Genomic DNA, 117,052 nt, shown 5'->3' with positions numbered 1-117,052 from the left:
GAACTTTAATAGGCCAGAAAGGCCGACAGCATTTACTTTTTTAAGACTACATTACCTTTGACAATGATAATGTAATATGTAAACTTGAGTCAGTTTTAAGTCATGTAGCCAAACACATACATCACACGGTGTTAATGCCCTTTAAGTTTAAATGCGAACGACCCTGTTCAAAGGTTTAATTGCTTATGTGGTACAATGGCCAACATGTACGAGGCTATTAGATGTTAGCATCAGTAAGGTTAGCTACCTTATTTTGACCCAATGCAATAAGTTTAATGATTTCATCAATAATTAACATTTTAGTTCAAAATGTGTACATTAATTATAATAAAAATTAAAGGTAGGCTATATCTTAAGCATTAGATCAAAATTCCCTGTTGTGTCCAGGCAAGCAGTAAAATTATCTTCAGTCCACAAGAGAAAATTATCTATAAATATATTCATCATCTACTGTAGATAAGAAGGTAACATCATTTTCAAGTCTTTACAGCTCGTGCATGCTGATTGAATTCCCATTCAGTTCTTAAATTGTTTCTACCATACAGCCCTACAACATGTCCTAAAAAATTACGTTTCACCACCTCTTTGGTAAACTGAGGTGTAGAAGGCAAACAGGCTTGCAATTACACATTTAGCATGACAATTAGCGCCATCCATTGGTAATAATGGATACTGCTTTTGATACAAGCCTCTCCTCAAACACTGAACTTAACAGTTAACATCTTTAACTTGTAATGCACATGGCAGCTGCTTACAAATGAATCAATCATGTCTCGAAATTGTTATGACAACTTTATTTTGAATCACTTGGAGATAACATTTCAAGTGCAAAGAATTTCATATATGATCACTACCAACTAAAGTCAGTATTATAAGCTAAAACTCAGCATTTTGCAAATGACAACAAATATTTTCTAAAAAAGAAAACACACATAAGTCAAGCTGTAAAAACACTAAAAACAAGAAAAGGCAAATTAATTTTGTCTGCTTGCAGAAGCTAAGGTCAAGAGACGTTTAAAAATAACTTGTTAAATCTAAAAAAGCTTTATATTATATTGAGCTATGACAAATATATTCATTTAACATGTATGCATTAGAAAAAGCATTAATTATACTCAGCAGTTTTATATAATATTGAAACACCAAATCACCACAAACTGCAAACAATCAAAATACTCAAATGACTTGGAATCAGTTTCAGGTTTTGAACAAACCTCCCAAAATCTCATAGTAGTAGCAGAAAAAAACATTTAGAAAAGCAAACTGAATATGGTATGCTGGTATGATGTCTAGTTTAATTCTTTTTTTGTGCTGTATATTAAAAGTGAGTGTCGTTGCTTTGGGTGGTACTGCTGGAGGTGAAGCTATAGCTGTAAGTAGAGGAGTAATCCACACTGCCTCTGCGAGATCCATTCCTGGAGCCAGTACGGGAACCAGCCCTGGACCCAGAGCGGGATCCTGGGTTAGAGACATTGTAAGGGCTGCTGATTCCCTTGGAAGAAATCGATGACGCTTGCAGCATCTTCATGCCATGGCTTTCCTCCACCATGCAGCTGTCCATGGCTTCTTTGTAAGAGATCTTCAGTTTGGTCTTCGGGCAGGTCAGATTCTTTGGGTGGTTTCGTGTATCTTGAAGCTTCTGGGCCCCTTTACCATCCAGCCAACCTCTGCTGATAGCCTCTTCAATGGTGATGCGACGTCCAGTGCCAGGTTCTATCAGCCCTCCTGTCAGGTACTGAAACTCCAAGAATCTCTGGCCAGCTTCATAAGGCAGCCATGTCTCCTTTACGGCCTCTGCTGCAGACATCCTTCTTTTAGTCTTGACATCCTCAAAACCAGCATAAGCTTTCTGGGCAGGTTTTAGCTTAGTGGCCATGCTTTCATCAATGATGCATTGATGCACCGCGTCCTGCAGAGACAGTCTCTCACCAGTGGCAGGATTGATAATACCACCTGTGCATGTCTGGGCCTCCAGGAGCCTCTGTGATGTAAGAGTGTCAACTATGCCTCTTCGGAGTGCTTCAGGAATTGTTATTTTCTCCAAGGTTTCTGTGTCGAAAATAGCCCCCACAGGGCTCAGGTCGTCAAACATCTCAGGGGGAGAAACAGTGATAGAAATACTGCTGAAACGTTTGCGGACAGTAGGAGAAGATGGTGGGGCCTGTGTGGGACTGCTGCAGGTGACCATGTCATCAACACTGGTTGCTGAAATGGACATCTCAGTGGTGCTGGTTCTGCTGGTAATCTCATCAGCTAACTGGGTCAAGGTTAGCGATCCTGCACGATAGTTGTCCAAAGACTTCTGGTCAATAATACCTCGGTCCAAGCAGTCCTTGATGTCATACTGGGTTCCTGTTTTCCGATCAACTATCACCAAACGTGCAGAGCCGTCAGACCCGTTGATGGTTATTTCCTCCCACTCGCATTCCTGTTCCGACAAGCCCAAGAACGTGTCGTAGTCGATTAGCTCCCGATGATAGGCCTCCCGCACTGACATCTCCAGCCCGGTGTCTGGGTCGACGATCACAACTCGCCTTTTGCGAAGAACATTGGTACGGCTCTCCTGCGACGGCTTGGCTTTCTTCTTGTCATTGAGTGGCAGGAGGATCAGGTCTGTTTTGCTATCTGTGATGCACCTGTCCTTCAGCTGAAGATATGTCAGGTTCTCCTTAGTATTAGGGTCAAAGAAGCCTTTTGTGTCATCTCCTTCATAAGTTAGGATCTCATTCATCTCCTGATCAAAATATCCTCTTTTATAGGCAACAGCAACATCAATTCGATGGCTCTCTTTGGGGTCAATAATCCCACCGCTGGCAATTTGGGCCTCAAGAAGACGGATTCCATGACCTTTCTCAATAAGATCTTTCTCAATAGCCTGGAAGAGGGAGATTGTCTTTCCTGTGGATGGGTCTCTGTATCCAGTTACGGCCTTCTCTGCAGACAACAACTTGCTCTTAAACTCATGTCCGATCAGGCCCCTCTTTGAGGCCTCCTCTACTGTCAGAAATACATTGTTGACTGGATCAACAATGAAACCAGAAGCAGCTTGGGCCTCAAGAAGCTCCAGGGTGGTTCCTCTCATGATCAGACCTTCCTTCATTGCGTGATAGAAAGGCATTATCCGGTCATTGGCCTCGTCGTAGATCCCTGCAATGCAGGTAGAGCCAAAGAGATAGGACTTAAGCTTGTCTTCAATTTCTTTGCTGCTGAGCTTGCCCTGCTTGAGCTTTGCCAAATCAGTTTCATCAAGCAATTCAGAATTGACAAGCTCTGAAACAGTTACTTCACCACGAAGACCCTTCACTGTCATGGACTTCTCTGGACCACGGAGCAGAAGCAGGCCAGAAACAGGTTCGACTGTACACTTCTTCCTAAGGTCATTATAGCTTGTCTTCTCTTCTGTTGCTGGATCCAGGTAGCAGGCAGGTTTTTTGTTCAAAGCTCTGTAGAGATCCTCATCAATTAGATTGCGATCCAAGGCCTGATCTTTTGGAAGGTATACACTCAGAACGGGGTCGATTATACCTCCTACAGACTCCTGAGCCTGGAGCAAGCGGACGGCTGTGTCTTTGTCTACATGGCCTTGTTTGCAAGCCTGACCCACGGATAACACTTTGCCAGTGTATGGATCCTTGAATCCTGTGCTGGCTGCTTCAGCTCTCGCCAAGGTGTCTCTGTCTTCTGTGTCTACAATTCCTCTTGAACAGGCTGTATCCACAGGCATCTTCTCATTAAACGCAGGGTCAATGATGTATCCTGTTGCTGCTTGAGCTTCCAAGAGCTTTAGGGCACTCTCCGGACTGAGGAGGTTCCTGTTTTTTGCTTCAGTAAAGGGCATTTTTCCTTGAGAGCCTGTTGTCATGCCAGCAATGACTCCTGTACCCTTAAGACTAAGCTGGATGTCCGCAGTTACCTCATCCACTGACTTTTTGCCCTTCAAGAGCTGGTCTAGAGTGACTTTACTAATTATGCCACAGTCACAAAGTTGGTGGGCTGTGACTTTGCGGCGCACTCCATCAAATATCAGCTTGGATGGATCAATTGTTGGGACCTTCTCATCTGTCTGGGTATACCTGCTCATGATGCTAGGTCTCTGCTGCAGCCTTTGTATCTCTCTCTCTAGGGCATCTCTCTTAAGAGCCAGGTCTTTGGCTTCCTTTTCAGAGCTGAACAGACGACTCTTGTACCTCTCCTCTACAGTCTTTAGCTCCCTCATGAGCCTCTCGATCTCATTCTTCAGGGAGAGCCTCTCTCGATCAAGCTTGTCTCTGTCTGACTCACACTGCCTAACCTGGCCATCCCTCTGCTCAAACTGGCTCTTCATGTAGTTGAAATCCTTGAGGATGGCGTTCTTTTCATCCTGGAGCCGCTGCTTGTTGCGGATCTCAGTCTCCAGAGTGATCTTGATGCGGTTGAGCTCCTCTTCTAGGCGCTGCTGACGGGTCTTGTCCTGCTCAAGCAGTTTAAGCTTGGATAGCAAACTGTCTTTCTCCAGCTGCAGATCACTGTACTGGCTTTGGGACTCATGCACCATCATGGATGTCTGAGGAGAGACAAAAAAAACAAAACAAAGAAAACATTATAATGTCTGTACAGAAATGCCAATAAGTGATGCACAGAGCAACTCTAATTGAATTATCATTCTGAGTACACATGGCTAATCTTAGCAGCAAGTTGTAAAAGCATTTTTTTATATATTCAATTTATGATGTCACAGGCCAATTTAATATCCTTCAGTGAGTCAATCAGTTTTAAAAAAAAATATACAAAAAAGATGTGTACTTTATGCTCATTTCATTTGTTAGTATTTGGTGAAAATTATTGTTTTTATAAAATGTGTTAATTTAAGTCACATGTGCAAAGTGAATGGTGAACATCATGCCAGCAAAAGCATAAGTGAATTTCATGCAAAACTCTTTGAATAAGTCACTAATGCCACTAATAAAACAGGGCTACTTTGAAATCAGGCTCAGTTGTAAAGCATCTGTAACTCTTCATGCAAAGCGGAAAACGATTAGTTGAATTATGTGGAGATGATCCTTCAATACAACCAAAGTACCTCTATGGATTGCTTTTGGATTTTGTCAAATTCCAATTTAAGCATTTCTCTCTCCTTGGTCAGGTCATTGATGAGAGCCTGGAGCTCCGATGTCCTCTTGGTGCTACTCTGAAGCTGGACATGCAAGGCTGAGATCTGAGTAGCACTTTCTCCATCAATAGCATTTTTGCTAAGCCTCAGCTCATCTCTCTCCTGTCTAACTGCCCTCAGCTCCTCCTCCAACCTCAATCTCTCCTTTGTCAGGTTCTGCGTCAGAGTCTTCAGCTTTTCGATCTCTGTGGTGTATTCATTAAGCTGGCGGCTCTTGTCCTCAATGGTCTTATACAGACTCTCATTACGTTGGTTGAGCTCACGAATACGAGCCTCTTCCTGCTGGAGCTTCTGTTTAAGCGCCCTCAACTCAGCTGTGACAGCTGCCAGTTGATCCTTGGTGATTTTATGCTCCCTCTGACTCTTGTCCAGAGCCGCCTGGATTGCACTGAGGTCCTGCTCATACTTCCTTCCAGAGTTTGAAGCCTCAATTTGGATAGATTTCAGTGAAGTAATTGTTGTGGTGTGCTCTCTGCAAGTCTGTGTCATCCTCTCCAACTCTGCCTCCATTCTCTTTTTACGTGTGAACTCCTCCTGGGTTGCCTTCTTTTGCTTCTCCAACTCAGCTTCAACACCATCCAGAGAGCCCTCAAGTTCCCGGATGCGACTCTGCATCCTTGCAGAACTCTGTTCGGCCTTGTTTTTCTGACTGGTCTGCTTCTCTAGCTCTACTCTAGTGATGCGTATCTCCTGCTCGGACACTTTGAGCATCCTGATTTCCTCCAGATATGATGTGTTCCTTGCCTTCAGCTCAGCCTCAGCCTGCTTCAGGCGATTCATTTCTAATTCCAGAGCTCTCCTCTTCTTCCCCTCCTCCTCCAGGTTAAATTCTAGCAAACTGATCTGCCTGGACGTTTCCTGACTGCTTTTAGTGGCTTCCTTTAGTTTGAGCTCATCATCTCCTTTCTGATTCATGAGGGTTCTCAGCTGAATCTCCAACTCACTGCGAATCCTTGTCTCTTGAGTCACTGAGGCCCTCTGCTGGCTGACCTCCTGCTCTGCTCTGCTTCTCTGCTCCTCTGTGTGAGCTATGGACTGCCTCAGTCTCATCAGCTCCTGCTCTAGATCTCTCTTATCAGCAGCAAGTTTGTCAATTTGCAGTCTCAGCTCTGCCGTATCTTCCTCTTTCTGTTGTGAGGTTTTCAGGATGGTGGTCTTGGTAATGTGGATCTCTTTCTCGTATGTCTGCTTAAGTTGATTAATCTCCTGGCTGAACTGTGATCTTACCTTTGAGATATCTGATTCAGCATTTCGTCGACGTGCCGCTTCCTCCTCCATCAGTATCTTCATCCTCTCCAGTTCACGTTCCTTGTCCTTCACTGACTTTTCCAAGTCAATCTTGATCCAATTGAGTTCTTCCAGTTCTTTCTGTCTGCGACGAACAGCTCCCTCGTACTCTTCTTGCTGACTTGTGTAGCGTTCCTCTGCCAACCTTCTTTTCCTTTGTTCCTCCTCCAGCTGGTATTTAAGACGCGTCAGCTGGTCATTTAAATCTTGAAGCTGGTTGTGTTTGCTGTCCAGGCTTTCCTTGGTAGCGTTAACTTGCATTACTGTGGTTCTCTTCACTTCCTCCATAGAAATGAGCTTTTCTTGAGATGCATTGAGATCCAGCTTGAGGCGGGCCATAGCATCCTCCAGTGCCTTGTTCTTCTGGTTACCATCATGGATGCCCTCCTTCAGACGCCTCAGTTCCTCCTCCAGCATCTCAATCTTGGTGTTCCGGATCTAAGGAGACACATTATTATTATATTATATTATATATATTATTATAGAAATAATAATATCTTTAATTACATCATATAAATCTAATACCCACCTTTAGCTCTTCCATGTTCTTCAGCAGCTCCCCAAGAAACTTGTAGTAGTCACTTGAGCGGGTAAGAAGCTCTATGTAGCTGGACTGGAGGTGTGCCGCCTGATGGAGTTAAAATTAGTGGATTATTAGTGATGTCAAATGTTGATTGTGATAGTAACATACCAGTGAGGTCTCTTATTTGACACATAAAATTAGGGGATTAACCTTTAAATTATTTGTATTAAACAAGCTCATAAGAAAAAGGAAACAACGATTTACATACGTTTTACATATAATTATTCATTATCAGTATAATAAGTAATGTCTATTTATAATATCACGCTCAATGAATGGACAGACAGCACTCATACCTCTTGTCTGACCACAGAGGCGGGCGACTGAAGCATTGTTCTCTTGATAGGAATATTAAGCAGAGTTTCCAGGCCCGAACTGTAGGAAGCCAGCTGCAGCTCATAGTCCTGAAAACACACAACACAGTATGAACATGACTATTCTTTACCATACCTGCGTTTAAAAATACTAGAGATAGACCGATATGGTTTTTTCAGGGCCGATACCGATTATTAGTAGTCAAGGACGCCGATAACCGATATTTGGAGCCGATATTCATTTGCAGTACAAGTGAAAATATTGGCGTCAAAATTTGGAATAATACAAACTCCAACACTTAACTTTGTTTAAATGCCTTTAAGCATATTCATCAGAGCCAAAATAACCCCGTTTTAAATTGATCTCTTATCGGCCGTCGGATAAAAAAAAAAAATAAATAAATAAAATAAAAAAAATAAAAATAAAAAGGCCGATGCCGATATGCGTCAAAATGCCGAATATCGGTGCCGATAATCGGTCTATCCCTAAAAAATACATATACATTTTTTTTCTACATTAAGGAAAACAGCACACACTGATTGATAACCTACCTTTATGGAGGCAGCACAGGTGTCTGCATTTTTCTGCACATCCTCTACTTTCTCCTTCTTTCCTTTGATTTCAGTGTGAAGTGCCTGCGAGGTAAGCAGAGAGGGACATTACATTTACTTTTTCAATCCGACCTAATACGTTCAGTGTGTTTCTTCAAAAAGATCCTTTACCTTATCAGACAAAAACATTCACAACATTATTATAAGCGGTTTCTCATTAAAAAATATTTTTAATTGATTTCTTATCTTGGGGCCAAGTGAGTTAAATTTCATAAATCATCTGAAAAACTCCAAGTGTAAAGGGAATATATGACTACATCAATTCCATTGAAAATAAAGTGTTGCTGTAAACAAGCAAACACATGCCTTCTGCTGGTTGAGGTGGTCCATTAGAGTCTGGACATCGTTTAGTTTAACCATCTGTAGCGTGTCCTGGCGCTTCCTGGCATTGTCTATCCACTGCTCCAGGGAAGTGCTGCCCTGCTGATAATGTGTCAGCTGTTTCTCCTGCTTCTCCAAGTCCCACATTCTGGAGGAGGAAAGAGTGGGAGGCAGAGGAAGGGATGAAAGGGTATTTTTGTTGTTGTTACCGGCAATGGCGCAGAGAGGAAATGGAAAATATTCACAGGTATTGTTGGAAATGTGTGTACGTGTACAGACTAACTTACCTGCTATCAATTTGGGTTTGGATGCGGCGCCAGCGGTCAGACATCTGACCCATCAGCTCTGAGTACTTGGACAAGTCCACATCACACTTGTGGAAGGACTCTGAGATTTGACCATTGCAGTGCACTGCTTTGGTCAGGTCGGACTCCATGGCTGTCAGCAGGTCTCTTTTTTGCTCCAGATCACTCTTCATGTGCTGTAATGGAGACAAAATAGATTAAAAAATTCTGCATCCTCAACTATGATGATACATGCAAAATGTGTTTCTGGCATTTATGTACAAAAAGTCATACCTTGATTTATCATCAGTTAAAAAACTAACTAGTTAAAAAACAGAAAATGGAATGTGTTACTATTGACAATCAAAATACTTAAAAGTAAAAGTCGTGCATTAAAAAAGTATTTGAAGAAAAATGTATTTTCAAGTATCAAAGGTAAATGTGCTCATCATGCATAATGTGCAATATTACTGCATTATTGTAATACCACTGAGGCATTATTAGAGAGTAAGTAGCGTTTTACTGCTGCAGGTCGTCGAGGTGATGCAACTTATGACTGCTTTGTATACTGTTGGGTAGTTTTATGTACAACTGGGCCTTGTATCCAATAAGCTCATCATATACAAAGAGGATTCAGTGAGTCTTACGAACAAATTACTAGCGTTATCTGCGCTGCTTGTACAGGTATGAGAATGTAAATCAATGGACTGCAGGTGAAACTAAATATGGGGAGCGTGTCAAACCTTAAGAGTGCCCCGATAGTGTTCCACCTCTCGTAGGTCCAGTGAGGAGGTCTCCTTCTCTGTCAGCCGCGCCTCGTTGACTTTAATGATATCTTCAGCCTGGAGGAGGCTTTGGAGGAAGGCCTTAAGAGCTGAAAGTCTGTAAAGACACACAACTGTTACATTAACTGCACCTGCACCTGTAGGATGCAAAAAGTTGTTGTTCTAATAGTTACTATATTTTGTGCAGTATATACTTGGTGATTGTGGGATGGATAAAAAGGTGATGGGATGAGTTAATGTTTAATTACCTTTGGCTGTAGGCTGAGTAGAGACCCTGCAGGCCTCCCAGTTTTTGGTTGATGATGTCCAGTTCAGAGCGGAGGAACTTGGCCTGCTCTGAGTCTGCAGGTATACCTTCCAGCTGCTTGATAATCTTTTCTCTCAGGCGCAGGTACTCATCGTGAATGGAGTCCAAATCTTGATGGACACCCTTGATATCAATATGTGATAATAAGTTAGATTTGGCGTCATCACTTGTGCTTTTAATGAAATAATTGTGTAGTTGTAGGTATACAAATACATTACAAAGAAAAACTTCATTTGTATTTAGATGCACCAAGAAAGTAAAATACCTCCAAGTTCTGGATGTGCACTGTGCACTCGTGCACACTGTTCTCCCCCAGGGGAATGTGGAGATGACTGGTGAGACCGGACTCGGCCAGCTCTAGCCTGCGTCGGATTTCTTGCAGACTGCTGAGCAGGGTGAGGCTGAGGGTAGAAGTGGGTGGGGTAGGCTGGGTGTTGACCTTGACCACAGTTGTCTTGGTGACCTTGGAAGTTGAAGGCTTGACAGGTTCCTGCTTTGGGGGTTCAGGCTTCACCTCTTCACCTTCTTTATTGGTTGGTGGGAAATACGGAGAATGTTAATTCATGATAGAAAAAAATATCAGTATTGTTGCAAATTAAGTGGCCTGACAACTCAGGGAGAAGGTAGAAAGTTTAAACTTACTGTAACCAGGCAGCTGGATAATCAGTGTATCATAGTGGGTCTGGGCATTATCAAAGTGGCCCTGGATGGTTTTCTTGTCCTCTTCCTTAAACAGCTCAGAGCCTTGGCTGGTACGCAGGAACTCTTGGTAGTGAGTCTCCAATGTTTTGATGAGAGTGCGGTACTCATCGGGACGCATCTTAGAGATCTGCAAGTCAGCGAAGAGGGAAACAAAAGGACACAGGAGCAAATAACTTCAGACTGTTTTGCAGATAAGATGGAAACTGAGCCTATTTCAGCTTTTCTTGGTAATTAAACAATAAAATAAAGAATTTAAATGCATCCTTTGTGACAACTTACCATGCTGAGAGTGAGGGAGTTGATGTAATTGATGTCTTTGACACAATACTGCCACGAGATGAGACTCCTGATGTTGATGTAGAGCTGATTCCAGATGCTCATGATGGCTTCATAATACTGCTCATTCCTAAGGAACAGCACATGCCATTACCCACTTTTAACACCACGATACTTAGGCTGATCAAATTTGAACTGTCCTAGCTGAACAGGACCTATGTTGATGTACATGAACCGAATGTTTCTTACTTGGCGGCGAGGCCGATGCTGAGCGGGTTTGGCGGGGGGATCAGCAGACACACAGAGGGGATCAACATGTCCAGACCTCCAGGTCCCGTCACAAGCCACTTGCTGCGCTGAGAGTTATCCTTCAGGATGCCTTCGTTCCCTTTAAAAATTCCTTTCTGGAGCACAAATGAAGGAAACACTGAATAATACTACTTTCACTTCATATGCTGTGCTCAAGTGTGTGTATTTGTGTGTTCATATGTAAGAAGGAGAGAGGGAGAGGCCATGTGTCCCACCTGGTCTTGTTTGAAGTCACACAAGGCCTGGACCATCACAGGGCTGCTGCTCTTCTCTTCAGGGTTGCGAGCTTTCAGCCTGACAATGCTCTTAGATTTGTTGACCAGACTTTGGACCTGCCTCTTATTCTCCATGATTCGCTCCTTCTCTTTCTGTGAACATGCAACAAATCAGTGTTTTTAACTTTCATTCAAAGGTCAAAACATGAAAGCAGACATGTTGAAGCATTTTGTTTAGTCTCTTTAAAAGAATGGGCCAAACCAGTTCACCAGACGTGCAAATAGTTTACACCCAGGTCACTGAGGAGAACAAATTGTATGAACGTGTTTTGTGCTTCACACCTGCAGACAAGCAGGTATGCCCTCTACTTAACAGAGTGTAATGATACCTCCAGCTCCTTCAGGAGTTCACTGAGGTTGTCCAGTGGGGTGTTCTTGTCGCAGGAGAACTTGCTGCGGATCGTCTCATGCTCCTTCTGCAGCTTTGCGTAAGTCTCATTGGCGTCTTTGAAAAACTGAAGTTGGCAGCAGAAAGGTTTTTGTAAGAAAACATACACGTCTCTGTTTTAATAAGAGCAAGAGCAGGACTGAGCACTTACTTGGCTGTAGGCAGCATTCTCCTTCAAATGCACATGAATACACTTGGTGATCTGGAGAAGCCAGCTCCACTGGGTCTGCAGGGTGTCCATATAGGCCTGTGGGCACATTGAGTCATCAATACAAACCCACTGAACAATGTCTTGTTTTGCATATGAAAAGAGAAAAGAGAAAAAAAGAACTCCTTACTTCAATCTTATCTGAGGCGGGGTGGCTGTTATTCAGGAGTCCGTCTGCTTTCAGCTTCAGCTTGTTCAGGTCCTTCTCTTTCTCCTCCAGGTCCCTCATCAGACTCTGTCAGGTGAACAGAAAGAGATTCTAATGTTAAAAAAAGAGGTATGATAACCAAAAACTCGGTTGAGACAAAAAACTTCCAACTGGGAGAAAAGAAGATATCCGTCCTTACCGAGTAGCTCTCTTGCTTCTTAGGGATGTACTGGTCGATGTTCTTGTCTCCCCAGTCAAACACAAGCTCCTCCTCCTCCCTCTCGTTCACCCACATGATGGCTCGGGAGATCTCCTCGATGAGGCTCTGAAGCTCCCGCAGCTGGTTCACGCGGCTGTTGGACATTTTCTAAAGGCAGACACAAAGTAAATATATGAATGAGACAAAAGCAAGAATAGTGATGATACATTATTCTGCTGATTCTGACAAACAAAAGGTTGCTCTACCTGCAGGCTGTCCCATTCTTGTTCCAGGATGGTGAGGTTGTACTTGTCGCCCCTCGAGAGCTGAAAAAGATGATTGCGTTTTTTGCTCAATTTTAGATAAGATAACAACATATGAGCATTTTGTACATTTGATGCATATGATATCTTTTACAAACAAGACATCTAAAAGGATAAACATTAGGCTAAAGTTAAAGAATAGTTTTAAAAAAGGAGAGATAAAGACCACTTACTAGTTCTTCCCTGGCTCGGTCTACTTCCTGGCTTCTCTGGATGGAGCTGTGGGTTTTGTTGTGGCTCATGATTTGCTTTTCTATGGTTTCAGAATCATCACCAAATGGAGCCGTCTCGATCATGCGCTACAAGAATGCAAATCACAGTTTAGAAAACAGCAACTGCTACACATAATTACACTGTCACAACACATCTCAACCAAAGACTGTGTTTATGTATCTCAACTGAAGGGAAGTAACAGATCTTATGGAGTATAAAAGGTTTATGAGTAATGTACTGTATATAAAAAACAGGAATTTTTTTTTTTTTTAAATGGTGAACAAACTGAAAGAACAAAAGTTTAAATCAATAATGCATAATCAGGCTCATTATTATTTCTCACCCTGCCCTGTCTGTGGCACCTACACCAATAATAATGTCCTCATAAACCTGGGCACTGGAGTTCTTCATTCAAGGGGTAAATTATGCATTTGGTGAGGAGTATTTTCAACTGCAAAATAATACAGAATTTGTGCTCTGGTGAATATTTAAATCAGCAGTACAGTGTATGTGGAATTGACTCAAACAACAATGCCCAACATGGTACAGAAGGGACATGTTACCAGCATGTCTGTCTCAGTAGTGTGTTTTTTAATGATTTTGCAGACGATGATGGAGGTCACACAGGCATTTGGAATTAACTCACTTTTATGTTTTGTTGTTTCTTAATAAAAGGAAAAATAAACTATGAGTGATCTTTATTCTTTAAAGACCCCCTCCAGTAATATGGAGTTTCACCTTGTAAACATCTCCATGTGGTGTTCATGTGCTACAAGACACATCAGGGACAACATAAGCAGTCATCTACATGGCTGGTCCTGTCTGCTTTTAAACTGCAGTGTACCAAGGACAGGCTGAACAACACGTTTTCAATTGGCAGGATTTGTGACATCACAAACTTAAGGAGCCAATCCCATTAATGGACGGGGTGACGCTACGCATATCATTATGTGCAACCTACGGCAACCACTTCAGCGATGCGCGAGCCAGCTGTAACCGTCATCGTAGTTTTTACAAACTCACTGCTGACTAATGGGGTGACGCCTGCGAGCTAGTTCAGGCAGGCGACTCGAGCTGCACCGATTTAATAATTGATATGCATCACATCCACAGTCACCTGACAACACTCCATCCCAATTGGCGGCCTTTTTAAGCTGCAAGATTTCCGGCCTCTCCCTCCGCTCCGCCATTGCCATCACTGCCCTGCACTAGTACTGCGCTCTTACTTTCAGCCCCATCACCACCCCAGCATCCACCTGCAGGCTCCAGTCATGAGATAATATCTTAAACCCCCTATGGTATTAAGATATTATTATAACAGCCTAGACACCAAACCCAAGCTATTTTCTGCTGCTGCAATAAACATTTTAAACTATATCAACGTCACTTGTCTGGCTGAACTAACGTTAACATTACTATTAGTAAATACTACATTTCAAGCTAGCTACGTTTCAACAAGTTGCCATTAAACGCTGGCAGAGACGTGTTTTGTTGTCGGCTGTAATTTTATGAAGAATCTGGATTTTTTAATGAGGGAGAAGGCGGAGATGCCTTTGGACTATTTTTAAAAGATAATTAAACGTATTTTGCAGAAAAAACATATCAGACACAATTTATTATCTCAAGCAGAGCATTTTATACGTCTTAAAACATGACTGGAGCTGGTCTTTAAGGAAAAAACATTCAAAAACAGATCAACTATTCTCTCCCCAAACTTAAGCTCCTGACCTTGAATCTATGCCCTTCCCCTCTTTGTCCTCTAGGTGTCAGCCTATAATCATTAACTTCACTGTCGGGCAGGAAACTATCCCAACTATGCCCCCCTTGTCTGCAGCCCTCTTTGATAAGCGCTCTTCCCGTAAGCCGACATAAACTAGTCCCGGCTCTTTATTCACATTTTTTTTTCTCTCTCTCCCTTTTTTCTCAAGGCTTTTGTTCCCTCTCACCCCTCCCTCTCCCTCCATGGTTACTTGGCAGACGCTACACACAACAGAGCTGTTAAGAGACTGTCGGCGGTGAAGCTAATGTCCAGGGTAGAAAGGTCAACTTAGTTATGTAAAGCTTTGTTGGAGTGAAAGTTTGATAAGCAGCACATTGATACTGTAGGTTTTGAGATGATGTCTTTCTGGTTTTGGAGTTTTATATAAAAAAAAAAGGAGTCTCTAAAAGTACAAAGAATGAGTCAAAAACAAACAAACAAAGATATGCTTCTTTGTCTGATTACAGGGGGAAACGCATGACGGAATATGGAGGGTGAGGCTTGAAGTGTTGACAGAGTGACAGGGTGTGTTTTTGGTTGGGTGGGAGGGTTGGGGAGGTAGATTGCTGCAGGGCGTTTTCCCATGAGCATGTTAGAGTTCTGCTGAACTTCCCCGTCCCATAACAAGTGAGTCAGTAGAAAGTGTCAAATTTCACACTCCTTTACTTCTACTTTTCGTTCTGCTTCCATGACTCCTTTATCTGCCTCTCTCTTCACTGCTCTCTCTAAGTCATTCTGCCGTCTCTTTTCTCATGTGGCCGAGCTCTTTCCTCCACATTGTCTCAATCCCTCTTCACCTCTCCTGGCCTCTTTTCACTCATGGATCAGGTTTTGGCAGCGCGTCCAGATGGTATCAGTTACAGGAGGTCGGAATACGTGATAGCGTAAGCGCTTCCCTCCTTCCCCCACCCCCCTTTCACAAAACAGTGCACCTCAATGCACCGCACAGGCATGCACACACATGCAGGTGTAACTATTGACACTGCTCAAACAGGTTAAAACTGAGCACAAAGTTAAAGCTTTACCGCAACGCTTTTGGATGACGCTGTCTCAGAACATGTTAGACGAGTATACTAGCGCCAGTCGGTATAATTATTTAATTATGTTGCAAATTTGTAATTACAAGTAAAAACATAATTCTAGTTTTTTTTGAAGAGTTTTGTCTGAAACACTGAAACACAGAAAAACTGTTTTATTTCATATGTGATTCTGAACACATTGGATATATTGTGATGTGTATTAACTTAGGGAAAGGAATTCTTAGTGTTCCTATCATATAACCTGAATATCTTTTGACTTTTTTTTATATTGTCTGACGTAAGAAGGCCTCACCTTCTGTTGGGCAATCCAGGACATGGCATCAGTGAAGATCCTCCCTCCATCAAGGGAGCCCACGCTGCCTCTGTTCCGTCTTATGTTCATACCGCCGACTGTGTTCATACCACCGACTAATTGCTGTTGCATGGCGGCGTGCATGTGCTGGAACTGGTCGACACTGCAGAGACGTATAAAAAAGGAAAAATGCTTTATGAATCTGCCAAGGGCACACTCATCATCGCTCAACTTCAAAGAGATCAGCAGGACAAAAACAGCTGAATAAGAGGAATGCTCAGTGGGATAAAAACTTTCTTTCTGTGTATAGAGTTTGGTTCAACTACAATGTGAGCCTGTTTTTACAAATGTGGTCCCACTTACACGTGTTTAACTGCAGCCAGGTTTACTCAAATATGTACATAGTCATGAATGAGCAAAGACAGCAGACTAACTTATACTTTGCAGCAGCACATACTCGTGCTGCTTCTTGTTTTACCTTCTGAGGACGTCGCTGGGTATACGCATCTGCTGCAGATCTCTGCCGCAGACCCTCATCTGCTCCATGGTTTCTGCAGCCATGATCAACAGCTTTTCCGCCTCCATTGCTGGACCCCCCTATAAATCACACAGTGAAGACACAAATTATCATCCACTTTCGAAAGTCATATCCTGCCATAAGCATAATAACAGACTCATAATCATATTGTTGTGTAAGCTGAAAACATTTTAATTCAGTGAACAAATCAGCAATCTTAGCTGATGAAGTCGGTCATGTTGAGTGTCCTCTGTGTGTGTTAAACTTACACCCTGGAGAATCAGCTTGGCCCGCTGCATGTACTCCTGACACTGGCCTGTCAGGAACATTGCTTTTTGTTGAATGGCTTGTACGCTACAAATGAGAACAGATAATTAATCTTTGTAGAACAACTTAAAGTCATATCAATGTGGAAAGCATGAAAAAGAGCCAAATGTGCATTTTTATTTGTTTATGTATATACAGCTAGCTTTGTTTGATAAAATGCTCGATTGTGTTTCTTTTAGTTCATAAGAAGCAATGATTCTAAGGCAGATATTGGAAACATAATGAATAGGTTACAATACTGTGTAAATGCTTGTAAATGATCACTGAACATAAAGGAAAGAGAAATTAAAACAGACCCAACTTTCTAAATTAACTGCGCAGCATAACAACAATGTGTGAAAAACAAAGAAAGAGTTAATTACTCTCTGATAAGGAATAAATACTCTTAAAAACGTGCATTTTAATCCAATACATAAACACTAACAGCTTTCAGAAGGCTATGGCTTTAGGTTGTTTGTGGTATATAGGTCACCAAAGGTTCACCTAAACAACACACTAGGCTAACAAACAGCCATCAGCTCTGAACTTTCTCTTTTTAGACAGCCTACAACTCCCACACACACTGAAATAATATCATGTATTTAACTTTATGATTTATTCAACTTGAGTTAAGCATTTAGAAGACTTTTAAAGACAGGAAGTTGTTATAAATGCTCTGGCAGGGACACAGACATCACAGCTTTAACATTAGACACTGACATCATGGTGAATGATAGTAGTGGGAGGACATTCAAGGGGTGTGAGCACATATTTCTTCTAGTGTTATTCAGAATGTTGGGCAACAGGTCAGGAGTCGTACAAGTAGGATTACTTAGATACACATATTATAAAAACCAATTAGAAAAGACTAGCAGAGAGGTCAATACCTGAGATGCATTTAGACTGATGAGAGAAAGTTTTATGGCTTGTAACTTAGCAGGTGAGCTAGCAGTGTTTTTACGTAAACCTGCTTGATGACATTTTTCTCTCTTATGTTGTAAATAACAACGACTTAAGCTTTAAATACATTCCCAAATGTATTTTATGGCTTTTCTTGGACAAGGGGGCATGTCCAGTTAATGTCCTACTTTTAATTGTACGTTTTTACGTCACAACGTACACGTACATTTAACGGGTAATTGAAGCTCAGAAGAATATAAAAGCAACAGGTGCTTTCTTACCTTATTCCACCACCGCCGCCCCCAGCAATGCTCATTTGCACCCTCTGTCCGCCGGCCCCCCCGCCGTGCATGGAGGACCTGGTGTAGCTGGTTGAGGTGTATCCGACTTCCCCTCCCTGGTAGTCTCCATGAAAGCCGTTTCCACCGACGAACACGTCGTTTCTGAAGCTCGCACTCGCCAAATCCGGCCGCGAATTACTTCTCTGGCCCATGGTATGCAGCTTTTGGTTGGAGCCGTACATACTCATGTTTGCGAAGTTGTTTTTGAAGTTTTTTTAAAAAAGAGTTTTAGTTAGTTTTAGTCGTCTGCTCTGCTGTCCAGACAGAGGACAGAGCGCGCACCTCTCCCCTCCCCGTCTCCTGTTGCGCAGATAATGCTGCTCTGCTGTGAATAGACGGAAGCTGGTCTCTTTAGGAGAGAAACCACACCTTGCTGTGTTTATGAAACGCTCCTGTGCTCAGTCGGCTAGTGTGGGAAGGTCTGTGCTGTCAGTTCCCTCTGCGAAACCCATGGAGAAGTTATGTTGCAATCAAAACTCTGATTGCTCAGATGTTTTATGACGAAATACAACAAGTGTTTAACTTAATGTGAAAGACATGGAGGTGGGGGGAGTCACTTTGAGCTGGTTGGGATAGGCTATTTTACAAATTAAAGCATTTGTCTTCAATGCCCTATATTTTTATACTGACACTTAAATGTGGAAGATTGAGACCAGCTGTGTTTTTGTGTTATAGGCTAATTGAATGGTTATAATGTAAGGTGTAGCCTACACTGCTATTTCACTAGTTAAATGGAGATAAATGGAAACATACAGATAAATGTACAAAATGCAAAGTAACATGGATATACACAAATTAGCAAGAGTGCAGGAAAATGTGTTACATTGCAACAGTCCAGTCCCAGTCAAGCTGTGGATCTAGTTGTTTTGGTGGAGCAAAGTGAAGAAATAGTGCGATATTGCTCAAATACTGTTTGGTAAAACAGCCAACCTGACTGCCAAAAACACAATTACACCTTTTCCTGTTTTGATTGCATGATTGTAGACCTACTTTTTGTTATTTTAATGACAGATTTAAGTTTGGCAATGGGACAACAGTTGAAAAATTGCCTCTTTGGTAACACTGGCACATTCACAGTGATGTGGATCACTGTATTTCCCTGTAATAAATATAAAAGCCTTTATCAAATCAAATACAATCCCAAGCTTTGTCCCTGGACCTCACTTTTATGCCGTCTAAATCCATGATGTGATTTCATTTCCGATCTGGTTTGCTCCTGCTTATTTCACCCTGCTTTCAAAGCTTCAGGACCAATGTGGACTCATTTAAACCCTGGGAAGTTAGAGTTTCATATATCCAGTTAATAAGAAATAAAGAACACAGCAGCCCACACATGTAATCACCAGAGGACTGAGGAGTAGAGATAGTGGTTGTGCAAAGAAAAAGTCATCCTGGGTTCAACATTCTTGAGGTCACAAGGACTCCATTTGAGGGTTCAGTGTTTAAAGCGGACAACCAAGTTCACCAAGTGTTATTTTATTCCCTTTCCTCCCCTTTTGCTCCTGTCTTTGGCCTGACTCCTCTACTATCTCTCCATTCCTCTGCTGGCAGTGCACATCACAGGGAGGCGTGTCAGGGCTTTGAAAAGTGAAAGGGACAAGGAGACGGAGCAGGGAGAGTCACACATACCTTGTCAGTGTGTTTCTAAAGAATGTGGCAGGGAAACAAATGGCTGAAGAGAAAACAATTAACCACAGTGTAATTGAAAACTTTGAGAAAAGTAGTAAACAAATAATCCTAGAGTGAAAAAGATACAGAGGCTATAGGCACAATAATATCATAAAAGGCCGGGAATGCTTTTGTCTTTATTAATTAGCTCATTATAAAATGATAGAGCCTTTATGACAGATTGTAAAAATAGTAGACATATAATGCCCTCTTGTGTTTTAGGCCTGAGCTAATCCCACTGAGCACACACACAACTACCACGCTGTCACACACAAGTGTGAAGACAGGGAGACAGGAGGGGAGGGAGGCGTGTTCACGGCTAACAACTGAACTGACAACTTTGAGAAACCAGCGCCCTGAAATGGAATTTTCAACCCACTTAAGCATTACTATATCCTTTTCTTTTGCACATTCAAACTCTCTGAACGCATGTTTAATTTTGAAAACACTTGACATGTCCATGCAAAAATAATTCACTTGTAACTTGCAAAAAAAAGATGACAGCATCATTAATTACGCTGGCAAATACTTGAAAGACCAACCACAGATGCACCCGCCTAAAGACACACCTAGCTTATCCTTGCCACTAGGTTGAGGTGGGTTTGCTTTACGAACAAAAGACGCTGCAAGATTGAACATGAAGAATTTATCTTTTGCCAAAAGTGACTGAAATGAAGGACAGTGAACCTCACTGCTCTGTATTATAAGATAGTGAAGATCAATTGGAAGCAGGCCATTAATAATAAGCTTTGCAACAGAGAAGGTTTGGCCTTTTAATAGGGCAACCTTTGACATCTTCATTTGCATGTAGTTTTTTTTTTTTTTTGTCAAGATAGGACCCTCTTTGTGGGATTTAAGTGTCACAGCAGACACAGTAAGGTGTGTCAAAGAGTGCAGGGAGGGTTCGTGAAGCCAGATTTAGAGATACTCGTCTGTCATTCACCGGAGCCTCCCTCCGGCTTATCTTCCTTTACGGCTTATGTCTCACTTTATCCTACACTTTCTGTGTGCGCGAGGCATTTTGAGGAGAGAGTCAATGTTTTGCTGGCTCTCTCATCGGCTGGGGAGTAAATGTTTGGCTTGATGTTTGCTTTCTGTGCTGAGAATCCAGTGTGGGGCTCTGTTGCATTTCCTCATTGTAAACAGGAATTCGTCACAGTTGTAGCCCACACCAGTCTGACGTCTGGAATCTAAAAGCACTCACGCTGAGATGAGTGACTTCATGGGAGTGATGTGTGACGAATCAAGAACAACAGCAGGTTACTTCTCAAGAACTAGGCCCTGTGATTAATGGTGACTGTGAGACTTGCTTGTAGATGTGCGCATGTGATATAATTTCCAGACACTTGCTGTGACATCATTCACTGAGTAAACAGTGAGAAATTAAAGATTGACAGCTGGTTTGTTGAACTGCACAAGTGACACCGTCTCACTTATTAACCTCGTGTCCTCATCTGAGTTTCCCCTGCAGCTTGTTCACACACAGATGGTTCTTCTGGCTTTCAAGTTCAGAGAATAACACTGAAAATGAGACGTTTCTTCTGGCGTCTGTCAATTCAGCACATGTACAACAAAGGTTTTCACATTAATTGGGTGTAGATAAATGTAGACATAAGCAGGGGAGTTGGCTGGATGTGAGAAATATTGAGGTCATGAGTCCAAAAACCCCAGAGTTAAGAAATATTTGAGTATTTTCTGACCTTTATTCATACTTCGTTGAATTATTCACGTTGTCTACACATTTTGAGTAACTTTTCCTTCCTTGAAAAGGTGCACGGTGGTGCAGTGGTTAGAACTGTTGCCTCACAGCTAGAAGGTTCCTGGTTTGGACATAGTGGGCCTTTCTGTGTGGAGTTCGCATGTTCTCCCCATGCATGCGTGTGTTCCCTCCAGGTACTCCAGCCTCCTCACGCAGTCCAAAGACATGCTCGTTAGGTTCATTGGTGTATCTAAATTCCCTGCAGGTGTGACTGTGTGTGTGAAAGGTTGTCTGTCTTTGTGCGTCAGCCTTGTGATTGACAGGCGATCAGTCCAGGGTTTAGCCCCGCCTCTCGCCCAATAGCAGCCGGGATAGGCTCCAGCCCCCTGCGACCCTGAACAGGATAAGCGGTTTAGATAATCGATGGATGGTTTATTTTCTCTCGGACACACAGTGACATAAACACAGTTATCAGGGTCAGCCTGTAATTGTCCAGCATTTTGAGTCATTTCCGTGAAGCCGTGGAATGTTAACTCCTCCAGTCATTGAACCGTCCCAAACTCCCCACAACATTTCAGAGGTCGTGACCTCAGCTCTCACGGGAAACTAAAATCTAACATCAGAGGACTTTCCGCAGTGATTTTGCGCTTAAAGCAACTTTGTTGTCACAGCTTTTCCTTCTTTAATATTTGCTTCTCTTCAGGTGGATTAACTGAAGGCTTTTTACAGTGTGTGTGTGCATTAGTGTGTGTATCTTTGTGCGGTTGTGTGCATACTTTCATTGTGTACACACTTCTTTTTTTCTCTCCATCTATCTAAGTTGACATTAACCCTGCAGTAATAAACTCGGACTTTGAAACCAAAGTGCACTAAAGCTTTAAATTATATAAGGTCGTATTGCTCTGTAGTACAATGAGGTGTTTTTGATAATACTTTACGATGCCGTCTGAATCTGTAAATCTTTAAAGCGGTGGGATTGATCATACAAATATAATGTAATCTGATTGGGTAAAAAGGAAAAGTGCCTGTTCACAAGTACAGTTTCTAATTTCTCACAGCCGAGTGAAAGCTTGGGCACACCTCTGGTTTACACCTCATGTGTGTAACCAGCCGGTTTATGACACACACACACACACACACACACACAGACAGACAGACAGACAGACAGATAGATAGATAGATAGATAGATAGAACAACGCACACACATTAGTTGAGGTGAGTCATAGCATTGTTGCAGGGCGGGTCCTGGACACACCTGTATTGGTTGCTAGGGTGGGTAATAAGCAGCTTTTGAATGATAACAAACAGCACAGTGAGATAGTGACGGTACAACAGTCTGCTGGTTTCTATTGGCGCTGTGCCAGGTGATTTATTCTGCACACACTGCGAAAGAAAGCTTTGTCTGCATGACAGGTGTGTAAAAGATGCAGATTAAATAGATACCTTCACTTATTTTGTATTGTAATATATAGACAAAAGAAGAAAATGCCGACATCTACATTTTACAAAGGAGAATTCATTCATCAGATTTCACTCGGTATACTTTAAGACATACTTACTCAACTATAACAGATTCATTTTATATTTCACTTTATATCCTGTTATATAACTTTTAAACCTATTAATTCCCTCTGCATTTTTGTCTCAATAACACAGATTGTTGCTGCAATGACAAGAAAGCAGTGCTATTGCTGCAGTCTGCCTGCAGGGGGCATCAGAGTGTAACAAGACAAACGAGACACTGCAGGTCATCCGAGAGCCCTCAATCATCACTCCTGGGGCCCCTCAGGATCTGTCATACTAGGTATGCATGCAGCCACGCCCGAGGGCTGTGTGTATGTTCATTGAATGTATATAAATGTCAGATAGTCACACCAAGGTCTGTTACAGTGAAGTGTGTCAGATTTTTAGGCTAACTTCTCCTAATAATCAATACAAAAATAAATGTAAAATGTTTTTTTCCTGTCTTCACTTGCTGATTTGAAAAAAAATAATAAAAAAGTAACACAAAAAACTAAATGTGCACGTTTCCACACCCTGAGTAAATTCAAGCAGAGTAAAGTATTGCACTAGCACATGATGACCAGGAGGGTGAAGCATTGCTGAACACTCTGTAGTGAGGTAGGAGTCTGTTATCACATGGTCAGATAGGTGATCAAGCTTGTGGGTGTAAATCAAACCTGAACAATATTGAACTCTTTATCATATATATTGTTCCGATTATCTGATTCCAATCGGGCTCCCTTAAATCCTTCAGCATGAGGAACACAAAGTAATCCTCAGGTCAAATCTGAGCGGTCATGAATAAACCAAATTAATGCTACAAGTGCTCTTGGTGGATCAGCGACATCGCCATAATAGAAAACTAATTTACTAATTTACTTGTCTGTTATAAACAGCAACTAGTCGTTAACAAGGAAATGTTTGGGGTTGCCAGGTTGTGAAAGAAATAACTTTGCTTGTGTTTCTGTAAAACATGTAACTGCTGGAATGAGCTGAAGATCATCAGGAACAAAATCCTTTCAAAAAACAAACTACTAGATAACATTTACAACTCCAAACATAACAACTATTATTGCAGCAGACATCATTAATATGGCTTTCTAACAGTTATAACGGCAGATAACAGCATGTTTGCTTGTTATTAAGTGTTACATTGATTTGATTTTCACTTAAAGGTTCTTATAAAAAGTGTTATTAATGATCTATTTGCTAATTGATAAAAAGTTCAGTTACCTTTTAATAAAAATATGTTATATCCTCAACTTTAAACCCTTTATGTTAATTAGAAATTGGCATCTAAATAATTTCCATCAGCCGCCCAAAACTGGGCAAAACCCAGTGAGATTTGGTCTGTAAAAAAACATTAAAAAAGTAAATTAAAATCATCAGACGTTTTAAATAAAAAAGCAACAACCAAAGGAAATCACACACACAACGCTGAAACCTGTGGACGAAGCAGAACATAATAAAGTCTCTATGTGAACAAACACATTCTTTATTTGTTGAATTAGTCAGACTTTGTGGGTGAACTATGGACAATGTCCAAATATATTGTTGAATGCTAAATTTGAATGCCGCTTCAACACATTGCACACATGCTGTCCCTATAAAATCCCCTCTCAAATTCTGCCCTCATATAAAAACAACTGTAAGTTTAATTGAGAATAACAATCTTTTTTATTCACTTTAGCGGGCATTTAAATTACAGCAGACTTGTTTTGTTGTTTGCTACAGAAATGGGCGGAGACAGAGCTAGTTCCTCCTCCTACCAACTGTTGACAGGACATCTGTATAGTTTATTCAAAGCCTTTGTAATGATACAATCAGCTTTATGTAGGCTATCTTTCGTGTGTAATAGGCCATATGAGATAAGATTAAATGAAACTTTTGGAGGTCAAAAATCCAAAGTAGTCAACTGGATCTTGTGACTTTCTTAAGAAATGTTTGGAATTACATTTCTCAATAACAGTGTTGGAACAATGGTTGCTATGGGTTTATTATATTTGCTTTGATTTGATTGGGTCAATAAATACCAAACACGAAGATGGTAATAAAATGTGCCTTTCCTTTAAGAACATAGTGTGCTGATCTTTAAATGACATACAAACAAGCGCTGCGGCTGAATATAATAACAATAGTTTAAAAAATATATATATTTGTATGAAATGACGTGCTGCACTGCTGCACGTAGAATGAGCATTTTCCATTCAAAGTGGTAACCAGTGGTTACAGGTGGCCATGTTGGGGCAGAGTGATCAGCCGTCGGCCTTTGTGGGCAGGTGTGTTACCTGTGGCTCCCTCAGGAAGCACTTCCTGTCGGCTGACCGACAGAGACAGCAATGAATCAGACGACGGAAAAGATCCTCGGATAGTTTTTCTCGTCATCGCCTCATTCACCGCAATCCGCTTTTGTCTCAGAGCTCGAGCCGGCAGTCATCCCGCATGTGGTTTCTCTTTTTTTTCTGGTGGCAGACGGAGGGGGAGTGCTTCCTGATAATAAAGAGGTGCGTCTTATTTCCATTCCAGTGATTGACTGCGCACGGCTTCCACCGCCGGAGCTGGGGGCATTGACGCATTGTGGAGTCGACAGGGGGTAGTAGCACTGCAAACCCCGGCTTCGCTTCACTACGGAGGCATCTCTCGGCGGAACCGCGATGGCCGTGGTGCAGCTCGACACGGAGGACCACCAACCGGAGAACGGCTTCGTGTCCCCCGAAACCACGTCGCCTGGGCTGCTGACACGCATCGACTGCGCGGTTCTGCCGTTTCTCGGGGGATTTGGGAAGTACCAGAAACAGCTGATCGTGCTGACATGGATCCCGGCGTTATTTATTGGATTCAGCCAGTACTCTGATTATTTCCTCCTCGCGCAGCCGAACAACACATGTGTGCAGCCTTTGGCCAACCTGACTAACCACACCGCAGGTTATTCCTCATTACTGGACGGTCCAAAAAACAGCAGCGCGCGGCCGGCTTACGTTTATGCCAATGGAAGTTACGGCAGCCACAATGACACGGCCAACATGCAGTGTCGGTGCAGCGAGTGGACGTTTGAGCTGCACACAGGGCTCGTGCAGAATGTGGTTACCAAGGTAAGGATGGGCATCCTTTTCCATCACATTGTGTTATGCATCAGTGAAACCCTATCTGCTGTAACCCCATTAGGATCGATTTATAAGAGGGGGGATTCTAGCACTTATCAACACTAGAGCCATCGTTAAAACAGATCACTTCCAAGCAGCAGCACGTTAAAGTGAAACTGTGCCCACACCGTTGCATTTGACAGCTCTGCCTCCTTTATTGCATCCATGCATCTCTCCACAGCGAGTCATTTATATTCAGCAGAGAGACATGAATTGGCCCTTAATGTACAGGTGAGAGCATGCATCACCGTGCTGACAGTGACTCATCGCAGCAGCTGACACAAAGTGTGACCCATGGCAGAGAGACAACACCACCATTGGCACGTTGGGCAAAAAACTGCACGGGGCTGGTGGAATTTACCGGTTGTCGTAATGGACATAATAGACATGCAGGGCTTTTGATTTGGAGCAAAGGTCATTAGTGCACTCTCTAGAATAATGCAACCCTATCCCTGACCAAATACCACCCACCCTGAACAAACACCACTGAAATATTCTTCTAGCTTTCATTCTGGGCGACTTTCAGTGATGTCTTTACCTCCGTGCACATCACGACAGTGTTGGGATATTCCTCTCTGCATGTACAGGCCAGGCTGAGGAGACGGTATAGGCCTGCAGTCTGCTAGCAGGAGGAGCTGTCTCATTTTCAGCTCTCCTCCAGCATTGTAGATGCTGCATGCTAATATCAACATATCAAATTGTATCACTGTGTGAGGGGAAAATTGGGAAACTTGATCCACATGACTCTGTGAGTGAACCTGACACTATGTCAAGGAGATAATGTGATTGAATCTTCAGGATAAACACTCATGATCTCATCACCGGGTACATTTAAGGCTTTAGAACCAACAGAATCAAGAGATTTAATGTTTGTTTTTTGCCTGGAAAACGTCTAAAATGCTGACAAACCATCCGATAACCTCACACTCCCTCGCAGAGCACAAAAAAATTTTAATCTGCAGCATCTTCACCTCAGAAGAGTTTGGCAGGCGTGCAATAATCAAAAGGCTTATCAGGACGAGTTAGATCTGACGCCCAAGCTTTGAAGCTTCTCTGTGCTGTAGGAGGAGGAGGGAGGGGGGTGGGGGGGCTGTGGCATCTTGAGCGTGCATCCAATGTGATGCCAACAGCCCATCTGCTAATCACTGATAATGTCCCCGTTTAAATACAGCAAATTTTAATTCAGCCATGATGCAGAGGGACACTTAATGTCCTGATTTAATTTACTGTCCGCAGTGTAATTTGGGGGGTGGGGTTGCAGGGCTGAAGCCAGGCTGATACACTGGTTTTATGGACGGAGGCCTTTTCTTAAGCTGCAGCTGAATATGAAGTCATAAGTCGGGGGAAATCAGTTGGGTGGATCCATATTACTAACAATCAAAAAATGTCCAGTTCTTTCAGGACAAATACGAGATTCCAGCATGAAAGATTTACTCCTGAGACCCCACTTGCCCTCCTCCTCCTCCTCTCCTCCACCTCCTCTCATGCTGGCGTAATAACCTGTAGATTCTAATATTTGTGTTGCCTTTGCACACACACAGAGAATGTCATGTTGACACTACCACCACTGCAGATCAGTGACGGGCCAGAGCAGTTGGTATAAGTGTCTCTGCCTTGCTCGTCTTCCCTGACCCGCACGCTCCACATACTGACAAGGTCACCGTCAGGAGAAATTGAATCAGATTTTGGCACACGAATCCCAAACTGGAGCCAAAAATGAAGCAGAATTGACCCCAAAACTTCTCTCTCGCAATCCGCCCGTTTATCCCACACCACACCACAGCACAACACGGGAACCAGGATGTGACACTACAGCAGGATGTGATGACTCGGCATTTGTCCCCATGTTTGGATTGCATAGGCATAACTGCACATGACCGGGCTCAGCTATCTGTGACATTCGATCCTTCAAAGCAGAGCTGAGTGCCAACAGTGATGAAATGTGTTAGTGTTTCTGTCCGAGTGTACCAACACATTCTGACCCCATGTTTCTCTGTTAATACCCCGCGAAGGCAAACATGTAAATATGTGTAGAAGTTTTCTGTAGGTGTCACAGACGGAAGCTCTTGATGGAGGTGACAGTGGTGATGGATCTGAAGTGGTTAATGAGGAGACCCATCCTAATTGAGTCAGAGCTCTCCTCAGGGTCCGTCTTAATTGGCCTGAGCCTCAGAAATGAGAATGTATCATTACTCAGAGACAGATAGAGTCTCTCTGCAACCTCACCGACTCGGCTCTCATTCAGACAGATAGCAGCTGAGCAGGCCGCCTTAAATAGTGGCCTGAGAACCTCTTCAAAGGAGAGATTAACCTCCACAATTATATCCCCTGTACAGGATTTGTTCTTGTATATTAATCAGAGAGACTAATGATCGTTTTACCACCTTAAACTGAGGATTCCCCTTTTGTATTCACCCACAGAAGAATGGTGTCGCTACTGGTGCAAAACTGTAGCCCCTTATAGACTGCCAGTTCAAGGCGGGATTATTACGCTTCTGTTACGTTTCATCTTAAGTGGTGGGGCGAATTCGTTCCGCCTCCGAGCCAGCATCAGAAGTTGTAACAGAGGCATGACAGAGGCACAACAGTGGCACAACAGTGGAATAACAGAGGCGTAACAGAGGCTAAACGGCGTCTGCGTAAACAGCGGAGCCGGGTGGGTGGAACAAAGCTGTGTTTGTCAATGTGAAGCAGGTTTGTTTACACCACGTGTACGTTTTGCTTCCGCAACGCCATGCTACGTAAAAACAAACACTGGTTGGGCTTGGTCCAATGTAAAATGATGAAGGCGGTATGACAGCGGAGCTTCGTTACGGCGCTGAGGCGGAACGGCAGTGTAAAAAGGGCTTATGATACGGTACCATTTGCATGCCACTTGCAAGTTACTAGATCCAAATCAATGTCTTGAGGTTGCTTCTTTTGTCCAATCAACTGTAAAACCTAAAGATATTTGATCTTAAATCGTCTTGATCAATCTGAGAAACTAGATATTTAGAAGCTGGAATTCGTTATCAAAGATGTGAGCTGTGTCCCAATTCATGGGCTGCATCCTTCAAAGGACGTATTTGAAGGCCGATTGCCTCACAGCGGCATGTTGAAAGCAATGTCCCATTTCGAAGGCTCCTTCAGATGCGGCCAACAAAGGCGTCCTCCTTTTCCCGGGCTACGAAGGATCCATCGGGTGCGTCCTTCGTATCCCGAGATTAATTGCGCGCCAATTCAAATAAGATGTCGGACTCTTAAACGGCCGAATAGTTTTTGGTTTCAACTCAATCGAATAGCTAGCAAAACAAATGTTAAAATAACGAAAGCAGCTTTGAAACAAATGATCTTCAATTGGTTATGTTAGGCAACGATGGATAGTTAGCCCGCTGGCTACCTGTTGCTAGGCGACAGAAGCTACGTTTGGTGACGCAAGTCTAAGGGCGGGAACAGCTGTTGACGTAAAGACCGGCTCATTTGAGTTTGGCCTCAGCGGTCTACGCAGGCTACAAAGGACGCATCCTCTGTAGACCGCGTCCTTCGAAGGCTGCAGCCAATGAATTGAGACACAGCTATGGTGATTCATTTTCTGTTGATTTGAAATGACTAGTTTGAAATTGATCAATCAATCAACAGAAAAAATATGCTATTTTAAGTATTCTTTGACGCAAAAATGCCCAATTTTCTGTATGTTTTTGGATTTTGTACAGTGGAAAAATTGGCACAAATTTAACTGTTGTCTCATATTTTATTGACCCGATAATTTATAGTATGATCAAGACGGCTTTCTGAACAATCAATAATGAAAATAGCTGTTGGCTGCAGCCCTAGTTGAGTGATATATTGATGAATAGTTTCAGGATAACTTCAGTATATACCTTGGGCAGTTAAACAGTATGTCAGAGCAGAGTATTGTCACAGAGTGATAAGGGAGATATGTTGTAGCAGCACATTGGTGGGTACACCCTGACTCAGTATTACAGAGCTGGAGGCTGCACACCCATACATGTGAAAGATGATACTGTAGCTGAACACAACGTGCAGGCCTCTCCGCCTCTCTCTCTCTGCGTCCCTTCTTACTGTTTACCCAGCTGCCTGGCTCCTTCCACAGACCCTGGATCAGTGTGGGACACTTTGAAACGGCCTCAGCTGTCGAGAGCCGATGACCCCGCTGCAGATACCCAGTCAGCACACAATGACAGCCACTCACGGCGTCAGCTGGGAGGAAAGAGTCTGTGTGACCCAAAGATAAAACTGTTGTGGCTCTTTATGTATGTGTGCTGTAGGCTTGTTTCTGATAAGAAACTGGGAGGGGTCCAACATTGTGGGGTCCCTAACCCTGGCCCGAGGTTTAAGTTGGTGTGATGGATTTGAAGTTATAGAAGTGCTGGTGCATTGTCAGTACATTTCAAGTCTATCTGGTAACAGAGACGTGTAGTTAAGGTTTGTTGTTACATCATCTGTCACTGATGGAAAATTCAACTACCATGAGCCGACTTGTCAAACGTGTTAGTGTATAAGTAGTTTAGTCCGGATGCTACACTAGTATGACAGTTATTCAAAGCATGGGTAATGTAAACCTCCTCCTGTAGCTCCCTCAGGCTACACCTCCACTGTCAGATATGTGTGTTTTGCTTCCTTCTTCACTTGTTTTTCGCCACAAAACTACACGAGAAAGTGAGTTTGTGTAGCGTTAGAAGCATATAGCGTTGGAATAATTTCATGAGGCAGTGATGCTAAAACTTGCACTTGGATGCTGAGAGACTCTGATAGCCCGTCGATGGTCTGTTGCTAGGCAGTAACAATGCAGCAGCCTCTCCATGTGCTGCTCTAAAGCCTCTCTCACCCTCTCTACAGCTTGTTATATTCCCCATACTTTTCTTAACTCTCCACATTTCCCTCATCCCTTTGTGTGATCTGCTTCTGCATTGTTTAATCAGCATTCCTCCCTCCGCCTGTGCTTTCCTCCACCTCCCTCCTCGCCTATGACCCCCCCCCCCACCCCACCCACCACTCTGTAGTTCAACGAGTGCAGAAATGTGCAGCTGTAGTTGAGAGCGTCTTCATCTGAGCTAATGAGACTCGCTGGAGGAGGCCGAGCATTGGTGGCCAGTCACTTGAGAGAGGTCGGCTGCTTTCCTTTTGGCCCCTCATTGTTCTGAATTGATCAGAGTCATCTAGTAGATTCAAATGCATCCTAACCCAAGTTTACAAACTGACTTCTATTCATTAGTCCCTAATGACGGAGACAACAGCAAGGGAGCAACTGACAGAAATAATCGGGGCATAGCAGACAAGCTGTGCAGATTTGACTCCTGCTCGCTGGGATTTCTTTTGTCTGCTATAGCTGGAAATCTCTCCATATTTTTCCCACTTGTGCTAATGTGGATGCCCATTAGCTACTGCGTTCGAGCTCGGTCAGTGTGTCGGCCTGAAGAGAAACCTCGTTAATAATACATGTGGATTTGCAGACGCTTTATGATCCAAATCCACCACTCTCTTTCCATTTGGCTTCACATTTCAGCAGCACTTAGCACTTGTGCGACGTTCTTTCTTTGTCTCTAGCATGTGACTTGAGAATGCTCATATGTGGGTATTTAACACCGGTCATCTGTCTGTGGTCACCCGCAGATGTCTGTTCTGCACACTCACCAGACTGTCGTCCAGCTGTGCGGTGCAGCGTGAGTGTGCCGGTGTGTGTCACCGCTCAAGAGGAGGTCAGCTGCAGTTTTTTAAAACACTCTTAGTCGTGCGGGGATTGTGCAACAGGAACTTGTTTGCCCGCCTCTGCTTCTTTCTCTGCTGACATCGATACTGAAACCGTGAATGAGTGGCATGCCTGGATCATGTGATGGCTGGGTGGCTCTGGGTAATCCTGGAGCGTTCCATTCTGAGCAGGTCACTATGGCAGAGGTTATGAGAGGTTAGAGCCCCCCAGAAAAAGATGTAAGAAAAGGACCTCATTTTTTTGTGCCATTTCAATTAATCTTCTTTTATTTTTTAAGCCATACATTTGATAAAGTAAAATATATATTGATAGATTCAGATATGTCCCAATACCTTTCCTATACATAGACTTGAAACCGAGAAACCCTCTGATATTTGTGCGATTAAAAAATATACATGATATTGTTGGAAAAACACTGATTGCTAGCTTTTGCTAACATTACACTTTATGCTAGCACTGCACTGTTATTGGTTGTTATTGTCAGACCATTATTGACCTGATACCAGCTGATTTTGGCGGCTAATTGGTTAGGGTATCGGATCGGTGCATTGACTAGCGTACAGACTGGTACTGGTATCGGAACAACTCTAGCATAAATTATAAGATATTTGGTGAGGGGCAGTTGATGTCCATTTGCTTATACTAAGCACCTGCTAAAAGCACCACGCCCCTGCCTGCTCCTTCCTGCCTGCACAGACAGCTGGGAGGCATATGGTGCCAAAACAACCCCTAATAAACCTCACCCCCTCTTCCTAAAATTCATCATCTGTTCCCCTAAGGGCTAACTACTTATCTACTAGTACCATTAAAAATTAATGGGAATGGAAGTCAAAGTTACATGTTGGGGTAGATTTCTTTGTCTATTGACTTTCTTCCTGGGCTTTACATTTGCTTCCTCCTGCATGATCATTGTGCTGTGTACAAGGTTTATTGGTCACAGCTGGTTGCTACGGTGGGGGGAAAAATCAGGGCGTGCTTGATTTATGCAAAAGCAGGCATACATTGCATTATTTGCACTCTAGGAATCCCTCTGCTACTGCCGTGGAGAGTCTCAGTCACAGAAGGAAATACAGAGAGGCAGAGCTGACCGTAAAGTAGACCATTTCGACACAGCAGAGGAGGCACGAATAAATAAGAAAATAAGAAATGTCAGGCTTTGTATAAACATTGGAGCATTTACGAGGGGAAGACAACCCCAATGCATCAGTTTGACGGTTTATACTGCATTTTAATTCTAAACTTGTAAATTATTCTGTGTAAAATTACATCTGTAAAGGTTAGAGTTTAAGGGATATCATTTTGAAATACCAGGAAGCGCTTCTGTTTGAGAATCTCACATCTCATTGTGATGTGTTTGGAGCAGTAATAATGCCTCACACACCCGACAGACTTGGTGGTAATAAGTGATAGATTTAAAAATGTCTCATCTTTGCCCAACTTACATTTCTTGGAACTAATGCCTTTGTTTATTTGTCTCCACAGTGGAGTCTGGTGTGTGACTCAGCATGGAAAGTTCACATCGCAAAGTTTTCTCTCTTGGTGGGATCAATCTTTGGATACTTGGTGTTTGGAATCCTGGCAGACTGGTAAGATTTCCTACGAAGTTCTCACAGAGGTTAAAATCAATAGTTTTTTTTACATCAAAGGTAGGAATAATTGTTACCTTTCTCCATAGGTTTGGCCGCCACCCAGTGCTGATCATATCGGTGCTGTTCATGCTGGTGTTTGGTCTGACTGTGGCCTTCTCTGTCAACGTCCCCATGTTCAGCACCCTGCGATTCTTCGAGGGCTTCTGCCTGGCGGGGATCACCCTCTCCCTCTACGTCCTCAGTAAGTCTTTATGGCAATACTAAAAGTCCTGTCCTACATTATGCTAATTAACCCTTTGTTTTTGTGGCTAAGCCTGGCAAACTTCACATTGTAACATAACACATGCAGTTTACCATGATGATATATATAGCAGATTTAGCACTCAAAATGTGTAGTCATTTTTGAAACCGGGGGCCTAAGATTTCACACAGAAACACATCAAAGCATTATTCACAGTTCTAGCAGCATCTATTGATCTTTTTCACTCAAATGACAACTTTTGCTTGCATATTTTACCTGTAGCTAGCAAGCTAGCTCAGTTGGTTGACAGGGCTCTTTCAAACTGGCTGTCAATTTTTCCACCTGAATATTTCAAACTTTGGCTAGCATGTTTTACCTCTAGCAAGCTAGCTAACTCAGTTGAAAATGTGCTTTCAAACTGCATTTTTAAATTTTCCACCTGACAAATATTTGATTCTTTGTAAGCATAGTTTACCTATAGCTAGCTAGCTAACTCTGTTTGTTGACAATGCTAACACTGTTTCCAACATACTTTAACTTTCATTTTTTAAGCCGACTTAATTTGAACCCTATAAAAAAGTCTTAAAAACACACATAAAGACTACATGCTTGAAACAGCTCATTCTAACAGAATAATAATAAGGCTAACAGGTAGCAGGCTAACAGGTAGCAGGCAAAAAGTTAGCGTTTTACAAGAGAAATTCCTTAAAAACACATTCCCAAATCCAATAACGAGCAGGCCAGGCATACTATACTTTAAAACTCTACTGATGTAGTATCTTGGCTCCAACGCTTCTACTTTTGTGACCTCTCATGAAAGAAATGTAGCTTGTAAAGCTCCTTTTATTGGAAAGATTTGTTAGTAGGCTAAGGTGTTAGCTGGGTGTGCTAACATTAGCAGCTTATCTTATCACCAAACAAACCGTCTAGTGTTGCTCTGTTGCTAATGTAAGGCATTTAAAAAAAAAAGTCTAGACCATCCAGACAGAATACAGCTCTTTTACTGGAGTCTCTAGCCCACAGCATGTTGTGAAATACAAATCTTAACAGATCTGCTGTAGTTGTAAACTATTATTGGACAATCTCTGTTCCTGGGAAGGGTTATTGTAAACTATTATTGGACAATCTCTGTTCCTGGGAAGGGTTATTGTAAACTATTATTGGACAATCTGTTCCTGGGAAGGGTTAGGCAAACACTTGACATATGAAAACATATCTGTTATCTGAACATTTTTTCACTTGTTTGGTCAAATGTTGCCTTTCCACAAGCAGTGAAATTTTGCTTGCGGCCTCTCAGGTAGAATGTGTAGCCTTGAAAGCTGATTGCTGCTGTGGTTCAGCTTTGTAGACAACCCTTGCATTTTTATTCTAACATATAAAATTCGGCTCTATTCGGTGGAAGTTTGAGGATTTACACAGTGGCCAAACTGGTTTGTCTGGGAGTTGGCTCTTTCATGTTCAGGAAGTAGGAGCAGCTCTTGTTGCACTGCAGGTTGTGAGGAGCAGTTTTTCTTATTTAGTTAATTTTCAAAATTATTATTAAAAAAAAATCTAATAAAGGTCTCACATCTTACAAATGTCATCCCAATTTACATTGCACTTAATTTAACATCCTAAAAATGTAGCCATTTTTAAAAATATGAGCATAGCATGATTTCAATTACTTAACCACCTAAATCAGTATTTTGTTAATGCTGTGATTATATTAATCATCCCCCACTCTTAATCATTACAACCTCCCACCGATGCTGTTCTCATTATTTCCAGACACACCTAATCAAACGCCTATTCTACTTTAATTCTTGTCTCTAGCTGGGGGCAGCATTCAGCTAAAAGAAGAGTAATTGTGTTGCTGTGACCTCCTAACGTTTATTACACCAAATGCCTTGTTGGGATGGATTCTCCAACAGCCTCCTTGCCCTTGAAGTGAACTCTTTAATTTTCATTTGGGTGGAGCAACATTGCTTTTTTCTTTGAGATTTTAATCTGAAATACTGCTAATCAATAATCTGATAAGTGCGTAATGGGTTGAAGAGGCTGTAATATCCTCAGAGATGAATCCTCTCTGTTAATATGACCTTCTCTCTGCACGGTAAAGGTTTAAATAATTAGTTCTTTGGGCATTTAGCCTCTAAGAATGGGAGGGAGGGGTCTTTCTGATAGCGTCCTCGTAATTGGCTATGCAGTTGATGATTCTGGTCTCAGTGATGGATCCTTTAAAAGCCTCTCTGGCCGCAGTAATTGACCAGTGCAGAGGGAAGGGAAGATGAGAGGGAGGGGAGCAAAGGGTGAGATGATGAAGGAAGGGGCCCTCAGTGTCCTTGTCATTCTAATTTACTCCACACTGTATACCTTGAAAAGCTTCATCGTGCTCCCGAAATAGAAGGAGCGTTTAGTCTCCAGGGACAAGGGTGGGACAAAAGGAGGCAAAAGGGTGGGGTTAAGCTGTAGAGTATGGAGTCTTATCAAATTTAAATGAACTTGACATCTGCTTCCATTGTTTTTAGATTAGCTCTACATTTAATGGTTCAGTAAATCAGTGGCTCTCAATCTGGCTGTGGGGTTGCACAACAAGATTGTAGTCGATAGTCTCGTACATCTGTATGAAATCTGGGCCCTATTTTTTTTCAAATTTGGTTGTCAAAATGACTCATAAAGGGGCGCTGGTTTAGCTCAGTTGGTAGAGCAGGCGCCCCGTGGACAGAGGCTACAGTCCTCGTCGCACTGATCGCAGGTTCGACTCCCGGTCTGCCGATCCATTTGGTGCATGTCATCCCCACTCTCTGCTCCCCACATCTCCTGTCTCTCTTCGGCTGTCCTACGAATAAAGGCAAAAAGCCAAAAAATAATCTTTAAAAAAAAAAAAAAAAAATGACTCATAAAAACGAAAACTTTTGGAAACGGTCCAGTAGATGGCCTCCGCTGTAGCCGCAATACGGCCGCAATGACTGTAACATAATCCCCTGGGGCAACTGCGCCGATCAAAGTACGTCCACTGAAAGTGCTTGTTTGTGCCACTGACATATAAAAAGCTCTGCCAAAAAAAATTAATTGCGTCTGATATGTTTTTTCTGCAAAATACGTTTAATTACCTTGTAAAAATCCTCCCAAGGCATCTCCTCCTTTAAAAAATTCCCAAAACTGCATAGGCTCCGCCCACTATGAAAACGTCAACGTTTAGTGGCAACTTGTTGAAACTTAGCTAGCTTGAAATGTAGTAATTAGTAGTAACGTTAAAGTTAGCAGTCATTAGTGAGTTTGCCAAAAATTAAAATGACGGTTACAGCTGTCTCGCTCATCTCCGAATTGGTTGCCATAGGTTACACATAATGATATGCATAGCTTCACCCCGTCCATTAACAGGATTGGCTCCTTAGGTTTGTGACGTCTCAAACCTGCCAATCTGAAAACGTGTTGTTCAGCCTGTCCTTGGTACACTGCAGTTTAAAAGCAGACAGGCCCAGCCATGGAGATGACTTCTTATGTTGTCCCTGATGTGTCTTGTAGCACATGAAGAACACCACATGGAGATGTTTACAAGGTTAAACACCTGATTTTCACTGGAGGGGGTCTTTAACTTTTCTTTTTTCTTTTTTTTTGTGAAAAACATGCTTTTATTTTATAAAATTAAGAACATTTTGAGCTTGGAAACTTAGTCAAAGGACAATCAAGTGAAAGATTAAAACAAAATTAATTGGTTGAATTAATATGTATATATATATATATATATATAAGATGTATATAGGTTTAGTTTCATTTTTAAAGGTCAGCAGCAAATTTTACAATTCAGGTTTCAAACAGCAGTTGTTGGTTTATTTGTGTGTTTTATCCCGACGCATACAAATATGTCAGTTTAATGTGTTAGCCATCGTAAAAGATAAGATTAAACAGTGATCCGCTCTGCAGCGTGGTGCAATAAGCAATCTGACTTGCTGTGATGTTATTGCAGAATTAAATAGGCATTTGAAAACATAAATCATACGCCTCATTAACGGTTGAATGCCAGAGCAGCTGAGCAGTATTTTATCATTCTCAAAGATGAAAAGAAAACAATATATGACGGTTTAATCAGTGGCGTAGCTGTGCTATATCAGGGCTGCATTTCAAATAAACTACATTTGTGTCTAGTGTGTCCAATTATTGTGAGTCAGAGTAAAGAATGATGTTTTTTTCCTCATATGTCTTTCAAGCAACTTTCTTCTCATTTTCTGTGTAGCTTTAACTTTTGCTTTGTCAGTCTCTACTGTTTGACTCCACCTTCCCTGCCTCTCTTTATTCCCCTAGTAGCCTTTACCCTATTTTTTTTTTTTTGTTACATTCAGAGCACTTGCAATGTACAAAACTACAATAGCGTGATTGCAAAGGAAAAATCAGCAATCATATTCAGATACTTGTGCAGTTCGATAATCGCATAGAGGGCTAGCGGTTGCAGGAAAGTAATACTGGAACCTTGATCTCCCTGACGTTTGAAATCACTGCATTTAACAGCATGAAGGATTTTGGAGTCTTGTTAGATAAACCCATGTTGATCTATTTGCATCAACACCAAACACAAGTTTTCATGTCTCCCTTCTTCAGGCTGAAATGAGAAGTTATAATTTAGACAATTTGTTCCTCATTTAACAAGCATAAAACACACGGTCAGCACAGAAACTGAAACACTCTGTGCAGTTGTTATGGGTTTTTCCATTTCAGTTGGGTACTTATCCATGAAATGATGAAGTAATTTCCCCTCATAAGATCTTTCATTGTTTTAACAATCACCTGTGTCCTTTTGAATCCCTTGACATGATAGTTCTGTCTGAGAGTAGCCTGCTGTAGTCCTACATAGTAAACTCAGCTTGAGCCGGCCTTAGCTGCACTCATGTTTGTTTAAGCACATTTGTATAGATTTTGTTTTGCCATACCCCCACCCTTATTTTTAATCATGTGTGCCTTCTGTCACATGATATTTACCCTGCAGCCACACTGTATTGACAAAACTCCACCAGAGCTGCTCCAAGAGTAGAAGTGAATCGTTCAATACTACATTACAGGAGAGAATCAATCGTTTTCTTTCAAGGCGTTCTGTGTAGTTAATGCATTCAGATGGTGGCTACATACTAAGAGGTCAGCCGAAGCTAATATTCATTGCAGTCCCGACAATGTTAGTCATATGACATTTCTGCATGTAACATTATAAACCACATGACCCTCTTTTGTGGCATGCTTTGTTTGACTCTGCTTACAAAGAAAAGTCGGAGCCAAATCCCAGCTTCGGCTGTGTTTGCACTGGAGACATTGCACTAATCCCCCTTTTCCCATCAACCCATGTGCAATTTAGTCTGAGTTCATGGATCTCTAAGTCTGGGTACATCACATGCCAGAATTTGAATCGAGGAAATAGAAATAAGTAATTGCAACCTTTCAGTTTGTCTTGGCTGACATTCTATTCATCTGTGTGAATACGGTAATGCAGTAATCACCACCCTCCTGACCCAATGTTTGTTGCCTCATCGCGCCCTGGAGGCATCAATCACGATACGCTTTCAGGATATGGGCGAGCCTCTTTAGTTCAGACATATTTGATAACCCATATGCTACATTCAGACATAAGCTAATATAAGCATTCAGGTACTTACTATTACAGTTAGCTGGGAAGTTGGTTAAAGGTATTAATAGCATTTGGTAGTGTTACACGATATCAATTTGAGAGGCGTAAATTGCTCGCTAATGTAACATTGTTTAGAAACAGCTAACATTAAGTTAGCTAATATTAATGTTAGCTAGGAGTAATGCTAGCTTCGAAGTGGTCGAATGCTGGTATTAGCAGTTGTCTAATGGAGGCTAATGGGTTATCAAATGAGATTTACTTTGAAAAATGGCAGGATTATCTCCCTCCCTGTGGGTTTTCATGTTATTAGGGGCAAATTAATCAGGAAGCAGTACAGGGGTGGGTAGAAAAAGCACGATTTCAGTGCAGGTGTGATGCAATTATTCTACCACAGCCATTTAAAGTGAAGTGTTTCTGTATCCGAAGCCCTTATATGATTTAACCATCTTTCTGAATTGATCTACAGTTTGTTTGCTCCATAGTATAACAGCAGAATAACAACGCCCAAAGCTATAGAAAGTCATCTGATGCACCTCTGTTATTTATACCTCAGTGCTTCCATCCCTAGCCCTGTTAGAACCAGGCAGCACAGACAAGGCTCATAGTACCTTTAGCTCAGCATCATTGTGCTGCTCACTATTGCATTTTTACAGTAAACACTCCACTCCCCCTCCCTCACTTCTCGCTCCCCCTCACATACAAACACACGGCGCAGCAGCTTGCTGAGTCATGCTAACTGGCTGCACTGGGGGGGGGGGGGTTGTGAGAGTTTTGTGATCGGCTTGAGACGAGGAGATTGTGTTCTGGGGCAGTGGGCCAGAGCTCGCTTTTTGTTTACACTGGTTTTATCATGCATACACAACGGCAAATTTGGGCTGAAATCAGATGCTTTTATGAAGGATACGTTGCTTTTATCCCTTTAAGTATAAATATCAATTTAGCCTAATTAGGAGAGTGACAAAACCACACTTACTGTACAACTTGGGGAAACAGTCATTGGCTAAAATGAGGTTTCTATCTACAGAAATGCTTGCTACTTTTGTGTGTCCGTGTGTGTGTGTGTGTACCTTTGCAACAGCTCAGTGTTTTCAGTTTAAATCTTTAACTTCCTGAAAGCGACAATTAAATGTTTTAAATCAGGATGTTTACCTTTAGGAGTCCATATAATTGCCTTACAGCAAAGAGCAAATGCCTCTACACTCATGTTAAGTGGAGGCACTTTCCACGTCAGGATCAGAGGTGGCAAGCCTGTACACGTCATGGGTGTGTGTGCAAGAGGCCTTGTAGAGAGAGATACAGTAGATGTACAGATAGAGGAACAGACTGAGAGTGATGCAGAAACACCACAGACACATCACATGATTCTGTCATAGTCTTTGGTCATGAATCATAAAAACTTTTCTGTCAGTAACCTTTAACACATGATCACAACTTCTCTTTGTGTGGTGATCTAGAAAGAAAAAGAAAAAGTACTGGTAGAGTTAGGATTCAGGCTGTGACTTGATATTGTTACTATTAGCTAGGAAGAGGCAACACAATAAAATATGAAAGGCATACATTCCTAGCTAACGGAATGTTGGCTAGGAACAGCTAACATTACACTAGCTAGTAGTTATGTTAGCTAGGAAGAGTTTGAATGCTACCATTAGCTGATGCTTTAATCTTGTCATTTGGTTGTTACATGATAAAATATGAAAGGTCCAAATTCCTAGCTAATGGAATGTTGGCTAGGAACAGCTATGTTAGCTAGTAGTAATGTTAGCTAAGAGGCTGAATGCTAGCATTAGCTGATGTTTTTAACAAGGGATGTTGTATTATTTTGACATACTTGCATATTCTTAGGTGCTGCTTAATCTAACCAAGTTAAACATCCTAGTATGTTGTGTTTTGGACTACTAGTAAAAAAAATCATTACAAATTACATTTTTGTTATATTTAAATGTTTGACAAGGTTGAACTAAATTCACAGCTAGATGGAAAACTTTAAAATCATATTCAAATTCATTGGTACATAAAATCTACATAGGATTAGCAAGATTTTCAGACTGATTCCAGACACAACAATGGTAATGACGTCCTGTTTTTATGCAAATTCCAGATGGCACATTATGGCCCCACCAGGTCACACAAACATCGTAACATTGTAACACAAAAGCAAACGCACGACGTTAGAGATGTTAAAAAAGTTGTCATGTGTCTATAATATTTAAAATACACACTATCAGTGCCAGTTGAAAATCAGTTTGTTAAATCTCAACTGTTGCTACGTGCGGCAAAATGCCAATAATTGAACTGCCCCGAGCTACAAGGACCTTGTTTTTCAAGCTGATTCAGTTTTGTGTTGAGGTTTGTATTGGCTGAAATGCACACTGCATACATTATTGTGGTTGTCTTAAGAGGCTCTCATTTTCTATAGTTAATAAGTGCTGTTGCTGCTTATTGAAACTTGTCACGTCTCGGCGAGAAGATGAAAGACAAGGAGAGCGAAACAGACAACAAAGGAATGAGGGAAGCAGACAAAGAGTGACTGTAAATGTATCACTTTTATGTCTAGTCCATGAATGTTACATGACCCGACTTTAACAGGTGTCATTTTTTAGAGGTCAATACAATAATATTGCTGCTGTCACACCCAGACTCAGACACTCAGACTTTATTGACTGTGTGAGTAATGTTGACTGTCGCTCCTTTTGTACATAAACTGGAAGAGTATCAGTCGTGAACAGGTAAACGCATGCAGAGGACACATACAGGAAACACAAGGAAGTGATGTACGTATGATTATTTTATGATCCGTGAACTGCTATAAAGTTCCAATTTGACTGTTATATGAGTGGTGTGTTAGTTATTAAATGACTCTTCATAACTTAACTATTTAATGCAACAGTAATACACTTTTGAGTGTGTTTTTTTTATTGTTTTGGCCACATTATGCTTCAGAACAAACCTGATCCAGCATGAATTGTCTTTCCCTGTGCTTAAAACACTCTGGCACAGCCTTATATACACAACAATTATTTAAAATGGACATATTAAAAAGAGAAAATACAATTTAAATCCAAATGGTAATACAGGAGGAGGCAGGAGCTAGATTTAGTACATACTTTTTGAAACATGCCCTTGAGTAGCAGCAAGAGCGAGAACCGTGAAGTGTGTAAATATGGCCCATATAAAGATAGGTCATGGTTATATATGAGTTTACACTACATGAAGCGTGTGACTACACAAAGCAATACTCAATTTCCCGTTTTCAAGAATGTGTGTCAGTGAAAAGGTTCAAAACATAGCACAGTAAAGGAATTTTATAGCATTTCCTCTTTTTTAAAGGAATCATATTTTGAAAGACAGTTATGTCACAACACCCATCTTTAACCTCTCATGCACTGTCATGCAGTATCACCGAGGTAGTCGCCTGTGTTCCCCAGCTGCTTTCTTCATTATAACAGTGGAGTAAAGCTCCTCTATTCGGACAGGATGATCTGTGATGTTTAAGCTTCCTGCTCAGGTTCGCCAAGGCCAGACCAGGCTACTCTTGTCCTCTTCACTGTCCCTGTGTTGCCTGTAATGAGGTCCTTCCTCTCTCTGTGGTGCCCTCTTGATACCACTGACATTAATCTCTTGCGCAGTGGGCAGCACAGAAAGATGGGAGCTCTGTGTGCATTTGTCTGTGTAAATGGCCTCCTTTGTGTCATTGTCAGAGTCCCGTTCCTTGGTACAGTCTGGTGGACAGCTTGCTTTGTTAGCTTGTTTCCAGTTCTTACCTCTCAAGCTGTTTGTATGGACGCCATTGATTGATAGATATTGTTAAATCTGGCTTTAGCCGGGGTGTGCGCGCCAGATCTGGACTCTAAAAACAGAACCTTTTAATTTCCTACCATATGGATATGCCTCTTTGAGGATGGCCGCCAGGTACACCTCACACCACTGCAGAGACGATGTGCTGCCAGACCTTACTTAGGCATAATTTTGTTAATTCCTAATGTTAAAATTGGACTAAAAAGGTTGATGGAAATAAACTGAGAGGCAGAGACGTAGGCAGGGGACTGTGTACAGAGAGCAAATGCCCTTTAGTCAAAGAAAGGGATCCACATCCTTTGCCTTGATCCGCTCTAGCTCTCTCCTGATAAATGGGTTAAGGTGCAGACTCAGTTTTTTCCTCTAAGCAGGGTTAAAGTTCCCTTTTGTGCTGAGTTTGCAATTCTGGTGGCTCTGCGGACTTCCTCCTCTTACAGTCCTCTCTACATGTATCAGTTTCTTCTCCTTTATTGTAGAAGACCACTATTTTGTCTTAAAGTGAACAGATGATGTAATGCTGGTGTTCTACTTGAGTGTGGGGATAATTTCTAACCTTTGTTGTCTGTGAGAGATACTGCATGACATAACCTCGGGCTATCTCACAACGCGAATTCCTGAGTGAAGTCCAGTGATTGGCCAAATCAGCATGACCACCCTTTGCACTTTCATTTGATGAGTGTAAAAGAAGAAATAAATGCTGTTTCAGTTCTTTTTTGGCCAGGCTGATGAATCTCTTCTGTTGGGAAACCTTAGACCTATATTTGTCACAGAGGATTTCATGTATCAGTCATTCTGTTTCCATTTAATATCTCCCGGACAGCCAGTAGCTTTGCTGATCTTTCAGTGAGTGGAAGGAAGAGTGTGGGAGTATGGGGGGTTAGTTATGATATACAAACCAAATGGAAGGGAAAAACTCCTTTGGTGGTTTTTGATTGGTTTGATCGCTGAGGATTTCAGCAAGCAAAGATCAAAAGACGTCCCTGTAGCTAGTCTGGGCTAGTTTGCATTCTCAGCAGCTCCAGATAAGGGACTAATCAATGACTATGACCTTATTCTCAGTCAATAGCCCCTTTTCAGTGCTTGGGAGAAGGGAGGATACCTCAGGTTATTTGCGAGCTAACAAAATCAGCCTATAAATCAACAAAGACAAGAGAAGGAATTTCCCTCCGGAGCGATCTTTGGAAGTTATTTGCCGGAGTAATTGTAAATAAACTGCAGTTTGTTCTTGTCTATATGTGCCTACATAGAATCACAATGATACACCTTCAGTAGGATCTTGTCACTACCTCTAGTTGTACCTTGAGATGACCAAGACCTTTGACCTTATAAGCAGAAGAAGTCTCTTTGTATGCCATTGCCGTTGGATGATTATGTGCTATTAAAATGTGAAGGGTACATGGAGAGCAATGTGCTGTACTCCCAGAGACTTTCCCAATTAACTGTGTGTGGAACAGGGCCGTGCACACGCCCCCCACAGCTTGATTTATTCTCCTATGTGGTCACTATGTTCAACTGAGGGTGTAATTTACCTTCACACAAAATCCCCTCGGTCTGCAGTAACTGTAGGCAGAGACCAAGGTTCAGTGGGTTCTTATCAGGGAAGTGCGGTTTGCTGACGATGCTGCATCGGCCTCTCACTCGGAGGAAGCACTCCAAAAGCTCATCAGCAGCTTCACACATGCCTGAAGGCAGGTTGGGCACACATAGCATTACCATGTGTGAGCATTGCTTTGAAGGCGTGACGCTTTAGCAATGTATAGATTTGTTTTTTTAGTGAGTGAGTGATCTATCTGCCTTTTTCAATTGACTATATTCAGACAGTAGCCATTGTCATCTGCTCAGACTTGGTGTCAAATGCTGTTAAATTTTCATACTTCTGCGTACCCATTAGCTACCGTCAGCCAACGGCTATCGTTAGCATTCAATCACTTCCTTACCGTTTTGTAGTCCATATGATATTGTAGGAAAAAGTATAAATTCCTAGTTAAGATAGATAGGAAGCTAACTTGCTAACCCTGCAGTACCTAACAGTAATATTAGCCAGAATTGTGCGTGTCCTATCATTTCTTGTAACACTATCAAGCGGAAATGTAAGCTAGGAAGTGGTTTAATGCTAACATTAGCTGTTGTCTAACGCTAGCTAGCAGGTTATAAAATGTGTTCTTTTCCCTTTTTAAATATAGCCTCATGTTTTTGCTATCGATCAATGCATGTAATGAAATGATAACAATTTGTCAGATACATTCATAGACATTATACGCAGCATTTGAACTTCCAATCTTAGCGTGACGTCAGAGGAAAATGGCTGCCATGTAAATATGGTGAATTGACATGGAAGCTGCTGTAAAGATTGCTGCTGTAGAAGCTTTTTCACAGCATTAGTAGAAGAATAAGAAGATAATTTCAGAGTATTGTAGACGTTTTTTGTGTCCCCATGTGGCAAGTTAGCCAGCCTTTTGTTGTCCCACCGAAAAAGATTTGATTGGTCCGTTGTTTCTCCAACAGAAGAGAAACAATAATGAGCACAACACAAGAGCTATTTTAATTGCTTAACAATCCAGAGATGTAGGTGGTGATTCAGAGGTCATTGACTCTGAGGCTTTGGAATTCACAGCAGTGCAGGTAGAAAATGTAGGAGGAGAAGAGGAAACAGCAGGTAACAGACGTAGGAGGAGAAGTGGTGCAACTGCAATACAGCTGCACTTTGCCTTCCACCTGTTCCACTCCAGACTTGGACTGTGCAGCCACTGCCGAAGCTACTAAATAAAAATGTTCCAAACGTTAATCAGAGCTAACTAATCTGTTATTTTTCAGTGTACAGAAAGGCCACAGAGTCCTTCCCGGATTGAGTAGCCAGGATTAGGCAGTGAAAGATTGGCATGGAGCCATACGGACCTCATGTGACCAGTGAAAGGTCATGACATTAGCCTGTGGGTACAGGGAGTGGCTGCACTCAGTGCCTTTAGTGGTCAACCAATCTCTTTCACTTGTAAAACAATGGGCCTCCTTGACAGAGCTGTGTACTTGACAGAAGGCTAGTGAGCTACTGCAGCTTGTAGCAGAGCGTGTGATTCATATTCTTGGTTTGCCAAAGTCAGCAAAACAGCCAAAGCTTCTTTAGGGATTACCACTAATATTAATTGGCTATTGGCTCGATCATTGATGATGTCATTGCCTCTTCCATTGTGCGCCGTCGTGTCCAAATGCGTTTAATGCTTGTATATCCAGCTTGTTTTGTCACCCCAGAGATCCTCTGTTAGCGTCTTTGGCAAGGTTCTCGTATGTGACACCAGATTATTTATGTCAGTAGAACAGAGGGTGCAGAAGGGCATTGTGGGAATGCTGATCTAATAGGTTTGTGGAGGATTAGGGTCAGCCGGAGTAAGAAGCTCAGGCCTTTCCTTTTCACAAACTTTGGTCCTCATTCTGCTGCTCTGTCTACGAAACATGCGCCGTATTTTATTCACACTTATTCTAAAGAAATGATTCTCAATAATATTAATTGTGCTGTCATACTGTAAGTCAGCGTCTGTCTGTGCGTGCAAGTAATTTTCTATAGCTCACCACAGGATGTACTTTTCCGGGCACAATGCGGTGGCCTGTTCAGCGCACATGACGCCTTATACACAACCGAAGAATTCAAATCCCATGCGGTCCATAAGCAGTGAACCGTTACTTTTCTCCCAGCGGCACACAGAGAAGGGGTCCCGAGGTTAGTTGGTTCAAACTCAGCAGGTCTTGCACCCATCGCCCTGCTCTCAGCTCATTGGCTTTGTCATTCCAGCTGCGATAGTGTCTGTGAACAGAGAGCATTATTCATGTCCTCAGAAGGGGGCAAGTCCTAATTGAAATTCCGGTCTTTTCCACTGGAATGAAGCGGGGCCGCCGACACCCACTGTATTATGCTGGACTTGTCACCTTGAAAGGCCCATCTGGAGACTGTTCACATTCCTGACAAGCTGAAAAGACCCATTAGAGAAAAACACAGTGATGTTTAACAAAAAAGGTTTGAATAAAGCGGGACAAAAGATTCGTACAGTTTGACAATAGCGGCATTACAGTACTGTGCACTTTCTATGGGTTGATGTGAAGCCATCCTCTGCTCTGCAGTAACTAAAGGGCTGGAGTGTCTGTGGTTGCTGGCTGCCAGTGTGGTGTGCATGCTAATGGCTGGCTGAATGAATCAGTGCCATTCTGATAGAGGAGAATTGAGTACAAGGAACCTCTTTCTGGTTAGTTCACTCTCACAGCAGCCTACTGTCTCTGAACAACAACTGTACACGCTGATTTATCACCTTCATTTAATGTCGCAAACTCTGGCGTCCACAGCTCCAACTGCAACTTATAATTACACAGTTTACACAAGGAAATATTGATGATTTTATTTTATCAATTCATTTATCTTAATCATATCCTAGTATGTATAATATTAGAAGTCAATCACAATAAATCACAATATCCCAGAGCTTATGGAAACAACTTTAAACCTATTTTTTCCCTTCATCACTCTTAGATTAAAAAAGAAATTTGATTTATACTTTTGAATAAGTTGACTGACACTGGAACCAAGTTAAGCAGGTGTAAACTAACATCAGGTGTTTCTCTGCCTTAAAAGTCACATTATTAATACAGTAGTTAATTTAATGAACGATGGCCTGGGAACTGTTTCTGTACTGCATGAGAACAAAGTAAAACCCTCTCAGCGATGATCACCATCACTGTCAGAATCCATGTTGTGGCCTGTCTGCCTCACCTTGTCAGAGGTGGTGCTCTGGTTTGAGGGTTGATTCATCGCCTCTCGCCTGTTCCTGTCGGCATGTGGAAAAATCAGCCAAGGTTCAGATCCCTTGTCTTGTTTACATAAATACTCCAGGATCAGGTTGCAGCAGCTATTCAAAACTCGTGGTTCACTTAATGGGCTTGCACCTTGGATGGAAAAAACTTTAGTAATGTCTTAATAGTTGCTAGGAAACATCTGTTGCACTGTCCAATCAAAATTTTGCTAAGCTAGCTAACGTTTACGTGTCATTGCCTTATATCACTGCCATTATGTTTATAATATGTTGTGTTATTTTTGTGCATTGTGGTCCAAAATCTTTACATCAGTGTTGCGTCAGATATGCCAGCCATACTGTCCCTTTTCCTATCTCGTATAAACAGGTTAATTATAGTAAGCTAACAAATGTATGTGTATAAATACTAAGCTGGTAACTACGTATCCCTTCATAAGAACACTGCAATCTGGTCGCTGTCATATTGACATGATATTCTCACAACCTTTTGTGCTTTGTTTTCACACATCGCCATTTTTGTTCTTTGCAGAAAACTTAGTAACACATGCTCTCTCTTTCTTCGTCCCTCCTCTTTGTTCTCCCTGCCAGGGATCGAGCTGTGCCTGCCAGGATGGCGTTTTTCCATGACCATGGTGGCCAGTTTTGTGGTGTTGGGTGGTCAGCTGTTGATGCCCGGGGTGGCTTACCTCTGTCGGGACTGGCAGGTTCTCCAGGCTTGTATCATCTGCCCCCTCCTGCTGATGCTGTCCTACATCTGGTGAGAAACAACCCGAGCATCTGCTGCACTTTTGCTCCGACACGTCTTTGTTTTTTAAATCTCATTCTGTTGTAGTTTAAAAGGTGTTTCTCACTTTTAATTCTACATGATGCTCTTGTACTGTGTAAATATGTGGCACCATCTGCAGAAAAAAATAAGCGTGTGAGATTCAAGTAATAGTGTTGATGCAGCGTGAATAAAACCTCGTTAAACCAAAGGGGCTTCTGCAGATTTACTCGGTTTGAGCAAAGAAGTGGTCTCAGCTCCAAGGACAATTTCAGCAACGAATTCCCCGCTGAAATAAATGTAATGTATTTTCATTAACACACTTGCAGTGACCTCTACTGTAACTGCTCTTTTGTTGAGGCTCAGGCAATAAATACCTTTGTTTCACAGCACTGCTAATATGTGTAGAAAGCCGGATAAAGAAAATCCAATTGTATGGATTTAATCACAGAGTATTGCTTTGACAGCTTTACATTTGTGGGTTTTCTCTAGCTCTAATGTGATCGAACATCAGTGCACTTCATTCAGTGAAGGACACAGAAGGTTCCAACTGATTGGGGATTGATGGGGATTCCCTCAGCGGTGCAGTGCAGGGGTCACACACCTTTGGCATACATCAGGCTAATCACTCTGATAAATGAGAGAAAAACAATGCATACACTTTATTACTCAGCAGCTAAGTGGCTGAGCTGTGTGCTGAATGTTGTTTTGTCTAGTTTGTTGACTGTTTCATGTGATTATGGCTTTGAGGAGGACATGAACTCTATGAAATGAATGATATCACTTGTTATCAGAGCTGTCACACAGGACTGTGTTACACAAAATACCAAATATTTGAGACGGCCTTCAAGAGAGGATTCTTGCATTTCATTAGAAGGAACCCATGTTGACTTTGTTGATTAAGCCAGACGGCGTTTATGAGCACAAACTGGCTTTATGACTGATAATGTGGCTTTAAAAAGACAGCTGATCCGGCTGAAGAGTCCTACACTGCAGGTGATCTCAGTTTGCTGATTTTAGCGAAACAGCTAAGCCACATCAGTGCAAGATCGTAAATTCTCGAGGACATCTGTTCCAGAGAAATTCAGCCAGCTGAGGCAAACGTGGCGGTGTATTTTGCTGACCAGCTTTAAATCAACATATTCCTGTGAGGGGAAAACCTGACCGCTCAGAGGAATCTGTGCTGCATCATGCAACATAACCACCAGATAATAGAGTGTAACAATTAAAGCAGGGGTAGATATGTCCTGCAGTCATGTTTTCCCTCTGTAGAACATCTGGTGAAGCTAATACCACCTGTAAATGCTATGTGAGTGAGAGATGAGAGTTTTCTTTCGTGCTTTTAATTTGAAATGTGTTGAAAAGGCTCACTGAGGGAAATTGAAATCGGTGTGCTTCGCCTCATCTTTCATGCCCTATTAACGAGGACTTCCCCCATCTTTTCAACAGGATCTTCCCTGAGTCACTGCGTTGGCTTCTGGCCACTCAGCAGTACTGCCGCTCCAAGTGGATCATGGGACACATAGCGCAGAAAAACCGAGTCAACATGGAGCTGGACAGCGATAATATCCTTACAGGTAACTCGTACATAATTGTTAAGCGCTAAAAAAGACCGTATTTCTTTCTAATTTTGCTGCAGCATCTTTTAGTGGATGTGTTGTAGTATCCTGCAGCTGTTCTTTCCTAAAACAAAAAGTCAAGATTGACAAGGTTATATCAGTTTCCTGTCTGGTTACCATAGAAACAGACCATTTAGAGGTAGCAGTGGGTGTTGAACATTACATCATGACACTCTACGACGTTCGTTTATTTCATTAGAGCCTGTGTGGGTGGATGTGCGCTGACATGATGGCAGATGGACACAGGTCAAGCACTTGACCTTTGATTCGGGGTTGACCGTGAGTGTTTGCACTCAGACAGAAATAAAATAAGGCTAAAATAAGAGGGGAAGATTTAACAGAGCTGTTTACAGTTTTGCACTTTTTGTATTTTTGTCCCTCCAACGCTTACCGTAGTTATCAATACATTTAGAGAAACAGTGTTGTTGCCGGTAAAGAGCTCAAAGAGGAACCAGTCGGTGTGAAATTAGTTGAACTTTTTTAACACTCTGATACTGTGTGCTGATGCAGCATTGAGAACATTGCCGTTGACATTTATTATCCACTCTTGTTTTATAGTAACCGCCTGTCCCCGGCTCTTACCGTCATATTTCCTACTTTAAGCGGCTCAGCCCGAAATAATATGTTGGGCACACTTTGTACTCTTTGCACAGAGACATGACAGACGCATGTGTAGTTCACCTTTGGAAAGTGAGCGCAGTGATTTGCATACAGTCGAGCTCAGTCTTACTCAGAGGTTTGTAGGATCACTGGAAAACCTCAGTACAGCCAGAGATAACCTCGAGGCGGTGGTGATGAATGCCGTCACATGCCTGAGTCAACATGAACACGCAGTACCACAAAGCCGAGGTGTGTTTCTGTGGTTACCCTGCGCTCTGATACTAAAACATCCACAGTGTGCTCTGTCACATATCATCCGCGGCTCAGGGGCGTGTTGCCCTCACAGGAACTGTTCCTGTTCTTCTGCGAGCAGCGTTGTTATACCTGTCTGACAGAGCAGAGCGGCGGGAGGAGGGTCACGTGGGATGAAACGTGCTCATTGAAAATACACATGCAATTTTCTGTGGTTACGATAAATATGAGGCAGCCTAATTTGACTATAGAGAACCAGATCTGCTGTTGACCTGTAGCTCCCTTATACAGGATGATTGACTGGAGCCTGATGATTGCACAGGCAGGCTAGTGTCACCTTATTGAAGATATGTTGGAATCATTGTGTATACAGTATAATACTACACACAGGTTTTCTTGTTCCCTTATTTTTCACATGTACATGCAGGGTTGGGAAGGTTACTATAAAAATGTATTCTGATACAGTTACTAATGACCTGTTAGAAGCTGTAATCAGTAACCTAATGCAAGTAACGTAACTGGATTACTTCAATACTAAATCTGCAAATAAAGACAAGAGAAAAGAAACTTCAATACTTTTATGTGTAATGCACGAATGCCCCTTTAAATGAGGGCAATTAAACGCATTTAAATGTACCTTGTTAAGTCTGCTGTTCACACTACTTCACACTCAAACATCAAGTAAACTGTCATGAACTTACTCCAGTCTGGGCTTGTGTTTTACCCACACCGTCCCGGCCGCGGCCATCACCACAGTCACAAACTATGTTTCAGTAGTTGTAGAAGACGACAGGTTAGCTAACATTTTTAACTGTAATTCTGTGCAGCTAACGTTAGCGGCTGGTCTTACCTGTAAATGTTTCTTTAAATAAGACGTCGAGTCCTTGGATAATGACAGCGTTTTCACAGCCGGAAGGCAGAACTTGCCCTGTGCTGCGATGTTGCTCCCATTTTCTCCCCTGAAGACAAAATGACGGCGAAATTTCCACCCAGTGAAAACATTTTTATCACCACAGGCCATGACAACCACAGACTGTTGATGACAGCTTTGAGGAGCGGTGTTGTGAGACTTATGCGTCTATGTGAAGTGTCGTAACCTGTGCGCGCAGGTGCATGGTTTTATCAGAGACGGTCAGACGGACGGTTTAGAAATGAGACGGGAGATGTTATAGAGCATCTTTGGTATTATATCGTCTTCATTTTGAAATGGTAATCCTGCTGGTGATCCCCATTTTTAATAAGTGTATCTGTAATCTAATGACCTCTTTTTTTCTGTAACTGTAACGGAAGACAGTTGCCCTTTTTATCCTATTTACATAACGCAGTGTCTTGTACTCCGTTACTCCACGAGCCTGTGTGCATGTTAGTATTTTTATTTTTATTTCATACTTTATCTAAACTACTACAACTATTTTCATAGTTTCCATTGACGTTTAATGTTCATAATTGGTAGCCATTATATTTTTTCTGGGGGTAACTGCCAAAAGTAGAGTAGGCCTACTTTTTGTGTACAACAAACAAACTAGGAAACTATGTGCAATTACTAAAGGTTGTAAGTTAAAACAAATTAAAATCCACAAATGCTATTTATACAAATTTTCCATAATTTCCATAGCAGTCAAAATAACTGTAATAATACAATCTGTAAATCAAAGACCAAATATCCAGGAGAAAACTGAGTCAGAAACACAAGCAGCCCCTGACCACCCTAACCTTTAAAGTTATGTTCAAATATCAAAATCAGTCATATATTTGCTCGGCTCTAACATCCACGTGTTACTTCTTTCCAGAACTGCAGAAAGCTCTTCAAAAGAAACCCAAAAAGACGTGCATCGTGAAAATGGTGGGGACGAGGAACCTGTGGAAGAACATTGTCGTGCTCTGCGTCAACTCGTAAGTGTTTGTCTTACTTAGACAACAGTCTGGACTTCACATGTGAGGTTTGAGTGTGGGAGGATCTGAAAACCAAGGGAGGAAAAAAGGGAAACGCCTGTGTGCTTGTATGTGTGTGCAGGGCGAGGCCGTGCCAGTTAGACACGCCATTTTGTGCTTTCAATATGCCACTATTAACCTGTCGACTCGATGCCGCATTGATCGGCAGCTTTCAATGCTTTTGTCTTTCCATATTTTCTCTGCTCTCTCTTTTCATCTCATGAGAGATCTCTGCTCTCCTCTCTCCATCTGAGACCTCTTCCCAGGCAGCCTTTAGCTTTAGCTCTGCCTCTCTGTGTCCCTGACTCCCTCTGCCAGCATGAATTTTACATGAGCTGTGTCCTTATGAAACATTAGACAACCAGGGGAGAGGGTGTGAGTGTTTGCTTGCGTTTTGTGTGTATGCTTTTCAGGGTGTGTGCTTGTGTTTCAATAAGTCAGTGTTTACATGCGTGCAGGAGAGGAGATGAGAGGAAATGTGAAAAACCTTGAATGGTTCCTCTTTCACCTTCTTCAAACCTTTTCATCTTTTAGACTTGGATCTATTTTAATCTTCTCCCTTTTTTGTTTTTAATTTTCCCCCTCCCTTCTTTTACCATTCACTTTCCCCTAACGTGTATGTTCCTTTTCCAGGCTAACAGGCTACGGGATCCACCACTGCTTCGCCCGCAGCATGGTGGACCCTGAAGTTCAGGGGACGACCATGTTCCATAACTTCTATGCAGACTACTACACCATGGCGGGCATCGCGGTGGCGTCCTGCATGGCGCTGTGCCCGGCGGTGGGCCTGATGGGCCGGCGCGGTGGCCTTCTCATGTTTATGATCATCACGGCCCTGGCATCGCTGCTGCAGCTCGGTCTGCTCAACTGTGAGTACTTTATGAAGAGCACATGTCAGGATTATTGGGTACAATACACCTCAAAAGACTGAAGAGACAAATCACTGGTACTCTTTTGATATACGTATATAATATTTTTCTTATTATCAATGAATCCCTTCAAAATATCAAAACCAACAGGGAACAAATCGTACTACCACGTATTGTCTGTGTATCCAAGCCTCGTGTATCTTATACCTTTGTGCCTCAGAGCTCCATTGTTATCTAACAGCTCTAAGAACACATCACAGTAATAAAGGAATATGTCGCCCAGTGCAACAGTGTGGCTCAGAGAACATCAGGCTCTGATGTTTTGAAAATTACTTGCTCCTGCTCCCAATAGGGGTTTTCATTTATCGCAGAAAATGGTCCCCAAGAAGTGCTCTATTTTTATCCTGTTTAATTTACGCTTGCTAGAAAACAACAGCAGTCTGTTGTAGGAAATTGTTTAGCCGTGAAGAAAAGGTTTTGCACACAGTTTTAATAAGCTGTTCTTGGAAATGTCTGTAATAGGGGCTATAACAGGCAAATGTCCTGTTAGGGATGGACTAATGTTATCAGTACTGTTTATTGTCTTTTAGTGCAATCAATTTAGTATTATAGGATTATATAACAATTACATATTGTAAGAAAACAACTTTAAAACGCTAAATGAACGATTCCAAAAAATTAGATGTCAACACAATAAATTATAGCATTTTTGTTTCACACTTATGATTACTTTTATCCTATAATACATCAGTGGAACGTACATTTTTTATTCCCAATATGTTGTTTTAAAGACATTTTCCATTATCTGTGGATTTATTAAAAATATTCTTAATAAATTCAACAGATTTATTTCAACCATCCAACTATCCTATCCAAAGGAATTATCAGCCAAATCTGTACTTTTAATGGTGCTACATTTAATCCTTAGTAAAGATGTGTTTCTAGAAGCACGGCACAAACAGACCACAGCAGTCCGGATCCTGTGTCTCCTACACCCATGCTGTAAGAGTTAGCGTGGATCCCGAGGCCTTTGCTACCTTTAGTTGTTTCTAATGGAGTAGTCAGACATGATTACAAACTGCTGTTTTAGTAAATGTTTACCAAAAAGTGCTCCAGATGATCAAAACAGAACACAAGTCAGTTTATTCAGTCACAAACGAGCCAACTTAATGTTTAACCTGAGTCAACACATGAAGCTTTCGCTCATGTTTCATGTTCCCATCTGAGGTTCTTTATGATGCAAGAGTGTGTTGACAAGATTTGCTCAACATGTGTGCTTGTTTTTGTTTCTGATGTTTCTGGGTTGAATTTATTGTCTGAGTTTTGTGTCTCTAACTGATCATTTCTGTTTCTGTTACTCTCCTCCAGTGCTGGGGAAGTACAGTGGCCATCTGAATATCGGTAAGATCGTCTGTGTATTTGTGTCCTCTATAAACGAATTGGGTAGATAATCTGATCAATCACATCACCTCTATCAGCTTCACATTTGCTCGCAGTGTGAATTGAATGGTCTGGTTGTTGCACTATCTTGATGAGGTTTTACAAAATGTGCAGCATGGAGGCATCTTGCAGTATTTCATTAGGCGTATACAAGCCCTGCAGAGACACATAATGAAGTGCTGGATGTAATTATGGCTTGCTATTCACTTATTTATCCCCTTTGTGTTACAGAGGGTGAGTCTGTTTGTTATAGAGCTGTGAATCTCACAACTAGCCTTCCTTTTCTGTTCTCTGTTTATCAGTATCTTTATTCTCTACTTACTAATCCCGCCGCAGGAAATACTGATCACAGTCCAGTCTCTGACTTGACCGAAGTTTACCTGTAAATACACAGTTTGAAATAGGTTGTGATTATACATTTACAAATCTATTGAAAACCTTGTATGATCCATTTTAGGAACTCATGTTTTTAAAAAATAATAAAAACACATTTATTGTGAATCCACTTGCAAACACAGATTCGGTACTTACTTTAGATTTTGTATTACAAAATGAAACACTACGTGGAAGCATATGGAAGTGAAGAAATGCCATGTAAGGGATAATATATAGTGAGTAGGTCGTTATTAGCAGCAGGTTGTTGCTACCCCTTCAGGGTTAGACCCTGTCTGGGTTCCATTTAACAGTAACAAGCTGCTCACTATACATTATCTTATTACACAGCTTTTTACTTTATAAAATCAAATATTTGACACAAAATATTTGGAAATTATTTTCTTAATTTAAAAATAATTAAATTTCCGTTTTCTGTTTAAAAATAGTCCGTTGCACTCACAGTGAGAGCTGCATCCATGGCAACTGCCAACTCTGCCTTCTTAAAATGAGTTTTTACTGAGCTACCTGTTTCTACTCACATTAAAATGAGCTAACCTAGCTGTTACTACTCACATTAAAATGAGCTAAGCTAGCTGTTACTACTCACATTAAAATTAGCTAAGCTAGCTGTTTCTACTCGCATTAAAATGAGCTAACCTAGCTGTTTCTACTCACATTAAAATGAGCTAAGCTAGCTGTTTCTACTCGCATTAAAATGAGCTAACCTAGCTGTTTCTACTCGCATTAAAATGAGCTAACCTAGCTGTTACTACTCACATTAAAATGAGCTAACCTAGCTGTTACTACTCACATTAAAATGAGCTAACCTAGCTGTTACTACTCACATTAAAATGAGCTAACCTAGCTGTTTTTACTCACATTAAAATGAGCTAACCTAGCTGTTATTACTCACATTAAAATGAGCTAACCTAGCTGTTATTACTCACATTAAAATGAGCTAACCTAGCTGTTTCTACTCACCTTTAATGGACACATTTCCACTGATGGTGAAGTAAGACACAGTGAACGGGGCAGCAGGAATCGACGCAGCACCTGATTGAGGTTTTCGTCACTGTCAGTCTGTTGACACTTTATTTTCCATTCACCATCTTTAAACACCTATCCGTTTAATGTTTACTTCATGTGCTGTCTTCAGTTTTGTTGACCTTCTCTGCATGTAATTTAACAACAAAATATTTCCATATCTTCCTTTTAACACAATAATGTATTTGAATAACTCAACACAAGCTAGATTATCAACTGGCCCTTACATGCATCTGCAGCTGCCTTGTCCTTTTACACATCAAACAGGCTAATGAGTGCAAACGGGCATACATGTGTCTCCTGCTTTGTCTGCAGATAGCGCAGGTACGCTGAACAAGAAATTCTCCACCGCCTTCTCCATCATCGGCATGTTCTCCTCCCACGCAGTCAGCAACTTGAGCATATTCTTCTGTGCTGAGATCACGCCCACTGTGATCAGGTAAGCCCACTGTAACACTGGGATTGTAACGCTCGAGGAGGATGATGAAATGTAGAAAATGTGCTTTTATTCTTGAGAGTAGAGAGAATAGCACATGCTTTCTTTTATTAACCATGTGGGTGATGTGTTCATTGTGGATGAAACAGTGCTGCAGGTATTTGAAGTGCCTTTTTGCGTCTGTTTTATTGTCCCGATTAGCTTAATAATCAGTTGGTTTCCCTAGCATCGCATGCTCCTGATGATGGGTTAGCTGCTCCACCTCCTGTTAAAGGACGGTATGAAATCATTGAACTGCAGGAAACAACAGACTCTCATAGTTCAGTGTCAAATGTAATCCACATCTTGTACAAATTAGCCAGCCCCTCTGAGAATATATGACACAGCCCTGGATGTTCATTATCTGCAGTTATGTAAGGGGTGTTGTTTTGCTGACAGTGCTCGAATGGCGGCCTCTGGTGGCGAACTTAAGAAACTACAGGAGAGGGATGGGACTGCATGTAGAGGAGGGCGTTTGGTGGGACTGCAGCACTCTCTGCTGCTGTTTGATCAAATATAAAATGAACACAAGCATTCCTACATATATGTTATTTAGTTTTTCAGTCTTTAGAGATGGTTTTATGAGGCTTTTGATGATGTCCCTAAACACTATCTGTCTCATCTTAGGGGTGGTGGTCTGGGTCTAGTCCTGGCCAGCGCCGGCTTCGGCATGCTGACTGCGCCCATCATGGAGCTCCACAATCAGAAGGGATATTTCCTCCACCACATCATCTTTGCCTGCTGCACCCTCATCTGCATCATCTGCATTCTCCTGCTGCCCGAGACACGGTACCAGCCCCTCCCCGAGACCCTGGCAGACGGCGAGAGCTACACTCGTCAACCTCTCCTCCCTCCGAAGAAGCCTGGTGAACAGCGCCTCTTACTGGCTCAGTCTGAGAGTAGCAGGGACTACACCAGGGTGCACGACACGCCACTCCACGAGGCAGCCAACACTGCAGTGTCCACCATGGACTCTACCGCCTCCTCAGCTGTCGATCTGACCGCTCCGTCGGTTGCGGATATGTCCTCTCCGGCGTTCATGGAGGTGCACCCTGGAAAGCCTGAGTCCAAAGACCCCAATGGCCACTCTGTGTCAACCACACAGCCAATCACATCACTAGGTAAAGACAGCACCATACATGCAAGTAAAGAGCACCTGCTGTCTTCCACTCCTTTACACAAAGCCCAGTGCGTCACAGACCCACTTTTAGCCAATGCGGAGGAACCTCCAGCAATAGTCTTGGAGTCCATCGAGCCGTTGATGGATTCCCCCGCTCCCGAAGAGAACGACATCGGCCCTTCTCCTACAAAAGAGTCACCACCTACCCCTTCCCCTTCTTTGGACTCCTCCGCTCCCCCTGTCCCTCAAACTGTGCCTGCGTCCTTATTAATCTGCACCACACCCACCATCGAACCCCCGCCTACTTCCATGTTAGAATCCCCCAACCCTCTTGTGAATGACATCGAAAGTACCACTCCAGAATCTGACAAACCTTCGCAAGAGGACATCGCTTTGGAAGACTTACCTCCTCCATCTATGCATGAAAGTCCCCCTCCATCCCCTACACCCTCTCCTGTTTTGACGACAGACTGCAACATGTCCGCTGACCCTCCACCCGCTATTAGTGCACAATCCGACATTCCCGACCAGTTAGAAATCGTAGACAATTCCACCTCTTTACCCTCCCCTATAGACTCCCAAATACCCCCTGTGGTAGACGGCGAACCAGCACAGGTAGACTCTACATCTCCCTGTGTAAATGATATATCCCCCCCTAGCCCAGTCACTGTTTCCCCTTCACCCAGCCCCCCTCCACCCATTGACCCAGACCATTTACCCTCAGCGGACTCTTCCACTCCTCCTGTCCAAGATACTGTCAACACCACTGCACAGAGTCCTACCATTCTCCCTGTCACGGACATTGTGCACACCTCCGCACCAGAATCAACCACTCAGACAGACATTGCCCCGCCCCCGCAGGACTCAGTTCCCTCCCTTGCTGTAGATCCAGTACCAACTTCCATCACGGATCCAGGCTCTACAGAAGCAACTCCCCCCTCTATATTGGACTGCACCGCCTCCTCCCCCATAGACTCTGGTGTCCTCTCCGTCAGTGCCAGCACAGAAAACAACACTGTCAATGGCGTGTCCTCGTCTTGATCCAGCGTTCGGATGCGGCCAGGAAAAGAAGCTTTACGGTTGCACGAGGATGCAGCCCACGCCACACGGAGAAGGGGGGCCGAACTGTCCTGCTCAGACTCCAGGCGCTCAATGAAGACTGTCCATAACCTGGAGTCGAGCAGACATGTCTTAAAAGAGCTGCTGTACGTTTCTCAATGTCCCCCCTCTTCCTGCGTTAAGCCAATAAACGAGACCACGCAAGTGAGAGAGTGCCAGAGGCTGGTTTGTGACAATGTGACAGCATCTTCTGCTCCTTTTTTTGAATGTCACTGGAAATCACCAGCCTATAAACTACTTTGATGTAAATGAATGGGAAATCACTGTCTGTCATTTGAAAGAGACTTTACCCACAATCACTGAGAGGGGAGAAATGAAACGATGCTAAAAACAAAACCAACAAAAAAAAACAATCTAATCACTGGTACTTTTGCTCAAATGTCCGTCTAACATATTTGTATTAAAATATCGCCTTACCTGTATGGACATAAAAAAATCTGAATGTTACAAAGTATTTTTTGCCGTTACAGAGGAAAACCATCCAAATTGGAGTGATTTTTCTAAAAACAAAGCCAAAAACTTACTCTGACCAAAATTAAATGTAGACATAGTGCCAAAAAAAAATTCGTATAAATGCAGTATTTGCCTGTTTGGGGAAATACAGCTGAGTGCAGTGTGAGGGCTAGAGCGAATCAGATGAACCCTTATTCAAAATTCAAGAATACACAAGATTGAAACAATTTCTGAAGACTGAAATCCTACATCACAGTTTAGATAAATTAGAATTGAGATACTGAGAGTGCTAAATTGCTTTCGTCGACATGCCGTTCATTGTTTGAACAGCCATATTTGAGAAAAGAACGACCCATATTTTGTCGGTCTGAAGAAACTTTTATTTTTCCAATCGTTTCAGTCGATGAAATTTACGGTATGCAAACGCTCTTCTTTGTAAATGTGATATTGTAAGTAAATTGATAATTAGTTGTTGAGCTTGATTAAGTCTTTTTTTTAAAATTCAAAGTATTATTTTGAATAATCTCCCATGGCGTGCCCTTATTGTACAAAACCTATACTTCATTCTTACAGTATTTGTGGCACCTCGGTGTGGTGGCACCTTTTCTTCTTTGCAGTTGGGACTAAGCATGAAAATAATTGTGAACGTGTCAGCTAAACAAACTAGCAAACCTTAAAAAGAGACACAGAAAAGCTATTTTTGAAATGAAATCAATGGATGACAAAATGTTCGATGTGATCGCCGACTGTCTCAGCATCGCTAACCCTTCAGTGTGTTTTCCCAATCATGTCCTGGCATTAACATAGTTCCTGTATGTTACATGTATGTTCATACATTCTCATGCACAACTAAGTTTACCTAAAAAATGCAATATGTCATATATTTGTCAAATTGACATTTTAAAAAATACAGGTCAAATCTTTATTTATAGACACATGATTAACTCTTCATATTAAATTGACGGACTCTTTCTTAAGGAGGCACTTTCTCTTCCAAAGCCTGCGTCCGCCTGTGGACAGCGCTATACTTGACTCGTGTGTAACCGGACAGTCGTGGTTGCACACTTCATGCATTGGAGGTTGTAATATAAGTCGGAGGAAGGTGTTTGATTGCGGATAAACCACTGTTTACAACAATAATAATAATAATAATGCTACATAAGAATAATAATTACATGTTACTGTAAAACACAAGAGCCAACTGAATGATGTCTTGTCATTTCAAATGTGATGAAACCTAATTTCTCATGTATCCAGGGGGTGTTCTAGTGAGCTGTCATTCAGGAATCAAAGACTACACATTTTTTGGTACTATTATGAAAAACCTTGCAGGTACTTGACTCACTCAGCATTTTCTTTTGCATATATCCAACTTAAATGTGCACTGACAGAGGCTACATATCCTTTGGTATGTGAATGAATGAGCCAACATGCCTGTGGTTGTTTTTTTTTCTCCTCACAAGCAGCTTGAATCAAAGTATGAAAGCTGTATTTTAGTTTGCTTCAGGATGATCTTTTATCAGGTCATCATGTCAACAAACTTCCATTTAGTGAACATTTAATGTCTTACATTCGTATGCCATGCTGCTAAGCCTCAAAGCACAACGCCCTGCAATCATGTGATGATGAATTTGGTGGAGCTTGGTGAGAAAAAAAAAAAAGGGAAAATGGAGTGGGATTTTTGCATATGATACAGAAATTACTAATAACTTTCACAATAGACCCACATGTAATCGACTTTGTGAAACAGGATGTTGACACTGGATTTGATAAGGAATTTTGGCACCTGCAGTAGAGAGTGCGTTGTCTGCAGTGGTCAGTAGCTTCATATTATTCTAAACCCCTGATGTCTGTGAGTGTTGGTCTCTGTGTCTCTGTGTTCAGCACCAGTGTAATGACAATAACACAAAGCAGCACAAAACATCCAGTGTCTTCTCTGAGATCTGTTGCTTCCATTCTCACAACTCTCATGCAGCTGTTTCAGAGCGCTGGTCGGAGCTACGACATCCGTACGTATTTGGTTGGACTTAAAAATCAGTCAAAGCAATCCAAAGCATTGTTAGCACCAGCGTTAGAGCGGACGAGGAGACAGGAAATGAAAAAGCAAAAAAAAAAAAAGAATGGGTTATGCCTTTGTAAATAGTAAATGTGTGGAGACACGCAGCTTCAGTAAGATGAAGGATGATAGATCGTAACATGGACTGCTCAATAGTTTTGAACCTGGTAGATAAACGTCTCAGACACATGAAGTCCCCAGTGTACACATTTCAGGTTTTGCTTCTCTCAACCGTGCGACTCAGAATCTCTCAGCGGGAGATTTGAATGAATGTAAAAACCATGGATTGTACCATTTATAATTTCTTAATGTTTGATTTCATTTTGTTTTTGTTTTAACAGACATAAAGCACTTGTATATAAGCCATACCTGTTGTTAAAATAAACCACTATTTATTGATCAACTATGGGTATCATTGAGTCCTTCATTTTTAAATTCATATTAGATTCTAGGGGGGAAAAAAAGTCAAATATGTTATTTGCTGATGTAAGCCTTGTATCCACATTTAAAAGAGTAACTTAAAACACTTTTTAAAATCCATTAGTGCTTCAAAGATCATGACGGATTCAGCAAAGGCTGGATTACAAACTTAAAGGAGAGAGCAAAGGCCCCAGAACCTCACGGGTCTAGGAAATGGTATGTGAGACAATGTTTTTGTGGCAGGGGAATCAGCCTCAGTCAAAAAAGCCATAACCATGCTAGCTATTTAGCATGGATTGTATATAATAAATATGCTGAAGAGCCAGGCCCCTAATTCTGCATAACTTTAATATAACTTGAACAAGTTAGTTGTATAAAGGCAGTGGTTAGAGCTGTCGCCTCACAGCTAGAGGGGACCTAGTGTGAACCCTGGTTCGGACGATGTCGGCCTTTCAGTGTGGACTTTGCATGTTCTTCCAGTGCATGTGTGGCCTCCCTCCGGCTTCCCTCCCACAGTCCAAAGACATGCTCGTCACGTTAATCAGTTTGCCGGTAAGTGTGGGTGTGAGTATGAAAGGTTGTCTGTTTCCATGTGTCAGCCCTGTAATTGACTTGTGATCAGTCCAGGGTGTACCCCGCCTCTTGCTCAATGACAGCTGGGATGGGCTCTAGCCCTGACCGGACCCTGAACAGGATAAGTGGTATAGATAATTGATGGATAGTTCACCGCCCTCACAGTTGCTTGAATTTGGAGAAGAGCTAAATAGACAAAAAAATGTTTTTGTACCAAAGGTGTGAACATGATTATTTCTGTTGTCAAATCAGGCATTTTATAGACTCTAATGGGGATTGACTTGAGTCAGCCTCAAGTGGCCACTCCAGGAACTGCAGCTTTGGGTACGTCTGTGTGGCTTTATTTTTCAGCCCGAGGTTGTTGCCTCTTAGACACACAAATGTTTTAGGCTAAATGCTAATGTGAAAGGTTAATGATGGTTGATTCATAGGGACACTATTAGCATGCAGATGGTCAGTAGGTGTAACGCTAAACGCTTCAGCTAAACTTGACCGTGAAGGCATGCTAACATTTGCATTGTGACTGTAAACACAATGTAAATGTATTTGGCTTTGTTGGTAATTCAAACATTTTGACCTGATACTCGTTTCAGATAAAAAATGAGGCCAAAATTATGAGAATTGATTCCTAGGGGAACAAGAATGTTATTATGTTGCTAATGATTTTATTCCTTCAAAAAAAGTGTGGTTAATTCAATTATTGCGACAGGAATACAGCAGACAGGTAGCAATACAGACCTACTAGTTGGTTCCTTAGACTTTGGCCCAAATAGTTGGGGTTGGGGTTGTGGGGGCCACAGCCCTTTTTCTGCCCCCCGCCTCCCTTAGAAAGTTTGTCCGGCTCTGACTGGAGAATTTGCTCACCTCATACCAGAAACAGCATTACTCAGCATTCCTATGAAAAAAAAATGTCTGAGTTTAAATCATTCAGGCTCCTGGTTGTAGCAGTAGCTAACAGTTGCCCCTAAATATGCTACACAGCTCAGTGCTAATTGAATCAGCACATGTAACTGAACTGCAGCCGTCAATTGTGCTGATAAAATTTGTCATTTCCTGGCAGGAAAAAAACAACCGCCTGAGGTTTATACAACAACCTCAGGCAGAAATTTCCCTGCATGGGACAGGGTGATGTCAGAGGGATGATGCGGCACCATCCTCTGGTTCCGCTGCATCAAACCGCTGCTTTCCTATTGGCTGACGGGGATACTGGGGATGCTGCGTTGCGTGCAACGTCATCTGACCAGCAGCACGTTTATCTATCTCGCCGGCTCAACACTCGCCCTGGAAATTAGGAGAGTGCTGATTCTGAGAAACACAGCGACAACAGACTGAAGACCGGACGCAGGTGAAGTCGAACAGGACGCTCTCTGCCCGCATCCGCAGCGCACCATGAGGGAAATCGTTCACATCCAGGCTGGACAGTGCGGAAACCAGATCGGGGCGAAGGTATAAATACTAACATTTATGTCAAGAAGGGAAAAATATGGAATAATTGTGTTTTTCAATGCGGAATGTTACACGTGGTACTTTCCAGGGATTTTCGTTTGTTTGGTTTTGATCTATAGACTCCAGCTCTCTTTGGGCAAAATGAAATACATTTGGCTTTGAAAAAGTTTGATGGATTATTAGTTGTTTATACATGTGCAGGGTGTGGTTCAGTCGGGCAGTGGCTGCAGTGATGTGGCCCCCCTCTGCTGCGCGTCATTTTCTCCCCAAGCAGATGCGCAATTACCAAAACGAAGCCAGACGCACGTGTTTAACGCGTTTTCGCAGCGTGCTTCGTCGCTAAATGACCCCAACATAATTGTGTTTGTCCCATTTTAGTTCTGGGAGGTGATAAGTGACGAGCATGGCATCGATCCCACCGGTAGTTATCAAGGTGACAGTGACCTGCAGCTGGAGAGGATAAATGTCTACTACAATGAAGCATCAGGTGAAATAAAGTGTATTTTTCTTCAAAGTTTGTTTTAAATAACATGTTTGTATTGGAGAAGCTGATCACTAACTAGCGCTTTGTTTCCATTGCTCATTGTCCTTGCATGACCTTTTGCTACACAGGCCCTAATCTGAATGCAACATACTCGTGTCACTAATTTAGCAGCAAGGGAAAGTAGGTCCCAGCATGAGTGCAGGGAAAATTAGGACAGTGAATCTGCTAAAACCTCTCCCCCTGTCTCACTCTCTCTCTCTCTCTCTGTCTCCCTCTCTCTCTCTCTCTCTCTTTAGGGAGTACAGGTATCTGCAGTCTCTGTAGCTGACCCTGCTCACTGTGCCTCCGTCTCATCTCAGCATCTGATTTTTTTGTTGGCTATCCCAAATGCATCCCCGTGCTGCTGCTGTACATATAAAAGTGAAACAATGATGTTTAGTGCTTATCCAGCTTTGTTTGCTTCAGCTCTTCTAACTGATGATGTCAGACGGACAAGTCAGAGCAGATCTCAATCCATGTAGCCAGGATTGATATCAAACAATGCCCACTCTCTGAGATAGACGACAAGTCTGCACAAGAGGCCTAAACTGCTTATTAAGTATAACCGACTATCCCTATCCTGTTTGCTAGCAGCAGGCTGTATTGATCCTCTGTTTCCATGTTGCATGCAGGCTTCAGTGTCACCTACTGGGTCAATATTGCTTATGGGTTGACACAGCATCCCGTGCATTAATTCATCCCTAGAAATGAACATAACAGACCTGCTGATGTTTACAGGCACAAGAAACATTAAGACTAACTTAAGCAATCCGGTGAGAGAATAAGAGGTCTGGGTACAGGAGTGGATCACATCTTTGTTTGCTTGAACTCTGCAGAGCTCAGCACTCTGAAAGCCCCACCGGCCATGCATAAGCAGTGCAGCATGCTGCAGCAGTTTGCTTGCAAGAATGGGGTTACAGACAGAGCGGGTGGAGCAAAGAAGGAAACAATAGAAGGCACATTGTATTCTTTAAATATCCCGCTTGATTGACAGGATGTAGTATCCATGAAACAAAAGATGACATCAGTGGACAGCACTTCTATATGAATACCCATTTTGGATCTGATGAGTTAATATGATAAAAAAAACAAGCTTTTGTTCTGACATCATGCACCCTGAGACTGTCGATATCTTACTCCACCCTTCCGTCCATTACGTCTCTCTGTCCCTCTATCTTCTGCTCTTTTTTTAAACCAAAGGCAGCAAATTTGTCCCCCGCGCCATTCTGGTCGACCTGGAGCCAGGAACCATGGACTCAGTCCGCTCCGGCCCGTTTGGACAGCTCTTCAGGCCTGACAACTTTGTCTTTGGTGAGCGGACAATATATCACGGTGTCATCACTAATCTCAAACCGACTGCATGTACAATATGTGTGTGTCAGCAGCTGCTGTCGTGTCCTGCAGAGCTGAGCTTAGTTTCGCCCGACAGAAAGGTAGAGTACTTTATATTCCGAGCACAAAGCTTCTGCAGCCTCTCAGCGATGTGCCAGTAGTGTGATGTATCCTGCATGTGCAGCTGTGTCAGACTGACACAGCTCGAGTGGTGACTCAGCGAAAAAGAAATCCACTTGGAGATGATGCTGCAGTACTGATTGCGTCGAGTGTAGATACAGGGTCGATAGATTCCACAGAAGGATGACTCTACATTTGATCCTATTGAAAAACACTCACATAGAAGAATTGTCCTTAAGCTTTATGAAAACTTCTGAATGAAATAATTATAGCACAGCAACATTATCAGTATTGTTTCTAGATGTTAAAAGAGATCAAACAAAAGTACACATGTATAATTTTCAGATTATCTCTTTTTTCATGAGTATCATATATAAAGGTTGGAATAAATCATTTGTAACAAATTGCTTTATTATTGATGAATTAATAATGTATTTATGCTTTATTGATCAATAACAAGACATTAAGAAGCAATACATCAGAGTATCCAGGGTATACACACGCAGCTAGCAGCTCCATGAGGCTGCACAAAGGAAAGCTGGTGCTAAGAACAAATGGCACATGCTAACAATGACAATAATCAGGTCATGACGTGTCAAATCAGAAAGGAGGATTCAGATTACATTTTAAGTTTGTTCAAATTTTACATATGTGCATTCTGACACCAAAAAACAAAGTACTGTAAAAAATATTTTGTTGAATTTGGTCAAAGATCCTGCATCATCAAAACGCATTTAAAGTAATAATCTCGAAGATTTTCATTTAGATAAATGTCTGTTAAGTCAGTCTTTATCACTGAATGAGGTAACACAATGGTGATTGAGCCTACGGCCCACTGATGAACGCCTCTGCATTTGCAGTAGATCATATTATTATAGGCTGGGTGTCTCTGGCGACATTCACGGAAAAAATCACAAGCGGCGCCAAGTTAGTGACGCATTTTCATCCAGCAGTGGTTGGTCTGCCAGAGAGGGGAGGACAAGCTAAGTGGCTGCACTTCCGGTTTCTGTAAGCATTGAGAGGAAACGGTAATCTACTATGGCTGAACAAAAACAAATAAACCCAAAAAAGATCGATGACTACAGATACAACTTCAAAAATGATTGGAAATCCAAAGAAACAGTAACAAATTCAAACAGTCTACAAATGAAAGAGAGGAAAATAAATAGTTAGAAACATGACAAATGGAGCCAGGCGTAGATGTCTGGTTAAATTGGGAAGTGTGCCCCTGTAGTCACTGATTATCGCCAATGGGTGGTGCTCAAGATGTTCGGAACTGAAATGTTCGAGGTTGTTACTTTAAGTCACTATCTATCGCCAAATGAGATAACACAATGGTGATTGAGCCTATGGCCCACTGATGAAAGCCTTTGCATTTGCAGAATATAGTATTGTTATGGACTGAGTGTCTGGTGCGACTTTCGCACCATCGAAAAAATCACAGGTGGCGCCCAGTTAGTGGCGCATTTTCACCCAGCAGTGGTTGGTCTGCCAGAGAGGGTAGGCAGAGCTAAGCGGCTGCTTTTCAGGTCTCTGCAAGTGTTGCGAGTAAACAGTAATCTACTATGGCTGAACAAACAAAGAAAAGATCGATGACTACAGATACAACTTCAAAAATAAGTGAAAATCCAAAGAAAAAGAAACAAACTCGACGCTCAGTTACAACTGGAGCCAACCGTGGACGTCACACATGCAACACTGTTTGGATATCTGGGAAGTGTGCTCTCGCAATTAATGTTTATGGCCATAGGTGCTGCCAAAGAGAACTAATCTGAAATCTTCGAGATTACCACTTTTATGTCCAGTTTCAAGAAAGCCTTGAAGAAATCCATGTCCTGGGTGACTGGTCAAAATATCTGAAACATGTTGAGATAAACATGATTTTATTTGTACAAATAAGCTGTAGTTAAGTTGCTATGGTTGCAATCCATCAAGTAAGACATTAGTTACAATCCATTATAAACTATAGCTGCTTTTCTACTGCAGGAAGATTCCCTTTAGGAGGTCCTCTGTGTGTCCCAGGGATCCCAGAAGGTACCTGCTCCAGGGATAGTTCCTTCTGTCCACAGACTAATTTGGTTATCTCTACAGGTCTTTGATCTTTGTGAAAATGCAGATAACAATGGGCTGGAAGAACGTTTTACTTCTTGAGAAGTAACCCAGAGGCCTGGGTACTTTTGGTGGAGACGCAGCGTATGCCTTTGCAGATAACAGTGCCATTATTTGTCAAACATGATTGTCTCTATGTCATGCATCATACAGGTCAAAGTGGAGCAGGAAACAACTGGGCCAAGGGTCACTACACTGAGGGAGCTGAGCTGGTGGACTCAGTCCTGGATGTGGTGAGGAAGGAGTCTGAGAACTGCGACTGCCTCCAGGGCTTTCAGCTCACCCACTCCCTGGGCGGAGGCACGGGTTCAGGCATGGGTACACTGCTCATCAGCAAGATCCGTGAGGAGTACCCCGACCGCATTATGAACACCTTCAGCGTCATGCCTTCCCCGAAAGTGTCTGACACCGTGGTGGAGCCCTACAACGCCACTCTTTCTGTCCACCAGCTCGTTGAAAACACAGATGAGACCTTCAGCATTGACAATGAGGCCCTGTACGATATCTGCTTCCGCACCCTAAAGCTGACCACGCCCACCTACGGAGACCTCAACCACCTGGTGTCAGCCACCATGAGTGGGGTGACCACCTGCCTCCGCTTCCCCGGCCAACTCAACGCTGACCTCCGCAAGCTGGCCGTCAACATGGTGCCCTTCCCCCGCCTGCACTTCTTCATGCCGGGGTTCGCTCCCCTCACGAGCCGGGGCAGTCAGCAGTACCGTGCCCTCTCCGTGCCAGAGCTCACACAGCAAATGTTCGACGCCAAGAACATGATGGCGGCCTGCGACCCTCGTCATGGACGCTACCTGACTGTGGCAGCCATCTTCCGCGGGCGCATGTCGATGAAGGAAGTGGACGAACAGATGTTGAGCGTGCAGAACAAGAACAGCAGCTACTTTGTTGAATGGATTCCAAACAACGTCAAGACCGCGGTTTGCGATATCCCTCCACGTGGCCTCAAGATGTCTGCCACCTTCATCGGCAACAGCACGGCCATCCAGGAGCTGTTCAGGAGGATCTCAGAGCAGTTCACCGCCATGTTCCGACGCAAGGCCTTCCTGCACTGGTACACCGGAGAGGGAATGGACGAGATGGAGTTCACGGAGGCAGAGAGCAACATGAACGACCTGGTGTCCGAGTACCAGCAGTACCAGGACGCCACTGCTGATGAGATGGGCGAATATGAAGAAGATGAGATTGAGGATGAGGAAGACGTCCGCCACTGATTGTGCAGCACTGACATGACACTGAATGAACCAGTCCCTCAAAGTAGTAACTGTTGTTGGACATTGCAGTGAGATCATAAGACGTACGCTAGTGATGCAGATGCTCAACTCAATATTGCAGAGTGCATTTCATGATGAAATACAGCTTTTTGGCCAAAATTATATTGCATATAGACATGGCTTACACTGACAGAGATTATGAGTGGTGTTAGAACCTTAAAATATATAAGTATATAATATATAAGTGCCATAGTAATTGGTTTTCCAAGTTATGCTATGCCAATATCAAGTACAGTCTTGTCCTAAATACAGTTTTGTAACATTTGCTGTCTCAAATCGCAAATAAATTATGCAGTCCTGTCAATACTTTGTGTCGTGTTTTATTTGATAGTAATTGTTCTTTAATTATCACTATATGGGTCCTTGTTTGGGTTCTAGTGCTTTATCTTAATACAATACCCATGGGAAATCCATCCGTCCATCCATTATCTGTACCACTTATCCTGTTCAGGGTTGCAGGGGGGCTGGAGCCAATCCCAGCTGAAATTGGGCAAGAGGCGGGGTACACCCTGGACTGACTGGCAGTCCATCACAGGGCTGACGCATGGAGACAGACACACTCACACCTACGTGCAATTTTAGAGTCACCAATGAACCTAACAAGCATGTCTTTGGACTGTGGGAGGAAGCAGGAGTACCTGGGGGGAATGCATAGGGAGAACATGCAAACTCCACACAGAAAGGGCCACTATGTCCAAATTGGGATTCGAACTAGGAGCTTTCTAGCTGTGAGGCTACAGCGTTAACCACTGCACCACTGTGCAGCCCCCACAATTGGAAATGCTTTTGTTAAAGGATATGTTTTGGAAGGTACTTTTTATCGTCCAAAAATGCCATAAAAACCCTAAACCAACAAACGCAACCTGTACTATTAGGTTTTCTTTGTGTACCCAGAGCCTGATAGAGCATGTGTCTTTGTGCCATAGACTCATATTGTTGTCTAAAAGCTATTGAAACATAATAATCATCTGCACAGCATACTCATATAGCTCTGTTATGATCAAGCATACGCTCAATTTATTCACCATGAATAAGAACTTCTTAGAAGACAAAAATATTTTGCAATATATGAAGTCAAGCACAAAATGATTTAAATTTTGCGGTATGTAAGCCATTGTGAAATCTTGCTCTTGTGCGTTTCTCTGGCGATAAGCACCAGTTCAAACATGTCCCTGCAGCCAGGAAGGAGCCTGTGACAGTAAATAGATGAATCAGTGCAGAAAATACAAAGAAAGTTATTAATCACAGAGTATTTCAAAATGTATTTTACACTTCTGTGACAGTGACGTGATGAAACTCACTCAAACATACTCAAGAGTGTAATACCATCCAGCCACAGCAAGTGGTTTTAAAATGCTTCCTAAGTAAATATGTCTTTCACTACTGGCCACACCCAAGTCACGCCTGTCAGTGCAAGAATGTTTCCACTTGATGCCTGATGGAAAACATCTGGTTTGACATGGCTGACGGCCATGAGCAAATCCTGAAAAAGAATCTAACCAGGGGAGAGGATTTGGAGCAGGATTTTTTTTTTTTTTTGCCCCAAGGCAGAGGGGGAAAAAAACAAATGATTTCATGAATGGTAGAAGAAAAGTGATTAATTTTATTAACTGTTCTCCTCTCCTTCAGGAGAAATTAAGCAAGAGCAAATTAGCATTAAAAAAGTTTGAAATGCTTAACTGTATCTACCGTCAACACCTAAATAATATGTTTAATGCAAAGATTTTCTTTACACATATATACGTGCCTGTTTTATATTGTGAGATAACATTACAAAAAAATTATATAAAAGACAAGAAATACAAAAACAAACAAAAGCTAAATAATGAGTAAACCGACAGACATAAAGACAATAACAGTCACAGTGATGTGTGGATGATGCAGGACAAATCTGGTAAATCTGGAGTAGAGATCATTTTGATTAAAGACAGAGAGAAAATAAATAAATAAATAAATGAAAATAGACAAAGTAAGACGTGGTTGAGTGTTGCATGTATGGGGGAGAGTCTTGCAGGGAAAAATAGATAATAAATTCTAAACATGTTACTATAGTTATCATAGACTGTATAAAAAAAATGGACACGACAGTTCCCTAAAAGAGAAGCCAAAACATCTGGAGCGCCCCCTGCTGACTGGCTGCGGTATAGGTCATAAAGCCCGCCTCCTCCATGTTATCAGATGGGACATGAGCCAAACTATAAAATCAAAATACATGTCAAATACATTTTTCTCAAACATGGTTTCTGTCTTTTAGTTAGTTCCTATCATGCTGATTTTTCTGACAAGTTTAGTTTTAATTAGTTATGTGATGCTGTTAAAAAGATGATTGACAGCTCTGCCGATCTGTTCCGGATGAGCAGAGTAGAGGAGGAACGGCGAGAGGAAACATAACTAAAACAACAGTCAGTGAAGTTTGCATATCTGTGAACGTCTGCTTCAGACCAACACAAGAAGCTGATCTGCTGTTAAACACGCCGACATGCAGGATCTTTGCTGTTTCTTTCAGTAAGTTAATTGTGTGTTTTGGTTAGCGGAAGTGGCTACGGTGGCTCCACCCACCGATCTCCTATGCGCAGTCTCTGGCTCCAAATGACGTCACCAGCACAAGATGGCAGCGCCTGTCACAGGGGTATTTCGGCTTCAATTTTATACAATGAGAGTACATGGAGACACGTCCCGATACGTCTGTATTTCAGTGCAGGCAGCTGGCTGCTCTTCTCATATTTCCCTTCATAATAACATATAGGCCAACAATAGCCTAATATTACAACTTTATTTTCATACAATTACAACATCATTCTCAGAATATTACGACTTTATTCTCGTTTTATAACAACTACTTTTTGTAATATTACTCCCAGATAGCATCCGGATGTGGGCTACTTCAGGCAAAGATGCGACACTGGCCCAGACAAAATGGATGTTAGCCCGAAGAGGACCACATAAAAAATAGCAAATATGGCCCAAACATACAAAATGAATATGGGCCTTTTTTCGGCAAAGACGTGGTGCTATAAGCGATATGTAGTCAGGATGTGACCTTAAAGAGGCCCACGTGGGAAATGATGAATGTGGCACAAATATAAAACAAACGTGGGCTACCTTTGGCAAATTTGTGGCACAGTCGACGATACATAATCTGGGTGTGAGCCTAATGTGGCCCACATTTGAAATGGTAAATATGGCCCAATCACTGTTAAACAGTATTGGGCCTCTTTAGGAAAAGATTTGGCATTTTGAAATTCCCGCCAAAACAGCTGGTTGGGTCACTTTGACCCGACTGCTGGGTTGTTCATTTTCCCGCTCTTCAACTGGATCGATCTGGATCCTTCTCCCACAGAGGTTCAGACACAGGCTGGGCAGGATGAAATGGAAGGTTATTATTAATATTTTACCTTTATATAATAAAGCCTAAATAAGTTGTGGTAAACAGTTGATCTTTAACTCATTTCACAGTAAAAATTAAAATAAAAAATGTTTTTTATTCCTTCACATTTGTTAACTAGCTAACTAACTTGCAATTCTTTCGATGCTAGTTGCAACTTTTACAGTTGATTTAATGTTAGCTGATAACCACGTCATATGTGCATCCATTTTAAAACCTGTCCATTTAATGTGTGGCAGTCTTTATTGTTCAACTGACAACTGTGTCACGCTTACGTTAGCGAGCTGGTTAGCCAGTTTTTAAATGGAAAAACCCCGTTCCACAGACAGAAAATTAAAGATGTAATTAGTGGTTAATATTTCACTGCCCTGTCATCTGTCTAATAAGCCATTCTTCTCTTCTTACATGATTACTAAGTGAGTAATGGAAAGAAGAGATCGAGTAAGTGAACCGAAACTTTATTCTCGTAATCTCTGATTTTTTTTCTTCCTTTAATGTGGCCCCAACTCTGCGTCTTACACGGAGGCTAGATATATAAGTATAAAAAAAATCTATGTCTACAAACATTTAAAACAGAAATCTGTTTACCTCATGGCTTTATCATGAAAAAAAAAGGTTAATGTTGATGCCGCGCCCTGTTTTGCTGTGACCCACTGCCAGACTGTTTTGCAGTTGAGACTGCTGAGGAGTGGCACTTAATACTGGTACTTAATGTCTGGAAAATTGGCTCCTGCTTGTTGCATGTCATGGATAATTTGCCATGTTTTTCCCACATAAATACTCAAGTGACAGTTGAACAACGGCCTATAGATATCAGAAACAATCTGCACTTGAATACTGCAGAAGACATTTCAATCTTAACACTTTTCTTAGGCAGTAAACATCATGTCAAACTCTGCACGGTCACCATACCCCTTATCTCTCTCTCTCTCTCTCTCTCTCTCTCTCTCTCTCTCTCTCTCTGGTTGTCTGACATCTGAAATCCTGGTTAAACAAGTTTCTTCTGTAAGTTAAGTGTGGGTTTTGGTTAATGGAAGTGGCTCAACGGCTCCACCCGCCAATCTGTTATGCGCAGTCTCTGGCTCCAAATGACGTCACCATTGCAAGATAACAGCTCCTGTCACGGCAGCTTTTTTGGCTTAAATTTTGTACAGTGGGAGTACATGGAGCCACGTCGCCCATCGTACAGTCATTGGTAGTTATCATAATGATGGTAGTTATTTTGGTTTCATGATCAGGGAAAATTTGTATTTACAAAGACAAACATAATATTGAGACAATTACAAAAAAACAGAGCAGGAAAAAAAAGGTAGAGATGGTTAAGTATGTATATTACACTGGTGCATATCATGGAAAAAGAGAGATACATTATATAGCTGTTTTTTTATTTTCAGTTTCTTACAGTTGACTGATTTGTTTTAATGCACTATTTATTTTGTATCATTTACATACATTTTAAAACCTGTTAAGAAAAAGTAGGTTATACACAAAAGAATTGAATTAAAGGTCCCTTTTAAGAAAAAGGTTACAGTAGACCTTCCTGGTTGTCAGTAAAATCTGGCTACAAGCTCACAACACAAACCATAACAAAATGTTCTTTGTGAGTGGAGAACAGAGCGAAATCACTGAATTCTCAATCATGTAATAACAATGTGAAAAATCCAGAGCTTCTTATCGCACTTTACTTTTTATTTTGATATAAAATTGGAAATTCCACATGCAGAAACAAATTCATGTTAAACTTGTGCTAACAAGAATACGAGACAGACTGTTGTCTTCTTGTTGGTGGCTTTGAAAGATTGCTTTGGTAAGACTTTGGTAAGCCTTTGGCCTTCGTGCCTCTTTCAGGGTTAATTCCAAACGAAATGCCTGGGGAAAACAGCAAGAAAGAAAACAACAGCTCATTTCACCAGTTCACAGTTAAGTTACAGTTGCCAATTTTATTATTTGAGAGGTCTGATAAATGAACTGATCAATCAAACCCACAGCTTCTGCACTGTCAACATGTCAGCAAGCAAACTAATGCCAATGCAATTAATATAAGTTTGAGAAAAACAACCAGTCAAACACGGATCTGAAGAAGCAGTACGTTACAGCAAAGCAAATCTTCAGCACTTCTGATTCTACCATTATCTTGCCTTAAATTTTGAATCTGCACTGAATTACCACCCGATAGCCTGCATGAACTGAAGTCTTATTGTTACTTCAACCGTTGAAGTGACTTCCATAGACTGTTAAAGAGTCAAGACTATCATTATGCGTCATTAATTCACCAGCAACAGACATGTTTCCACACATGAGCTAACACAGGCCTTTGTAGAAACGAAAATGAGCACCTTGTGTTGTCAGATTAACCGGCAATCAGACATTCTAGCTAGCTGCTGAATCCTTCTTTCATAATGTGCACTCATGTAGTCGTGCAAACAAACTGGAAACATCACTCATAGACTTTGCAGTGATTTTTTAATTAAATAAAATTGCTACTCACCCAATCTTTAGTAAGATGGGAGTGGCTGAAGAGAAGAACGGATCCAGCCCAACATGTGCAGTTCAGGTGACATTGCTCTTCCTGAAACATAAAGAAATACCAACTGATAATGTTAGTTAAGATACTTTGGACGGCTGATTAGCAGTAAAGAGCTGTATCATAGGAACACATTATAGTTCTGTTATATTCTATTATTTTGTATTAACAGTAAAGCGCTGTCTTTGAATAAAACAGGTTAATACTGTTGAAATCCTGCTGTAAATTAACAGCAATCACTTGCAGTGATATGATGCCTATTCAAGTCTATACATACATTCTAATAGGCTACATATATAAGTATAAAAATGTCTACAAAGATTTAAATTGAACCTCATGGCTTCACCATGAAAATAAAATGTTAAAAAAAAAGGTTAGTCTTGATGCTTATTCATTTATTCAGGGCAGGTAATTAATTAACATTAATCTTGTTATATATATAAATATATATATAATATATTGTGAAACCTACACTAAGCTAAACTGTGCTTAAATAAATATAGCTCCGGCTCAAGTTGTGTTAAGCCTCCTGTGCGATCATCAATCAAGTTATACTTCACACGTCTGTATTTCAGTGCAGGCAGCTGGCTGCTCTTCTGATATTCCCTTCATAATAACATATAGGCCAACAATATTTGAAAAATTGTTTCAAACTCTGCACGGTCACCATACCCCTTTTATCTCTCTCTCTCTCTCTCTCTCTCTGTCTGGTTGTCTGACATCTAAGATCCTGGTAAAACATGTTTTTTGACTTTGTGCATCCTCTTTCAGATAACATCAAACACTTTTGAGCTTGTGGTATTGATTTTAATTCTTAATGCAAAAATGAAATCCTCAAACCAAGCACCAGCTTTGATTAAAAAGATTAAAAAGATTAAAGATAGACCTTCCTCAAACTGCTCCTTTTCTGACTTTACCCGTATTGTAAACGACTTGTGTACCAATCCATCAGGGTAACCTGATATTCTACTTTCTTTCCCTGGATTGGGACACAGCTTCAAACTGTTGGTGGTCATGTTGCATTGTGGGTAATGCCAGCATAATGTTTCTTAAAATCTGTTTCTTTCCCCCAGTTCTACACTTTACACTAATACTGTTAATTGCACACAAGTCTTGTTTTGCCTAGCCTATTACCTGAACAGTATTAGTATGGAATCCAATGCCTTTTTATGGCCGTCATATAGTCAATATCATGTGTCACGTGTTAACTACTATAAGGAGAATACTAACTCTCCTTTTACTAGTTTTACCACAAATAATCTAAATCTTTCCATCTTTATAAACACATTAGTGCAGTATATGATTCATATCAATTAACCAACAAGAAGAAAAAAGTGTACAGTGATACTGTACTCACACAGGAGAAGCAGCAGTCCCAGGAGCAGCAGCAGGATACCTGGAGCTCCGAAACCAGAAGTCTTTGTAAGGCATTTGCCACAGGTTTTAGTGTCTTTGATGCAGGTACACACAACTACGTCCATGATTTGAACAACAGAACATGACTCTGAAAATGAAAAGTGAGGCAGTTAAAAGGAAGAAGAGAAAACAACACACACATGCATGATAGGATCAACAAAGAGATGTTGCAAAGCTCTTTTGTCAACAGGTGTGGTGAAATGGAGTTCCTCATAGCTGCTTTAAAAGGTACAGGTGAATACTAAATGGGTCTAAAACTGCCTCTTTAATTTAAACCAAGAAGACCACAGTGTTTATAATCTTACCATTAAGAGGCTCCACTTTCCTTTTCCCCTTGCTCCTCTCATGAATCACAGTGAAGTCAAACGGGTCCGAATTGGGTTTTTCATCTTCGTCCTTAACGTTAAAAAAAAAGGTTAAACTTGATGCTTATTCTTTTATTCAGGGCAGGTAATGTCGTTATAAATCTGGTTCCAAGTTTTGTGAGAGGGGGTGTCATTGGAGGTAGAGACTTCTTCTGAACTTTGAAATGTTTAAAAACATTTTTTCGTTTGAAGCGTGCAGACCGTGTTCTGCTGTGACCCACTGCCAGACCACAGAAAGGCGGTTTGAATGCTCAGGAGTGGCACTTAGTACGTTTCCTGAGAAATAGGTCCTGCTCATCACATCAGGGTTTCTTGTGAACCTTTTCCCTGTCACTATAGTAAAAACTTGTTCTTGATGTAGCCGATACTGGGCCATGTTTTGCCCTGACAAATACCTTTGTGACACTTAGATAAAAGCTTGTTTCTAATTAATATAACCAGCCTCTATGACACAGAATTACTCACGCTTATATGAACAGTGGCCTTGTGTGTTTTTGGACATGTGACAGAGATGCACTGGGTCTGGGAGTAGAGATCATTTTGATTAAAGACACACAGAGAGGAAAAGTGTCGAGAAACTAAAGAAAGAAAGAAAAATAGACAAAGTAAGACGTGGTTGAGTACTGAGTGTGAGTGTGTGGGGAAGAGTAAATAAAGTAAATATAGAATAATAAATAAATTAAAGAAATGTTAATGTAGTTATCATGATGATAGTAAAGTAATATAATAGAGCTTCATATACAAAACAAATATTATGTATATATATAATATATTGTGAAACCTATTCTAAGCTAAACTGTACTATGCTTTCATGCTACCAGGTTGTTTCAGTAAATATAGCTCCGGCTCAAGTTGTGTTAAGCCTCCTGTGCAATCATCAATCAAGTTATACTTCACACGTCTGCATTTCAGTGCAGGCAGCTGGCTGCTCTTCTGATATTTCCCTTCATAATAACATATAGGCCAACAATAGCCTAAAATTTGAAACATCGTTTCAAACTCTGCACGGTCATCATACCCCTTATCTCTCTCTCTCTCTCTCTCTCTCTCTCTCTCTATCTGATCTGATTAAAAAGATTCAAAAGATGAAAGCTAGACCTTCCTCAAACTGCATGCCATCTAAAACAACTCGTTTTCTGACTTTACCTGTATTGTAAACGACTTGTGTACCAATCCATCAGGGTAACCTGATATTCTACTTTGTCTTCTTGGTTTACCTGAAGCATGGCTGAATCTGTTTTAGTCACCAACAAAGGAACCACTCATGACCTTTCTACAGAAGAATGCCTATGTTTCCTTGAAAAGCTTGAAGCAAAATCCTCTTGGCCTTTTAACCTAACTGAAGGAGGCATTTTTTTAACTGAGAAATTTGCTTCGAAAGGATTTGATGTTTCAAACCGGGGCAGACTCTGCATTTAGTGTGCCTCAATGGTTTCCATATGTACATCTAAATAAAATGTTAAATAAACTTCATTTATAAAGAGCTTTTCCAGTCTTCCAAAAACTTCATACACTTTACACTGCTTTCAACAACATATACCCATGCAGACACAGGATCACATTTTGTTCACAGTCACACTGATTGCTGTGCCTTCAGGTGTAATCTGGGGTTCGGTATCTTGCCAAAGCTCACTAGACATGGAGGAGCCTGGGATCAAATGGCTGATCTACTAGTTATTGAACAGCCCTCCATCCAGTTGGCATCAAAAAACAATTTAATTTCAACTCAACTCCTCTGCTTTTACACATCAAAGTCGTTTAAAACACCAAAGATTCTTTAAAACCTATGGAGGCTCCAGAGGGACGTCTTAACCAGACCTCTGTGGCCTGTTTCTCACGTCTGCTTCTGACTAGCAGCTAAAGGCTACATTAGCTGCAGCTAACAAAACACATCCATCCATTATCTATACCGCTTATTCTGTTCAGGGTCACGTGGGGCTGGTGCCTATCCCAGCTGTGACTGGGCGAGAGGCGTGTTACGACCTGGGCTGATCAGCAGTCAATCACATGGCGCTATACGTCACACTCCGGACAATTTACGAGTCACCAATGAACTGAGCGAGCATGTCTTTGGACTGTGGGCAAAGCCAGAGTACCTGGAGGGAACCCACGCATGACTCGAACTAGGAACCCTCTAGAATGGAGGCAACAACGCTAACCACTGGCTCTAGCAAAACACATCGGAATCCCAAGCTGTGTCCCAATCCAGGGGCTGCAGCCTTCAAAGGAGGCGGTCCACGGAGGATGTGCCATTCAAAGCCTGCGTAGACCGTTAAAGCTGAACTGAAATGAGACGGTCTGGTCTACAGAGCACTTCCTGTTTGCTTCACCAGCTGTTCCCGCCCTTACCGTTGTGTCACCAAACGTCTCTCCTGTCGCCTAGCAAAAGGTAGCTAGCGGGCTAACTAGCTAGCATAAGTGATGTCACATAACTTATAACCCATTATTTTAAAGATAATTAGTTTCAAGGGCCCTTTCGTTTTTCTTTAAACATGTGTAACGGTAGCTATTCGATTGACCAATACCAAATACTTTTACATTTAAAAGTGTCCTTGGCCGCGCAAGAGTCCGCTTTCTGGTTTTAATTGTCGCGCAATAAATCTCAGGATACGTTGGGCCGCGAAGGGTGCACCCGATGGATCCTTCATGTCCTGGGAAAAGGAGGACACATTTGTCTGCTGCATCTGAAGGAGCCTTCGAACTGGGACCGCCTTCAACGCACCGCTGATGCGTAATCGGCCTTCAAATACGTCCTTCGAAGGATGCAGCCCCTGGATTTGCATACAGTCACAACAATAACTGTGTGTTCTTCACAAGTACTTGTGAAAATACTAACTTGCTTAAAAGTTTACAGATTGTTTTGGTAGAAAAGTGAAATTGCATTTTAAACATTTTGATGATCAATTTCAAACCCAGTATTTCAGACTAGTTTACAAAGCACTCAAGGATGCATCTGTTTGAATGTCAATTTGAGTTTATTTGTATGTCGTCCTCAAAGTTAGATAAATGAAACATTCAAAATTGTGTCTGTAAATGTGTTCACCAGATACACGTAGGTGTGCACGGTCATTTTATGTTTCCAGTTACATGTGTAAACTGAAATCTGCAGTTTATTTGATAAACTATTAAATATTAAGTAGGCTATTATGAAATGTCATAATATGTGTGTGGCTGATGTTAAATGCTTAATTTGTATTGTAATGTGCTGCATCATGTTTTTATATAATCTATAAAATGTCATATAACTTAGAGTGGAAAAAAAAGGGTTATGACAGCTTTTTTCCTATTCCATTTTATTATGACAGAATGTGCAAAAATAAAAAACGTTTTCATTATCAAGTACAATACTGCTTCATTAATACACTAGCTCACTGCTCATAAGCATTTTATACTTCGCCCATACAGATTAGTAGAAATTAGGGATTAAACACGTATAAACCAATATCCAAAACAGCGTTATCAAACAGCGACACTCCACCAAATGTTTCAGTGCTTGCAAAGCTCATTCCTGTTTATTCTGCATCCCACAATACTCAAATCATACGACTTTAACACCCAAAAACAAACACACAATAACAGCAACAAAATAAAAATCACTCTGGTAATTATGACACCATATACATCTGTAAAAAAAAAAAAAAAAAGGGACATTATTCTATTGTACATAATTTTTACATCTTTGGCACTTTGGAGTTAACACCTGGATTATTATAAAGGTACAAATTACAAACAAACACAGATTTTGTAGAAACAATAAAAAAGTGCAACAATATACTGGAGAAGTTGTGGAGTATTGTCTTATTTGGTTTGCAGTCTGTAATGACTGCTTCTCAAGACTAACCACTTACAGAATAATTACAGTATACTTATATTTTAACCAGATTTTATGCAAATAACTGGGATCAGGAGTCTAGATGAGTGCTAGTAGATTATAGCTGTAAGGGTTTAATAAGAGTTATGAACAGTTGTAGCCTCCAGTAATATAAGCCAGCTCCAGTTCTCTTCATTTCCCAGCCTGGTAATCTTCTTGTTTGTATTTTACTGTATTTTTAGACGGGATAGGCAGGTTTACACTGTCAGACTGACTTGGTGATTTTTGTTTTGTTTACTTTGGTGGTTCCTGCCCTAAGGCCTTGCTAGTTTTGTACCTGAAACAAACACAGGGATTTAAGGGCTATCATTTGGAGCCTAACCGAGCATTTTGGAAGCAGAAACAGAGGAGGTTTGTTTTCCCTCTGCTGGGATTGGTTCTAAAGAAGTCATGCAATGCGTCTTAAAATCTGCTTCTTTCCCCCAGTTCTACACTTTACACTAATACTGTTAATTGCACACAAGTCTTGTTTTGCCTAGCCTATTACCTGAACAGTATTAGTACGGAATCCAATGCCTTTTATGGCCGTCATATAGTCAATATCATGTGTTAACTACTATAAGGAGAATACTAACTCTCCTTTTACTAGTTTTACCACAAATAATCTAAATCTTTCCATCTTTATAAACACATTAGTGCAGTATATTTAAGTATACTGAAACATACTCGAATATGTATCGACGAGTTCAACATTTCTGGATATGCTCAACAAAGAGGTTTCTTTACGTGAATGCACTAGATTCCGCATTCCTCTCAGTCACCGACACCTTCTTATGTTGCACAACCACTCTCTGGCTCCCCTGCACCTTTGGTGTTGCTGCCATGAGGATGTCCTCGTGTGACCCTGCAGAACCACGTGAGCCCATTGAAAAAGTTTTAAACTGCACGCCCTGACCTCTGACCTCCACACCCTGCTCTGTAGACCCGTGTCCTGTCTGAACAAAGCCCTGCGCTAAGTGTGCAACCTGCTCGCCTCCTGAAGCCCCGTTCTCCACCACCAACACCTTCCTGGACCTGGACGTGGTTCCTTGTGAAAGGCCTTGTGCTACGTTCCCTGTCACTCCATTTCCTACCTGCCTATTTACAAGAACCACACCCTGGGGACCTTGCATGCCACCAACCTGCACCAGCCCCTGACCAAGCCCAACATGGCCAACTTGACTCACTGCCTGCTGGGTGCCGGACACTAGCACCATTTGTGGCTTTGGTTCGACTACATACATGGGCATGGGCATGGGCTGGGCAGCGTAGTACATCGTGGGCTGCTGTACAAGCACTGTCTGAGTGGGAATCACATACTTGTCCTGGACATGTATCTTGGGGAGCGTGGCTGAACTACCAGCGATTAACTCATTCTGGATGAAGGTGGAGGATCCAGAGGCTACATTGGAGGTGTTGAGGGTGTTGATATTGACGCGATCCCTGCCACTGATGGTGTCTATGTGAGTGTGGGTGTGTGAGTGGGAGGAAGGCCTGACAGGAGACAATGGCCTGAACGGAGGGACAGAAACACCTGAATCCACAGTGTCAGCCACCAAGGTCGACCCCCGACAAATCTTAGCCAAGGTTTGGAATTTAGGCCCAAGGTCATCGAGGAAGGCAAGGTCGTCATCGTTCTCGAGGATGCTGCAGCAGCCGACAGAACCTGCTGGGGACTCCTGACCCTCGTAGTCATAGATCTGCAGAGCATCTTTCTGCAGGGACTGCTGCACAGCATGTTCGGATTTCTGCAAACAAAAAGCAATTTCTAAGAATTAAATGTATCTCCATATATTTACGTATTTTATTCAGTTTTTCGTTGCGTATCTGTGGGTGTATACCAAGTAACAGTCCTGAATTGTCTTACTCTGTCTTTCTCAGTCAATGGTCTTCACTCGTGGGAAAATTATGCAATATTTAAAAGCGTTTACTCAGTTTCTGCTGCCTTATTAAGTGCTTTGTGTGTGTGCAGTGTGAAGTGAGGGTGGGGCAGGGTTATTTGGTGTGAAGCACCTTGTCTTGCATAAACTTGAATGAAAAGTGTGGTACAATTAGGTAATAATGATAGTGTGATGAAGATTGTACTTGTCCTAACACACCTGATAGACCGGGGATAACCTGTATGAGAGCTACACTACAGCTACACACAGATATAATCTGGGGCCAATCTTTTATAATGAGTTTCAGCTAAGGCTCACTTTAAATTATTGACTGTATAAAAAACAAATTTAAATTCATCAAACTGAGATTTGAATAACTTACACTTAGATAATAATCCCCGAGGAATTGATGAGATAGAGCCATCCCATCAGAGGCCCCAGTTGTGTACTGGGAGTAATGATGTTGATGTCCACTCATCGTCCCAGAATGAATATCTTCCTTGTTGTATGAATAGTTGTGAAATAAGTCAGCTGCATAAATGGAACCGCCTGCAGTTGCTCCTCCACCTGTTGGCCCTCCACCTGTTGGCCCTCCACCTGTTGACCCTCTACCTGTTGACCCTCTACCTGTTGCTCCTCTACCTGTTGTTCCTACACCTGATGCCATTCCGTATTTAATCGTGTCTCCTCGGTGTAGCTCTTTTACGCCAGCATCAACTTCCACGGGGACGGTGAGAAGAGGATATTGCTGTGAGAAAAATGTGACAGATGCAAAGTCTATTAACAACAATATCGTATAAGATTCTTTCACATCAAGACCGCACTAATCAAAGTACCTTATCTTCCCCCTGACCCTCGGTGTGATATGAGATCAGCTGTTGTTTTGTATCGATTGGGATGTCCTTGAAATTGCCACCACCACCAGCACCTCCACACAGGCAGAACAACAGCAGAAGGGGCACCACTAAAAAAAACATATTTGACACAATGTCAACAAGAAATTCGAATAAACTCAAATAAAATGCATACAGATGAGGTTAAATAAAGCTGTCTGTAAATATGCTAATTACTTAAATTCAACAAAGGGATTTAAGCTATGGCCAGAAAGTACCAACTAATTGTTTAATGCATCCTAGAGTCATGATCTGCCTTATTCAAAAACTATAAACGACCCACCCATTAATTATTCTTAATCTCTCCAAGCATGCTACAACATGTCTGCTCGGGCAACCTTCTTGGGAGAAGTTCATGATTCATATTAACCAACAAGAAGAAAAAAGTGTACAGTGATGCTGTACTCACACAGGAGAAGCAGCAGTCCCAGGAGCAGCAGCAGGATACCTGGAGCTCCGAAACCAGAAGTCTTTGTAAGGCGTGTGCCACAGGTTTTAGTGCCTTTGATGCAGGTACACACAACTACGTCCATGACTTGAACATCAGCACATGACTTTCCCTGCTGGTCTTTGATATCCACTGCCACTTTGTAAGTCCCCGGCCACAAGTTTCCTTCGCTTCGCAGAATGGCTGCAGTTCCTGAAGTGAGATAAAATCCACATTTTAAAAAGTGCTTTGGACTTTAAACGAGGATCAACATTAAGATTTCATGGTAGGAAAATGCTCAACAGCAGGGGCTTGAACAGTAATGTGCAGTGCAAAGATGAAGAATGAATGCAGCAGAAAAAGAGTTCAGCGCTTTACGAGGAGTTTAACTGGTTATCAAACTGGCTTAATCAAATATTGATGCCTCTGGATGTAATGCCTGTCACCGCTGTCACCTGGTCAGATTCCTACATGTGATTTACAGCTTCCAGAACCAAACAGTCTTTGTTTTTCACAGTGAGAGAAATGTGAGGCAGATAAAAGAAGGCAGAGAGAACAATACACACATTTGCATGATAGGATCAACAAAGAGATGTTGCAAAGCTCTTTTGTCAACAGGTGTGGTGAAATGGAGTTCCTCATAGTTGCTTTAAAAGGTACAGGTGAATACTAAATGGGTCTAAAACTGCCTCTTTAATTTAAACCAAGAAGACCACAGTGTTTATAATCTTACCATTAAGAGGCTCCACTTTCCATTTGCCCTTGCTCCTCTGATGACTCACAGTGAAGTCAAACGGGTCCGAATTGGGTTTTTCATCTTTGTCTTTAGCTGTGACGTAGATGACTTCATCCTCTAGGCACATGGTGTGAACTTTCGTGGTCACTTCGGGACAGTGATCATTAAAGTCCTCCACCTGGATGGCTATGGTCCCTGTGGCAGTTTTTGAGGGACTATCTGAAAACCAGGCGCAAAAAGAGATCAATATTAAACAGTTAATGAATCGCAGTAGCCATTAAGAAAATAATAACTGCAATTTTTACAGAGCTCACCATTAGTGATGCAGATAATTCGGGCGTAATAAGTTCCATTGATCAAGAACTTGGACTCTCTGTCCGGAATTTTATTCAGCCTGATATCTGCTGTCTTTTCATCAATAATTAACCAGTCGTCATCATCACGGAGCTTGGCATACCTATAATTATGAAAATCCATGTATAAAAGGTCAGAAAATGCAATTACATCAATAAACAGACATGTAGAGATATCTTTACCTCTCTGTTTAGTAACATGCTTCACTCTGTGGCCTTACCTTACATTGGTGGCTGTTGTTAGCGTGTCGCCGTCGATAGCAGCATACCTGGAGATGACTTTGTGGAGGTGGCTGACAGAGTATTCCTCAGAGATATTTACCACTTTGATACTGGGTTGGAAACGGGGGCCTTCCTTCTGATTGACGACATTGATTGTAACAGGGTAGGAATTTGAGGTTACGACATGGCTGGAGCCAAAATTGTAGGCTGCTTTGTTGGAAACAGCCACCTTCAGGTTGAGCACCTTCATCATCTCATAGTCCAAAGCCTGCAGATTCAGGAAATGAAGATCGCATTAGTCTTTGTAGTGTTTGTTCAATCACACACTTTCATTTGACCGTTTACAAGTTAAGTCTATCAAGAAGAGAGCACACTTTTTTTACCTTGTTAATCATGATAATTCCCTCGTTGGTCTTAGAATCAGTGGTGATGGTGAAATATCCTCCCTCATTCCCTGAAATGATTTGATAGACAGCCAGCCAGTTGTCAGTGTGAATCAGATCCCTGTCCAGGGCTTGGATCCTCATCACTTCCACATTGACAGTGTTCTCCTGCACACTCCCTACGTACTGCAGATTAAACACACACACCATGAGTTGCCTTAAAACAGCTGTTTAAAATGATTATAGTTTTATTATCAATTAAAAAGAATAGAAATCTAGGTTGTTGTTATTGTGTCAAACCTACTGATTCTTTTTCCAGGGTTGGGACGTTGTCATTTATGTCCTTAAGTCTGATCTCAATTTCTGCTGTTCCTGAGTTTCCATTTGGTCTTCCATCCAAGTCTGAGGCTTTTATAATCAGCTTGTATGTATCTTTTCTCTTTAAAAAGAAAAGATCAGCAACACAATGCAGTGATCAATACATTTTATTTGTTTAGTTTCTGGTAAAATGTGCTACTTCTATCTGTGGCGTTTGTGGTGGAAAAGAAGACTTAACGTGATGATTCTGGATACAAATAAAAGTTACACTTGCAGTGTGAAAGTGGTGATTCACGGTGCAATGCAGATCTTACAGCGGTTTGATAAGAAGAAAGTTTCCCCATCAAATATAAGAAGTTGTGCAACACAGCAAGTAGTCAGAGGTGCCTCACCTCTCTATCAAGAGTGTTCTGCCGAACCATGACCTCCCCAGTCTGAGAGTTCATGTAGAACATGCCCTCGGTGTTGCTCTGCTGCACAATGCTGTAACTGATCTTGGAGTTGAGTGTGTTCTCTTGATCATTATCAGTGGCGTTGACTTTCATCACAACAACACCTAGAAATCACCAAAGCAAATAAAACAATAAATAAGTTGGTGATTAAAAGTTAAAAACAAATACTTTACTATTTTAAAGGTATACTGTAGATGTATTAAAGTACCTGTTGAACTCGCTTCATTGACATATCCGACTTGATGTGCTGTAATGACTGGTATGCAGTCATTTTCATCCTTAACAGTAATATTGAGTGGGATATCCTTTTCAGCTATTGTCCCGTCAGTGTATGTAGCTCTACCGTTTAACTATAAAAAGAGACACAACAACTTCTTTGACATTTATGTACAGTGTACACAGCTTTAGGGTTTGGCTGTAGATGCTACATATGTCACACACAGGATGTATAATTGCTCTTACACGATAGTAGGCGATCTCCTCTCGGTCCAGAATGGAATAGATTTTCACAAACCCGGTGTTAGGGTCGATACCAAAAACACCTTTAGGGGGCAGGTCAACACCTTTCCCCGACAGACTGTATATTATCTTTGTGAAGTTCTCCTTATCAGAGCGGATCTGAAAAGAAATACACAAACAAAATGCATTCACTGATCGGATAATCTATCATTAACAAGGTAAATTAAAAAGAAAGCTTATTTATTGCAAGTTTTTACAATAACATGAAGTGTATAACCAACAGTCAGCATGGCTCGGATCCTAACACCTAAAAGCTGGCAGAGATATGAAAAAAGATAAGCTGCATGAAATACAGGTGCGGTTTTGTAATATCAGAACACGGATGTGTTCATTGTCAGGTAGTGTCTTAACTGGCTCATTTGAAATGTAGAAGTTAGCCAGTATCTGAGGAGCTGTTCTCATTAACTCTCTGTGCAAGCTAGTCTTTGAGAAAAACGCAGGTTGTCTGAGGGTAAACCCAGTGCGCTGAAGTCACTCTCGACTCGACACTGATGTCAATATTTTAAAGAGATTTTAAAAAGAAAGAGAACAAAAAAGTACACACTCTAGCGATGTGGCTCTGCCCAGTGTAATCATGGTTCTCCCACAGCTGTCTGGGAGCGAGGATCCACTCTCTTTTCTTCCTGAGGAAACCCTTTCCTTCTGCGCTCACAAGAAAAAGCTGCAGGTGAACAAGTGGGAGGAAAAAGTGAGCATAATAAATGAGTAATAAATACAAAAGCATATGGCATAGATGGATAGATGTACGTTATTGATCCCAAACTGGGAAATCGTGGCTTTACAGCAGCAGGTAATCAAAGCGACTACAGCGCAGGAGAAAATAAATACACAGTAAAAATAACCCTAACACTAGAAGAAGGAATAACTTCAGCTATATTAATCATAAAGATAAACTTACATATATCTAAATATAAATATATCTGAAAAGTAAACCTACTCAAGTAAATCTAAATATTGTTGCCCCTGACTTATTCACACTTGGCATTGGTTTGCACATTACCTCCTTTACATCATGACATCATTGGGAATATCAGGATTTTGCATTACATACAAAATGTGTGCACACAGCAAATTCATAATTTTATTATTGTAAATAAATAAATACCCTGTCAATAAATAAAAAAAACTGTACACACGATTGGGATTTTTTTTCTTTCATCATCCATGTTACATCTCAATTGTCTCAAAACTTTGTTTCGTGCCTCTTAACTTTTACCCACATCCGCTAATCCGGGAAATAATTACGGAAAGCTGCTTTGATGGGAGATGATATAAAGAAAAAGCTGTTCCGTGACCTTCCAGCACAATACACGAGTGTCCGTGTAACTAGAAACTGCGCATTAACTTTTTATACGGACACGACGGTGTAATTTATGCTACACGCTTGAAGGTATAACGGGTTTAACATCCCACCAAAGAGCCACACCTGTTTACGGAGGTTTATTTTACACACGATAATATACACCAAACAATATGAAGCACACACACAGAGTCGGTTCCTTACCGTTATGAAGAACGCCAGTAGAATAAAAGGCAGCCTGCCTTTAATCAGCAGTGGAGTCATGTCGGCTACAAGTAAAACAAACTTATTAATCCTCCCGTTGAAGTGAACTCCCGGGAAGTCGACACAAACTGTAGTCTATCGTTGGTTTCGTACAGACTTTGACCCTTTGGAGGGAAGGGACTTTTACAGCAATAGGCGGCTCCTCCCTGTGTTTGATTGCTCACAGGCGACTGCTGATAACAGGCGGAGAAAGGGAGGTATTATGTCCTCCTGTGCATAGCTGTAATACTTGTGCTCAGCAGCCTATTGTCTCTAACTCGGGAGAAGAAAAGTAGACTACACTGAGGGGGAATCGCTCAGAACTGGCAACAAAACATGCCCAAACCTCACAGACGTAAAAGTATTAAGGTTTCTTTGACCGGAAATGTGTGAAACAGTGATTTTGTGGATAAAAACATTGCTTAACAATAACACAAAATGTCCATATTAAATTTACAGAATGGGGTGTAGTCTACTATTTATTTATGACTTTGATATTAACTTAAAAAAAGTACTGGAGCCTCTTTAGACCAACTTTGTCACTCATGTGTAAAACATGACACGCACTTGTCAAATTCCATTTTCTGGATTCATCAGCGCTCAAGTTTTCACTCCCCATGTCCAAAGGTGTGTCAGGGAGGAAGTGTATCAGTTTTATCTTGTCTGATAAGGCCATTCGTTTGAGTGAAGGTATTATGGTGGATCAGTTTGTCAGTATAACTCATGTTTCACTGGATTTCCGCACCGTCGGTGTCTGTGAAGTGTCAGTGTTTTCCTTGACATATAGGGTGAGAGTGATTGCTTTACTCTTCATAGGCTTTATCTGCATCTAACAGTAATAGGAGCACAAAGGTGAATGGGTGGTTTCAATGACACACTGCGAGAGATGGCATGATAGAGTTGTACGTCAGACAAAGAAATACAGAGTGAAATAAACATATGTGATGCATGAGTAGAGCTACAAACATTCTTAGTCAATGTTAAAAAAAAATGTAAGTCAACACAGATTTGACAGAGATGATTAAAATGTTGATTGGAGATCCACTTTATAAGTGTTTAGCGCATTCTTGAAATGCAGCAGAGCGAGTCTGTTACCAAACATGACACCTGAGCAGGGCGTGTCAAATTTCTGTCCAGTTAAAGTGACCAAACAGCTTTTGTAGGATGCAACATTTCAGTGTCAACAAAGGTCCATGCACCACCTGCTACTGGTGTGGCCATTCTGACAGTCTACTAAATGTATACATACTTATAACTATTAAACTATTAAAGTTTATTTGAAGGATGAACCCCTTGAGATGAGCCATCTCGTTTCAAGGGGGTCCCTTTACATATTTGTAGACGTCTGATGACACAATGGAGATACATCATTTGAACTTCTCAAATAAAAGCAAGAGCAGGTTGTTTGAAGATGATTGCCTTAAAGAGATGAAAAGAGGTTATAGATCTTATTGAACTGGGCAGATGGAGCTTTAAATTTAAAAGCAAAACGCCCAATTTCTTTATAATCGTGCTATTTATCAGACCAAATCAAACCAGTACAGTTGAACAACTGTTGGTAGACTTGAGAGCTGGTTAAGAAAAGCAGTCAGATCTACAATATTTATTATTATTTATCATTATTTTTCGAGTGCAGGTGCCTTCAAACTAATGCATTCTTCCATGACAGCTCCTCAATAAACTCCATCTTCATTGTGTCGTCTTGTTTTTGTTGAAACGCTTGGGCAGAGTTTCAACAACTTTTTGTGGAAGCTGTGGCTTGGAATGCTGTCAAATTGTATTGTGTTTTATTGAGAGGTGCTTCTAACTTCTTGACCTCTTTATTTATATCAATAAGGACAAACTCCTCTTACAACATCGCAATAGAATTAAAAAGCAAATGATATGGCTGAGTAAACTTAAGTAGGCCATGTCTAAACATACTTAAACATGACATGTTTATTGGATTTTGTGGTAGGCTCTTCCAGATAGCTGTGCCAAACAAAGCTAACTAACCTGATTACTATAATGCTTCATAATGTTTGGTATCATGCGTGTCTGCATTAAAACGCACAAACTAATGATCACATAGCTATTACTCACACGGTTCTCCAAACAGACAGCAGTGAGCAATTTGTCTCACCCGAATACGAACCATCACACATGACGTGAATGCCCCACCCTGCCTCCTCCCGCTGGCGCTCATCCAGCGGGCGTGGAGTGACAGGTGGAGCAGTTGAATTCGGGACAATCACAAAACTTCCTTACCCCCGGGGTTATAGATGTCGCTGTCGTCAAGCGTCTGCTGTCGCAACTTTAAAACGTGCTGTCTAGTAAAACATCTGTCATGAGCCCTCTGGCACTTCCTAAGAATGCATACACCCGATATTTGCATAGATTTCACAACACTGATACACCTGTTGAACCTGGGAAGATAATAAAAAAACAGATTTGTCAAATGAACAAGCTACAATACAATGCAATTTAATTCACGCACTATAATGACGTCAGGTTATTTTGTAGACAACCTATTTGAATACTGAAATTATTGCTTAAGAGACTTCCAGACAAAATGAATAAGCTCTGACCTTCTCCAAACATTACTACTCAGCAGAAAGGTTATTAGGTAATGTTCTGGTTATATTGTAATTCATACTAATGCTATAAATGGACAGTGTGGGAGGGAGGGCTCAGGCATTGTGTTTCAAACAAGGCTTTATCTGTTCAAACTTACACCATGTACTCTGTCCAAACATGAACACCCAACAGATAATTCACTTTCATTTTAGCTTGGGAGTGACAGGAGTTAATTCACTGTTAGGGCTCCGAGCCCCAAGAGCCTTTCATTATCCACGCCCTTGACTCACAGCAGCAACTCAGTCTTCCTGACATTTTTCTCACCTTTCCTGTTGCAGCCTGACTTCCCCTTGCAGTCATAAACAACATCTACTCCATTACAGTCCATCCAAACTGGACGTAATGTGATAAAGGACACAGGCCACAGAGTTAGTGGCCCTGACAGCTCTCACTTTTTATCAGTAGTTTATAGAGATAGTGAATGCTTCGCTGTGGGAGCAGAGCCTCCCCCGCAACCAGGCTTCATTCAGCACACATTCCTGTGGCACTAAGTGCGGATCCCAATTCTGTTCCTCCGAGCAGAATGCTTCAGTGGAGCTGAGAGGAGAGAGGAGGGGCAGGCAGGGGTCAATCTCCTGGGAGAGGCTTCTTGGAGCAGATACTTTTGAGAAAGACAGACAAACAAGTCATTATATTATGCATAAGATGGTTGTAAAGCATGGACCCTTTACCTTTGTGGCTTAGAAAGCCAATAGCACCTGCTTTGTCAGTAGAAGTCCATATAATGTTCCTGTAAGGCATTATAGTGGTTAAATAGGCATTTGTATCTAGAATGGTACAACAATGACTCAATTCAAAATTAGTTTTAATGTCTTGAAACTGTCTGAAAATATTTAAATTAGCTGGACGAATGCTTCCCCCTGCTGGCATAATATATTGGCCAACATTTAGGAATGTACTTGTTCAGCACGACAGCAGCACATATCTCACAGTGAGCTCTGCCCTGAAGGTGCTTCGCCTGCCTCCCTGCTCTTTCAGGGAAGTTCACAGGCTGGGTGGGGCAGCAAAAGGTGTGTCTACATTTTTTATTGACTCACCGTCGGTAGCGGCTGATATTCAGAGTAAAGTCCGCCTGTCTATACAAGTGCTAGCACAAGCGTAGAAAAGGAGTATCTTCAGTTGGAGCTTTCAACGGCGACACTAATCCATCAACTGTCACTCCCTGGACGTTGCATTTTCGGTGGAGTCCAGCTTCCTCGCGCGGACCGCGTCAAAGGCGGTTAAAAGTTTTCAACAATGGCGAAGGTTTTAATTTTCAACATACTCCTGGCGTTGGTAAGTGCATCCACTTTTCTTTTGTAGTCTTTGTACTAAAACAAAAGTCTTCAACGATACAAATGTAACGCTACACCACTAATGAGAAACAATGTAACTGTTTGCTCTTAAAGGGACAGTTTTCGTTAATATTGACAGCTCTTTATTCGATATTTGAAACTCATTATATGGTCGATTTCCTACTTCAGATCCTGTCCGGTGTGGAGTCGTGTAGGGTCCCGATCTCTCTGCAAATGCCTGTGTCACAAACAATCCAGGCTGGAGAACATATTACAACAGGTACGTGGCGTATTATTCCTTCATTAACTATTTTTTTCTCCATTAGAGGTTTAACTATTTCCGTAAGAAAGCTTTCATTTTGACACTCTCTTTCACCTTCTCTACTTTCAGTTGTAGTTGACAACTGCGACGCCAAATCCATACGCTTCACTTCGCATGATTCAAGTTTTACAATATACAGTAATGGGACGATCGAAGCTTCTGAAAATGTGGCAGTGCCTCTGAAAGGGCGGACATTTTTTTTGTCTGTTGAAAACAACTTCGACTTGGAAAGACAGCTTGAGGTGCACCTTTACCGCAGTAAAATGTTTCCAAAAAAGGTAATATAACACATGACTGTTTGCTTCAATAGCAGTGTTATATATAGGTCAGAATGCTAATGGATTTCCCTGACTTGTGTGCATGTTACAGGGTGCAGTCCAAGGCTTTCTGAGGCGCTCCAAGAGGCGTTGGAGTCCCCCTCCCTTCAACATATTAGAGAATGTTAAAGGACCTTATCCAATAGATATTGAGAAGGTAATCTTCATCTTGACAGTATAAGCCTTTTAGCCTTAATATAAGGTTTACACTACATGACTTTATTTGCAACACAAATCCACAACTTCTCGTTCCCCCTTGCTGCACTTGCCTTCTTTTTTCCAAGGTTATCTTATTCACACACCCAGACACACCTTTCACTAAGAGGACTTTCAGGTGACTTTATGCAACGATTAGTTCCTGTGGTTTGTTCTTACCTGCATTTCAGGATTCTCCATTAGAATCTGCAAAACAATTTGTTTTTTGGGACATTTTTTTTTAAAGTATTGTCAGCTGAAAGAGGTTACAGAGGTGTTTCGTTTACTGAGATGGTTTAGGAACAAGAGAAACTGTTTTTAAATGTGTTTATTTCTGAGTTATTTTGATTTCTGTTGTAGATTGTATCAGACTCGGCATCCACACAGAAAGTGTACTACACCATTAGTGGACCAGGTGTGGATAGGACTCCAGTGGGAGTTTTCTCCCTGGATAAGTACACCGGATTGTTGAAAGTGAACCAGGCAGTGGATCGTGAACAGTACCCAAAGTTTGTAGTAAGTGTGAAATTGGGCTAAATTAACTAAATTATACTCTTTACAGAATCTATAAATTGTTTGGTCAGTAAAATGCTGTATTTGTGCTCCAAAGTTATAAAAATGTAATATGAAACAAAGAAAAGCAAATCCAAAAAAGCTGAAATCGGAACTAGTGTAAACCATTAAAGGATTATTAAGTTATTCTTGGATTAAGTGTGAAACCACAGTGTTTATTGTATTTATTTGACTCATCATTTGACATTACAGTGAAAGATACACTAAACTTCTTATCTGATACTGAATCTGCGTTCAACATGCTTTGTACTTTTTTATATTTTTTAATTTACCTTGTAAAATTTGTCGTTTTCTTCACAGATAACGACCAACGTGTTCAACGATCAAACAGGTGTGATGACAGACGCACCTTTGGACATTGAAATTCTCGTCGACGATGTGAATGACAACGCTCCGACATTCAAAGATCCACTGCAGTTCACTCTGCCCGAGCAAAGCAAAGCAGGTGAGGAGCGTGAAATTCTTTCCAGTCGTCCTACAGTGTGCGACCTTCAGAGCGGGTTATAATGAACTCCATGATCATGTCTTACGCCACAGGTTCAATAGTGGGGATGGTGAACGCTACAGACAGAGACCAGGAAGGAACCCTCCACGTCAAGGTGAGGTACTCTCTCTTGACTGGATTAAACATGTTTTCCATCAACCCAGTGACGGGCGTCATCACCACAGTAGCTGGCAACCTAGACAGAGAGGTGAGCACAGTCCCCATCCTTTGTAATAATGATTCATTTCAAAATAAAACACTCTAATTAGATGATTCAAATGCTCTATCTTGGTCTCTTGTGAATTCCTTTTTGTCTCGTATCTGTTAAAATTTTCTTTAGGTGAGTGACAAGCACCTGGTGACAGTACAAATCAAGGATATGGACGGTGCAGTAAACGGCCTGTCCAACACAGGAACAGCAACCATCACTCTGACTGACATCAACGACAACCCCCCCACTTTCACAAAAAAATCTGTAAGTTATTAGCAATTACACATCTTGAAACATCTTCTACAGTTTTTGTTATCACTGTACAGGATTTTTAATTTTAATTACAAACCCTTTTTATTTCCTGTAGTATGCAGCCAGTGTCAAAGAAAATGAAAGTGAAAAACTTATCCTCCGAATTCCTGTTGAAGACAAAGATTTAAAAGACACACCAAACTGGATTTCAAAGTTCGTCATCAAAAAAGGAAATGAGAATGGAAATTTCAGAGTCGACACTGACCCCAAAACAAACGATGGGCTCCTGTATGTCACAAAGGTAAGAGGAAATTGTTATTAAATGTACAACTATTTATATGCCACAGAGACTTACACATTGTAGAAGGTAACGGCCTGTAACATAGCACTGAAAATATCACAATAAACTCCTTACCTGTCGTTACAGCCGTTGGATTTTGAAAAGTCCCCAAATGTCAATCTTGAGATCATGGCACGCAATGTAGCTGATCTTCAAGGCACCAGTGCTCAGTGGCAGTCCGTCCCTGTGAACGTCGCGGTCATCAACATTGATGAGGGTCCAGAATTCACCGCTCCTACTGTTCGCTACACCGTCAAAGAGAACACACCGAACGGCACGCAGATAGGGACTTACAAAGCTGTGGATCCTGAGACCAAGAGCAGCGAAGGCATCAAGTAAACAATCTTACTTTAAACTAAAGATTTAAGAAATTAAGTTTCCTGTTGTACTGTATGGACACTGCAGCAAATCCTCAAGACCCCAACTTAAGATTCTGTTACTTCTCATAAACACTGGAGGGCAGACTTTCACTGCTAAATCGAAGGATGTGCTACTAATACACAAGTACTTTCCCCCCATTTTCTCAGGTATTACAAGCTCTCGGACCCAGCCTCCTGGATCAACATCAACAGAGATAACGGAGAGCTGACGGTTGCAAACACCATTGACAGAGAGTCGCAGTTTGTTCAGAACGGACTTTACAACCTCACCGTGAAAGCTGTTGATGCTAGTGAGTAGCTTGTAAATGCTTCACATTTCTTCTAAGTTACAGACACGATCCAGAACTCAATCTGTTTTTTATCACAAAAAGAGGTTCTTTCATTGCCAAATTATAACATCAGCTGTCAAGTGTGCTCTCAGAATTTTGCTGAACCTTATTGCAACATAACTGATAAATAAATCACAGGCTTCACAACAGTGTTGTGGCCTAATTCTTCTCTCACATCCTCATCCTGTTTAAACACTAGCGTTGTACAAAAAGCTCCCTGTCTGGTGACATCACAGCTCCTCCCTGTCATTGGAGTTCAGGTCTACCCACCTACTCCAGCTCAGTTTTCAGTAGTGATAAGTTGTGTTCAGAGTGCCCTGTTTCAGTCACCAGTAGTTAAACCACACACACACACACACACACACACACACACACACACACAACCCCACACGCCCACTCAACTGTATCACATGCACACTGGAAGTTAAGGAGGCTATCCAAAGAAGGACAACTGCTTCACGATAGCTCTTAGCGACACTACCTGAACAACACTCACCATCCAAATCCAGCACTACAGATTTTACCTGGTTCTCACCAACAGGCTCTCTCTGTTGGGTTTGGCTAATATTCATCATCAAACTGTTACTAAGGAAGTTGTGGTCCTCATTTCACTAAAGATGCCATATAGTATTTGTCATTCGTCCTTAAACCTTTTGATTGTATTGTTTCCCAAGCCAAATGTTATTAAGAAGCCCAGCCCCACCCTCGCCAGTATCTGTCTGAACAAAGTTCTCCTGTCTTTGTTTTTCCTGAGAACACATGTTGAGACGATGTGACGCGACTAGTCATTTACAATGACTCACAGTTCGCTGGTGTTAAAGTGAAAATTTGGCCCGATCCCAGATGCTTCTGAGAATTTAACATTTCCAGATCGGTGACTCCCAAGTAACGCTTCAATGAGGCCACACAGTACCGGCATGCCCTCATTTGTTTTACAGAAGTACGAATGACATTCTAATGTATTTCAGGCTCCAAGTCGGGCACAGGAACAGTCATCATTGTCGTGGAAGATGTTAACGACAACGTGCCGAAGTTCCTCCCTGGCGAGCGGTTGTTGTGTGAGAAGGAAGGAGAGCTCGGGTCTGTGGTGGTTGTGGCCGAAGACAACGACCAGTCTCCCTTTTCCTCCCCATTCAGCTTCAGTTTGCCAGCAGATAATGATGGAAAATGGTCTGTGACAAAATATAATGGTAAGTGGTTGTATTTTACCCACTGCCTCTGTATGTACTTTCTACTTTAAAGCTCCTATGAGGAACTTTCAGTCTGTGTTGATTTTGGTGACCAGCAGCGCTAAGTTAATTGCCTCGTCTGACACCTACCCCCTGGCAGTGATTACAGGCATCAAAAATAACTACTAAGACACACAAGCATCAGTATTCATTTCAGTCCATTTCATAACCAGCTAAAACGTCTCACAGGAGCTTTAAGGGTGACCTTTACGCCAAATACGAAAGTTACAGGAAGTTTTTAATGAAGAAAATATTGAGACAGTTTGAATTAATACTTTAACTACTTGGACTGTAGTTGACTAACCACGTTTAACATCAACAAAACATTATTGAAGCCTCTCTTTGAGCTTTGTAAGAAAGGTTTACAGTCACAGAACCCAGTGTAGTATTTCTTGTACAACCGAAATCTCATCAGAATTTTTAAAAATGTTTTTCCTCCTTAGACACGGCAGTTACGTTGAAGCACCTCAAAGAGCTTCCCACAGGCATATACAATGTTCCCGTGGTGGTTAAAGATCTGCAGGGCACTGGTGAAACACAGACGGCCACAGTGAGGATCTGCCAGTGCAAGAACGGACGCTGCTTGGCCAAGGAAAGCAATGTGTCATTAGGGCCCTTAGGTATACTGGCTCTGCTGTTGCCTCTGGCCCTCCTCCTTCTGCTCGGTGAGTCCCCCCACTGCTAAACTCTTTGCCAGCAGAATTGTGTAGGCCACACTGTGTAGATAATAAAACAGGGATTTTGTGCTCATGCATGTGTAAAAGCTCAAGAAGAGTGAGAAAGCAAGAGGTTCTGTCACTGAATTATGCATTGAATATACAGTGTATAATGCCATAATGCAGCTCATGTGATGCTTTCTACAACTGGAGAGTTACATATGCATTCTGTGTGCACTCAATTCTAACACACTTGTTACCACAGGCCTGCTCCTTGCCTTCTTCTGCACAACAAAGCGAGGTGACCGGGGCTCGAAGATCGAAGAAAGCAAAGGACACCTGATTACGTCAAACACCGAGGCCCCCGGGGAAGAAGTGGTAAGGACATTATAATGAAGGCACTGCCTCGGCTCGTACCCTTGCAAAGAAAACCTATTTTTTTCTCTCTAATTTAATTGTTGCTTGATTGCTTATTCTTTGTTTTTTCTCTACAGGATTCAATAAAGCTCACCTATCCCACCATTATGCAGGAGGTAGCAGTGAAGGGATCTGTTAATAACGTTAATACACTCGGGGCGGGGATCAAGGGCACCAGCACAATCGGAGGCAATAGCACACATAACATGGGGTATAACACTGTTATGACCTCCAACGACTTCTATACTGACCAGTATCATGACCAGTTCGGTCTACAGTACACAGGTCAAGCTACTGGTAGTGGTCTAAACTATGACGGCAGGTACACTGCCCAAGACGCTTCTCTTCTTCACACCTGGCAGACAAATGGCCGCTACCTACAACAGGTAAATTTGTATATATGTAGTATGTAAAGAATTTTTTATATTTTTAGAAGATATGACGTGAACAAAAAAAAATGGGATAAACTAAATGTGTCCGGATGTGTCCAGCATTCATTCTCTGTGGTTTAATAACTCTGCTATCTGGAAGAGCTTAGGAAACTCTCGTGTGTAATAAAACCTTGTTCTCTAAGTCGTGATTGTGTCCTCGGTAAACTTTAATATTTCTCAATTTCTTTGTGAGACATATTATATTTCCTTACTCGTTGGCGAGGTGTTTGTTCGCCGTGTTATATCTGACTGCCAGTCATATCCTGCAAACCTTGTGTTATCACATAGTGTAGTATCCACGCCAGGCAATAACACACTTCCTCTCCCCTTCCTTTTTTTTGTTTTGCAGAAGCTGCCGTATCTTGGAATGGAGGACAACGGACGGTTTGCAGATGACATCATCCACTCCTACGGGTACGAGGGGGCGGGCTCTGCGGCTGGCTCTGTGGGGTGCTGCAGTGACTTCGGCGACAACGACAACCTCGACTTTCTAAACACTCTCGGACCAAAGTTCAAAAATCTGGGAGAAGTCGTCAGAAAGACATGAACAATGAAGCCCAGAAATAATGGTGTTTACTCTCCACAGGACAGGATGCTGAGAGGCCTGGGATCTGAACGCTTGGTGTGCCCCTGAACATGAATGAGAAAAAAGAACAACCAGGTGGCGTCAATGTATGCGCTATGCTCCGCTATTGCTGACTTTTTTTGTTTTTGTTGCTGTTCGGTAAAAGTCTTTTGCACTGAAAACTATGCATGTGTAGCCAGTTGTACATACTTGTGTTTTGTATTATGTGTTGTTTGCCTGTAGAGTCTTGGTTTTCCATCCAACCATGCATCAGCTGTACCTGCTGATCCTTTTAAAGGGTGGCAGAGGCTGGTTTAAAGGTTCATAATAGTTATTGTGTGGATATAAGATGAGAGTTGTGGGGTTTTCTAACAATAAGTTTGATGTATTGATGATATTGTTGACAATCTGCTCAAACAGTAAATGATAGTTTTGTATTTGTGTGGCTAATTTTTAATTGTTTGCAAACGTTTTGTACATATTTCTTAAAGAAAGATAAAATAAATACATAAAATAAGACAATAAAAATGCCTTTTAATATTAATTTCTCATGCAAAATACTTCATTTCAAATGCTTGTTGACTGTCCCCGCCTGCTTTTCCAAATCACACTGTAATTATCTGTGCAAACACATTCCAGCGCAGCTCTTGACTGCGGGTTGGGCGTAGCTTCAGCCCTCAGTGTCACAGAGGTGGTTGCACCATTCAGACAGTAATCCTGTCAAAGTCAGCACAAGGGCGTGAAAGGGAGGAGTGAGGTGTTACTGACACTGCTTGTAACTGTCTGAATGCAACACTGACCCCATATAAGAACGTGAAATGGATCATAAGTATGTCCTTGAACAAGCTAATTAAAGGGAATCAGACATTCCCATTTGTCACTAAGTTAATTTAAACAGACTGTTTCTCTTGGTAAGCTTGTGCCTCTGCCAAACTTTAGCTTTATTTATGAGTTTGAACTTAAATTAGTGGAAATACAATTTGAAAAGATTGCTGAAATGGCTACCAGCATTTTAAACTCAACTGAGCATAGGCACCTAAAGCTTTGCTAACAGCTGGGATCTTATGTGACGGTATATTTTTATATAATGATTAACCTATAAGATAAACAAAAATAAGCTTGTCCTTCAGACTATTTTGTCTCTGTACTTTGGCAGAAAGATTATCGGAGCAGACAGTTGGTCATTGTGCTCTGTGTGTGTGTACTCTGGTGAATGATTTACTGGGTGTGGCACTGAGATTACACAACATGAAGGGCGCAATGTTCCACCCATGAGCTAATGTTTACCCGTACCAGATCAAGTTGGTGCACTTTTATGTATCACTGTGTCCTTCCTGCAATTATCCAATTTTAACTGTGCCAGCGGTGTGTTTCTTGTTGGCCCAAATTGTCGCTTCACTATTGTTGTGATTTGTTTTATAACAATGGTGGTTACATGGTGTTAACATCGTTTGTTACATGTTGTCTTTCTAGTAAGAGGAAATTCATTGTAGTGGCCAGCTGACGTCACTTTGACTGAATAATTGAGAACATATTTAAGATGGTGAGATTCTTTATGCACATACCTCTATAAATGAATAATAAAGCGTAACAAATGTATTGAAACACAAATTGAAATCCCCCGTGAGTGTGTGATCTCATTACACTTGTGCAGATTACGGATTATTAATTTATAGATGATATGAAAAAATGTTGGTGCTCTTAAACAATATACCAACTTTTGTCAGTGTGACACACAGATTATATATCAGTGTGATGAATTCCGAATGTGAACCTGTAAATATAATTACTGAGTGTAGAAAGGACCATCTGTCATGTGGTTGTGGTGATGAGTATCAAAGATGACAGCAGAGAGCGGGGAGGGGGGAGGAGGAGGATGGGGGGGATTTTATCCTGGGAATGAAATCGGTCTCTCGCCACGATCAAACACTGGAATCTTGTTAAAAAATACAACAATGTTATCTGCGCAGATTACAATAATACTGTCACAATTATGGCAGGATGTGAACGAGATGTGAACATCAAAGCTTTTTGCTCATAAATCCCACTGGGGCCAATTAGGAGAATCTTGAAAAGTCACTTAAAGTAAAAAATAATGAAAATTAGCAGTTAACCCAAATATCTTAAGAAGGCACTCCAAGCACAGCGAGGAACTTTCTATTACCCCTATTTTAACAATAAAAAACCTTTCTTTCTTATTAATTACAATCCTCTGTAGAAATAAAAGCTTTTGTGTCTGACCTTTATTCTGAAAATCCGGCATGAAAAGCCACAAAGAGTCAGATTACCTTGCTACTTCTTATGATTTCTGAAGAACGTCATGCACTAAATTTACCCCGGGTGTGATATTTAGAGTGATGTGAGAGTTAGTGCCCTCTGTTGTGCTGTAAAGAATATGTGACTAACAGGCCAGTCACTGCGATGACACAGCATTTAGACCTAGGAGTGAATATTACTTGTACAGCAAAAATCATTTGACTCACAGTTTATTTATGGATGCATACCATTCAGCGGGTGTGAAATGTATCATGGGAGTTCAAACTGAGGAGCAGGCAGGATGGAGTTTGACAGAGAGGCCTCATTTGGCCATCAGTACTGAATGACGTTTTCACGCGTTTTAAATAAAAACATAGTGCAAAAAACATTTCTGTAAAGTCGTACAGCACAAAACAGCAAGCTCAGCTGTCCTAACATATGGTGTGTGTGTGTGTGTGCCATGGGAGCTGCACGACAAAAATACCTTAGCCGCAATTAAAACGACAACAAACCAGAGTTTTAGATAATTTCTTCAAGGATTATCACGCTCATCCTTATGTAAAGCAACGGCAGCGATAAGCCCCGTAATTCAATAGACCCGTTTGTGTGTCCACCCTTATCAGAGCCGCTTGAGCCATCACTTCCACTCACTTCTGTAAAGATGCAATTAATTCCAAAGCAGTAGCGTGAAATTAATTTATTGCTTGTAATTAGTTTTCGGCATACTGTGAAAACAATCTCTCCAGATAGGCTGTTTTTTTTTCTCCCAGCCTCCACCAGAGAGTCTGAGGACACTTGGCTCCCTCCGAGTTCAATATGGAGTGGTGCCTTTCAGCTGCCAAGATGCTGGAGCAGAGAATCGTCTTAACCCCCTGTTGACTTTGGCCTCGGGATTTATTTCTTTAAATGACACGTGCGAGATATTTTTGCTGCAATCACGACACATGACAAAGTGATTTTTTCATGGTGTGTCTTGGGAAACAAACCAGGTCATGTATAAATGGAATTTAGGTTGTTTTTTGAATAATTTAATCAGTGAATGTGCTTGTTTCTGCATGCAACAGGCTGCATTCAAATTAAAGTGATGGATTCATGAAAGCAATTATATTTGTTTAAAATGATCCTCCTGTCACTAATCATAGATGATTAATATGCACTCTCCTCATGAAAGGAGGTTAAAAATACAACGTGTACTTCCTGGAGCGCACACTAGGTGTCACACTTACCTCTTGTCTGAGTTAACGCAGGCTGTGGAGGTGGCTGTGCGAGGGATATTTTTAGACGCCGGTGGACACCTTCCCTCGTCTGACACGTGTAACCAAATACCCGAAATCACCTCAATTAAGACGTGAAGGCTCGACAGCCCAGTTAAAGAGAAGTGATGTGACAACTCGTGGCAGGAGACTTATCGTGCTTTCATGTGGCATATGCCAGACTGTATAGTTATCACCTGCTCTTAGTCACCTTCACTGATATTTGGTGTCACTTATCCAGAAAGATCAGGCTTGTCGACGCACCTCCTGCTCATTATAAGGTAAGAGAGATAGGATGAGAGGTTATTTTAAAACTCAGGCTTATAAAGAATGAACCACATCTTAACATTCACCACAATTAAACCACTTTATTTTTTTTCCATCAAGCAATTGTAATTCATATAGCACCATGAATCCCATGACACTTTACATGTAGAAGTAGGAGCTTGGCAACAGTAGCACGAAGGAGTGCAGCACATCATTAAACTTAGCGTGCTTTCACACCTAAAGTCTGTTTGTTTGATAGGAATCAGAGACCAAATTGTTACAATGCTGCATTTTGCCTCGAGTTTGGTTTGTGTTTCACATGGCAGCCTTGACCAGCAGACCAAAAGTTTGGATGCTTTCTGATTGGTCAGAATTTCCATGTGGGAAAACTCCCTGAAGTAAACAAAGAGAGTGAACACACTCACACTCAACACGATCAGGGATTTTAATGCCTTATTCACAGTTTTTTTTTTTTAACTTTTAACAGACATTGTTCCACAGTTCAATCAATAACATTCTCCTTTAGTTTTTTACTGAACAGTTTAAATGCCTCCGTATTCTTGTGCGTTTTGAGAAGCATTTGTGAAAGCCCAAATATCTATCAGAGCCCTCACCTCGTTGCTCCCCCATGTCTGTCCTCCACTCATCTTGCTGCCTGGCTGCGTGTCTGTCTCTGCAAGTGTCAACATCCGTTAACTACCCACAATGCACAGTTTTTTGGTTTGCTTCCTATATCAGGACATGCTTAAAGTCTGATTATGTTCTCACCTAAATTGAACTGGACCGTGGATCATTTAGAACGGGCCGAGTCCCGTCTTTTCTGACGGGCCATGGTCCGGTGGTTTGGTCTGCACCAGAGTTCGAATTTGTGTTCTCACCTGGCCAAACGAACCAAAGCTGTCAGGTGTGAAGCACCTGTACTGTTCTGATCGTATCACCCTTTTCCACTCCTAGTCTTGACTCTCTATCTTCACTGAATAACAATACCAGATGTATCTGACTGTAATAAATCAGACTAAAAGAGTATAAAAGCTATAAAAGCTGCATCTTTCTAACACCAGTATCTGTGACCCACCTTTAGTTAACATTACAAACATAAACAGAAATCCTTCTGTAGGTTAGTGCATTACAAGTGTGTTATCATCTACAAATACAACAGAGCAGCTTCGGCTACATTCAACAGGTTTGCTGAGCATTCATGGCGGACGTTTTGGGATGTGCCTTCAGTTTTTTGACCCGGACCAGAGCTATGAAACTGAGTTTGTAGAACAGGGGTACTGGTAAGATCATATCTACGCCTTACTGGAGGCAAAAGTTACATACATAAAATTGGTAATCTCGAAGATCTCAGTTTCATTCTCTGTGGCGGCACATAAGGCAATAAACTGTAGTTACGGGAGCACGCTTACCAGAAATCAAGACAGTGTCGCATGTGTGACGTCCCACGGTTGGCTCCGGTTGTAACTCTTGATTTTCCTCGCTGACGGTCGCTTTCCTTTTTAGACTGTTTGCCTTCATCTGAGCGTCAAATTTGCTTCTTTTTCTTTGGATTTTCGTAGTCATCGATCTTTTCTTTGTTTGTTCAGCCATAGTAGATTACTGTTTACTCGCAACACTTGCAGAGACCGGAAAAGCAGCCGCTTAGCTCCGCCTACCCTCTCTGGCAGACCAACTACTGCTGGGTGATGGAAAACGCGTCACTAACTGGGCGCCGATTGTGATTTTTTCCTCGAAAGTCGCCACATACACCCAGTCCTTAATACTGCAGATGCAAAGGCTTTCATCTGTTGAATATAGAGCGGATCTCTGTGTCACATATGCACCACGTAATTGCCGTTCTTTAGCTTTGTTTTGCATCTCAGTGAAGCAAGTTGGGGCATGTCTGTCAAATATCTTATTGGTAGACGGCCACCTGCCACACAATAGGTAATTTAATTCCAAAGGCTATTATGATTAATATTATACAGTATTTCTGGTAACCATATCTATTGAAGATAATGAACTTCATCATAACACCTAGTCCTCTGAGTACCATTTGGAAGAACACACTGTACCTCCAAAGTTTTGCTCTCTGCAGAAGCTTAAATAACTTGTTACATTGTTTGTTGGAGGTGTTGCAATTCTTCCTGGAGTTGCTGCCCATATCTTTCACACTCGACTGAAATGTGCAGCTCACATATTAATTAGATAAATCTGTTAAGCAGCAGAAAGCCTCAGCGAAACATCTGCTTCCTAATTAGTCAAAAGGATTCAAGTGATAAACAGTGGAAAGAATAAACGCCAAATTAACTCATTCGATTAAATCCGTGATTATTAACACTAGAATACCTTCACATAGTTTAAATATTAATCCGTCACGTAGCTCCTATCACCCTGACGCATGCTTTGTGGGAAGCAGATACACATTTTTTAATCTGATTGCTTTCTAAATTCACGATTTTGTGGTAATTTCTAACACTGACATGCGATAATTATCTCGCAGATCAGAGATATCATTGTGTCTCTGAAAAGCTAATTAGTGGACTCATCCTCGTAAACACTGTTGAAATAAATATGTCATTACTCCCCCTGGATTTAAATGACAGGTCCGTGTGGATTTTCCCCAGTAGAGGCCTTTTTTGTTGTCATTGGACAAGGTGACATGAGTGACGCACATGTTACAAGCACAGACGGGGGGAAATAAGGAGGATACACTTACTGGTAAATTGTTTTGCAATGACAAACATTAGATTATTTTTGTGTTGACCTATTTTTTTCCTGGAAAAACATATAGGAAAGCAACAAACAGGGGCGAGATGAAAGCCTGACTTTCATCTTATTTCTCCTAATGAGAACTGAACATTGGAGGATGAAGCTGCTCATCATGGAGTGTCCACCGCAGTGAGAGCCGGGTGAAGCGAAAGCCTCTCAGGGTCATTACTGTAACCGATGAATGGCTGAGGTCGACCGCTCCTGGGGCCTATTCAATTTCCACAGGCACACCACCTCCAAACCGCATCAAGAGCCTGTGGTCGAATATCTGCTAATGTTTGTCTCTATCCAGCACAAGTATTGAAGTGTAAAATCTCGCCCTCTTTCGTTACTGTTCGTCCCGCCGAGGTTCACTACAGTTCACACTCTGGGTTAGGTGGTTAGGCTTTGAACAATGTGCTGAGAGGAATTCGCAGCTTGTCTCAGTCTTGCTGGTGTGAAACCACTTCAGCAAGTAATGCATGTGAAATCCTTTTAATGAAAACACCCTTAAAAATAAAAAACCTGCAAACAGAAAGATTACAGGCAACACATGCGATCTCAAAAGGGTGTTGTTGGTGCCAGAGAAGAAACAAGTGTTTGTCACAAGATGTCCCTGTCTGACAAAAAGCCTCAGTGTGACGTTGTTGTTCGTCAGAAGCTCCGCACGTTAGCACAGTGGCCCCGGTTACATTTATCTGACAGAAAGAGACCTGACAAAGTGTTTTTTCTTCTGTTTCCATAATCAAAGTGAGCCCTGTGCAAAATCTCACTGTCATGTATCACCGACTGCTCGCATTTAGCAGCCTAACTGCTGGGATTTAACAGCAGAGTAGAAAAAGACGGAGATACACGGGGTTAGACGGGCTGAGCAGGTAGATTAGGAGCGTAAAAAGAGAGCAATATGCAAAAAGGTGAGACATTTTTCACGCGGGTGTTTGTCAGTTGATTTTCGGGACTGATGTTGGCATTAAGGCGGCACAGAAACGGAGGCTCACTCCGGCTCTCAGTGCGTAACCCCTGTAGTGAAGATCTATAAGGCTGATCAGACCACCTTCTGCGAGAGCTGCCGCTTTCGCCTCTCCTCCAATCTCCCGGCCGGGGTTCAGAGAGAGACTTCTGCAGACTACAAAACGCAGACTCACACAGAGGTTATGCCCTGATAACCGCGCAGTCTTAGTGAGGAATTTAATTGGCCCGCTGCACATTCGACTTCGGGGAATGTTTTGACACTGTAGGTGTCAGAACAGGATGAGCCAAAGGTTGAAGCAGCGGATACACAGCGTGCAGCCAAATCTCAGCCCCCTCAGCCCTCTGAGCTCAATGGCCAGAACACAAATTTGCACATTGATGAGGGTACTTGCAAAGTTTTTAAGCCATGAGTTAAGATTCTAATTCAAAAATCAAAAACAGGGATTATTGGACAAAACGTTAACATGACTAATTTTAAGGGAAGCACTATCTCTGCTGTATTTCTGCACAAATTGCAAAGCAGAACTGTCAATCTGTCACTGAGTAATGCAGTGAGGAAACATGTAAAACGTGCACTCTGCATGTATAAGAGAGCACATCAGAATACAACTTGATTATCTTATAAATAAATATATCCACTGTGGCAGCAAAAAAATCCAATACAGCACAGCAGCAAATCTCTTACTAAGCCCTGTGACCGCTTTGTTGTTTATTTATACCAAAGTGAGCAGAAGTGAAACCACACCGACAGCCCTTTACATGCTGATCCCTTTCATGTTCTAAGACTGAGCTCGGAAGACATTTTTTATATCCACCAACACCGATGCTCAGGGAATACAATTTATTGATTTGCTGTCAGGCTCGGATCAAAACGGTCCTATCAGGAGGCTACATAACAACACAGCCGGCGGAGGGGGAGCGGAGAACATATAGAACAGCAAATGATAATGTTTAGGGGGGAAAACGCAGGGTTTGTCCCTCACATGTCACGCAGCTGGCTCGGAAGAAGAAGCATCTGTGGTGCTCCGCTGAGTTCACTTGGCTTGCTTTCCCAGAAAATTGGCAGCTGAGTGATAGATATCAACCTGCTGTAACTGAGTTAGTAAATCAGATAATCAATACGGAAAAGGAATCACAGCAGCACACTGTACTATAACAGATGTGTCTTGTCTTTCATATTGAAAAGTGAAGCACCACCACAATGTACTACTTTCATTCAATCTTAAAATAAGGATCAATCCTAACTTCCTTAGCAATTATTTATAATGACCTTAATTGAAAACACTGACAGAAAAGAGGTGCCTTTACATTACTGTGTGATTACAGTTTATTATTGCGAAGTCTTTTTGTTGTTTGGGATGTTTTACACAGATATGTTCCCGGTGTTTGAGACACGTCGTCTCTCCTGAATCCAAAATCATTCCAAATAGCCGAAAAAGCACTTCTGCTATTTGGAATGATTTTCTTTTTCCTCATATGGCCTTCATCCTTTCCCTCCTTCTTCAGTTATCTTGCTAGCTAACTTTGCTGTCAAAACAAATTGACACCAAATAAACTGATGTTAGCTGACGGCTAGCTTGGGGCGTCAGCTTATAGTAAGCCAATGGTTTGATGGCATGGCCCATGCATTCAGGGCTTCATGTGAGGTCAGATGTTCACATTCTGAGTGCAGTGTTTGGGGCAACACGTTACAAAGTCATCCATTGGAGTATTAGGATTATTTTTTTGTTGTAACGAGTAACGTAACGTTACTTCTGCAATTCAAGTGATCCGTTACATCGTTACTTGTTCATAAAAAGTAGTCTGTAACCGGAAAAAAAAGAAGAAGTTGGATTTCCCTTTTTCTTTTGTCACCACAAAAAAAAAAAAAAAAATCCCCAAAGCACTGTTTTTGTTTCTCTCCTATTTCTTGGCAGGTTTGTTTATTGTGCATGTTTGTATCGAGACAATAATGACAATGTAATTTATTGTGCAGTCCTGCTCCTCACTGCTTTTTCAAGATGTGTGATGAGATTTACGTCCCACTAAAATGTCAAAACAGGCATACAAACAGTTAAACGCTTTGTTTTCTTCATACTTTTAGTCAGGTTTCTTGTTAGATGTGGATGAAATTGTAGCATCTCCAAATCTCAAATATTGTTTGGAGGACAATTTGCCCTTTTGCGTGGGGTTATGTGATGAGTGCAGCAACTTCCTGTCATGCAGCAAGCCAAGAAACAGACCCTGACAAATCCACTGTAAACATAAAACAAACAGGATTAACTTGTTTTATTACTGAAGCGACGGGGGCTGGATTTTGTAGCTATTGGAGGGAGCGAGGCTAGTTTTTATGGCTTCCAGTTTTTATGCTAAGCTAAGCTAGCCTGTTACTGGCTAATTCTCGAAAAGATATGGGAGTGGTAATGATCTTCCCATCAAACTGTCCAACCACAAAGGCAACAAACTGTTGGAAGGGATTGTAAGATGGTGCTCTAATTTAGCTCAGTGGTTAAGGCGTGCACAGCATATACAGAGGCTCAGCCCTCGATGTAGCCGGGCTCGACTCCGACCCTTGGCCCCTTTCACTGTCTTATCTAATAAAGGAGGAAGCTTGAGAAAAGATTGTAAGATAAAAGCAAAGGTATGGTCATGTTTCTATGGGTACTGGTAAAAATGAAAATTAAATCCAGGAAGTCTGGAGGCATTTATACCCTTCGAAAAACATCTAAATGTTACAAAGTGATCTACCAGAAAAGCACTCACAAAATCTTGGAATGTGTTGCAGCAATGGTTGAAGCAAATTCCCTTTCTTTGTCAGAGAACACAGTTTTGAATTTTGGTAAAACTCTGAATATGATTGTTTTTTATTGAACTGAAGCAGATGGTTGTGTTTGTGGCAGTGCTTTGTCAGGACATGTCTGGACACAGCCTTTTGTGTTTATGCACTGTCACGCTGTTTTCATAATGTTTCATTCGAACACCTGCTCACAACACACATCTAATCCAGCGCACAGGAAACCTTGGCCTATGTGCTTTACATACTGGATCACCTGTTCAGCTGCTGTGTGCCACACTGTGTCTGCGACGAACTCTACCCTTTAAATACAGTCCCTACATTCTTTTACCTACCTTAACCCCCCTCTTCTTCTTCTGCATCTTCTTTTATTGATTGCTGCCCCGACATCCCAGAAATCACTCCATCTATTGTGAGTGGCAGGCGAGGGAATGACGGAGGAGGATAAATCGATGCGAGTACATTTGGCAGTCATTCCTTTCCTCTAACCTTTCAGCCTCTCCACAAAGAGGTCACATCAAAGCCCCATCACCAGAGACAACAACAAGGTGGATGAATTGTTGCACATTGTTTTTATTTAAATGACTCAACAGTGTGAAATATGTGAGACAATAGATACACCTCCATATTTGGCCTTTTTTAAAAATTGGAAAACTAGGATGTCTTTGAGGAGTTCATTTACAAGGTACACTAAATCCCATTTTCTGACTCATTTAATATGTGCATAGCCATTAACTAGTATTGACTCCGGGAGGCCCCCCACGCACCCTGCAAATACAGGTCTTGAAGAATGACCAACACCTGGAGGGGAGGGGGTTTAACCTTTCGAGGGTCACTGTCCAGCACGATGAATCCCTCTAAGATCAAATGAATGTATCACCATGCGCCTGTGATTAATTACTAACAGGGCCTCCAGCAAATTGCCGCCACAGATGACAGCTTGTGTGATAACATTTCTTATCTGTGACCTCCATCACCTCCCGGCCATAACTCACATCGATCACACGGCGCTGATTCAGACCGTCTTTTATGGGAGGTATTAATGGAGCCTTTGTTGGCTGAATGATTCATTTCAGGGGAGGTATTCCAACCTTTGTTTTTAGTGCACACTAAACAGTGTTACAAGTCAGAGGCAGGGGATGGAAAACATTTATAGAACATATTTTATGGACGTAGATTCTTGTTGACAATACAGGGAGCTGTAACCCGGAGTCATTATTTTCTTGCTTTGAAGTTGCTTTAAAAGTAACATGAAGTTAAAACAGATGCAATGTCTTCTTGCTTTATTGCTATAGGATGATATATTTATTTGATTGGTCAGCACAGTGTATGATCTAATGTATGATGAAGGAAGTTGAACCTAACAATAGCACTTGTTTAACATTAGGATACGATCAAGTTGGTAAGTTATGATGGGAGTTAATGGAAAACATATCCATCGTATTTAAAGGGCACCATGTGGTACATACTTTCAAGATCGTCCATCCATTCTAAACTCTTACTCATGCTGTGCCATGAGACCGACTTTGGCGCTGAACGTCATCACAGGTAATTATAAACCATTATACAACAGTTAGTTTCGACCAAGTAATCTGATTGGATAAGAGGCATTGCATGAGTGCTGATATAGAGAACAACATCACTGGGACTTTTCACTCTGTGTATCGCTCCGCCTCAGCCAGTTACAGCTGGCCGTGTATGTCTACAGTGATCAAGCTGGTACCTCTAAGGGTGGGAAAAAATATCGCTATCGCAATGTATCGCCGTCCCGACTGGTGTGATACAATTATCGCACAAATATCGATATTTGAGCACTCCAATTTGAGTCACCGCATCATTGTTTAGCTCAATTTGTGTCAAAATCTGTGAAACTGACACCCAGCTGCAGTGAATGATGCATTCATTCTGCACTTTTTAGGGGCATTTTGTATTCTTCAGTTAATCAGATATCGTGATGTATCATTATATGATTGTCTTGCAATAGATCAATTATCGCAGAATCGCTGTATCGGGATATTATCGTTATCGTGGGCAACGTATTGTGCATCATATCCTGATTTACCCTGTGATTCCTATCCCTACTCTGAATCACACAGCAGACTCTTATTTCACTGGTTGATGATAAATTAAAACATACAGATAAATGTAAACCATAGAAAGTAGCTGATCTGTGGTAACCTGTAGACACAGAGTGCAGGAGAATGTTTGGGTTGCTTGGCAACAAAAATCCAGTTTCAGTTAAGTTGTGAGACTAGTCGAGTTGGTGGAACTTTTAAATAATATTTGCAGCTTGTCTAACTGTTGCACAAAAGCAATATCACACTCGAGGCTGTGATGTTATACTGAATATCAGCACTGCTGTGATTATCTGAGTACCTTCGAACGAATTACAGCTGTGATGATATTCAGCGCAACATCACAACGTCGAGTGTGATATTGCCTAATTTTAAAATGTACAGACGTATTTCTGGTGAGGACGTGCTAAAATATTCTAGTTTTCTCGTGTTTTTGTTTGACATCTGGAGAGTCTGGGTTCTTCACTGGAATCTAAAATGATGTTTTGTGAGTTTGAGCAAAGTTTGCCCACACAGCATGTATTTACAATGAGGGAGGCACAGACAATGGTCAATGGAGGTACAGAGGATAAGATTATGCCTAGTCATAAGATCACATTCAAGCAAATGAACACACTAAGTTTGTCTGATATAAGGATGGAAAATGTGTGCAGCTTAAATATCTAGAAAAACATTTTGTACAGTCGTCATCTTGATCAAAGCTCACCTCACCAAAGAGTGAAGAATTACCATCAATGTACCTTTGAAAACGGCCTCTGATAAAGCATCTTGAGGGTTATATGGTGAAAAACATTGCAGGCATTCCCAGCTGTGGACAGTATATTTTTGCGGTAAAACATCTCCCATTAATAACCTGGCGACTAATGGCCAAGGTTGTTGCTAGGTAAAGCCTTTTAAAGCTCCGCTGCTTTCAGAGCTCAGATCCTCAGATAGCATAAAAGTGCTTTTTTTTTTTTTTTATAAATCACGCTCTTGTTTTTATACAGCTGAATACAATTTTATGTCGTAATGTTTTTAATGAGACGAGCACATAGTGTGCAGCCTTATGCTCTAGATAGTCACTTGAAAATGCTGCTCATCTGAAAAACACAAGAAAGCTTTAATTATTCATTTGAATAATTATTTCATAACTTGGCATTAACAAACCAAGCGAAGAGGCCCTAATGTGATCTTATATACAATTCCATGAAATAGTAAAGGGAGTATTAAGGCAGCGTGCCAGCCAAAATGTATCTGTTTACAGCTTTAGCGGTGATATTTGTGTCTTTGTGGACCCCCGAAGCGAACGCATCGGAAAAGTCCCTTGGCGACAGCAGCACAGGCACACAGTGACCCCGTCCATAGGCAGCAAGTAGCCACAACAATAGAGAACAGGGCAGATGAAGGTTGCATGTAATTACACCTACCCTCCGGCTTAATTAGGTCACCCTTAAGTGAGTATTGTGCGAGAGAGAGTGTGTGTGTGTTCGCCCGTGCGTAAATGTGTGTGTAAACACGATCCCCAAACCGAGCAGAGGTTCTCGAGCGTCCGTGAGTCACAGGATCAGGATGAATATCCAGCAGGCTGCTGCAAAGTGGCTCTCTGCTCGGCTGAGAGCACATGTGGTAAAACATACTCATGCAATGTTTGCATGCAAACTCCTTGTTATGTCAAATCCAGTTTAAAAAAAATACTTTTCGGGATGTGATTTATACGCCTGTATGTTAATTGAAGTTCTTGATCAGTTGGTTCACACACAGTCAGTCTCTCAACAGCTGAACATGAAGCCTGTGTAAATATATGGCTGCCGAGACACTGCTGCATTGTAATGTGCTGTCAATTTGAGGTGTTCATCTTATCACAGATAATGGAAGAGCTTCCCGTCATATTTTTTGTTTTTCCGACTCCTGTGTGACGAGCGTTTGTGCAGATAACAGACAGCGATCAGATACCTGCACAGACGCTTCTGCAGCTGCTTATCTAGTATTTATATAGTGCATACACAAATACAGGTGTTTGCATCTAATGCATTTACATTAGTATTACAGCTGTGGCATCTTTCTGTATAAAGGATCTACTGTTTCCAACATGATAAGTCCGGGCGTGTTTGAAGGCTAAACTTTGCCAAGAGATAGAAACTTCCCACCAGACTACTTGGGATTCAGATGTATTGACTCTTTTCAGATACTGTCATCACAGAGGAATGGCGGCAGCTACTCATTTAATCATACTGGAATTATTCCAAGGTGACATTACTGCCTGCATTCCACATGTTCTGCTGTTTTTTCTTCCACTGCTTCCATTTTTCATTGTCATTTTAAACTGTCAACCTTTTGTCCTGCGCTCCTTCCCTCTCTCTCTCTCTTGCTGTGTCCTTGATATAAGTACCCACTGCTTCTGTCTGAGAACACCATTATTACCATGCAACGGCTGTTTGCTAAAAAAAAAAAAAAAAGGAGAGAGAGAGAAGCTAATGATGTTGGCTTGAGCTCAGAGCTAATTAAAATTCTATAAATATGGTGGAGGTAGGTGGCGTGATGGATGTAGTGTGTCAGAAGTCCGGTGAGCAGGGAGGCGCGCAGAGATGTCCGGGCGATCAATACCTGCATAGTTAATGCATGACACTGCATATGCATTTAATGAACCAACAGTTTTATCTGTTAATTACACACCAGGACGCACACCTTAGCATTCCTCACACAGTGCTAAGCCTTCCTGGCTGTCCAGATAATGGCCGGCTATTTCACACAACAAATCTGCAAACGGCGGGCACATTCCCTCTATATTTACCCGCTCACTTTATCTCTCCCTCTCCTGCCTGCGCTTTCATTTATTGCAGGTAATTCTCCATGCAACACACTCGACGCTGTATCTGTAAATGTAATGCATTTCTTCTTTTGTCCCTTGACCGCCTAGTGTAGAGCCACATTCATTCTGCAAACATTTGTATCTCGGAAGAAGCCGGCAGTTTCTCAACAGGCGCTAGGAAAATTGTTCCGGCAGGCGCAGGGGGTGCAGGTTAATTGGTCTAACAGGCGATGTTGCTAAATCGAGGAATAAAGCGCTCATGTTAAAGCCCACATACAAATTATCTTCAGCAAGTGAAGAGAAACTTTTTTTTGAAGACCTAATTTTACTGTCTGTTGGGAGGTATTATATAAATCTGAGACAAAGCAACACTTCAAAGCCTCTCTTTGTCTGTCCAAGCCATGATCACAGTTAGTTCACTGCCAGTAGTGAAGTAGGAAATATCTATTCATCACTGCTTATGTTACAGCATAGTGAGGGAACTTTGTGCAATGCAGCTTATGGCTTTAAACGCCCTGTAAAGGAAGCTGTTGTAAAATCCCTGATTACAGGAGAAATCCGCCTGTGATGCTGAATTATTTTGCTTTGAAAACTCATATTAAAGTAGTTTGTTATGAGGTGAGGAGGTTACAGCGGATGCAGACAGTTATGTAACTGTGAATATGACTCACGAATAGAGGTGAATATTACATAATGTAAAACATTAACCTTTCCTCTGGTTTACTCAACAACCGCCCATCATAGATTTAAGACCAACCTTTTTGTGCCACCTTGTCAGGGACACCGTTACCCACACACTCATCAGTGTGTCACAGTTTTACTCTCGTAAACAATTCCAGCGCTGCCGTAATTTGAGCAATTTGAAACCCACATACAAGTAAGGTGGCCTTTTGGATTGTTATAGGAGGTGAGTCTCTCTCTTTGTGTGTGTGTGTAAAGAAAAGTAAGAGACGGCTGTAACACAGACACGGCTAAGTGCTTGCTTTCAATGGCTTGTTAAGTTAAAGTGGTGACCGAAAGAGTCCCCACAGACTCAGGTGCAAGGATAGCGGTTCTTTAAGTACCAGTGTATTGTGCGAGTGAATAAGTCACCTGTTTCGTGCAACGTTACCAAGACGCCTCACGACCTGTAGTTAGTTAGCTAGTTAGCAGCTACGAGCTAAAGCTAACTGAATCGTTCAAAAGAAACCAGCAGTCTTCTACTAACGAAACTAACTAAAGGAGGACTGCAGCAGGGGAGGGGATATTATACTAAGTTGAAATACATGTTCAGTCTCTTTGCTGGTTGTTTCCGTCACATGTGGCTCGCAGGTGGCTCAGGTGGCTCGCTTCTTGAGTACGCTAAAATGTAAAGGCTCATTTTTGGGGGCGCTGGTTTAGCTTGGTTGGTAGAGCAGGCGCCCCGTGTACAGAGGCTCCAGTCCTCGTCGCACTGATCGCAGGTTCGTCATTATTACAGTTTACGCAGATTTTTTCCTACCAGCCCTACGAAAATCGGGGTAAGCCGTTGTGTGAACGCAGCAGATAATACTCAGGAACATTCACCGCGAGCAAGTGGACGAGGCAGGACGTCTATATCATGCGACCGATGCAAAACCAGAAGAGCGGCACATAACAGGATGATTAAAAACAAATGAGGTTAAGGAGGAAGGATCATTTACATAGTAACAGTAGAAAAGATGTAGGAAAGATGTCTGCATGCTACGTGCCGTAGCAGTGTGTAGTTTGTGTTGTGTTTTCCTGTGCCTCTCTCCTGTGTGCTCCTCAGGTGCTGCTCTCCCCTTGCTGCAGCAGGTGATTAGGCTCACCTGTGTCAACTTAGATAAAGAGCAGGAGAGAGGAGGCAGGATGTGTGACGGGTGTGAAATGTGCACTAGTTTTTCTTTTGATGGAGGGTGTTTCTTTATAGTTGTTGACTTAGTTAATAGTGTTAAGGTTTAGTTTGCTTTGGTTGTAAATAAATGATTTTAAATTTGCTCATGCTTTGTTCCTCCCTTCTTTTTCCTGGGGTTTTCTTTATTGTTACTCCCCTCCTCCCCTAAACATCTTCGAGGAACGTAACACTGCAAATTGGAGAGATGAGATTCGGGAGCTTCTGGCTGTGAGGGCGGACGACGAAATTGTTCGGCAGTTGCGAGAACCGCAGTTGAAGAATGTTCAGTGTTTCAAAGATTTCATCAAGTAAATCTTACAGGGTTTTTTTTTCCAGTGTAGAAGTCAGGGGCAGCCATAGTCAAAAAGGACTACAAGTCAAATGCCGGCCATCCAATAAGGATGCAGAACACCCTAAAAGCTGCTTGAATGCAACACTTCAACCACAATCCAGTGCACTTGAATAGAGCACAATGCTTCACACATTGCTGTTGTGATAATTGCAGACTGCAGTGTAAGTTATTCATACTGTAATTCACACACACACACACACACACACACACACACGATACTGGATCTGTTCAGGTTTCTGTAGCTGGAAGAGGCAGAGCAGAGCGCAGGGGGACTCTGGGACAGTGACTCAGCGGCGTGCTGACTCACAGCCTCGGCTGCAGTCAGAGAGCAGGAGGCCGAGCTGGTGAACAGTTACT

The 117,052-nt window shown here is 41.7% G+C and overlaps 5 protein-coding genes across 7 annotated transcripts; 3 read left to right on the top strand and 2 right to left on the bottom strand.

Annotated features, from left to right (window-relative positions):
• Positions 1 to 779: 779 nt before the first annotated feature.
• dspa (desmoplakin a) lies at positions 780 to 18,244 on the bottom strand. Of its 2 annotated transcripts, none has more exons than XM_069685531.1 (24): positions 17,779 to 18,244; positions 16,561 to 16,645; positions 16,253 to 16,371; positions 15,775 to 15,937; positions 12,644 to 12,769; positions 12,414 to 12,473; positions 12,148 to 12,315; positions 11,931 to 12,035; positions 11,744 to 11,839; positions 11,534 to 11,659; positions 11,145 to 11,297; positions 10,870 to 11,024; positions 10,624 to 10,750; positions 10,285 to 10,471; positions 9,908 to 10,167; positions 9,584 to 9,765; positions 9,294 to 9,432; positions 8,554 to 8,747; positions 8,252 to 8,414; positions 7,886 to 7,969; positions 7,316 to 7,423; positions 6,966 to 7,064; positions 5,060 to 6,874; positions 780 to 4,543 (listed from the first exon to the last, which is right to left on the bottom strand). In XM_069685531.1, the coding sequence occupies exons 1-24, from the start codon at positions 18,024 to 18,026 to the stop codon at positions 1,319 to 1,321; spliced, it is 8,187 nt and encodes a 2,728-aa protein (XP_069541632.1). In that variant the 5' UTR covers positions 18,027 to 18,244; the 3' UTR covers positions 780 to 1,318. The 2 variants fall into 2 exon arrangements, with proteins under 2 accessions (XP_069541632.1, XP_069541633.1); XM_069685532.1 differs by having other exon boundaries at positions 6,377 to 6,874; positions 17,779 to 18,243.
• A 6,820-nt stretch (positions 18,245 to 25,064) lies between these two features.
• LOC138611913 (solute carrier family 22 member 23-like) lies at positions 25,065 to 62,093 on the top strand. Its single transcript, XM_069685173.1, has 10 exons — positions 25,065 to 25,801; positions 33,045 to 33,148; positions 33,238 to 33,392; positions 48,162 to 48,330; positions 49,786 to 49,913; positions 52,598 to 52,700; positions 53,373 to 53,608; positions 54,977 to 55,009; positions 56,783 to 56,906; positions 57,570 to 62,093. The coding sequence occupies exons 1-10, from the start codon at positions 25,364 to 25,366 to the stop codon at positions 59,101 to 59,103; spliced, it is 3,024 nt and encodes a 1,007-aa protein (XP_069541274.1). The 5' UTR covers positions 25,065 to 25,363; the 3' UTR covers positions 59,104 to 62,093.
• Positions 62,094 to 63,976: 1,883 nt separating this feature from the next.
• LOC138611348 (tubulin beta-2A chain) lies at positions 63,977 to 69,803 on the top strand. 2 transcript variants are annotated; one of them, XM_069684404.1, is made up of 4 exons: positions 63,977 to 64,129; positions 64,508 to 64,616; positions 65,853 to 65,963; positions 68,367 to 69,803. In XM_069684404.1, exons 1-4 carry the CDS (start codon positions 64,073 to 64,075, stop codon positions 69,437 to 69,439), a joined length of 1,350 nt encoding a protein of 449 aa, XP_069540505.1. In that variant the 5' UTR covers positions 63,977 to 64,072; the 3' UTR covers positions 69,440 to 69,803. The 2 variants fall into 2 exon arrangements, with proteins under 2 accessions (XP_069540505.1, XP_069540506.1); XM_069684405.1 differs by lacking the exons at positions 63,977 to 64,129; positions 64,508 to 64,616 and adding an exon at positions 64,752 to 64,793.
• A 10,547-nt stretch (positions 69,804 to 80,350) lies between these two features.
• On the bottom strand, positions 80,351 to 88,871 carry LOC138611759 (desmoglein-2-like protein). Its single transcript, XM_069684988.1, has 14 exons — positions 88,727 to 88,871; positions 87,767 to 87,883; positions 87,166 to 87,321; positions 86,912 to 87,053; positions 86,644 to 86,807; positions 86,238 to 86,372; positions 85,934 to 86,119; positions 85,550 to 85,818; positions 85,290 to 85,432; positions 84,973 to 85,194; positions 84,222 to 84,452; positions 83,756 to 83,883; positions 83,302 to 83,667; positions 80,351 to 82,787 (listed from the first exon to the last, which is right to left on the bottom strand). Exons 1-14 carry the CDS (start codon positions 88,784 to 88,786, stop codon positions 81,783 to 81,785), a joined length of 3,324 nt encoding a protein of 1,107 aa, XP_069541089.1. The 5' UTR covers positions 88,787 to 88,871; the 3' UTR covers positions 80,351 to 81,782.
• A 3,564-nt stretch (positions 88,872 to 92,435) lies between these two features.
• dsc2l (desmocollin 2 like) lies at positions 92,436 to 99,870 on the top strand. Its single transcript, XM_069685164.1, has 16 exons — positions 92,436 to 92,656; positions 92,845 to 92,935; positions 93,047 to 93,255; positions 93,347 to 93,451; positions 93,850 to 94,005; positions 94,363 to 94,507; positions 94,600 to 94,754; positions 94,887 to 95,021; positions 95,125 to 95,310; positions 95,437 to 95,684; positions 95,877 to 96,019; positions 97,027 to 97,248; positions 97,731 to 97,952; positions 98,209 to 98,321; positions 98,438 to 98,746; positions 99,141 to 99,870. The coding sequence occupies exons 1-16, from the start codon at positions 92,618 to 92,620 to the stop codon at positions 99,336 to 99,338; spliced, it is 2,676 nt and encodes an 891-aa protein (XP_069541265.1). The 5' UTR covers positions 92,436 to 92,617; the 3' UTR covers positions 99,339 to 99,870.
• Positions 99,871 to 117,052: the final 17,182 nt, after the last annotated feature.

Source organism: Semicossyphus pulcher, unplaced genomic scaffold, assembly GCF_022749685.1.
Source record: "Semicossyphus pulcher isolate SPU_LCO1_2020_fin unplaced genomic scaffold, fSemPul1.0.p SCAF_7, whole genome shotgun sequence".
NCBI lineage: Eukaryota > Metazoa > Chordata > Actinopteri > Labriformes > Labridae > Semicossyphus > Semicossyphus pulcher.
This window is presented reverse-complemented; position numbering and strand designations above follow the sequence as displayed.

Excerpts from the sequence above, each read along its gene's own strand:
- dspa (XM_069685531.1), bottom strand. The coding sequence starts at position 18,026 with ATGAGTATGTACGGCTCCAACCAAAAGCTGCATACCATGGGCCAGAGA. Across the intron at positions 12,770-15,774 it reads CCTGGATTGCCCAACAGAAG|CGCATGATCGAGACGGCTCC; the intron begins GTGAGGCCTTCT and ends GCATTCTTGTAG. Across the intron at positions 10,751-10,869 it reads AGCATCGGCCTCGCCGCCAA|GAATGAGCAGTATTATGAAG; the intron begins GTAAGAAACATT and ends GCTGTTCCTTAG.
- LOC138611348 (XM_069684404.1), top strand. The coding sequence starts at position 64,073 with ATGAGGGAAATCGTTCACATCCAGGCTGGACAGTGCGGAAACCAGATC. Across the intron at positions 64,130-64,507 it reads GAAACCAGATCGGGGCGAAG|TTCTGGGAGGTGATAAGTGA; the intron begins GTATAAATACTA and ends GTCCCATTTTAG. Across the intron at positions 65,964-68,366 it reads GCCTGACAACTTTGTCTTTG|GTCAAAGTGGAGCAGGAAAC; the intron begins GTGAGCGGACAA and ends TGCATCATACAG.
- dsc2l (XM_069685164.1), top strand. The coding sequence starts at position 92,618 with ATGGCGAAGGTTTTAATTTTCAACATACTCCTGGCGTTG. Across the intron at positions 93,452-93,849 it reads ATCCAATAGATATTGAGAAG|ATTGTATCAGACTCGGCATC; the intron begins GTAATCTTCATC and ends TTTCTGTTGTAG. Across the intron at positions 95,022-95,124 it reads CCACTTTCACAAAAAAATCT|TATGCAGCCAGTGTCAAAGA; the intron begins GTAAGTTATTAG and ends TATTTCCTGTAG.
- LOC138611913 (XM_069685173.1), top strand. The coding sequence starts at position 25,364 with ATGGCCGTGGTGCAGCTCGACACGGAGGACCACCAACCGGAGAACGGC. Across the intron at positions 33,393-48,161 it reads CCTCTCCCTCTACGTCCTCA|GGATCGAGCTGTGCCTGCCA; the intron begins GTAAGTCTTTAT and ends TCTCCCTGCCAG. Across the intron at positions 53,609-54,976 it reads GCAGCTCGGTCTGCTCAACT|TGCTGGGGAAGTACAGTGGC; the intron begins GTGAGTACTTTA and ends ACTCTCCTCCAG.
- LOC138611759 (XM_069684988.1), bottom strand. The coding sequence starts at position 88,786 with ATGACTCCACTGCTGATTAAAGGCAGGCTGCCTTTTATTCTACTGGCG. Across the intron at positions 85,819-85,933 it reads GAATTATCATGATTAACAAG|GCTTTGGACTATGAGATGAT; the intron begins GTAAAAAAAGTG and ends CTGAATCTGCAG. Across the intron at positions 83,884-84,221 it reads GGGACTGCTGCTTCTCCTGT|TGGTGCCCCTTCTGCTGTTG; the intron begins GTGAGTACAGCA and ends TGTTTTTTTTAG.